Consider the following 144179-nt stretch of genomic DNA (forward strand, 5'->3'; position numbering starts at 1 on the left):
AGACAAAGGATCTCACACTCAAGAAAAGTCATGCCCCCTCTCTTCTCTTTTCTTCTCTTGCATGAAAGAAAGAGGCATTCCTCTTTCTTGTCGCCCAAAAAGAAAAAAAAAAGGTGAGGGGCATCCCACTCTTCTCCTCCTTTCTTGAAAAAATTTTTGAGAGATTTTGCTACTAATTTTTGAGTGTCAAAGAGAGGCTTCTCTACTGATTTTACAGCAAAAAATTGAAGAAGAAAAGTTCTTCCCAACGAGAGAAGAAGAAGGAAGAAGATAGGTCTTCTTTCTTGTGCGCAGCCTTGAAGAAGAGAAGTTCTTCTTTCAGATTTTTTTAAAAAAAATTTAGAATAAAAATTAAATTAAATCTAATTTTTAATATAAAAATTTTGAAAAAAATATCAAAAAAAAAATTAGAGAAAAAAATTCTTCCCAAAGAGAGAAAGAGAAGGAAGAAGAAAAGTCATCTTTCTTGTGTGCAGCCTTAGAGAAGAAGAAATTCTTCTCACAGATTTTTTTTCTATTTTTTTCTAGGATAAAAATTAGATTAGATCTAATTTTTAATATAAAAATTTAGAGAATAAATATTAAAAAAATCTAGTTGGGTGTTTGGAGCTTCCTAGAGTTCTAGATCAAGGAGAAAAAGGGAGAAGAAGAGAGAAGAACGGTTCTTCTCCTGGGTCTTTTTTTTGGATTTTTCTAGGGCTTAAAAATTTATATAATTTTTAGTATGAAAAATCAGATTAGATCTGATTTTCATCATGAGAAATCAGAGAAGAAAAGTTCTTCTCAAAAGTGTGAAAGGAAGAGAGAAAGGTTCTCTCTTATGCATGGAAAAATTAAGAAGAAAGGATTCTTCTCTTGATCTCTATTGTAGAGATCAGATGCATGGATCCAAGAAGAAAAGGAGAGAGTCTCCTTATTCTTCATCTTCTTCATGATTCTTCTTAGATCAGTCGAAGCATGGTGTCCTCATGAGCTTGCATTCCCGAGGAGATCGATCAGCGCAAGGGCTTCTTGTGGATATCCGTAGAGGCCGGATGCATGTACGGCTATCAAGTATCATGAAGAACCAAGTACTATAAATTTTGGATGTAGTGAATTACTACCGATGCTCAGATATGAAATTTTAAATTCAATTAATATTTAGATATGATCTAAATATAAAATAAATATGATCTATATTTGCTGAATTTTAGATTTTAAATGTGCATACATGCATATTAGTTCATATCATAGATCCTGTATGGTGATTTTAAATTTGATCTATGCATGCATTATAGATTAAATTATTTAATCTATGTATGTTCTACTATAAATTTTGGAAAATGCATGCACATCACCCACCACGCTTCCCTTCAACGTATGGGAGGAAGAGTCCAATTCTATATGGACTCTAGGTTTCCTTATTTGAATCCAAACTAAATCATATCTGGTTTAGTCTAAATAAAATATATGAAATCTAATCTAATTAGATTTATAAATTTTTAATCAAATCTTAATCAAATTAAAAATTGATTAAACTAAAGTCTTGATCAAATTAGAAATAATTCTCTCTTAGTGATTAGGTCATCTTAAAACCTAATCGGGTCAAACCTAATTGAATCTAATTCAATTAGATTTTATCAAATCTTCTTTACTCAATCAAATTAAGCTAATCAAAAATTTAATTATTAATTAATATTTCATTAATTTACTAACACTTAGTGAATAAATTTATTACAACTTTTGCATTAGGTTAACCATCAATCGAATTGATAATTAAGCCCTTAAACGATTCTCAATCATTGATCTGCCACATGATCAGTCAGAAATTTTTTTTGAGTGTGACTCCATAGGTTCGAACCTAAGCCGGTAGCACAAAACTAAATTTTTAAATCAATTAATGTAACCATCTAGCAATAGTGACCCGACATCCAGATAGGTCGAATGATGGCGAAGCAACATTCAAGAACCTATTAGCGTATGGTTACTGTATAATTCATCCCTTCGACCCTAATGCTCAAAGATGACTAAGAATTTAACTGTCAATCTTAGATAAGTCATCCATATTATATTTCAATCTTTCAAATCCATCACATAGATTATTCAGACTCAGATTTTGCTAAATTAAAATACATTGATACATTAACTCCTACTAATTTGGAGAGATCAATCCTATCTTGACTCATGCACCGACTTGACAAGTACTTGACTGCATCTAAAAACCTTCCATAACTGAATTAGAAAGTCAAATAATCTAACACCAAAGTACAGTGAGTTGCTTGCAAGTCACCATGGTGATCTAAGGTTGGAGGGACACTTATATCTATACCCTTCGCGAGCTATCCTTGACAGCAGAGTGCTCTGCAGTTGGTCACGTTTAGTGATGATGTACTCTTACATCTCACCTGCATGCTATATCAGTATCTCACACCATTTGATTATGAAGATTATCAACGTATATGGCACACATGACCTACACTTGATGTTGCTATCATCCTAGTAATAGCATATCGCTTGGTCGTGAACCAATTTAAGACTATGCAATAAATCCTTCTTTATCGATCAAAGTAGTCCTGAGGACTTCATCACAATATAGGAGTTCGTTTGAAGATATAACCTTATGATAAAAAGATAAAAAATTTTTATTATTTATCAATTCATATATATTTATAATTAGCACAATCGTCGAATGATTGGTTTTAGGACATATTTTCCAACAACTCTCATTTGAACTAAAGTCAATCAGTACAGTATTATATACCCATCTTCGATTTATCATCTCAGAACTCTTAGATACCGAGGCTTTAGCAAATGGGTTGGTCAAGTTCTCCTTTCCATCAATCTTCTAAAGATTGATGTCACTTTAATAGATTTTTCAAATAAGGTGGTAAAGATGCAACATGCCTAGTAAGCCAATCAGACTTCGCTCTTTGGCATAAGCTATGGCTCGGTGCTGTATAATATAGAAAGACCATCATTGAAGGGTGCCACTTCTAGCTTATCAATGAACCTGTACAATCACATAGCTTTCCTGCAAGCATCAAATGCTGTAATGTATTTTGCCTCATAATTTGAATTGGCTATGTTGCTCTACTTGGAATCTTTCTAGCAGATTGCTCCATTATTTAGGATAAGGATATATTCCAACACATTCTTGCTATTATTATATCTAACTAAAAATTGAAGTCATACTCTATAAGTTTTAAGTCAGATTCTCCATAATCGAATCATCGGTCCTTAATATTTCTCAAATACTTAAGGATGACCTTTCAGTGATTCTTACCTGGATCTTGCAGGTATCCACTCACTATCCTAGTGAGTATACCATATCTGGTCTCATACATGGTGTACATGATAGAATAAATTCTACTCATAGACACTCTTTGTATATTGATAGAGATAACCTAAGCAGCCTCTTAGATCTATCTCTATAGATCTTCATCCCTAAGATGTGGAATACTTTTCTCAAGTCTTTTATGAAGAACAATAATAACAGCAAAATCTTTATTCTTTGTAATATAAAGAATATCATTTTTGATTAAAAAAATTTTATTCACATACAAAATGAGAAATATACTCACAGAACTATTAATCCATTTGTATTTGCAGGGTTTACCTTCGTTCTCAATGAAGCCATGCATTTTGATCACTTATCAAAATGCATGTTCCAACTCCGAAATATTTAGCATTGCCATAGGAGAAAATATCTTGTTATGGTCAATACTATAATGTTGATAATATCCTTAGGCAACCAGATAAGATTTATAGGTCTTCATTTTCTCATCTATGCTACTCTGATCCTATTGGAGATTCACTTACACTTTATGAGTTTTACCCCTTTGAGTGGATTAATGAGTGTCCATATATCGTTGACCTTCATGGACTCTATTTTGAATTTTATGGCTCCAAGCTACTAATTGGAGTCGGACCTCTGTATGGCATCTATGTAGGCAATCAGATCCTTGTTATTCTCATCGAGTTCAATAGGATCACATCCCAGATCTAGATACTAAAGTATCTATCCAGTGGATGCAATACTCTACCGAATCTCCTCAATGGTGCCTCTATAACAGATTCTGAATTTGATCTAATCAAATCCGATTCTATGAATTCACTAGATTGTGTCGATTTTTTCTACCTATTGATCTTCATAAGTTTCACATTAGAGGCATTAGTTCCTTCACCAAGGTACTTCTTTTCTAAAAAGAGTCCCGAACAACTCTTATTTTTTAACAAGGTAGAATAAATATCCCCTAGATTTTTTGAGATTATCCTATAAAATAATATATATAGAATCAAAATCTAAGCTAATCGATCTGTAAATGCTTGACATAAAATAAATACTCCTAAATCCAAGATAAGAAAGTATCGGCTTATGTCTAGTCCATATCTCATATGGAGTTTTTACAATTGATTAATTCAAAATTCAGTTCAGAATATGACAAGTAGTCTTAAGAGCATAAACCTAAAAGGAGACTAGCAAACTTGTAAACCCTATCATGGATCGAACTATGTCTAATAAAGTTGATTCCAATAAGAGAGAATCCTATCCTCTTTTAGATATGTCAAAAACTCATCGGAAGAGCATTCTCCTCTTTGATCTGATTGAAGAGTTTCAATGCTCTTTCCAATTTATTTATCTATCTTATTATAAAATTATTTAAATATTTTAAATAATCTAAATTTATGATAAATATATTCGTAGATCCAATACATCAGTATGTATCAGATTCAAAACATCAATGGCTCATTCACCTCTTCCAGCAAAAGGTGATTTAGTCATCTTACTAAGAAGATATGATTGATAGATTGACAATGATTCATAATTATTGACTTCGAAAATTATCTCCTGTTGATCCTATTCTTATTTATATGACAAGCTTAAATTGCCAAAGGTAGGCTTTTGTGACATTATCTACTCTAAGGAGTTTGATTGTTGTGTATAGTACACCAACAGGCTGTGACATTTGTAAATATCATTTCTTCAGTTGTCCACCATGATTTTTATATCATTCATAGTGATATCACAAAAATTATTAAACAATAGTGATAATCACTAAAATAATATTATTAGAATTAAAAATAGGCTCGACGATTCTTAAAACTAAGATTGGAACGTAACTTCCATCTCTAACATTCAGGAACCTCTTGTTGTTTTCAAACTTTCTACTAACCTAAAGTCGTTGCAACAATTTGCATAGACTTTCGATATCCAATACCAAGACAGTAGTGTCATAGATAGAGTAATCACAAGGTATTATCATATAAGTACCTTGTTCAGCAACTCTTTGTTGATTTCTCTTTTTCAGCCTATTCGGATCAAGGGACTCTGCCAGACTAGGTTAATCTTAGACTCTTTTGCTAGTTCGGACTCCTCAGCCCAAGCATAACTTTTTTACACTTTTTTTTTCTTTTCTTCCTCAAAGATTATTGCCCACCAAAGATACATTTTTAGAAGTGCAAAAATACTCCTTCAATATTTGAAGAATTTTTTCTTACTGAGCATCATCGAATTTACAACTAAATTCATGTTCTTTGCTGCTCTCAAAAATATCACATAGTGATATGATCATTTGGTCACTTCTGATAAGTGTCTTTGATCGCATCATGCATGTTGGATGTAAAAACATCAGGTGCCAGATCCATAATCCTATTTAGGATCTATTATGCTCTAGAACTATTTGTAACTTTCAATACCATCTATCGAAGTTGGGTCCTATAAATTAGTCATTATTAAATAGTGAATGGAGCAACAGATATCTAGCCATAATTGAAAGAAAAACACAAGACCTCTATGTTTATGAATTGATTAAGCCTCAAGACTTGGACTTCAATTTAAAGATTCTTCCACTATTTTAGTCAAATTGGTAGCCTCTGCATCTAATTTGAGGAATTATCTTAATTTCTTAATGGGTACTAGAATCTACAAAGACTGCACATAAGTCCGACTTTGGTCGGCTCACCCATGTACATCTATGGGTAGATTCTTAATCAATTATTTCAGTAAATAATTTTTAGTAATTGATTTAGCTTCAGATAATTTTTCAATTGACTTTAGTCTTCTCTGCAAGTCCTGATTAGATCCAACTATTAATATGATTATACTTACGAATCTAACTACCAAATAATCAGGCTCGACTTTGGCCGACTAATCTAACTACTTGATAGAGAGACTCGACTAAGTCATCATATTATGAATGATAATTCTAATAGTAGATGAACATCAGGCCTTTGGGCCTCCAATGATCATTATGGTAATGGATCCATTATCATCCAACTTAATGGGAGGCTATGATCTAGTTGTCTCTATAACTAGCTCATTTTATGGACCTAATAATTTAGAGAATTTGATTATTAGTTTAAAGAAGAGATGAGAAGAGATCAACTAGTAAACCTTAATCCTCCCACTGACTTCACTAAGTCATTGAATTGGATTAGGATCATGCTGGTTGAAATAGCACCTAGATCAGTCACACTGATCAACTTTAATGGCACGGGTCAACTCGAATCACTTAGCGATCTAATCAAAATCTAATTCACTAAATTGGCCAGGTAAGTGAGATCGATGGAAGGGTCTGTTAAGCTTGTCTTAGACACCATCGAAATGATCAAGTAAGCCACTCCCAATTAAAAACCACCGATCGAAATGCCAAACTTGCCTTAGATACTAATTGATTAACTAATTTTGATTTGACTAGCCTAATGATTCAAATTCAACCACTGAGCCACAATCAAGATCTATTTGATCTAATTAAAGACATGAACTTGACCATCTACAACTATTGCATTGGTTCTAGAGAAATCCTAATTTAATCTAATTCAATATTTGGTTAGATTTAATTAATTTCTCTACATAGTCCATTAACTCTTTGATTCTAACCTTAGGTCTAACCCAATTAAAAGGATCTGATTTGAGCTAACCCATGTCTCCATATTTTATGCGAATGACATTAGATCTTTAATTCATAATTCTAAATCTAATCAATTCTATACTTAATTTTTAATTAAGTTTGAGCAGCAACATAGGTTTAGGTTTAGATTTGAAAAAATTTTAAACTTTTTATTTTATCAATAATTTACAATAAATATTATACAAAGACTTTCTATTCTAAAATTGGGTCGACTCAATCAACATTGAGCCAGCTACACAAGGGGACTGGGTCAGCTTAGTTCAAAACTAGATCGGCTCAGTAATTATACGAGTATGATTCAAAGAGTTTCAAATCTAAAAAATTTTGTATTATACTAAAATAAAATCAATCATAAAAATCTTTTAGATCACATCTAAATATTTTATAATTCAAGATTTTATTTTTTTATAATTAAAATAATTTTAATCATATAGATTGTTAGATGTATGTCTTAGAAGTTAATATGGCTGACACATTATAATAACTTTAGGACATAATTTTATACCTAATACATTGATATGATCAATAAAAGTGTAAGTTTATTTTTTATTTAAGTGTGATGTATCCTTGAATCATCCATGAAATTAGTTTTCGATATAAATTTTTAAAGAGTTGAGAATTAGAGACATATATTTAATTCCTAAATACTCTCAGTCATAGAATTATCATGAGGATGGTGATCGATCCAGATAGATCGATACATAGATCATTTTTTTGGGATAGATGGGTCTCTAGTCTACAATGTAGAGACACCATACGATGAGTGCGGGTAGTTGTTAGAAAATAACTAGTACTGAGCATGACCATACAAGAGATCACTTGGATTTCTACTCGATCGTCAGTGATCATCTCGATGTTGTAGTTGTATGACTGGTCCTTTGATCTGAGATGATACTATTGCTCATAGTGAGACTGCTGGAGTTTGACTGACACATAAACATGAGTCTCAATGAGCCCTTATAATGGATGTTAGCGATAGTTGGTCCATTGTAGGAGTAGGACATGCTTCAAGATGCGATCTATCAATTTTGGTAAAAAAGAGTAGTCCTGTGAGATTTGAGAGGCTAAGTCTGAGAATCTGTGGCCATAGTATTGTGATTGATAGAAAAAATTTTCATAGAAATCATATTTGAACTTGAGTTGATCGTATCTATCATATGACTGATATTGAGATTTGATGATTTATTCATGACTTGCCATCTAGTCAGGACTCACGATAGAGGGATTAAATTACATGTTAACTACACCTAGAGATTCATTTTTTACTGAATTGCCACTACATACTACTAGGTATCACTGGTGGATTGTAAGAGCTCGCTAGTGTTGTTCAAGATTGACAATCCTTGATGAGTTAGAGTGGAATTAGTCTGATCTATTGAAAAGAATTTCAATGATACTTTAATAGAGATCATTGTATATCTCACTACTAGATAGAATTAAATCTATGGAGTGACACAACAAAGGAATTAGGTCTGAAATTAGCAATTGAGCTTATAAAGTGTCAATTGACTTTAGAAAAATCTGATTGGGTTCAAGGTAACCTTGCTAGTACATGATAGGACTTAATTTTCTTTATGTTTGAATTTCTTATTTGATAAGATAATTCAAACTTAATTACCTGCTAATAACCTACATGAATTAGATTCATGGGACTCCAATTGTTGGATATCTAAGATTTTGGATCATATGAATTAAGGGTGCAAGTCCCTAATTAATTTTCTTGATAGTGATTCTTGGGTGCCACTTTAATTTGATCAAGTTGGGCATGTCCTATGATTAGAGGGCTTATAGATCTCACATAAGGTGTCCCTTGGGTGCAAAAGAGGATGTGAAATAATAGGTGCAATGGCTCTAAGAGTTGGCACCTAATAGGATTCCTAATGTAAGTTAAATAACTTAAATTATTAGGAAATCTAATGCAAGTAGGACTTGTATTATGAGATTCAATAGGATTCGATTCTCATATCGATTTAAAGAGATCTCTCCTAAAATCTCTAGAGCATCTAACTAGTAGCCCACACCCACCTTTGGAGACTCCCCACGCCCTCTCTTCCTTTCTCCCTCTCTTCTCCCTTGGCATCCCTCACGTCTCATCTTTTGGGACATCCCACTTCTTCTCCACACCCAAGCTATTTGGTGTCTCCTATTTGCTGGTTTCTAGAGTTTGATAGCAGCACAAAGTATGGGAGAAAAATAAGAGAAGAAGAGAAGAAGAAGATCAAAGAAAGAGATCAAGTGTTGATCGCGATCCAGGCTTCGTTCAGATTCAACAGGCTGAATTTTCTTAGAAAAGAAAATTCAACTTGAAGAGGACTATTCCAAGTTGATCCTGAGTGGATACCCATAGAGGTTGGATAGTTATATGACTAGAAGAAAATCTCTTCTCTTTCAGATCTAGATTTGAAGAAAGAGATTGCAAAACAGGTATGTGATTTGATCACAACCTGAATTTCAGCATATATCAATTTCAGCATATGAACTAAATCTTTGTGATTTTATATTTTTATGCATGCATAATTTAGATTAAAAATATTTTAATCTTATATTCCACTATGATGTTTAGAAAATAAAATTTTGAAACACATGCATGCCCCAAACCTCAAATTTCAGCAATGGTATCAAAGCCACGGGTTTCATATGCTGAAAATTGTCATACATGTTTTGAAAATGGTTTTAAAATCTAATTTTTTCTTGATACATGAGATGTATAGATGAATCTTTGAATTTAAAATTTAATTTTGATTTTGATTTTAGAATAAATAGTTGATATGTCAAAGCATGCATAGATCTGAATTTTGATCTAAAATTATTTTTAGTTCATGTTCACATGATATGTAGATGCATACATAAATCTAAAATTTTTATAACTTGATTTATGATTCATGTATGAGATATGTGATTGCATATTTAGATCATAAAATTACTTTTGATATGATCTATGATTAATATATAAGATATATGATATCATATTTTAGATCTGAATTTTACATGCATATATGTGATACATGTTTGTATGTTAAATTTCAAAATTATTTTCATGATTTAAACTTACTTTCATGCAAAGAATTTTGATCTAAAATTTGATTTTAGAATATGAAATTAGTGTTTGTGCATGAGAATTTTGGTTATAGAAAAATCAAAAATTAGGTCATATAATAGGATTGTATCTAGGATTTTTTATTTGAATCATATACGTCTAATTCGATTAAGTAATTGGTTAAACCAAGTCAAGTGTTGATTAAGATTAGATCAATTAAGTTAAATGATCATGCAATTGTTGTTGATCAAATTATTTGAGTCTCATATATAGAATCGATTAACCTAAGGACCTAATTTGGCTCGATGGTTTGAGCCTGATTCACTTGAGTTAACCTATTTGGATCAATTGACCTATTGGTATCTAAGATAGGTAATTGAGATATGATTATTTAATTAGTTTTATTTATTTATCTGGCCAATTTATTGGTGTCTAAAGAAAGCAATGGGGAGACCCCACCGATCTCCACTTATCTGGCCAATTTGAAAGATTGGATCTTGAATTGGATTGCTTGGTGGTCTGGTTTATCCCATGCTAATTAGATTGGTTATATGATGGCTGATTAGATGAGATCTAAACCTAAATCTTTTCATAAATATTAAGTCCATAGGTCTTCCACCATTGTAGATATGCAGGCATGCTACCGACGTTGATTGTTCTCGACTGGTCATAGTGATTTAGTTGCATCAAAAATACATAACCACTCTATTAGCAAAGAGTTACTCCAGGATAAAGATGGGGTTGGGCCCATAACTGTTAGGTGAGAGACCCAATGATGACCTTGCACCTGCTTGTGAATGGTGGGTCGGGTTTAACTAAGGAGTGAGGCAATAACTGTTAGGGGAGCTCACATGAATTAGAGATCAAGTCGCTGCAACATACTTAGAGAAGCATCTGGGCAAAGAGTTACCTATGTATTAGTGTGCATGTTACCAATAACTGTTAGGTGAGGTGCATGGCATCGGTGGGACTGTAGCACCCACTAAGAATTTTTTATCGTGTTAGGTTTTTCACTTTCCACCCGAGGAGTGGAGGGATCCAAAAAATTAGTGAAAATCATTGTTTGTATCTTAAAATTTCTAAAAGTAAATTTAACATTAAGTACAAAAGTCTAACTTGAATCTCTACTCTTACAGTTAAACCATGTCAGCCTCAAACCCTCTAGCCCGCATCCTTGAAACCAATTATTTGACCGGTATACATTACAAAGACTGGTTCAGAAACCTCAAAATTATTCTGACCTCAAAAAAACTAAATTATGTACTCGATCAGGAACCCATAGTGTTGCCAAACCATCCTACTACTTAGCAAAGGGCTACTTTTGAGAAGTGGATGGATGAAGACAGTCGAGTCAAGTGCTATATACTGGCTTCTATGTCAAACAAAATATAAAGCTAGCATGAGCATATGCCCACTGTCAGAGCTATGATCACTCACCTGCAAGAGTTGTATGGTGAGTAGAGCCATACAGCATGTTTCGAGGTGTCCAAAAGACTCTTCAATCTGAAGATACGTGATAGATAGTCTGTCTATGTGCATTGTATGACAGTGATCAAGGATATTGAGGAGCTTAAGAAGCTCGAACTTGAAATATAAAAGAAATTACACTATATCCGAACTGATCAACATGTTGGTCACTATGGAAGAAACCTTGAAGAGTTCAAAGGGCACTGTTCTCGCTATAGAGCGGACTTCTTCCAAGAAAAAATCTACTGAGAAAAAGAAGACAAAATCTGTTAAGAAGTAGAAAAAGGAGAGCAAGCCAAAGAAGAAAGTTTCTAAGAAGGTCGAAGCAAGAAAAATATTTCACTGTGATGCTGAAGGCCACTGGAGGAGGAACTGTCCACTCTACCTGGAGAGCTTAAAGATCAAAAAGGGTGATAAATCTTTAGAAGATATGCTTGTAATTTAATCTAACTTTATGATTTCTTCTACTTCTAGTTGGGTATTAGACTCTGGCTCAAGTGCTCATATATGTACCTCAATGTAGGGTTAATAGAAAGTAGGAGGTTGAGGGAAGGTGACATGATCCTTTAGGTCGGCAATGGAGCAAAGGTTACTACAGAGGCCATTGGCACTTATCTTCTTCGATTACTATCTGATTTTAGATTAGATTTGAAAGACTATTATTATATTTTTATAGCTAGTTGGAATTTGATTTCTGTATCTATACTAGCACAGAAAGATTTTGAAATTAGTTTTAATAAAAATTTTTGTTCTATTTATTTATGAAATAAATTGGTTGCACAAGGTCTTTTAATTGATAGTCTATATTATTTACATGTTGATGCGAATGTGAACTTAAACAAGTAAATAGTAAGTATTGTAGGTCAAAAGAGATCCAGAGATGATATTAACCAGAAGTACTTATGGCATCATAGACTAAGCTATATTGGAGAGGATAGGATAAACAAACTGAAAAAGATGGGATCTTTGGCTCTCTTAACCCAGAGTTGTATCTAGTTTGCGAATATTGTCTTCGAAAAAAAATGGCCAAGTTATCCTTTGTAGGATATGGGGAAATAGCCAATGAGTTAGTTGTCCTGATACACATCGATGTGTGTGGGCCATTTGATGTGTAGGTCAAGGATGATTATAGCTACTTCATTACCTTTATTGATGATTTATCTAGTATGGGTATGTGTATCTAATAAAACTCAAGTCTGAAGCCTTTGAAAGATTCAAGAAATTCAGACATGAAGTAGAAAAGCAAATAGAAAAATCTATTAAGGTTCTTCAATCTAATCAAGAAGGTGAATACCTTAGTAAAAATTTTTTAAATATCTTAAGGACAACAATATAGTCTCTCAATAGACTCCTAAAATACCTTAGCTCAACAAGATATCCGAAAGGAGGAACAAAATCCTATTGGATATGGTCAAATCCATGATGAGCTTCACTGATCTACCCTTATATCTTTGGAGACATGCCTTGTTAACTGCCATTCATTTGTTGAATAGGGTTCCATCAAAGTCCGTTCCTACCATGCCATATGAGATATGATTCAGTAAGAAGTCGAATTTAGGTTATCTTAAGACTTGAGGATATCCAGCCTATGTCAAGAGACAGGTGGTGGATAAGCTAGATGATAGATCTATAATAGCTCATTTTATATGGTATCCTAAAGAATCCATGGGATACTACTTTTATTTTCTACAAGATCACAATGTGATTGTGAGTCGAAATGCCATATTCCTAAAAAAATAGGTTATCCAGGATGGTGGCAGTGGGAGGTTAGTTGAGCTCGAATAGAAGGTCTCTGAAGACCAAAGAGCTATAGATCCTCAGAAACCCGTTATCCATGAGCCAGTAGTAGATGTTCCTCAACCACCTCAAAGATCTAGCAAGGTCTCCCGACCTTCTGAAAGGTACATGGGTATGCTTACGAAGAAAATAAAAAAAATATTTTTATTGGAGATAGGGGTCATAGTGATGATCCTAATACCTTTGGCAAGGCGATGTCTGATATCGATTTCGAAAAATGATTAGATACTATGAAATCAGAAATTGACTCGATGCACTCGAATCAAGTCTTAGTGGATCCACTGAAAGTATTGTACCTATTAGGTACAAATAGATCTACAAAAAGAAGATAGGTGCTGATGGTAAGATAGAGACCTATAAAGCTAGGCTTGTGGCTAAAGGTTATAGTCAGCGTGAGGGCATTGACTATTAAAAAATCTTCTCGCTTGTAGCCATGCTGAAATTATCCGCACTTTACTTACTATTGCAGCTTACTATGATTATGAAATCTAATAGATGGATGTGAAAACTACTTTTCTGAATGGATATCTTGAGGAAGATATCTATATAGAGCAGCCTATAGATTTTACGTCTGGTGATGGTGATCACAGAGTCTGCACGCTGTAAAGATCTATATACGGATTAAAGCAATCTTTTCGAAGTTGGAATCATCATTTTGATGAAGCAATCAAACCATTTGATTTCATCAAAAGCGAAAAAAAACCATGTGTATATAAAAAGATCAGTGAGAGTGCAATAACTTTTCTTGTATTGTATGTGGATGATATTCTCCTTATTGGGAATGATATTCCCATGCTAACCACAGTCAGAAGATGGTTGTCCAAAGAATTCTCCATGAAAGATCTAGGAGAAACATCCTATATTCTTGAAATAAAGATCTATAAGGATGACCTAAACGGATGCTAGATCTGTCACAAAAGCTGTACATAGAGCAAGTGCTGAAGAGGTTCAGCATGAAAAATCCAAAAGAGGTCTTTTATCTCTTAGGCATGATGTTAATCTTTTCAAGACGATATGTCCAACCACATCTGAGGAAGTTCAATGCATGAGTAGGATTCCTTATGTCTGTGCCACAGAGAGCTTCATGTATGCCATGCTATGTACTCAATCTGATATTGCCCTTATTGTGAGTGTCGCAAGCAGGTATCAATCAAATCTAAGTGAGAAGCATTGAATAGCTGTGAAAAATATCTTTAAGTATTTAAGAAGGACTAAGAATTTGTTCTTGATCTTTGGAGGAGATTCTGAGTTGCGAGTCAAGAGTACTGACTCAGACTTATGTCTGATCCTGATGATAGAAAGTCTACATCAAGATATGTATTTGTTTGCAATGGTGGCGCAGTCAGCTGGAAGAGTTCTAAGCAACCCATCATAGCGGATTCGACCACAAAGGTTGAGTATGTCGCTGCTTTAGATGCTACAAAGGAAGGTTTCTAGTTTAAGAAGTTTATCGTAGAACTTGAGGTTATGACATCGGATACCATACCACTCTACTGAGACAACAATGGAGTCATAGTACTTGCTAAGGAGCCAAGATCTCATCAAAAATCAAAGCACATCGAGCGACAGTATCATATCATTTGTGACTATTTTAAAAAGAAACATATCAAGATGCAAAGAGTAGACTCCACGAACAACATGGCAGACCCACTGACTAAGCAGTTGAGCTAGCCAAAAATAAAAGTCCACCTTAAGAAGATGGATCTTAGATTTATGGCCAATTGGCTTTAGTTCAAATGGGAGATTGTTAGATGTATATCCTAGAAGTCAATATGGCTGACACATTGTAATAACTTTAGATACAATTTTATACTTAATACATTGATATGATCAATAAAATGGTAAGTTTATTTTTTATTCAAGTATGATGTGTCTATGAATCGTCCATGAAATTAGTTTTCGATACATATTCTCAAAGAGTTGAGAATTAGAGATATATATTTAATTCCTAAATACTCCTAATCATAGGATTATCACGAGGATGGTGATTGATTGGATAGACCAATGCACAGATCACTTTCTTCGAAATAGGTGGGTCTTTAGTCTATGATATAAAGACACTGGACATGAGTACAGGTAGTTGTTAGAGAACAACTAGTACTGAGCGTGACCATATGAGAGATCACTTGAATTTCTACTCGATCGTCAATGATCATCTCGATGCTGTAGTTGTATGACTGATCCTTTAATCTGAGATGGCACTACTGCTCATAGTGAGGCTGCTTTAGTTTGATGACACATAAACATGGGTCTCAATGAACCCTTGTAGTGGATGTTGGTGACAGTTGGTCCACTGTAGGAGTAGGGTGTGCATCAAGATGGGATCTATCAACTTTGGTAGAAAGGAATAGTCTTATAAATTTGAGAGGCTAAGTCCGAGAATCTATGATCACAGTAGTGTGATTGATGGAAAAGAGTTTCCATAAAATTATATTTAGACTTGAGCTGATCGTATCTATCATATGACTAATGTTAAGGTTTGACGATTTATCTATGACCTGCTATCTAGTCGGGACTCACAATAGAGAGACTGAATCATATGTTAACTACACCTAAAAGTTTATTTCAGTTCTACTAGATTGTCACTATATACTGCTAGGTGTCACTGGTAGATTGTAAGAGCTCACTAGAGTTATTCAGGATCGACAATCCATGATGAGTTAGAGTGGAATTATTCTGGTTGATTGAAAAGAGTTTCAATGATACTTTGATAGAGATCATTGTATATCTACTACCAGATAGAACTAAATCTATGGGGTCACACAACAAAGGGAGTAGGCCTGAAATTAGCAACTGAGCCTATGAAGTATCAATTGGGTTTAAAGAAATCCGATTGGGTTCAAAGTAATCTTGCTAGCATATGGTTGGATCCAATTCCTCTTTGTGTTTAGATTTTTATTTGATAAGATAATTCAAACTTAATTACCTACTAATAACCTATATGAATTAGATTTATTGAACTCAATTGTTGGATGTCTAAGGTTTTGGATCATATGAATTAAAGGTACAAGTCCCTAATTAATTTTCTTGATAGTTATTCTTAGGTGCCACCTTGATTTTATCAAGTTGGGTGTGTCCTATGATTAGAAGGCTTATAGATCTCATATGGGGCATCCTTTGGGTGCAAAAGAGGGTTGAAATAATAAGTGTAAGGGCTCCAAGAGTTGGCATCTAATAAGATTCCTAATGTAAGTTGAATAACTTAAGTTATTAGGAAACCTAATGCAAGTAGGACTTGTATTATGTGATTGAATAGGAATCAATCCTCATACCTATTTAAAAGGACCTCTCCTAAGGTTTCTAGAGCATCTAACCAGCAGCCCATGCCCACCTTTGGAGACTCCCCATGCCCTCTCTTCCTCTCTCTCTCTTCTCCCTTGGCATCCCTCACGTCCCACCTTTTGGGATGTCCCACTTCTTCTCCATGCCCAAGCTGTTGGGTGTCTCCTATTTGTTGGTTTTCAGAGTTTGGTAGCAGCACAAAGCAAGAGAGAAAGGCAAGAGAAGAAGAAAAAGAAGATCAAGGAAAGAGATTAAGTGTTGATCCGATCCAGGCTTCGTTCAGATTCAGCAGGCTAAATTTTCTTAGAGAAAAAAATTTAACTTGAAGAGACTTTTCCAGGCTGATCCCAAGTCGATACCCATAGAGATCGGATACTTGTGTGATTAGAAAATTTTTTTTTCTCTTTCAGATCTAAATTTGAAAAAAGATATTGCGAAACAGGTATGCAATTTGATCACAATCTGAATTTCAGCATATGTCAATTTCAGCACATGAACTAGATGTTGTAGTTTTATATTTTTATGCATGCATGATTCAGATTAAAAGTATTTTAATATTATATTCCATTATGTATTTAAAAAATAAAATTTTGAAACGTACATGCATGCCCCAAATCTCAAATTCCAACATAGATTAGATGTCTTATTTATCATATAACTTTGTATCACATACAACAAATCTAGGCTCTCAAGATCTAGGATTTTGTAGCAAAATAGGTTCTTCTTTTTGTATTCTTCTTCATGGGATCTAATCACATGACATTTCTATACACCATAAGAGTACCCTATCGAATAAGAAGAGAGGATCTTTAAACCCTTCTTGCTCCTATGATCGGACGGCCTGGTGCTCAACCCAATCGAAGTACTTGCTAATCGAATCATCTAATCTAATCACATATCATATATGCATGAATTTAGATCTAATCTAAATTATATCAGATCTAATCATAATCTTGATCACATTTAAATCAGATCATAAATATCACATGTAGCACATAAAATCAGATTTTATCAATGATCAGCACAAACTAGGATAATCTTTTCACTATAAAGGGTAAACCTTACAGTAGGACAATCTTTTTTCAATTTATGTGATCTACCATTAATTAAATTCAGATCAAAGATATCACATATCAGATCTAAATAAAATTAAAATTTAGATTTAATATGCACATATAACATGTTATAATGGACCTAGTTTCTAATACTACTGTTAGAAAATGTAGGCAATTTCATGTATGTATTTAAAATTTTTTTGAATAAATTACAGCGAAAAGTAAATAGATTAATCATATTAATCTAACATATATATGATCAAATCATTAAATCAACCTACTTAAGATTTATGACATGATATGTTGCATATAAAATCTGAAATAATCACATGATAAAATCTGCATGCATGGATGTAAGCGGTACATCAAATCTACACCTATCTGAGTTTAGAACTCGATACCTTTGCATGGGTCAATGATCACCACTGCTGAGAGACATAGTAGAGAGGGTTCTTGCTAGTTGCTCATAGCCACATATGCATCCGGTCTCTATGAAAAGTTCACTCGAAGTCTCAATCTGATCGATCTTCTCGAGAGTGCTACCTCGCACGAAGACCTTCTTCTTGATTAATCTTGATCCTTTTTTCAAATCTTTGAAATCTTTTTGGAGATTGAAGATGAACTTCTGGAGGAGATAAAGAGGTGAAAGAAAAATAGAGAAGAAACTATTTTCTCTCTTATTTTTTCTCTTCCCAAATTCTAAGAAAAAATCCTAGAATTCAGCTTTTGCACTCACATCAAAAGAGAGGACTCTCCTCCTCTTTTTCATGCCAAGAACCATACCTCAATGCCCCTCAACATAGAGAACTCCTTCTCTGATCTCTTACATGCACAAAAGTGAGAAATAGACCCTTTTTATTGGTGGTAATGGTTTAGGAGAGAAGAATCTTAGAAATCTTGGACTCTTCAAGATATGTCACCCTTTCACAAATTCCACATCCTAAAAGAAGCATGGGATGCCTCTTCTTTTATTTTTCCACGTAAAATTAGATCCTAATCTAATTTTTCTGAAGCAAAGCATGGTGGTTTTGTGCATGCATTTTTAAAATTTTATAGTGAAACATACATAGATTAAATAATTTAATCTATAATACATGCATAGATCAAATCTAAAACTACCATACAGGATCCATGACATGAACTAATATATATATGTAAATCTGAAATTTAAAATTCAGCAAGTATAGATTATACCTATATATAATTAGATCATATCTAAATTATATTTAGATCATATCTAAATATAAATTGAGTTCAAAACTTCATACCAGAGCATGGATAGTAGATCACTGTATTCAAAATCTATGGTAGTTTATTCTTCATGATACTCGACAGTCGCACACGTATCCATTCTCTACGGATATCTACACGAAGCCCTTGTGCTGATCGATCTCCTCAGGAGTGTTAGCTCACGAAAATACTATGCTTTAGCTGATTTTAGAGGAACATGAAGAAAATGAAGAACAAAGAGACCCTCTCCTTTTCTTTCTGGATCCATGCATCAGATCTCTATAATAGAGATCAAGAGAAGAACCCTTTCTTTCAATTCTCTAATGCACAAGAGAGAACCTTTCTCTCTTCCTTTCACACCTTTAAAAAAAACTTTTTTTCTCTAATTTTTTTATGATAAAAATTAGATTAATCTAATTTTTATACTAAAAATAATATAAATTCTCATGTTCTAGAAAATCTAAAGGAGAGACCCAAGAGAAGAACCATTCTTCTCTCTTCTTCTCCCTTTTTCTCCTTGATCTAGAACTCTAAGAAGCCCTAAACACCCAATCAAATTTTTTTGATATTTTTTTATAATTTTTTATGTTAAAAATTAAATTCAATTAATTTTTATTTAAAAAAAAATAGAAAAAAAATTTGTAAGAAAACTCCTTCTCCAAGCTGCGTACAAGAAAGAGGACCCTTCTTTTCTTCCCTTTCTCTCGTTGGGAAGAACTTTTCTTCTTCAATTTTTTTGCTATAAAATCAATAGAGGAGCTCTCTTTGATGCCTAAGAACCACAAGTAAGTCTCTAAAAAATCTCTTCCAAAGAGATATGGAGAAGAGGCTTGGCGTGTGGGTGTTGGTATTTTGCGACAAGAAGGGGAGAGGAGCACTCCTTTCTCATGGATGAAACCAAGGGGGCGCGGCATCTTGGATGGGCATGGGATCTCACAGTAAGAGGGAGTGGAGGTATGGAGAACTTCTTAAATAATTAGTTAAGTTAGTTTATCCTATTCCAAATAGGATTCAAGAATCTTGTTCCAACTCTAACTAACCCTTGGATCCAAACCTAACCAATTTAGGAATTACTTATAACAAACTAACTAATTAGGTCTTAACCCAATTATAAAATCAATTAGGCCCCATCCAATTAGAAATTAGTTAGATTAAAATTTTATTGATCCAAAGATTGATTCTTGATGGATATCAGAGAAGCTATTTGATAATAGGGCTTGATCAAATCAAGCCTATTATCCAATAGGATTTGATCTAATCAAAACTTATATAAAATTAATTAAATCCTATTCAACCTAGAATTTGATTTATATTTTTGAGATCAATTGGAATAAGTCTTGTTATCCAATAGGGATGCATCCAATCAATCCAAAGCCAATCTAATTGAATCCGATTCAATTAGATCTGATCCAATCCCCATTGCTCAATCAAATTAAGCTAATTAACAATCATATTATTAATAATTATTCTTCAATTTATCAACCATTAGTAAATAGTTTATTGTAACCTTTACAAAAGATTAATCATCAATCACATTGATAATTCAATCTTTCAATGATTTATAATCATCGATCAGCCATTTGATCTGACAGATATTTCTATGTAGTGATCCCATATGTTTGAATCTAAGTTGGTAGCACAAGAACAATTTCTGTACTAATCGATGTTATCATCTAGAAATAATTTTTGATATTCAGATAGACTAAATGTATGTCTAGCAATACTCTAAAACCCATGTGAATATAGTTACTGTATAATTCATCCCTTTGACACTTGATGCTCAAGGATGACTAAGGGTTAAACTATCAACCCAGGAAGAGTGGTCCACATTGTGTCTCAATCATAAAAATTTTGTGACTCCTCACTAGGCCTACTTTGGCTAAAATTTTGTTAAATTGAAATACAGTGATGCATCATCTTCAATTTTACTTGGAACGGTTAATCCCATCTTGACTCTCACTCAGACTTTACAAGTACTTGACTGTACCTAAACAACCTTTCGTCAATCCTTTACAAAGGAGAAAAAAACTTCCATCAATCCTTTACAAGATCCTAATATGATTTTTCATGATAAAAATCTTCCTCAAAGTATCACACATATAAGGAGCAAAAATAAGTTGATGTGTGGTGTGATTTGGATAAGAACAAACTCTCTTGATAATGAATGTTTTGAAATCCAATTTCAAAACCTTTATTTTATCAAAATCAAATTAGATTTGGCATGAAGAAAGGGAGCGTAGAGGGCTTCTTTGGTGTAAAAAAATCTCACATAAAATAATTTTGTGCATGAGGAATGTGGCATCCAAAACTTGGTGGCGCATGGGAGGAAGAGTCCAATTCTATATGCACTCTGGGTTTCCTTATTTGAATCCAAACCAAATCATATTTGATTTAGCCCAAATAAAATATATAAAATTCAATCTAATTAGGTTCATAAATTTTTAATCAAATTTAATCAAATTAAAAATTGATTGAACTAAAATCCTAACCAAATCAAAGATAATTCTCCTTAGCGATTAGGTCATCTCATACCTAATCGGGTCAAACCTAATTGAATCTAATTCAATTAGATTTTATCAAGTTCTCTTTGCTTAATCAAATTAAGCTAATGAATAATTTAATTACTAATTAATTTTCTATTAATTTATTAAATATTTGATGAATAAATTTATTATAACTTTTGCATAAGGTTAACCATCAATCGAATTGACGATTAAGCCTTTGAACAATTGTCAATCATTGATTAGCCACATGATTAGTCAGAAACTTCTTTTGAGTGTGACCTGATAAGTTTGAACCTAATCCAGTAGTATAAAAATAAATTTCTGAACCAATCGATGTAACCATCTAGCAATGATGACCCAATGTCTGGATAGATCGAATGATGGTGAAGCAACATTCAAGAACTTATTGGCATATGGTTACTGTGTAATTCATCCCTTTGACCCTAATGCTCAAGGATGACCAAGAATTTAACTACCAATCCTAGATAAGTCATCTACATTGTATTCAATCTTTCAAATCCATCACATAGATTATCTGGATCTAGGTTTTGCTAAATTGAAATACATTGATATATTGACTCCTACTAATTCGGAGGGGTCAATCTCATCTTGACTCACGTACCGACTTGACAAATACTTGACTACACCTGAAAATCTTTCATCACTGAATTAGAAACTTAGATAGTCTGATATCAAAATACAGTGAGTTGCTTGTAAGTCACCATGGTGATCTCAGGTCAGAGGGATACTTATACCCATACCCTTCGCGAGCTATCCTTGACAACAGAGTACTCCGTAGTTGGTCATGTTCAGTGATGATGTACTCCTACATCTTACCTGTATGCCATACCAATATTTTTATACCATTTGGTTATGAGGACAACCAACGCATATAGCACACAATGACCTACACTTGATATCACTATCGTCCTAGTAATAGTGTATCGTTTGATCGCGAATCAATTTAAGGACTACGTGATAAATCTTTTTTTATCGATCAAAGTAGTCTTAAAGACTTCATCACAATATAGGAGTTTGTTAGAAGATATAACTTTGTGATGAAAAAGATCAAATAACTTTTATTATTTATTAATTTATATATATTTATAATTAGCACAATCATCGAAGGATTGACTTTAGGATAAATTTTCTAATAGGTCTCTCTTTCTTCAAACTGAATCCACCTTCTTCTTTATTTTCTTCTCAAGAAACTAGGAAGAAGACTACTATAGAGAGGGTGGAAGAGGAGAGGAAGAAAAGGATTCTTCCTCTTGGGTGACAAGAAGAGGAGAAGAGGGGGTGATTGAAAAATCTATTCATCCCTTCCTCCCTCTCTTATTTACAAACCCTACGCCCTTATCAATCTTTCTATCTTTTTGATTTTTGAAGAAAATTCAAATTTTAAAAGTTTGAATCAAATTCAAACATTATAAGAGATAGAAAATTAAGGCTAGGGACTCATTTCTCATGCCAAAATCACATAGGGCATGACCCAAAAAGGACATAGGTGGCGTTTGGGATGAGATAGAATTTCAGCCCAACTAAGATCTCAATTTCTAACCCTAATTGAATTTGGTTTGAATCTAATCTAGTTCTAAATTTAATTAGGTTTAGTTAGATCCAAATTTAACTAGAGCTAGACCCAAAATGAATTAAATTAAATCTTACTTAATTTGTATTAAGCCAATCTTTAATTAAATGATCAAATCAAAAATTAATGATTAATTCAGCAATAATTGCTAATTGTTCTTCCTCTAACTTACTAATCTTTAGTAAGTCCTCTCTTGTAACTTTTATAACTCAGTCCAATCATCAATCAAATTGATAATTAGGTTCATCCATGAATCAAATTCATAATTCAATTATTTGATCAAGTCAAAATTTCTTTTATGTGTGACCCCGTAGGTTCTATGTTGTCTGGTAGTGAGATATATCATAATCTCCATCATAAATATCATTGAAACTCTTTTTAATAGATTGAAATAATTTTAACTCATCCAATGAGAATTATTGATCATCAATTAATTTTTACGGATCTCACAATCTACTAGTGATACCTAATAGTATGTAGTGGCAATCTAGTAAAATTTTAGAGTCTGAATCTCTAGGTATAGTTAACATGTGATTTAGTCTTCTATTGTGAGTTGTGACAAGATAGAGGTAATGAAAAACTCATCAAACTCCATCATCTATCATACGTAAGTTTCAATATGCTCGAGTTCATATTATGAAATCTCATGAAAAATTCTTTTCCATTAATCATATTGCCATGGCTAGGTCTTAAGAACTCAGCTTCATAAATCACATAGAACTACTTCTTTAAATTATTAAGATTGATAAATTCTATTTAGATGCGCATCCTACTCCTACAATAACCTACTATATGAAGAAAAAAATCTGATAAAGATTGGATTGTCAGGGTGCATCTGAAAAATTTTTTATTTTAAAACTTATAACCTTTATAAATTACTTAGTATGCAGTGGAATAAGGATTAAAATCCTCATGGGGTTACTTAAATCTAATACTTCACAAGATCTGAAGATGCAGACCCTCTACTTCGGCACATGCCAAGTCCCACGGGAAAGAGGGATGAAGCCTCGGGAGTCACACCTTCTGAAGGGTAGCAAGGGAGAGAAAGGAGATTTGAACACCCACCTTAGGAAGGTCTGGAAGGGAGTCTTCATGCCAAAATAATTAGTGTCAAGAAGACCCACACCTATAAGAAGAGGCCTCCTCTTTATCGCACAATACCTCTCTTCTCATCGTGCTCTCTCTTTTCTTATCACATAAAGATCAAATTGTGATGCACCGGTGGTTAGAGGTCTCCCTTATTTATAGATGATGCCCACATGAAGACCCATAGGGTTAGGACTCCTAATTCAAATCTAATTTGAATGAGTCCAACCTTATCAAAGAAGAAAATCTAGATGAGATAGGATTGATGTCGATCTTGGCATCCTCACATCCTCATGCATGCGCACAAGAGGAGGGATGGAAAACTAGCACCCCCTCCTTCTCTTGGTCAACCATGATGAAAGAGAATCTCAGGTATTTGGGGCTTTAATGATCTAATCCAAATTGGGCTCAATTCGGATCCAATTCGAACATGATTTGAACCAAATTCGAATAGGCTATCAATCCCAATCTGATTAGGATTCAAATCTAAGTCAACTTAGATTTTCAACCCAATTAAATTAAATTAAAATAGATCGAATCTAAAATAATCTACACCTTAATTCAATCTCTTATGAATCTCTTGGATCATAGATCAAATCATGTTCATCTCCAGAATTAAACCTACAACTCATATTCAGTACTAGCTAGACATAGTCAATGATTTAATCTCGTATGATCCTTAACTTAATTCTCGATTAAGCTAATCTATTTGTTCAATCACATCACACAATTCTAAATTGAACATATAGTCATTAAATCAATTATTTCCTATGTTGCTTGACTTGTGCGTGACTGTATAGGTTCGAATACTAAGCCGATAGTATAGAAACTATTTTCTGTACTAATCAAAATTACCATCTAGCAATAATTTTGATGTCCAGATAGGTCAAATATTTATAAGATAATATAAAAATTTATGCATATAGTTACTACATAATTCATCCTTTTAATCCTGAATACTCAGGATGACCTAGGGTTTAACTGTCAACCCTGAATGAGTCATCCACATTATATTTCAACCTTTCAAATCTATCATATAATTATCCTGCCAAGACTTTACTAAATCAAAATACAGTGATGCATTATTTTCTATAATCCAGAGAGGTCAATCCATCTTGATCCATACACAGACTTCCAAGTACTTAATGTACCCAGTAGCCTTTTGTCACTACATTAAAAATATAGATAGTTCGGCATCAAAGCACAATGAGTTACTTGTAAGTCACTATGGTGATTTCAAGTCAAAGGATACTTATATCCATACACTTCGTGAGCTGTTCTTATAGTAAAGCGCTCAGCAGGTAAGTCACTTATTTCGTGATGATGTACTCCTACATCTCATCTATATATCATACTAGTATCTCCACACTTCTTGATTATGGGACAACCAATCTATATAGCATACAAGACCTAAACTCGATAAATATTATCATCCTTTTAATGATGTATCATTTGATTGTAAACATATTTAAGAACTATTTGATAAATCCTTCTTTATCAATTATATTATAATTCTAAGGACTTCATCATAAAATTAGAATTTTATAGGGAAGATGTACATATGATGAACTTGTCAAAGTAACTTTTATTCATTGATAAATAATTCATATACAAGAGTCCAATTATTTATAATAAGCCAATTGACTTTAGATATATTTTCTAACAACTTTCACTTGGATTAAAGCCAATTGGGGTAGTATCTTATACCCATCTTTCACTTGTGATCATTGAACTCTTTGATCCAAGAGCTTTAGTGAAGGGGTTGGTCAGATTTTTCTTTCTATCAATCTTCTACAGCTCGATGTTATCTTGATCCACGATCTCATAGACAAGATGATAGCATCGTAAAATATGCTTGGTTCTATGATGGGACTTGGGCTCTTTTGCTTGTGCTATGGCTCCAGTACTATCACAATATAGTAAAACTGGACCATCAATGCTTGGAACCACTCCAAGTTTAGTAATAAACTTTCTTAACCAAACAGTCTCTTTTGCAGCATCAGATGTTGCAATGTATTCCACTTTGTACACTGAGTCAGCTATCATGTGTTGTTTGAAATTCTTCCAGCATATCGCTCCTCCATTCAAGGTGAACACAGAGTCCGACATACTTTTGCTATCATCATGATCTGACTAAAACTGAAGTCAGTATATCTCATAAATTTCAAATCAGTTCTCCACAGATAAGCCATTGATTATTAGTATTTCTTAAATACTTAAGAATTATCTTCACAACCTTCCAATGTTTTCATCTAGATCAGACTAATATCTACCCACTATCCCTAGTGAATAGGCCACATCCGACTCGTACATATCATGGCATATATGATAGATCTACTACTGAAGCATATGAGATTCTACTCATGTGATCTCTCACTTGAGGGGTTGTCAGATAATTTTCTTTAGAGAGTAATTTCATAGCCTATCAACAAATAGCTTCTTTTAAAATTCTCCATATGGAACTGTTTCAACATGGTATCATGTACATGGATTGCGATAATCTAAGCAATTTTTAGATCTATCTCTATAGATCTTCATTCTTAGGATATAGGATGCTTCTCCAAAATCCTTTATGGAGAACTATGATAATAGACACAGCTTTGCATTTTACAAAGCTGGGATATTATTTTCTCTTGAAATATATCATCTACATGCAATATAAGAAAGATGACTATAGAATTGTTAGTTTATTTATAGACATAAGCTCTTCTCCATTCCTAATAAAGTCAAACATTTTGATCGTCTTATCAAAATATATGTTCTAACTCTTAGATGCTTGCTTTACTCTATAGATGAATCTATTTAGCTTCCACACTTTTGATTTGTTTGTGAATGTAAACTCTTCAGGTTGTATCATATACACCTCTTCTTCCAACTCTCTAATAAGGAAAGCGATTTTGACATCCATTTATCAAATCTCATAATTTAAGTGTGCTGCTATTGTAAACATAATCCAGATAGACTTGAGCATTGCTATAGGAGAGAATGTCTTATCATAGTCAATACCATAACATTGATGATATCCTTTGATAACTATACAGGCTTTATAGGTCTCTATCTTTCTATCTGCTCCTCTTTTTCTCTTAAAATCTACTTATACCCTATGGTTTTAATCCCTTTAGGTAGATCAATAAGTATTCATACACTATTGATCTCTATGGATTCCATCTCATATTATATGGTATCCATATAGGTGATCGGATCCTTGTCATTCTTATCTAGTTCGACAGGATCACCATCTCAGATCAAAAAAATCATAGTATCTATCTGGTTGACTCAGTATTCTATCGGATCTCCTCAAGGTGCCTCTATAGGCTCCAGATTTAGTTTTTTAATTAAATCAAATTCTATATGTGCTAGTTTTTCTATCTCATGAACTTTATCAAGTTCATTTTAGTAGCATTAGTTCCTTCACTAAGGAACTCTTTTTTTAAAAAGACTACTCTATTGCTGATGAACACCTTTTGCTCTTCAGTGAGGTAGAAATAACATCCTTTCATTTCTTTAGGATATCCTACAAATAAGCATTTATCGGACCTAAATCCAAGCTAGTCTGTCTTTAAACATTTGATATAAGTTGGACATCCCCAAATCTTAAGATATGAGAGTACCGACTTACGTCCTATCCATATCTCATATGGTTTTTATTGAGAGACTTGCTAAGGATCTTATTCAACATATAGTAGACAATATTAAGAGCATATCCCCAAAAGAAGATAGGCAGAGTCGTAAAGCCCATCATGGATCGAACCATGTCTAACAGTGTTCGATTCTTCCTTTTAGATACTTCATTATGTTGTGATGTTCCACGTGGGGTCCATTATGAGAGAATTTCATTCTCCTCTAGATATGTCAGAAAATCACTGGTGAGGTATTCACCTCTTCGATCTGACCAAAGAGTCTTAATACTCTTCATAATTTATTTTTCTATTTCACTACAAAATCATTTGAATATTTCAAATGATTCAGACTTATTTCATAAGGTAGATGTACCCATACCTCGATAGATCGTCAGTAAATATAATGAAGCAATAGTATCCTCCTCTGGTGCTTATGTTTGTAGATCTATATATATCACTATGTACTAAATCAAGAATATCACTGGTTCACTCATCTTTTTCCTTAAAAGGTGAATTGGTCATCTTATCAAGAAAATAGATTTATAGGTTGGTAATGATTCACAATCATTAATTTCGAGGATACCCTCTTTGATCAACCTGTCATCTTGTTCTTGTTTACATGACCTAGCCTACAATGTCAAAGATATGTATCATTGATATTATCTATTCTAGGATATTTGTTCGATGTGTATATTTTGCTAACAGATCATGATATGAGGTATATGCCATGTTTCAATTGTTCTCGCATGATTTTAATATCATTCATAATGATATCACGAAAATCATTCTTTATTAAAAATTTAAAATTAAGTTTAGCCAAAAGACCTATAGAGATAATATTCATCATAAAGGAAGGATAATAATGACACTCATCTAACATGATGCTATTAGACTCGAAAATAAGCTGCATAGTTTCTAAAGCTAGAACTGGAACAAGACTTCCATCTCCAACATTTAAAAACTGCTTGCCTTCTCTAAACTTCCTACTGACCTGTAGTCCCTGCAATGAATTATATATATTAGTTGGACTTTCGATATCCAATATTCAGATAGTAGTATCATAGATAGAAAAATTACAAAGAGTTATCATATAAGTACCTTGTGTAGCAACTAATTGCTTGTTTCTCTTCTTTGGTCTGTTTGGGTCAATAGAAGCTATATATAAAGGATAGTTTCTCTTCTAATGATCTAGCTTGTTGCAAAAGAAGAATTCTGTCTGGCTCTTGTCGACTTTTGATTTCTTGCTCTGCTTTGGCTTTGGATCGATGGTATGACTCTTTTGTACCTTGTTCTTCTTTCTTTTTTTAGAGAATCAACGACCTACTGATTAATCTGCCACTACATGTACCGACTCCTTCTGGAGCTGATGATCCTTTTTGAATGTCTGCAACAATCCTAGCAAATCATGATAGTTCACTACAAGCTTGGTCATTCTATAATGACTCAAAAATGGTAGATAAGATTTTGGTAGCGAGTTCTGGATAGCATCCTTGCCTAGCTGTTAATGTAATAGAAAACAAAGTTTGCCGTTCAATCTGCTCGATCATGTATAATACATGATCAGTGATTGACACCCCTTCTCACATAAGGACATTAAATACAGCATAGGAGGTTTTATGTCTCTTCGCATCCTTTGGGATGCTGAAGGACTGATTCAATATTTGAATCATTAACTCTGATTGTGCATCTTCAAACTTATGGTTAAATTCGTTGTTCATAGCTATCCTCATGATACAACATACACTTGTGCGACCACTAAGCCACTTCAAATAAGTATCTCTCATCGCACGGGATGCATTGGTAGCAAGTTCTTCAAGTGCTGGATCCATAAGCATGTACAGGATCTTCTTATGCTCCAGAACGATCTTTAACTTTCGATACTAACTATCAAAGTTTGGTCCGATATGCTTGTCACTATCTAACAGCGATCGAAGTGATAGTGTATTAACCATTATTGAAAAGCAAAATCAAAAGCCTTTTAGTATATGAATTATTTTAATCCTAAAGATATGGACTTTAATCTAAAGGTTCTCTCACTATTTTCTACGAATTGGTAGCCTCTTCCTCCAATTTGAGGATTTACATTTATTGCCCAAACAAACAACCTAAGACGGGAGGGGGGGGGTGAATTGGGTTTTTAAAACTTAAAAGAAGTATATGCTAAATTAACTATTATGCCTCTAATGTAATTGTGCAGTAGATGTAATGTATGAATGGAAGAATGAAGAAAGCAAACATACACACAAGGACAAGAGGATTTTATAGTGGTTCGTGCATACCCAGCACCTACATCCACTCCTCAAGTAAGATTCTTAAAAATTTTACTATAATCATTCAAGATTATAGCTGGATAGTTTTAACCAGGCTCACTATCCACAAACTCAATTGATTTTTTTCTTGGTTCACCAACCACAACCTTTACACATCTTAACCAAGGCCACATAATCCAATTTTAGGAGTGGATTGAACCTTTTCCTTAGTTTCAGACCCTGCTGAAACTAATTATAGTAAACAATAAGAAACAGAAAAGTTACAACAAATACAGCTCCTTGGTTGAGTAGGTTTTATTGTCGATGTAGCTCAGTTATTATCTTCTTGAATGCTTAGAATTAATGCTCTTCATTGGCTCTTCAATGCCCTCAAAGAATCAAAAAAAAATTGGATGGAAGTGGGTGAGCTTTCTTGAATGCTTAAAATTCAAAAATCCCTTCTTTTTCAATGGAATAGTTTTTTTTTAATGCTCCTCTTTTTTTTATATCTTGAGTATTCTCATCAAGTTTGAAGTGAATAGAGCTCAAAACTAGCTATTTTTTACCATTGGGGGAAGAAAAATAGTCGTTAGAGGTTTTGACAGATCGAAAAAATCACATCTGAGAACTAGCCATTGAGGCTATTAGACACTTTCGAGTCAACTTGGATTGACTTCGAGTCAGCTCGACTGATAATTTTCAAGAATCAAACCTTCTGTTCGACTAAGCGAACTGGTTTAGATTGATTTTCATGCTAGCTCGACAGTATGCATCAAAGATCGATTTTCTATTTTTTTTGATAGAGCTGGCTTAAATAGTCTTCGAACTGGCTCGACTCTTAAAATCAAAGAAATAACCTTTCTGTCATCTTGAGAGAGCTGGCTCGGATCCATCTCGAGTCAGCTCGGCTATGTGTTAGGTCAAATTGTTGAACCCATACCATGCCAGAGTCAGCTCAATTGCTGATAAAGTCAGCTCGACTTGCCGAAACTAATTTTTCTTGAGCCAAACCCCTCCAAACTTGATTTCTTCCTTATTTTGATCAAAGAGCTCACTTTCTTCCAATCTTTTCAATACTTAAAAAGAAAATACTAGTAATTGTGTCCTTCAATATTTGGTCATCATCAAAATCACTTAGGAGGACAACAATCTTCTCCTTTTTGATGATGACAAAATATTGAGCACTCATTAAAGAATAATTACTATGATCAATAAGTACAATATGTATATTTAATTACAGAACAGCCAAATGCATTGAGTTTTCATATTTTTCAGATTTTCAAAAATATTTCAAATTTTTAATAATGCTTCCCCTTAGATTATGCCAAAAAAAAAATTTATTTTCACATTGGCTTAGGTTTCAATGCATTTAAGTTTCAATGTATTGTCTGTTGCTTTGCTAACTCTCCTCCTTTTTGTCATCATCAAAATCACATGAGGAGAAATAGAATGAAGTTACTGGTAGATTTACTTCTTTAATTTAATTTCTAGATTAGACTTGCCTATTTAATTTGATGTAATTTTGATTAAAAAAAATTTTATATGAAAGATTTACATGGAACATTTAGAATAAAACATAAGTAGACCAAGAAGATAAAGAAAGAGACATATGCTTAATCATTAGCTACAGTAAGATTTATATTACTTACAAAATGAGGATAGTCAAACAATACAACATCCAAAAAATAAAAGATGAAGCTAGATATAGGAAAAGGCTATGATAAAAGCTCTAGTCTTCATCTGTCAGTTCTTCTATAATAGGATCAGGGCGATAGGATGATGAAGAGGAAGGGGCTGAGGTTTTGCTCTGGGTATGAGCAAAAGGACCGAGGTGAAGTGGAGGAAGCCAGTGTCAGGTCTGACAGTAGCACTGAATGGAGGTCTAGGAGTGGAAGGGTGGGGCTGGCTAGTAGAGGATCTGGGCTGGGTAGAGGGTGGTGAAATCTGAGATCAAATCTGATCCAATTGATCCTGAACTTGATAAAATATAGTGATAAAAACCTCTGTGCAGGTCTACTGAGAAATCATGATCTCCTCAGCTCATCGAAGAATCCTAGCAGCCTCTCCCTTTAATTGATCAACTGTCTCAACAGTCCCAAGCTGCCTCTTCTCAAAAATATCCAAATTTTTGGATAAATTGCTGATATGCTGGCTCAATGAATTAAAATGTCCCTCAGTAGATGTCCTTTGCTCATCAAAATTTTGTGAGATGAATTGTTGAAGAGTTAAGGAGTCAGTCCGTTGGTCTGTAATGGGTCTGTAGTCTATAACTCACTCCAAACTCTCTATCCTCAGTGTGATTCTGAGTAAATCTCCATAGAGTTGCTGGATCTAGGACTGAGTGTGCTCCTGAGATGCTTCTGGCTTTGTAAGATTTAAGTCTTGAAATCCTCAAACATCCTCCCTATTCTATCAAAAATTTGAACAAGAAATCCCTCTGAAGATACTATGTGGGGCATGCGAGGTGTGCAAGGGGAAGCTAGATGATGCTCATCAACCAAAGACATAGGGTTGGAACAGGAGGAGGAGATAGTGGAGCAGTAACTAGAGTAGGTGAGGAAGGGCCAGTAGCAGGTGCAGGGGGCAGTGCTTGACTAGAATCAGAAGAGGAAGACCACTTAGAAGACTTTGAATCCTCGGACTGTTCTCCTTCTATTTCAGGTTGAACACCCTCAACTTGTCTGACCCATTCATTTCTCACTTTTTCAAATTTTATGCGATGGAGAGTTTGTACAAAATAATAGTCAGCATGCTTGAGTGATTGACAGTCTTCCCCATCCAGATCTATCCCAGCCTATCTGAAAATCAAGGCAAACACCATACCATATGGCAGATAGGCCTTGATTTTTGATTTTCTTGCTGCTGTCTTAATCTATTCAATCTGAAGAATGGCAGGTCAATTGCAGTACCTTCAACCATGTGAGATATAAAGCCCAAGTCCCTAGAGGAAACCCAATCGAATCTCCCAATCTTTGGAAAAAAGATTCTGCCGACCATGCTGTGGAGGAGCTTTAGTTCAGTAGGTACAAAGTTGGCATTGTTGATGTCAAATTTTTTTGGGAGTTTTCTACCTAGGAGCTTCTCCATTGCCTCAAATTTATTTGGCATTTCAATATTCTATAGGCCAAAATGGGGCATTTTCAGAAGGTGCCCCAAACTATGTTGATCCATGACAATCTCTGTGCCTTTTACTTCTGATTCAATCGACTGGAGCCCAACTTCAAATTCTCAAAAAATTTACAAACACAGTGGAGATAAGTAGGTACCTCAAGTGAATATATCATTTTTCATCCTTGCTGTCGGATCCATGATCTGATCCTAAACCCTTGCTGGTCCAAAAATCCAAAATCAACTTTCCTTCTAGTTGTAACACTAGAGATGCATAGAAATTTGAGCTAGAGTAGAGGTTGATGAAGATGGGGCAGATCGAGCAGAACCTCTACATGGCCTCTTCGACGAATGTGTTTTACTTGTTTTAGCTGCCTGTCATTTCTTTACCTCATCGCACGAGAATTTGGAGCCATGTCTCAAAAATGCAAGTGGATGAGAGTTGGATGAAGGGGGAAGATGGGATTTTTGAAGGGAATGGATTTAGAGCCAGGAAATAGAGGAATAGGGCAAGCTCAAGTGAACAATGAACAAGATTTTTGGAAAAGTTGAAAGTTTTAAAAGCTGGATCTCGATACATCAAGCTAGCTCAGCATCCATTCGAGATGGCTCACAGTCGAGTCAGCTCGACTGTAGAGTCAAGCCAGCTCGACCCACAAATTCAAAAATTTAAAATTTTTTAAATTAATTCAATAAAATTATGAAAGATAAGGATCAAGTTAAGCATTACAATAACAACAAATATACTAAAGTAAATTTATTAAAAAGGATCACAAATTCTCAATTCACCTTGAATTTCATTAAATCAATCTTCATTTAAAGGTTTAGTGAAAATATCAGCTAATTATTTTTCAATTGAGACAAATTCAAGTATAATGTTATTATTTTGAACATGATCTCTGATAAAATGATGTCTAATTTCAATATATTTACTTCTAGAGTGTTGAATAAGATTTTTAGTTAGATTAATGGCATATATTATCACATTTTATAGGTATTTTTTTTGCTTAATTTTAAAGTCTTCGAGTTACTATTTAATCTATAGTATTTGAGTACAACAACTCCCTACAGCAACATATTCGGCCTCAATCATTGATAAAGCTTCTTACTATACCATGAAATTAAGTTCGACCCAAGAAATTGGCATATGCCACTAGTGTTCTTTCTATCTATTTTACATCCTCCATAATTTGTATCTGAGTATCTATTAAATCAATTGAGGATTACTTTGAATACCATAATTTCAAGTTTGGTGTGTTAACAAGATAGCTAAAAAATCTTTTAACAGCTAACATGTGTGATTCTTTATGATTAGATTGGAATCTTGCACACATGCAAATACTAAAAAGAATGTCGATCTACTTGCAGTTAAATAGAGTAGAGAATCAATCATATTTCTATAGAGCTTTTCATTTATACTTTTATCATTTTTATTTTTATCAAGTTTGCATGTGGAACTCATTGGAGTGCTGATCTCCTTTGCATTCTCTATACCAAACTTCTTGATCATCTCTTTTGTGTACTTGATTTGGCTGATGAAGATGCTTCCTTTGATTGCTTGATTTGAAACCAAAGAAGAAGGTTAGCTTCCCGATCATGCTCATCTCAAATTTTTTCAGTATTAACTAGCAAATTTTTGATAAAGATCCTCATTAGTAGCTCTAAATATGATGTCATCTACATATACTTGAACTATAAGAAGATCATCAATTTTTTTTTTCAAAAATAATATTGTGTCTATACTACCTTTGATGAATTTATTTTCTAATAAAAATTTGTTTAGTCTCTCATACCATACTTTAGGTGCTTGTTTTAATCCATATAAAGCTTTGTTTAGTTTAAAGACGTGGTTAGGAAAGGCATAATTTTCAAATCCAAGAGGTTGTTCAAATAAAACTTCTTCTAAGATATAACTATTTAAGAAGGTACTCTTTACATTCATTTGAAATAATTTAAAGTTCATGAAGTAAAATCAAGTAATAGTCTAATGGCTTCTAATCTTTTTATAGGAGCATATATTTCATCAAAGTCAATCCCTTCTTCTTGATTATATCCTTTTGCTACCAGTCTAGCATTGTTTCTAATTACATTACCATATTCATTTAATTTATTTCTAAAAATTTATTTTGTTTCAATTATGGGATGGTCAATGGGTCTACTATCTAGAATCCAAATATTATTTTTTTTTAATTAATTAAATTCTTCTTGCATAGCAATCATTCAATTTGAATCATTTTTAGTCTTTTTTATATTTTTAGGTTTAATTTGTGAGACAAAAGCAAGATAATCAAAAGTATCTCTAAATGAAGCTCTAGTTCTTACCCCTTGTGAAGGATCACCTATGATAAGGTCTCTTGGATGGTTATATGCATACCTTAACTCTTTTGGTAGATTACTATGCTCTCTAGTTATCTCTTGTTCAGCACTTTTTTCTTGTTCATCATCTTTGTTGCTTCATCATTTCATTGGTTTGATTTTTCTTTCAAATTGAGTTCTTTTAATCCATTCTCTAGGGTACCTATATCATCATCAAGCAAGTCTTTCTTTCTCGAGGAAGAATTGTTAGCTTCATCAAAAATGATATGAATGAATTCTTCAATAACCATGGTACTTTTATTGAAGATCCTATATGCTTTGCTGGATGTGGAGTATCAAAGAAAGATATTGTCATCTGACTTAGCATTAAATTTAGCTAGATTATCTTTTTCATGATTATGAATAAAGCATTTACAACTAAAAATATGAAAATAGTTAATATTAGATCTTTTTTTTTTCCAAAGCTCATAGGGGATTTTCTTTAAAATCGATCAGATTGAAACTCTATTTAGGATGTAATATGCTGTGTTTACAACTTTAGCCCAAAAATATTTAGATAAATTTTCTTTATGTAACATGGTATGGGCTATATCTACTAGGGTTCTATTTTTTCTTTCAACTATATCATTTTGTTATGGGATCCTTGGTGTAGAAAAATTATGGTCAATTCCATTTTCATTGCAAAAATTTTTAAAATTTTAATTTTTAAATTTTGTTTCATGATCACTACAAATGCAAATTATTATAGTATTTTTTTCATTTAAAGCTTTTTTATAAAATTTTAAGAAATTTGAAAAGGTTTCTTCTTTACGTGCCAAAAATAAAATCCATGTGAATCTTGACAAGTCATCTACAATCACAAGTCCATATTTCTTACCATCTAGGCTTATCTCCTAGTTGGTCCAAATAAATCTATGTGAATTAATTCAAGTGGCCTAGAGGTTAAATAATATTTTTAGATTTAAAACTCTCTCTAATTTATTTTTCTAGTTGACAAGTATCACAAATATGATCATATTCAAATCTTAATTTAGGTGATCCTTTAACTAAGTCATTTAAAGTTAATTTAGATAAAGTATGCATGCTAGCATATCTTAATCAATGATGCCATAGCCAACTAGTTTCTTTGACCTTGGCATCATTAGCAACAAGGCATTGGCCACTCTTCATGGTTATCTTATCGAGATCAACTATGTAGATATTGTCATGCCTATGTCTAATAAATTTGATGCTATCATCAAAAGACTAATAATTATACAAGAAGATAACTTAAATATTACATCAAATCTTTTATCACACAATTGACTTATGCTAAGTAAGTTATGCTTTAAATTATCAACTAATAGAACATTATCAATGAAGGTAGTGGGGATAATTTGAATTTTATCAATGTCGATTATTTTATCTTTGCCATTGTCGCCAAAAGTGACTACTCCCCCTTCATTTCAAGGGTGAAGAACTGCTCTTTATCACCCATCATATGTCTTGAATAGCCACTATCTAAATATCATTTTTTTTTAATCTAGTGGCTGTAAGGCATTCCTGCAGGAGAATCAAGCAACATTCTTAGGTACCCAAGTTTTCTTGGGTCTTTTAGGGTTAGCAGACATGTTTCCTTTTGGAATCCAAATTTTCTTAACTATTTTTTCATTAAACTTTCTTGTATTGCAAATCTAAGCCTTATGTCCTATTCTACCATAGCTAAAGCAAGTGATATGTGAGGTGCTACCAATAGAAGGTGATGCAGTGAAGAAATTTTAAAAAATTTTGCTTGTTGTTTGGTTTATAACCTAGACCACTCTATCATATACTCTTCTTTAATTATTTAGTATCATTTGTAATTTTTCAGAGCTGTATGTGAATTTTTCTATCAATAATTTTAGTTTATCTATTTTTTCTTTAAGATCTCATTTTTTTCTTCAATTTATTATAGTTTTTAGGGTTTCTTCTTTCTCTTTGTCATTCTTAGTTTTTAGATCTTTGTTTTGCATGCTAATCTTCTTAAAGTCTTTCATTAAATCATAGAAGGTATCCATAGCTCTTCAAATGTAAACTCTAGAGAAGGTTATGAATTTACTGTGAGATTTGTATCCTAGAAGCCAATTGTTGGCTGATACATTATATAATTCTAGGCCTAAACTTGTACTTGTAATCTTTTTAATATCAATAAAGGGCTTTTTCATTTCAATCATGTATATGTGTCCATGATTTATCCTAAAAATTAATAAAGATGATTTTTGTATATTCTTAAAGAGTTAAGAATTTAAGATATACATTAATTATTGGTTAATTTCTAAATGCTCCCGATCAACGGATCATCGCAGAGGATAGTGATCAATTCATTTGATATCGATGCATGGTTCATCTCCCTTGTGGGCAGATGAGTCTCGAATCTATAGTGTAGAGACACTGGGGTGAAAGTGTGGATGGTTGTTAGAGAACAACTTGCACTGAGTGTGACCAATATGAGAACCACATGGATGTCTACTCACTCATCAGTGGTTTTCTCGATGCTACAGTGGTGTGAGTGGTCCTTTGACCTACGGTGTCATTGGCTATTCGCAGCGAGTTTACAGAGTTTGACTGCATATTCCTTGGTCCCTAGCTATTTGAGTCCTTACTGTGTATGTCAGCTTTAGTAGTTCAGATTCACTGTTTGGAGTAGGATGCACCTAGATGAGATCTATCGATCTTAATAGAAAAGAAGAAGTCCTATACGATTTATGAGACTGAGTTCAAAAAGTCTTTGATTAAAGCAAGTGTGAATACTAGAAAAGAATTTTCATAGGATTCATAAATGAACTCAAGCTGAGCCAATTTAGCATATGACTCACAATGGGGTCTGACGAGCTCTCCATGACCTCCGTCAAGTCGGAACTCACGATAGAAGGACTGAATTATACGATAACTACACCTAAAAGTTTATACTTTCATTCTATTGGTTGCCATTACATACTGCTAGATGTTATTGATTGATTGTGAGATTCATCGGATGTCATCTTGATGATCGATGGCCCTCAAAGGATAGAATTAAAAATATTCTAATCCATCGAAAAGAGTTTTGATGATATTGTGATAGAGATCATAATATATCTCACTACCAGATAGAATAGAACCTATGGGGTCACACATTAAGAGATTTAATCTCGAATTTGCCAATTGGACTTATGAAGTTTCATTGGGTTAGGATTTATTGAAATTTTATTAGATTTATGAGAACCATACTAGCACATGATTAAACCTAATTCTTCTCGAGATTTGATTCGATCAAGTCTATAGCCTTGAACCTAATCTAAATCTATTTGGATTTAGTTGGGCTCTTAATTGTGAGTCTAAAAAAATTTGATTAAGTCAATTAGTTGACATAATTATCCTAACATTATCTCTTCTTTATCTCCTGATTATCTCTAAGTGTGCATGTGGAATAGATGGAAGATTGGGTGACACATCTTTCTCTTTTTGAAAAATTTTAGATGCCAAATCCTTGAGGGGCCTACCCCCTCTTATGTGTCATGATGTGGAAGAGAGAGAGTGGGGTCCACATCCCATCTCTTATGGCTAGAGATCCTTTTATGGGGCACTAACTCGCGCCAAGAGTTGGCACACCAATTACCTGACAATTATTTCTTGATGCCTCTTGTACATGTTGCCTACCCGAATTTCTAATATTTACCTCACCCTCTTGCACCATGAAGCACAAGTTGGCTTCATTTTAGGTCTCTTCATCTAAATCCGACTCATCACTATTGCTCTATCTCACAACCATTATCTTTTTCTTGTTCCTTTTGAAGGTCTTCTTCAATGTTGGACAGTCGGCTTTGAAGTGACCAGATCTTTTGCATTCATAGCACAAAGGTGACTCTTTTTTTTTCTTTTCTTTTTTCCTGCTTGGCTCACCCTTGGATAGATTTCTTTTTCTAAAGTCTTGTCTTCTCCTTCCTATGAATTTCTTAAATTTTTTGATCACTAGGGCCATATCCTCCTCATCATCATCTTTGGTGGACTGCCCTTCATTTTCTTCAGCTGCAGTGGACTTTAAATATATTATTTTCTTCTTTCGACTTTTCTCTTCTATATGCTACCCCATCGCCAACTCGTGTGTCATTAGCAATCCAATAAGCTCCTTAAGTGGTAGCTTATTCAAGTCCTTTGCCTCTTGGATAGCTATGATTTTTGCCTCCCACGTTCTGGATAAAGACTTGAGAATTTTTCTTACTAATTCACTATTAGTATAGACTTCACTTAAGCTCTTAAGTCTATTAATAATATTAGTAAATCTAGTAAACATGCTAGTAATAGATTAGTAGGATCCATCTTAAATAATTCATATTGGTGAATAAGCATATTAATCTTAGATTCCTTCACTTAATTTGTCCCTTCATACGTTACTTCGAGCCTATCCCAAATTTTTTTTACAGAATTGCATGTGAAAATTCGATTGAACTCATTTGCATCAAGGGCATAGTAGAAGACATTCATTGCCTTGGCATTCAATTGAGCATTTTTCTTATCCGTTTCATCGCAATCCTTTTCAGGCTTGGGCGAAGGAATGCCATCTACAATGATTATCGGTATGTGCGGGCTATTGATGATTATATTCCACATGTCACAGTCTAGTACTTGTATGAAAATGCGCATGTGAGCTTTTTCATAGATATAATTCAATCCATTAAGAGCAGGGCCTATTAATAGATTGCCCCTCGATAAGTGATCCTTCTAGTTGGATTACCATGAACTTTAGCTCAAGACGATTAGGTCAACAAGTAGTATTAGAGTACCTAGATTTGATATCAATTGTTATCCAGACAAACAACCCAAGAGGAGGGATGAATTGAGTTTTTAAAACTTAAAACAACTATATGCTGAATTAATTATTATGCCTTTAATGTAATTGTGCAGTAGATGCAATGTATGAATGGAACAATGAAGAAAGCAAACACACACATAAGGACAAGAGGATTTTATAGTGGTTCAGTGCACACCTAGCACTTACATCTTCTCTCCAAGTAAGATTCTTAAAAATTTTACTATAATCCTTTAAGATTACAGCTGGATAGTTTTAACCGAGCTCACTATCCATAACTCAGTTGGTTTTCCCTTTGGTTTGCCAACCACAATCTTTAGATGCCTTAACCAAGGCCACACAATCCTATTTCAGGGGTGGATTGAACCTTTCCCCTAGTTTCAGTAGGGAGTTTCAGCCCCTACTAAAACTAATTACAGTAAACAGTGAGAAACAAAAAAAGTTACAATAAATATAGCTCCTTGGTTGAGCAGGTTTTATTGTCGATGTAGCTTAGTTATTATCTTCTTGAATACTTAGAATTAATGCTTTTCAATGGCTCTTTAATGCTTTCAAAGAATCAAAAAAAATTGGATGAGAGTGGAGGAGCTTTCTTGAATGCTTGAAATTCAAAAAATTCTTTCTTTTTCAATGAAATAGTTTAATTTTTAAATACTCCTCTTTCCTTTTTTTTAATATTTTGAGCATTCCCACCAAGTTTAAAGTAAGTAGAGCTCATAACTAGTCATTTCTGACTGTTAGGGGTGGAAAACTAACCGTTGGAGGCTTTGACAGGTCGAAAAAATTGCATCTAAAAACTAGCCGTTGAGGCTGTTAGACATCTTTAAGTTGGCTCGAATTGATTTTGAGTTGGCTTGATTAGTAATTTTCAAGAATCAAGCTTTGTGTTTGACTGAGAGAGCTAGCTCGGATTGATCTTCAAGCTGGCTCAATAACATCTATCAGAGATCAACTTTCTATTTTTCTAATAGAGCTGACTCAGATAGTTTTCGGGCTGGCTTGGCTCTTAGAATCAAAGAAATAGCCTTTCTATCACCCTGAGAGAGCTGGCTCAGATCCACTTCGAGTCGGCTCGACTATATATCAGGCCAAATTGTTGAACCCATACCATGTCAGAGTCAGCTTGGTTGTTGACAGAGTCGGCTCGACTTGTCCAAACTAATTTTTCTTGAGCCAAACCCTCCAAACTTGATTTCTTCTTTATTTTGATCAAAGAGCTTACTTTCTTTCAATCTTTTCAATACTTAAAAAGAAAATATTAGTAATTGTGTTTTTCAATGTTTGGTCATCATCAAAATCACTTAGAGGGATAACAATATTAATCCCTTAGCAGATACTATAATCCACATAGACTACATTCAGACCCGAGTGTAGCTCGGCCAATCCTAATACATCTATGGGTAGGTTCTTAATCAATTATTTTTTTAAATAATTTTTAGCAATTAGATTTTGCCCCAAACTTTTTTTCAGTAGGCATGTGATGTCTTCACTAAAAATCTTAGTTAGATCCAACCATTAATATGACTACACTAAGTATATCCAACAAATGAATATTCAGATCCGAGTGTAGCTCAGCCAACTTAACTATTGATCTGAAAGACACAACAAGGTGATCATATTGTTGGGTATAAAATACCCGCAGCCGAATTCAACAATAGAACGGCTCCGTCCGGACTCCTACGGGAGTCGGGCTCCTCCATCAACAGCAGAACGGCTCCGCCCGGACTCCTACGGGAGCCGGGCTCCTCCATCAACAGCAGAATGGCTCCGCCTGGACTCCTACGGGAGCCGGGCTCCTCCATCAACAGCAGAACGGCTCCGCCCGGACTCCTACAGGAGCCGGGCTCCTCCATCAACAGCAGAACGGCTCCGCCCAGACTCCTACGGGAGCCGGGCTCCTCCATCAACAGCAGAATGGCTCCGCCCGGACTCCTACGGGAGCCGGGCTCCTCCATCAACAGCAGAACGGCTCCGCCCAGACTCCTACGGGAGCCGGGCTCCTCCATCAACAGCAGAACGGCTCCGCCCGGACTCCTACGGGAGCCGGGCTCCTCCATCAACAGCAGAACGGCTCCGCCCGGACTCCTACGGGAGCCGGGCTCCTCCATCGACATCAGTACGGCTCTGCCCGGACTCCTACGGGAGCCGGGCTCCACCATCGACAGCAGTTGTAGCTCCATCCGGGCTCCGCTCTCGATACCAATTGCTGGAAGAGCTGAGCCTTAAGGGAGCCGAACCTCATCCCTGACGCCAACGACTACAGCCGCAGGCAGACTCCTCCCGGACTCCTACAAAGGCCGAGCTCCGACCACTGCTGAGCCTTGATCAACAGATCTGTGTCCCTTGGCAGATAACAATAACTGCCATGATCCTGTTCCACTTCCTGTAGCGGATCCCACGCGGCTCCACCTCCCCCTGCGACAGGTGCTGCACGATCCCACTGCTCTCTGACAGGCTGTGTCAACAGCTATGATGCTGCTCCGCTCCCTGCGGCAGGTGCTGCACGATCCCACTACTCGCTGACAACTAGCAGTAACGGACGCCGCCCCACTACCTGCAACAGGCCCTATGTGGCGGGATATGATGATGGCCACGTGTCTGCTCCATTATCTTTCGCAATCAATTCCCCTGACCATGGGCGGCCCACTACCAGGCGGTTACAAACGTCGCCATCAGTCCGTTGCCTCCCCCGCCTATAAAAGGGGAGACTCAGATACGTTATTTCTTAAGCTCTTTTGCCTTATCTCAAAACTTTGCTAAATTCTCCGTTCGAGCACTCCATTCTTGTTGAGGTAGAGAACTGACTTGAGCGTCGGAGGGTCTTGCCGGAGCAACCCCACCTCCGGTTTAGACTTCCCTTGCAGGTCCCGGTGGCGACCGCGGCTTCCTCAACTCCAGCTTCTCCGGCGCAGGCGGATTTTTGCACCAACAGGATTGGCGCTAGAGGAAGGGCGTGTCTTCGCAGCACCCTTGTTCTTGAAGGAGCGCTCAACGGACCCGCTTCCGGCCATCTTTTCCGGCACCCAATCCTCTTTTCCCCATCCGATGCCCTCCCGTGATGTTTCCGCACAACTACCTCCGGCTATGATTGATGATAAAGAGTGGCCGGATGACCAGCCTTCGCCGGATTCCGTCAACGTCATCTCGGGAGAATCCCGGTCGGAGGCAACCAGCACATCAGCTGCACCCCTCAAGCGGCAAAAAGTTGAAGAGCCCATAGCCTTCACTGAAGAAGATGCCCAGGGAGTCCAATTCCCTCATAACGATGCGGTCGTAGTTTCCTTGAATATAGCAGATTATGACGTCCGTCGCATTCTCATCGACAACGAAAGTTCGGCCGACATCTTATTCTACAGTGCCTTTTCGAGAATGGCCGCTCTTGGCAGTCATCTAAGGCCGATGTGCTCCCCCTTGATAGGGTTTACTAGTGATGCCGTTCCAACGGAAGGAACGATAGCTCTAACTGTGACCGCGGGTCAGCATCCAAAGCAGTCCAGAGCCCTGATGAATTTCCTGGTGGTAAAGGTGCCTTCTGCCTACAATGCTATTCTTGGCCGACCCGGCCTCAATGCCCTCAGAGCCGTTGTTTCAACCTATCATTTGAAGTTGAAGTTCCCCACTGACAAAGGGGTTGGAGAAGTTCGGGGAGACCAGGCGCTGGCCAGGCACTGCTACAATATTGCCCTGCAAAGAAGCGATCAAGCGGACCTCTGTCCAGTCGACGGGTTGGATGCGCGTGACGACCTCACTGAAGAGAGGGGCGGCCCGATTGAGGACCTAATACCAATTCCTTTGAATGATGGGAATGCGGAGCATGTGGTGTTGATTGGCTCCAACCTGGAGGAGGAGGTGCGGGCGCGTCTCGTGGACTTTCTCCGAAGGAATGCGGACATTTTTGCATGGGTCCCGACGGATATGCCGGGGATTGAGACAGAAGTCATGGAACATCATCTGGCGGTCGACCCTAAACATCGGCCAACAAAAGAAAAAATCCGGAGTCATGCCCCGGAGAGGCAGAAGGCGATAGCCGAGGAAGTGGATAAACTTCTCAAGGCCGGATTCATCAAGGAGGTCAATTATCCAGAGTGGATCTCCAATGTTGTCTTGGTCAAGAAAGCAAACGGCAAGTGGAGGATGTGTATCGACTTCAAAAAGCTGAATAAAGCTTGCCCAAAGGACAGCTACCCCCTTCCCAGGATCGACCAACTGGTGGACGCTACCTCGGGCCATGAGCTCCTCACTTTCATGGACGCATTCTTCGGCTATAACCAGATTAGGATGGCATCGGAAGATGAAGAAAAGACTGCTTTTATCACTAATCGCGGCCTTTACTGCTACAGGGTCATGCCGTTCGGCCTCAAAAATGCGGGCGCGACCTATCAACGACTGGTGAACAAAATCTTCAAGGAGCAGATCGGCCGAAATATGGAAGTCTATGTGGACGATATGCTCGTGAAAAGCAGGTCTTCCGGGAATCATGTCACCGACCTCGAAGAAACCTTTGGCGCTCTTCGAAAGTATAGAATGAAGCTGAACCCAACCAAATGCGCCTTTGGGGTGACCTCGGGGAAGTTCCTGGGCTTCATGGTATCAGGGCGCGGGATCGAGGCCAATCCGGAGAAAATCCGCGCCATCCAAGACATGATTGCCCCGAGATCGATCAAAGAGGTTCAGTGCCTCACAGGAAGAGTTGCGGCTCTCAATCGCTTTGTCGCAAGGTCGGCCGAGCGATGTCTGCCATTCTTTCAAACTCTCAAACAGCCGAAAAACTTCTGTTGGACCCCTGAATGCCAACAGGCATTCGAAGAATTGAAAAGCTATCTTGGCTCACCCCTACTGCTGGCAAAGCCCGAGCCCAAAGAGGAATTATTTTTGTACCTGGCAGTCTCTCCTACAGCCCTTGCAGCCATCCTTGTTAAGGAGGAAATGAAAGTCCAGCGATCGGTCTACTACATTAGTCGCGTGTTGAGGGACGCCGAGACCAGGTATGCTAAATTAGAAAAACTGACCTACGCCTTGTTGATTGCAGCTCGGAGACTCCGACCTTACTTCCAAGGGCACACGGTGATGTTACTCACCGACCAGCCGATCAAGGCGGTTTTACACCAAGCTGATATCTCCGGAAGAATGGCGAAATGGGCCATCGAGCTTACAGAATTCGACATCAACTACAAGCCTAGACCGGCAATAAAAGCCCAAGTGTTGGCGGATTTCATAGTAGAATGCACCATCCCCGAGGAGGCTGAACCTGAGCAAAACAAAATTGATGACCTGAGTGCTCAGCCGAACTCCCCCGATGAAGAAGCCAGTTCCTCCGATAACTGTTGGACCCTCCATGTGGACGGATCGTCCAACATAGCAGGCGCGGGTGCAGGCCTGATCTTGACCAGCCCGGAGGGAGTCATTGCGGAGTACGCTCTGCGTTTCGAATTCCCCGCAACGAACAATGGAGCGGAGTATGAAGCTCTGATCACAGGATTGAGGATCGCTAAGGAGCTTGGAATAGGTCAACTCCGGGTGCACAGCGACTCCCAACTTGTGGTGGGGTAGGTCAGCGGGAGCTTTGAGGCACGGGAGGACAGTATGACCAAATATCTCGAAAAGGTGAAGGAGTTCATCCCTGCCTTTAACAATTTCGACATCAGGCAAATTTCGAGGTCGGAGAACATTAGAGCCGATCTTCTCTCCAAACTGGCGACATCGGTTCCGGCCGAATTGCCAAAGGGCGTCCTCTTTGAAGTTTTAAAACAACCGAGTACGGAAGAACCGCGACTCGTAATGGAGATCGACCACGAGCCCAGCTGGGTCGACCCGCTAATAACTTATCTTAGAGATGGGGTTCTCCCCCAGGATGCGAAAGAAGCTCGGAAACTCTGAAATCAAGCCTCCAGGTACATCCTTTATGAGGGCAAATTATACAAAAGATCGTACTCCCTGCCTCTCTTGAGATGCCTCCGAACCTCAGAAGCTGACTACGCTCTATAGGAAGTGCACGAGGGAGCTTGCGGAAGCCATTTAGGTGCCAGGTCTCTATCCCACAAGCTACTCCGCCAAGGGTATTACTGGCCAACCATGCACCAAGATTCAATTGAATATGTCAAAAAGTGTGATCGATGCCAGAGGTACGCCAACGTCCAGAGACAACCTGCTACCGAGCTTACACTTTTGAGCGCCCCATGGCCTTTTGCGCAATGGGGAATGGATATTCTTGGCCCCTTTCCCATGGCGTCTGGTCAAAGAAAATTCCTCCTTGTAGCGATCGACTACTTCACCAAATGGGTCGAGGCCGAGCCACTAGCCAAAATCACAGAAGCGAAGGTGCAGGATTTCGTCTGGAAATCGATCGTGTGCAGGTTCGGTCTGCCTAGAACCCTCATCACTGATAATGGACGGCAATTCGCGGGAGCCAGGTTTGCTGAATTCTGTGAAGATCTAAACATCTCCCATAAATTCACATCAGTAGCCCATCCCCAGGCGAACGGCGAAGCCGAGGTAACAAACAGAACCCTTTTGCAGGGGATTAAGATCAGGCTCGAAAGAGCAAAATGGACTTGGGCGGACGAACTTTATCATGTGCTATGGGCTTATCGGACCACCCAGAGGATGCCTACAGGAGAGACTCCCTTTGCTCTAGCCTTTGGTACGGAAGCCGTCATCCCGATCGAGCTTAAACTCCCGTCGGCACGAGTCGTGGCATTCGACGAACCCCAAAATGCGCAAAGTCTCAGAGCCAACCTCGACCTACTGGAAGAAAGGCGGGAGATTGCTCAGGTTCGAATGGCAGCCTACAGACAGAAAGTTGCCCGATATTACAATGCCCGAGTGAAGAACAAAGCATTCAAAGCAGGGGATCTAGTGCTCCGACGAGCTGCTGTCTCACAACCTCAGGGCCAGGGGAAGCTCGCCCCAAACTGGGAGAGACCTTATGAGGTCAAGGAAGTAGTCCGACCTGGAACTTATTATCTCAGGGAACTCGGGGGAGCTGACCTCCCGCAACCGTGGAGCTCAGAAAACTTACGGATGTACTACCAGTGATTTCGTCCTGACCAAACAAAAAAAAAAAAAAAAAAATGCGTGCCCATTTGTCTTAGGACAATTCAAGCAGACGGTATCAAAAATGAGAGGGCAACCTTATAAAAGTCGAAGGCCCGGTTCCTTTAGACCGGATGGGGGGAGAGGCCTTGCAACGCCCATATGTGCCCCCACAGCCCTGTTAGGGACAGGAGGAGAACCTCGCCCTAACTTGAGCAAAGTCGAAGGCCCGGTTTCTTTAGACCGGATGGGGGGAGAGGCCTTGCAACGCCCATATGTGCCCCCACAGCCCTGTTAGGGACAGGAGGAGAACCTCGCCCTAACTTGAGCAAAGTCGAAGGCCCGGTTCTTTTAGACCGGATGGGGGGAGAGGCCTTGCAACGCCCATATGTGCCCCCACAGCCCTGTTAGGGACAGGAGGAGAACCTCGCCCTAACTTGAGCAAAGTCGAAGGCCCGGTTCCTTTAGACCGGATGGGGGGAGAGGCCTTGCAACGCCCATATGTGCCCCCACACTTTTGTTAGGGACAGGAGGAGAACCTCGCCCTAACTTGAGCAAAGTTGAAGGCCTGGTTCTTTTAGACCGGATGGGGGAGAGGCCATGCAGCGCCCATATGCGCCCCCACAGCCCTGTCAGGAGCAGGAGGAGAACCTCATCCTGACATGAGCAAAGTGGAAGACCCGGACTCCTACGGGAGCCGGGTCCCTACGTCAAAAAAGACTTCGCCCGGACTCCTACGGGAGTCGGGTTCCGCCGCAAAAAAAAAGACTTCACCCGGACTCCCACGGGAGCCGGGAAACCTTCGCCCGGACTCCTATGGGAGCCGGGTTTCGCCCCTAAGAAGGCTTCGTCGGGACTCCAACGGGAGCCGGGCCCCGCCATCGGCAGCAACAAAGGCTTCGCCCGGACTCCTACGGGAGCCGGGCTCCACCGACAACGACAGCTACAGGACAACTCCACCCGGACTTCTACGGAAGCCGAGCTTTATTTCGGCTTTATTTGTGACTTTGATTACAGAAAAACTTTGCCCCAACTTTTACAAGATCCGAGCTACTCCAACCTCCGGAGAACTTCTCCGTTCGGACTATCAAGGGAGCCGAACTTAGCCTCGACTTCAGCCAAGCAAACCTGACAAGTGGATATCTCCGAACGACATAAAAGCTGAAAAGAAGCTCGACGAATGACGACCCCGCATGAGCTGAAAGGGTCGCCGACGATTCTGGAACGACGTAACACAGACAAAGAGAAGGAAAGGAAAATGAAGGAGTTCGGCGGACAACTATTCAACATAAGATGCAAACGAGGTACTGAAATCACTTTTTTATTTAACAGAAGAACACATTACAGGACCCGGTGGGTCAGGAAAAAAGAAGATACATGTCATCGCAAGTGTCACGGGCACGGTTCGGGCAGGACGAACCGGAGACCGCTCCGAGGTACGAACTCCGTCTCTATCCTTCTCAGTCGCATTCTCCAGCGCGTGTAACAGCTCTCGCCCATCTCGCCTCATTCTGTTCCCAAGGTCCCAACTTTAGCGGGAAAGGGGTGGAGTTGATCCCCGGAGGCGGAGGAGGCAACGACGACTGCCGCCCGAGACGCTCCGGCAAGGTCGGCATGCGTTACTTCCACCGTCCCCGCAACAAGTTCTACTGCCCCACTGTCAACGCCGACCGCCTCTGGTCTCTCGGCCCCGACGGCGTCAAGGATCCCGTCATGGCTTGTGACGTCTATCCTGCCCTTTTGACCGGTATCACCCCGCCTTGCTGCCCCGAGATTCGCGGGCAGAATAGCTTCCCCGACGGCCCCCGTTATTAAACCCCTGTTGTTGAAGGAATTCTTCCTTGGGCTCCCTCTGGAGCGACGGAGATTCTCACCGGCCGCCATTCTCCTTCTCTCCTTCCTCCAAACCCTAAGAATTCCCTCGAGGACAGCCTCCCGAGTGGATAACATGGTATAAGGGAAGGAAACAGGGACTGGGGCGAGAGGAGCAGGACTCTCAGATGAAAGAACAATGCCAGAATGAAGCTACGAAGGGGCCGAGGGGTTTAAATAGCCGATGGATCCTGGCACAGTTATGGCGGCGGGTATTCTTGGGCCAACTGATGTGTGCCGCGTGGCGCGCTTATCCCCTTCACCGTCATCGAGGGTTGACCGCTCGCGAATTCCCGCAAAGCGACGCTTAGGATTGCGTTTCGACGGGAGCTCCGAAAAAGACTTTTCAAATCACCTTCACCGAAAAATGGATTCTGACGTGCGCGCATTAAATGGGGGCGGCAGTGCGCAGAGTTTGAAGGGGCGATTCCGGCTACATGCATCTCTCTCCGTATACTTCCTTCGCTTGAAATTCAAACTCGGAAGTAGGGGGACTGGTGTTGGGTATAAAATACCCGCAGCCGAATTCAACAACAGAACGGCTCCGCCCGGACTCCTACAGGAGCCGGGCTCCTCCATCAACAGCAGAACGGCTCCGCCCGGACTCCTACGGGAGCCGGGCTCTTCCATCAACAGCAGAACGGCTCCGCCCGGACTCCTACGGGAGCCGGGCTCCTCCGTCGACATCAGTACGGCTCCGCCCGGACTCCTACGGGAGTCGGGCTCCACCATCGACAGCAGTTGTAGCTCCGTCCGGGCTCCGCTCTCGATACCAATTGCTGGAAGAGCTGAGCCTTAAGGGAGCCGAACCTCATCCCTGACGCCAACGACTACAGCCACAGGCAGACTCCTCTCGGACTCCTACAAAGGCCGAGCTCCGACCACTGCCGAGCCTTGATCAACAGATCTGTGTCCCTTGGCAGATAACAATAACTGCCATGATCCTGTTCCACTTCCTGTAGCGGATCCCACGCGGCTCCACCTCCCCCTGCGACAGGTGCTGCACGATCCCACTACTCTCTGACAGGCTGTGTCAACAGCTATGATGCTGCTCCACTCCCTGCGGCAGGTGCTGCACGATCCCACTACTCGCTGACAACTAGCAGTAACGGACGCCGCCCCACTACCTGCAACAGGCCCTATGTGGCGGGATATGATGATGGCCACGTGTCTGCTCCATTATCTTTCGCAATCAATTCCCCTGACCATGGGCGGCCCACTACCAGGCGGTTACAAACGTCGCCATCAGTCCGTTGCCTCCCCCGCCTATAAAAGGAGAGACTCAGATACGTTATTTCTTAAGCTCTTTTGCCTTATCTCAAAACTCTGCTAAATTCTCCATTCGAGCACTCCATTCTTGTTGAGGCAGAGAACTGACTTGAGCATTGGAGGGTCTTGCCGGAGCAACCCCACCTCCGGTTTAGACTTCCCTTGCAGGTCCCGGCGGCGACCGCGGCTTCCTCAACTCCAGCTTCTCCGGCGCAGGCGGATTTTTGCACCAACACATATGATGAATGATAATTTTATCCTATAAACATCAGGCTTGTGGCACCTCCAATGCTTATTTAGATTATTGAGCAAATTATCATACACCTTAATGGGAGGCTATGAACTAGTTATCCCCATAACTGTATTATTTTAAGGATCTAATAATTTAAAAAAATTGATTTAATAATTTGAGAATAAACAAAAAAATTGATTTGTAAGTCATAAATCCTCTCACTGACTTCACCAAGTCATGAAGAGGACTAGAGATAAGCTGATCCAGAGACACTTAAATCAATCAAACTGATTTACCTTAATGGCATTGGTCAACTTGAATCAATCAGTGATCTAATCAAAATATAATCTATCGAATTGGCTAGGTAAGTGAGATCAGTAGAAGAGTCTACCTCGGCTTATCTTAGATACCATCAAAATAGCTAGGTAAACGGACTGCCTATTAAAAATCACTGATTGAGTTGCCATACTTATCTTAGATATCAATTGATCGATTAGTTTTGATTCAATTAGCTAAAAGACTCAGACTAAACCACTGAGCCACAATCAAGTCTATTTGGTATAGTCAAAAAAATAAACTTGATCAAGCTACAATTATTGAGGTTGATTTAGAAAAATTCTGACCTAATCTAATTTAATTTTTTATTAGATTTAGTCAATTTTTTTAATTAATCTATATTTATTTCTAATCCTAAGTCTGACACAGTTAGAAGATCTGAATCATGTAACTCATTGTCCATCGATTTATAAGATGTCTTAACATCTTCAATTCTCAAATCTAGATCTTTTGAACTTAATTTCAAATTAAGTGTATGAAATGTGTGTTTTAGTCTGTAAAACTATTTTATCAGAATTTCATGTGAAGCATACATCATATGTCATGATTTTTTAAATCTTAAAATTTAATTTTTAGATCTACATTTAACAATTAAACATGTATAAATTTGATTTAAATTTGATCTATACATCATATGTATCATAGAAATATTTAGATCTCTACATATTACATCATATGCAACATGCAATTCAGATCTTAAAATTTAATTTTTATATCTAAATTTATTTTATTAAAATTATAATTAATCATAAATTACTTTAGATATAATTTAAATATATTTATGATTAAAATAATTTTAAATTTTTTTTACTATTCTTCTTCATGAGACTTGATCACAGTGGCACCCCTACTCATCATAAGAGAACCCATCGAATGGTTAAAAAAAAAACTTTAATCCCTGCTTTTTCTTATAATCGGACAGCCTGGTGATTATTTCAATTTGAGTATTGAGCTAGTAAGATTAGAAATCTAATTTATAAAATTAATTACATCCACATATGCAATGAAGAAAAGTTCAAGCATGCACTCATATGAATATGATCATATCATACATATTATGCATCTAATCTAATTACATCACATCATCATATAATGTTTCAAATCTGAACTTATATTTATATAGCATATAAAATAATTAATTCAAATCTGAAATCACATCAAAAACTATTTAAATACACATATGAATGTGTAGAAATAAAAATTTTGGGTAAACTTATTTTTATATTGTACAGAATTTTATCTAAAATCAGATTTGAAAATCTATCAAAATATATTCAATTTAGATCTTAATTAAGTCTAACTTCCAACCTAAAATACTCCATAAAAATTTTTTTAAAAATTAATTTAAAAATAGATCATAAACAGATTGTTATTCCAACAAAAATCTATAATATAAAAATTTTATTATAACAAATTTATAACAAACCATAACCAATAATTGATTAGGATCTTGAATCTGATCAAAACCAGATCAAAAAAAATTTAGATAATAGGTCTAAATCAGATTCAATATCTAACATAAGAATCTAATTACATACCATATGTAATCTCAATAGAATAGATTATCTATGCGTCCATATTATCAACCTAGCTCTGATATCAGTTGAAGAAAAAAATCCGATCAATATCGAATCACTATGGTGCATCCAAAAAATTTTCTATTCTAAAACTTTATAACCTTTATACATTACCTAGTATACAGTGGAATAAGGATCAAAATTCTTAGGGAGTTACTTAAATCTGAAGCCTTGCGAGGTTTGAAGATACAGACCCTCTACTTTGCACGCACGTCAAGCACCGCAGGAAAGAGGGATGAAGCCTCAAGATATCGCACCTTCTGAAGGGCAGCAAGGGAGAGGAAGAAGATCTATCACTTATCTTAGAAAGGCCTAGAAGGAAGTTTTCATGCCAAAAAATTCAGCACCAAGAAGACCCACTCCTATAGGAAGATGCCCTCCTTCTCTTTGTCGCACAACACCTCTCTTCTCACTGTGCTCTCTCTTTTCTTGTCGCACAAATGAGCACATTAATTCAATCTCTCATGAATCCTTTGGATCATAGATCAGATCATGTTCATCTCTAAAATTAAACCTGCACCTTATGTCCAGTGCTAGCTAAACATAGTCAATTGTTTAATCTCATATGATTTTTAACTTAATTCTCAATTAAGCTAATCTATTTGTTCAATCAAGTCACATACTTCTCAATTCAACATATAGGCGTTAGATCAATTCTTTTCTATATTGCTTGACTTTGCATGTGACTTTTTAAGTTCAAACACAAGCCGATAGTATAGGAACTATTTTCTCTACTAATCGAAGTTACCATCTAGAAATAATTTTTGACATCTGGATAGGTCAAATATTTGCAAGGTAATATTCAAGAACTTATGCATATGGTTACCATATAATTCATCCCTTTGATCCTGAATATTCTGGATGACCTAGGGTTTAACTATTAATGCTGGATGAGTCATCCCATTATATTTGAACCTTTCAAATCCATTACATAGATTATCTTAGTCAAGACTTTACTAAATTAAAATATAGTGATGCATTGTCTCCTGTAATCTAGAAGGGTCAATCCTATTTTGATTCACACACAGACTTCTCAAGTACTTGACTGTACCCAATAGTCTTTCGTCACTGTATTAGAAATGTAGATAGTCTGGTATCAAAGCATAGTAAATTGCTTGTAAGTCACTATAGTGATCTCAGATTCAAGGGATACTTATGCCTATACACTTCACAAGCTGCTCTTGACAGCAGAGCGCTCAGCAGGTGAGTCATTTATTCCATGATGATGTACTCCTATATCTCACCTGTATGCCATACCAGTGTCTCCACACTCCTTGATTACGAAGATAATCAATTTATATGGCACACAACAACCTACACTTGATAAACGTCATTATTCTTAATGACGTATCATTTAGTTGCGAATATGTTTAAGAACTATTCGATAAATCTTTCTTTATCGATTATATTATAGTTCTAAGGATTTCATCATAAAATTGAGAGTTCTATAGGAAAGATGTACATATGATAAATTTGTCAAAATAACTTTTATTTATTGATAATTAATTCATATATATCAATTGTTTAAAATAAGCCAATTGGCTTTAAGACATATTTTCTAACTACTATAGCCAACGTTCATTGCAAGGATCCATATGACTAGGAGATCAAGTGAATGTGCAATCAAGCTATAGCAATCTCACTGTGAATAATCGGGATGCCATAGGTTAAAGAACTACTCATACTACTATATCATTGAAAATATTACTGACGAGTGAGTAGACATTCAAGTGACTTCTCGTACGAGTCACATTCGGTACCTATGTTCTCTAACAACTATCTGTACTCTTGCTTTAGTATTTTCATACTATAGACTCAAGACTCATCTATCTAGATCTATGCATCAATCTCATCGAATCAATCACTATTCTCATGATGATCCATCGATCGGGAGCAATTTAGATTTTAACCATCGATGATACATGCCTCAACTTTTCAACTCTTAAAAATTTATGTCATCATCTTATTAATTTTTTAGATGATTCAAAGACACATAACATAAGAATGGAATAGAAATTATCCAATTTTATTAATGAATAAATGAGTTAAGTATAAAATTATATCCTAGAGAAATACAATGTGTCGGTCTGATTGGCTTCTAAGATATACATTTAACATTGAGAACTTTGTCTCTCTATCTAAAGATAGTCTCAACAAATCCTCTAAAAATACATTAAAAAACTCTCTCACTATTGGAATATATTCTAACTTTAACTCCTATTGATTATCTAAGACACTAGCCAAGTACCTTACATATCCCTTCCTTAACATTCTGCAAGCTTGCATGAATGATATAACTCTAATAAGGATATTCACTCCACTACCAGAGAAGCTAAATGGTTCCTATCTTTAAATTTAGATAGTCATCCTCTTCCTGAAGCAGTTCATCATGGCATGATATGAGGCAAGCCAATCCATCTATATGACATCAAAGTCACTCATCTCCAAAACCATCAAATCAGACATAAGATCATGATTATCAATGCTTAAAGTATAATATGGGCAAATCATGTCAACTACGATGGTACTCTCATTTGAAGTAGAGACAGACAATTCATCATCCAAGGGCATAGGTACAATGCCAGCCTTTCTAACAAAATTTAGATGAAATAAAAGATTGGGTAGCCTCAGATCAAACAAAACACAAGCATGTGCAGATGCTACTCTGATAATACCTATCATAACTGATGTTCTACTATTACTATCAATCATAACTTTCAACATATAAGATTGTATAATTTTTAAATTAAACTAAGTTTGAAAGAGTCTTGGGGTACTTGTCACTATAACATTTGATGCCTTTGTTTCTTGCTGAGTCATGGCATAAATCTAGGTCTGGGTCTTTTGCTTTGGACATCCTCCATGCCCTTTGTCTTGAGTGTTGACATTGATAAGAGGTCAGAAGTAGTCTAAGCAGGTGGTGGTCTGGGTGCATTCTGGGAAGGCTATTGATATCTGGAGTTCTGGAGATGAAGGTAATCCACAGTCTTGTGACCTTACTAACCACAACCAAAATAGACTTCGGAGAACTAGTGATAGTTTTGCTCCAAATGAAAACCTCCATATCTGCTACATCGAGGTTCATTCTTTGGCTTTTCCTGTCACCCTTTTGATGTGTTCCTTGGCGCTTTGCTTGATTACTAGAGTAACCACTAGATCTGTACCTCTTTTTCTATTATTGCTCACTTTCTTATTGCATGTTCTCAACCTCCTACTCCACTATTTTGGCTACATTGACAATCTCTAGATAAGATATCAACTACATCGATCTCACTCTAGCACTGATCCTAGGCTTTAGCCTTGTCTCAAATTTTAAGCCTTGATGCTATCAGTTGCCACAAGATCTGGAGTAAAGCAGGACAGTTATATAAATTTGACCTCATATTGGGCTACCATCATATCTTCTTGATTAATCAGCCTTGTAAATTAAATTTTCTTTTCAAATTTGAGGCCCTCAAAAAAATATGTATCCATAAATTCTTGACAGAAGGTGTCCCAAGTGATTGGCCCATCAACCCCCCACTGTCACTTGACACCTTACCACCATTTGAATGCTTCTCCCTATAATTGATAAACAACAAAGTGGACCTTTCTCTGGTCAGTGCACTCCATGTTGGCAAATACCTTCTCCATCTTTTTGAGCCACTTTAATGACTTGGTGGGATCAATGGAACTTTCAAAAATAGGAGGTGCCAATCCTTTAAATTCTCCTATTGCTCATTCTAATCTTGAAGATTGACTATCTTTATTTCCTTGCTACTCCATATGCCATACAAGTCTAGTAAGGGCTTGTATAGGGTTTGCCATTTGATCATTAGAACTGGCAATCCCTTGATTGTTGTTTGGGGCATCATCCTACTAGCAAGGAGGGTTAGCTGCTCGACTCTCACCCTGCTCTAGTGACTGCAAAATGATCAAGATGCATTAGTAGCTTGCGAGGCTGCAGCAGATTGAGAAGCACTACCAGCATCTCAAGAGGTACTGTCAGCTTGGAAAATGCCAGCTATTCGAGAGGCACCATGAGCTCGAGAAGCACTAAGGGGTCGGGAGGCATAACCATTCTGATAAGTATGGTGCATAGTCACCATTCGAGAATCCTCTACTATATCACATAGCCTTCTAGATCAATTTTGAGTGATCACAACCTATTTTACAAGGTGAAATCAATTTTAGAACCATTATTGATTATTTTATTATTATTAGCAATTAGAATCATCCAATCTTAACCTAAATTCTATCCCATTCTCACTAACTAACTTAAATTATAGGGTCTTTTAATCTACACTCTAATACCATTTAATCTATCATGCCTTGACTCGATGGCCCAAGCCGGGCATGTGACAAACGATCGCACATCCCTAGAGTTGAATCCCTTAAGACATGGAAGGCCTACCTTCACATTCAAATATATCATATCAAACAATACTTAGATAATGGTAATAAAAGCAAACTTGTAAATTTATTGATTCAAATATAATAGTTCACTAATGACTTATAAGGTTGATTAATAAAAAACAAGATCCATATTTATTAAAAAATAAACTATGTAAATATCTTCTAACATCCTATGCTCCTCACTACTTGGTCCCAATTTTCATATGCACTTCTGCATATGAAAAAAAATAAAAGAAAAAATGAGCTTTATGGACTCAGTAAGTTTCCAATATCTCTGAGAGATCAATCATAAATTAATTTTTTAAATATAATAATTTAATAAAAATAAGATGCATATGATAATATAAATTATTTTTTCAAAACATGCTATGCTGATAGCTCGCGATGTTGTCGTTAGAATATTATGCTTATCAAATTTAATTCTGACTTCAATAAAAATTAAAAATACATAGAAAATAGTAAGTCAGATTGAATCTATAGAGAAGACAGGATTTTAATTTAAAATTTTTAATTTTATAAAAATAAAATAAAATTTTATAAAAAATAATTTAAGTCAGAAAATAGAAATTAAAAGTATAAAAAGTAAATCGGATACTAAGATTTACTATTTAGATCTTAGCTTTTATTTATAACAAAAATAAATAATAAAAATTTAAAGTGTATAAAAATAAATTGGTACTAAGATCTACTAACTAGATCTTAGCATCTACTTATAAAAATAAAAGACAAAAATTTAAAGTATAAAAAAATATTTTTTTATTTATTAAAATTAAATTTTAATTATAAAAAATTTAAAAAAATAATAAAATAAAATAAAACTATAACAAAAATCTGAAGTTGATCGACACAATCTCATTGAAAAGATAATTGATGACCTCTTCTTCTTCCTTCATACTCTATAGAGCGAATCAGCTTCTCTTCTTTTTCTCCTTGGATCCTTAAACCTCTTTAATTTATTTTTATAATTTTTAAAAAAAATTTATTAGTTTTTTTTTTACTCTTATTCTCGGACCTCTTATTTATAGATAAATTTTTTATCTTTTTCTGATCACAAAAAAAGTCTCAAAATCCTTAAAATACGTAGTATACCCGTATGAATTAATTTTGGCCGTCGGATTTCACTTGGACTGCCCAGATCAGCCCCAAAAATAGTGTTTAAATCTTTCTCTCAATCGAGAATGATACTGGCCATCAAATCACACATCAAATTGATTTCTGACCATTGATCAGTGCAAATCTCTTCCTATTCTCAGTCGGGATGAATACTAGCCATTGGATCAAACTCTAGATGAATTTTTAGCCATGGATCGCACTCCTGATCTCTTCTTCTGGTCAGTTTTCAGTCGGTAATGAATGTGGACTGTCTGATCTCGATTCAAATCAATTTGGACTATTGGATCTCGATTCAAATCAATTTGAGCCATTGAATCGTGCTTTGGGAGTGGGCGACCACCGCTAGATATGGTAAGGCGTGATATCAGTCATTCGATCGCATATCTGGATTAATCTCCATCATTCGATCAGACAAAAATATTTTTGCCTGCCATAGACCATGCCAAACACCATGAACCATTCCTGTGGACCATGCCCTTGAATCCGTGGATCAAGCGGCCGATCCACCGTGCATCGAAGGCTATTTTAAAAGTTTTTTAAGGATATTTTGGCTTGATTTTTGCTCCGATTTATGCCTGAAAAATTAAAAAAAATATGTATTAAATTACTCAATAATTCTTTATCATTTTTATGCTTAAAATTATTCAATTAAATTGATATTTATTTTTCATAAATATGCTCTAATATTATATTTTTTCAAAACTATCTATTTTTGTAAGAAAATTCAATTTATTTATGAAATTAGGTTTTTTAGAAGATGTTAGCATCATAAATTATCAAAAATATCTAAAATAAATATAAAAATATATCACTTATCATACTCCTCAACTTAAATTTTTTTTATCCTCGAGTAAAGAAAGAATTTAGAATTAAGTACCGTTTAACTTAAAGTTTCAAATGTCACCAAATAATTTTTAAAAAGGACCATCGATGTTCAATAAAGCATGAGTGAGGTATGTCACTGGAGTATTAATACTAATCAATATAAAAATTAAGCTAAGAATACTAAATTTTTTTAAATATTTTTTAAATTATCCCTACCTTAAGCTCCAAATCATTAACTTTCATATGAACAAGTATATTGTTACTTTCATCCTTTATTTGTTGATTTTTTTTAATATTGTACTGCTATTAACTGTCTTAACCCCTTAAGCTTTCTGTTTGACCCATGTAGCGAGTTTTCAGCTAATGACTTTCGAAGCAGATGGCTTTAGGGCACTAGATATAGAATACCCCTCGAATTTACTTACTCGAATCAAACAGGCTACAAGTTAAAACTTGCTTTACAATAAAATTTCTTTGCCCTTCATACCTTTTGATGTGAAACTCAATGCTTGCTTAGGCAAAGAGGCCTAATTATTCAGCATGAAGTACTTAAATTTTTTTTTATTTTAATATGAAGAAATATATAGTTATCCTATACAAGCTCATAGGAAGTAAACTCTTCTTTGATGCTGGTAGAAAAATTTAGAAATACTCAAAGAAAAATATTTATATTCTAAACTTAGCTCTTTATTAGATTTTTTTAGTACATGATCCCTCAATATCTCACAAATTCTCAGGTATGTACATCAATATTCTTTTAAAAATACTTGGTTTAACTCGATTCTTAAGTATAATCAAGTATTTAAATGCTAAATACTAACTTACTTGAGGACTTTAAAAATTTAAAAAATTTTATTATTCTCTCTCCAACTTAATCGACATTATCCTCAACGGAGTAAAAAAAATGAAGGGTGCATACAAAAAGAAAGAAAAAGGAGAGATATCATCTGATCTAGAAGTCTTTTTAAAATTATTTCTTGCCCCAACTTAGCCAATATTATGCTCAAATTTCTACAAAAGACACGAAGCAAGACTCGATTAACCTAAACAAAATGCAAAAGAAAGCAAAAGTAAAAGCTGGGTTGCCTCTTAAAAAGTTCTAAGTTTATCATCTTCAGCCAGACATAATGCAGCTCAGTTCAATATACGTCTGTTAATGCTACTTGATCAATGGTTTGATTTAATGACATCCCTCCAATATATGGTTTTAATCTTTGGCCATTTACTTTAAAAAAAATTTCAGATTTAGGATCATAAAGTTTGATTGCACCATGTGGGAATACTTGATTTACAATGTAAGATCCATCCCATCTAGATCTTAATTTTTCTGAAAATAATTTTAACCTTGAATTAAATAACCAGACTTGTTGAGTTGGCTTGAAGGTTTTTCTTGAAATGTGTTTGTCATGAAAGGCTTTCATTTTCTCTTTATAAATTCATGAATTTTCATAAGCCTCTTATCTCAATTCATCTAATTCACTTAATTGCAACATCCGATTGGAACTAGTTCGCCGACTAGTAGTAGCCCGGCCACGTGTCAAGATGGAATGTCCCAAGTGATCTATAATAGTATGGAGCCATCATCACGTCGTTAGCATGCTTGTGATCTAGTCCCATGCCGGAAGTCGAGTTGGCTAAAGGCTGCTTTGATACCATGCCTTCTTTCAAATCAAAATTTAGTTGTTTGATTGCCCAATATGCTTTATGTTCAAATTCTACTAGAAGATGACATGCTTTTTATAGATTAATCTATAGGGAGACATTCCAATAAAATTTTTATAAGCTGTCCTATCGGCCCATAATGCATCATCTAGTCGATCTAACCAATCTCTACGATCAGGCCTAATAGTCTTTTGCAGGATGTTCTTGATCTCTCTGTTGGATACTTCAACTTGGCCACTTGTTTGCGGGTGATATGGTGTAGCTATCTTATGTGTGACCCCATATTTTTGTAATAGAATTCAGAAATGGTAGTTTGTGAAGTGGGTACCTCCATTGCTAATGATAGCTCGTGGAAATCCAAACCTAGAAAAGATATTCTTTTGAATAATTTTTATGACTTCTTTATGATCATTGGTTCGTGTTGCCATTGCCTCAATCTATTTACAAACATAATTGATGGCTACCAAAATATATTGAAAACCATTGGTGGGTGGAAAGGGTCCCATAAAATCAATTCTTCAAACATCAAAAACTTCAACTACCAAGATGAGGTTCAAAAGCATCATGTCTTTCTTTGAAATGTTTTCTAAAGCTTGACACCTAAGACATTCTTGGCTAAAATTATAAGCATCCTTAAACAATGTGGGTCAGTAAAATCCACTTTGTAATATTTTGGCCATAATTTTTCATTCAAAAAAATATCCTCCGCAAGCAAGAGTATGACAGAATTTCAAGATACTCAATTGTTCAGCTTTAGGAACACATCTACGAATGATCTGATCAGCATAAATTTGAAAAAATTTAGGATCTTCTAAAAAATAATACTTGATTTGAGCAAAGAATGATCTTTTTATTCTTAAACCAGCCATCAAGAATTTATCCAACTGCTAAGTAATTCATAATATCTGCAAATCAAGGGGCCTTTGTGTGTAAAACTACTAGAAGTTGCTCATCTGAAAAAGATTCTCCAATTGATGCAGGTTCACAATCTTCAACTATGATCCTTGATAGGTGGTCTGCTACAATATTTTCAGATCCCTTCTTGTCTCAAATTTCAATATCAAATTCTTGTAGCAGTAAGATTCATCTAATCAATTGTGGTTTAGCATCTTTCTTTGAGAGCAGATATCTCAAAGCTGTATAATCTGAATAAATCATAATTTTTGATCCTAACAGGTATAATCAAAACTTCTCTAGAACAAATACTACAGCTAGTAACTCTTTCTTAGTTGTGGTATAATTTATTTGAGCTTCATTCAGAGTTGTACTGACATAATAAATTACTATAGGACATTTGTTTATCCTTTGGCCCAAGACAGCTCCTATGGCAAAATCAGAAGCATTGCACATGATCTTAAAAGGTAGTGACCAGTCTGGAGGTTGGATGATTGGAGTTTTGATCACAGCTTCTTTTAAAAATTCATAAGCCTTAAGACATTCTTCATCAAAGTTAAAAGGAACATCCTTAGCAAGCAAAATACATAAAGGGAGAGATGTTTTAAAAAAGTCTTTGATGAAGCAATGGTAAAATCCTACATGGCTAAGGGAAGATCGGATTTGTTTGATGAAAGTGGGTGGAGGAAGTTTAGAGATCAATTCAACCTTTGCTTTATCAACCTTAATCCCTCTTTTTGACACAATATGCCCTAATACAATCTCCTCTATATCCATGAAATGGCTCTTTTCCCAACTTAAAACTAGATTGGCTTCAATGCATTGTTTTAACATTTTCTTCACATTATTGAGGTAACTCTCAAAAGATTCTTCAAAGATTAAAAAATCATCCATGAATATTTCTAGAAAATCTCCTATCATATCTAAAAATATTGATATCATGCACCTTTGAAAGGTTGCAGGTGCATTACATAGTCCGAAAGGTATTCTACGAAAAGCAAGGGTTCATAGGGGCATGTAAAGGTGGTCTTTTCTTGATCTCCTGGGTAGATTGCTACCTGATTGTTTCCTGAGTATCTATCTAAAAAGTAGAAATATTATTGTCCAGCAAGTCTCTCTAGGATTTGGTCAATAAAGTGTAAGAGAAAATGATCTTTACGGGTGGCTGCATTAAGTTTTCTATAATCTATACAGACACGCCACCTAATGGAAAGTCATATTGGCACTAGATCTCCATGGTCAGTGCAGACAACCGTGAGTCCAGATTTTTTTGAAACTACTTGAGTGGGCTCACCCAGTGGTTGTCAAAAATAGGATAAATAATATCAGTATCTAACCATTTAATTACCTCCTTCTTGACTACATCCTGCATATTCGGATTGAGCTGTCTTTGCATTTCTCGAATGGATTTGGCATTATCCTCTATGTAAATATGATGCATGCATATTGACGGACTAATGCCTTTCAAATCAGTAGCGGTCCAACCATGGCCTCTCTATGTGTTTTCAATACATTCAGCAATTGAATTTCTTGCTCAAGGATTAGGTCAGAAGCAATGATTACTGGTAGGGTTTTCTCAGATCCTAAAAGTACATACTTAAGTGATTCAGGTAAAGGTTCCAGTTCAAGTTGTGGTGGGGTCTGAATTGAAGGATGTAGTGGTTCAGTTTGTAGCTTAGGTAAGGGCTCAATTTTCGTTGACCAAGGTAGTGAATGTACTGGGTGAGGTGAATCAAGTAAGGTATTCACCTCCTGGTTTTGGGTTTCTTCAATGGGTTCATCTAGAAAATCATCTTCCATCAAGTCTAAGGAGGAATTGGTTTCAACTATCTTATCTATCAGATCAATTACTGAACAGCTTTCTTACTTTTGTGCATACTTTGAGGCATTAAAATGTTACTTCTCACCTTTTGATCCCTAAAAGAAATATCCATGGCTCCTGTTTTATAATTGACATTTGCATTGGTAGTAGCTAGGAATGGACGTCCTAAAATTATGGAATTTTGATTCAGCTCTTGGGATGGTTCCATATCAAGTATGAGGAAGTCTACTAGAAAATAACATGTGTTTATTTTGACTACAACATCCTCAATCAGACCACGTGGTGTCTTCACAGATCTATCGGTTAGTTGCAAAATAACTGATGTGGGTTTCAGTTCTCCTCTCTCAATTTTTTATAGATCGAGGTTGGAAGTAGGTTGACACTAGCCCCTAAGTCTAATAAGGCTCGATCAAAGGTGATACCTCCTATAACACATGAAATCAAAGGAGCACCAAGATCTTTCATTTTCTGAGGCAATAGATTCAATAGGACTGCACTGACATCCTCAGATAGCACAATTCTCTGTGGTTCATGGCTCACACTTTTGGGTGCACAGTTTCTTAAGAAATTTAGCATAAGCCGGGACATATTGAATTGCATCAAGGAGGGGTAACTTAATATGAACTTGCTTAAATAACTCCATTAGTTCCTCATTGTGTGCTCCTTGCTTTTTATGGAAAGAATCGGCTTCTAAGGTTGAAGAGAACGAGACTCTTGGTTTATATGTCTTGGGTAACTCATCCGTTCTCTTTTTTTCTTTATCTTTTTCACTCAGATCATTAACAAGTTCAGGCTCAGGTTCTTCTATTGGGTTAGTCTCAGTGCTAACCTCTTCTTCTAAATTTTCATTTTGGCTAGCATCAGTACTAGCCTCTCTCACCTGATCTTGATAGGGGTTCTTAAGAATCCTACCACTTCTAAATTCAAAAATTATTTTGGCATTCTCAAATTGGGGATTTTTAGTTGGAACATTAGATTGATGACTAGGTCCAGGTGGTTGGTGGGTGGATGGGTTATTCCTAGGATTTGGTACTGGTTGGCTTGGTAATTGATCTGATTCTCTCCTCATGGTAGACTCAGCTAATTATCCTATTTGTGCTTCTAACCTAGCGATAGATTACTGTTGGAACATAATCAATTGTTAGAGTTGGTTGAATCTATCGTCAGCTAGATTGGTCTGTTGAGGTGGTGGGTATGATGGCTGATTATAATATGGTGGCTGAGTAGGCTGACCTTTGTTATAGGCAAAATTTTGCTATTGAAATTTATTCTGAAAGTTTTGCACAGGAGGAATTTGGGTTTGAGTCTGAGTTTGTTGGGGTCTCCAAAAAAAATTGGGGTGGTTCCTCCAACCTAAATTATATGTGTTAGAGAATGGATCATTGACAAGCTTGGAGTAATCTTGGGCAGCTTGAACTTGTTCTTAGATGAAAGATAGAAACTGTAAAGCCATGGGAGATTCACTTACATAATGGGCTGGGCTAGCACAGATAGAATAAATCTCCTGATAATTGAAAGATGGTGTATATTGCACAGGAGATTTTGACCTAGGGCTAGGAACTGATCTAACTTTTGGGCAAGAAGGTTGACTTTATCTAATTTTTGAGTTATTAAGTTCAAATCGATCTTAGGACTAGAGTCTGTTTGCTTGATCTCAAAAATTTCTATCTACTTTTGGTGAGGGATTGATCTTTCGTAAGAGGATAATGAAGAATGGTTGATCAAATTTTTACTCAAAGTTTCAAACAAAGTATAAGCTTCATCCTCACTCTTACTCATGAATGCAGCTCCACAAGATACATCTACCATCTGTCTATATTGGTCACCTAAATCTTCATAGAAAGCTTGAACAATTTGCCACTTAGATAGACCATGGTGTGGGTATTTTCTAAGAAGTTCCTTAAGTCTCTCCATGATTCATGAATTTGTTCTCCTAGAAGCTGAGCAAATCCAGTGATGGCTTGCCTCATGGTGTTGGTTCGACCTATGGGATAAAAAAACTCATGCTGCATTTCAGCCCATATTCGAATCGATCTCCCTATTGTGCCAAGCCAGTACTTGGCTTTGTCCTTAAGCGAGAAGAGGAATAGGGTCAGTCTAAGTGCATCATCAATAAAATTTTGAATTTTTACCATGGAATAGATTTCTAAGAACTCATCTAGATGCTTGTAAGGATCTTCATTGGTGTTTCCATAGAAAGATGGGAGCATTTGAATTATGATCGACTTGATCTCATAATGGCTTGCAAGGATATCAGGTAAGTGGATACAAGTCGATGGATTATAGGTGGAAGGAATAAAATATTCTTCATCTGCCTAAGTGGTTCTCTAGGGTCTCCAGCCATTTAATTTTCAGGTTTAGTGTGAATCAGTCATTCAATTTTAGGATTAGGTTCAACTAGATCAGGGTAAAAGATCTCCTACTGAGCATGTACCAGTACAAACCCTAATGTGTATGGTTCAAATTTTTTTTTTTAAAGAAGGAGAACAAAAAGAAGAGGAAGAAAGAGAGAGGTTCTAAAGGTGAGAACCTTAAGAAAGCCCTAGACATAAGGATGAAAGATGAAAGAATTAGCTGTGGTTAAGTGTTAATTGCAATCAAGTTAGCAGATAATTAAACCTAGATATCTATGGATTTCTTAGACCTAACAGTTCGATGTAGAGTGCCTTGGTCTAGATGTAAATTGGGTCTGTTCTTACTTCCTTTAACTAGCCAGGTAAGAAGAGGGGTCATGGGGGTCCCTCTGTTGCTTACCTTAGACACTAATTAGATTGGCTAGGTAAGCTAACAGAACTAATTAAATAACCACGAGTCCACCTAGGCTTAGCCTTTGTAATCTCTTACCTTAGATATCAATTTCAGGGATGAGTCCAAATTTACTTTATACTTGACTTCACCACAATACTCAAACTAAACTTAATTAATCTTAGGGGCCAACGTCTACTTAATTTTAATTAGATTTGGATTAATGTGGGATACTGGTTGGTTGTTTTTGGGCTAAAGAAGGGTGATGAAATCCACACATTATCTTGTTATAGGTATTGCCCTTAAATTAATTTAAGATGAATATGCATAATCAATTTCAAATAAGAGATTCTATGCAACTAATTAGATGCATGAAATTAATCAAACTTGAAAGCTTACTCTGTCTCCAGCGATCTCCAAAAGTAAATCTAATATGATGAATGTTCTAAACAATTAAGTTTCTACTCTTGTAATATGATTTTTATTAGATTTATGTGAATGAATTTTAGGTTAATTTAAAAAAAATAGTAATTAATACTAAAAAAAATAGTTAGGTTAGGGTTAGCATTGATCTCACCAGATTGAAGCATTTCACCCTTCTTTTCTTCTCTTTTATTTTTCTACAAAAAGATAAAAAAATTTAAAAAGTTAGCAAGTTGTATTCATAAAAAAATTAAAGAAATCAAATATTAAAATTGATACCATTTCTGATAACGACGTCAAAAATTGATAGCTCGTGATGTTGTCGTTAGAACACCGTGCTTATCAAATTTAATTCTAATTTTAATAAAAATTAAAAATATGTAGAAAGTAGTGAGTCGGGTTGAATCCATAGAAAAGATAGGATTTTGATTTAAAATTTTTGATTTTATAAAAAAATAAAATTTTAAAAAAAATAATTTAAAATAAAAATTAAAAATATAAAAAATAAATCAGATACTAAGATCTACTATTTAGATCCTAGCTTCTACTTACAATAAAAATAACTAAAAAAATTTAAAGTGTATAAAAATAAATTGTACTAAGATCTACTAACTAGATCCTAACATCTACTTACAAAAAATAAAAGACAAGAATTTAAAGTGCAAGAAAATAAATTTTTTATTAATTAAAATTAAAATTTAATTATAAAAAATTTAAAAAAATAATAATTTAAAATAAAATTGTAACAAAATCTAAAGTTGATCAGTATAGCCTCGTCGGGAAGATGGTTGATGACCTCTCCTTCTTCCTTCGTATTCTGTAGAGCGAATCGGCTTCTCTTCTTCTTCTCCTTGGATCTCTAAACTTTTTAATTTTTTAATTTTTTTTTTTTACTCTTATTCTCAAACCTCCTATTTATAGATAAATTTTTTTACCTTTTTTTGATCATAAAAGAATCCCAAAACCCTTAAAATATGTAGTATATCTATATGAATTAATTCTGACCGTCGATTTCAGTTGGACTGCCCAGATCAACCCCAAAAATAGTGTTTAAATCCTTCTCTCAATCAGGAATGATGCTGGCATCCGATTGCCATCGGATTGATTTCTGACCATCGATCAATGCAAATCTCTTCCTATTCTCAATCGGGATGAATAGCAGCAGTCAGATCGGACTCCAGATGGATTTTGGCTGTTGGATCATGCTCTTGATCTCTTCTTCTGGTTAGTTTTCAACCAGTAATGAATGTGGACCATCCGATCTTGATTCAAATTAATTTGGATCATTGGATTAAATTCAAATCAATTTGGGCCGTCAGATCGCACTCGGGAGTAGGCCACCATAGCTAGATATGGTAAGCATGATATCAGCCATTTGATTGTGTATTTGGATAAATCTCCATCATTCAATCATGCAAAACTGCTTTCACTCACCATAGACCATGCCAAACACCGCAAATCATTCCTGTGATTGCATCCTTAAATTTATAGATCGAGCGGCCAGTCCACCGTTTGCACTGAAGGCTATTTTAAAGATTTTTTAAGGATATTTTTGCTTGATTTTTGCTCTGATTTATGTCTGAAGAATTGAAAAAATATGTATTAAATTACTCAATAATTTTTCATCATTTTAGTGCTTAAAATTACTCAATTAAATTGACATCTATTTTTCATAAATATGCTCTAATTTTATATTTTTTAAAATTATCTATTTTTGTAAAAAAATCTAATTTATTTATGAAATTAAGTTTTTTAGAAGATGTTAGCACCATAAATTATCAAAAATATCTAAAATAAATATAAAAATATATCACTTATCAATGCATAATAATAAAATACTAAATCCTCTCTCAGTCATCAGTGACTATGGCATGATCAGTCTTGTGATAAAGCTCAGGAGAGACTAGCCTCAGAATATGAAATATGCAATCCATCAGTATGTACCAATGATCAACCCCACTAGCTAGGTCTAGAAGGAAACTAGCTCTAATTCACATGGCCATAATTAATCTTATAATAAAGTAAAAAGATTAGTTCTGAAAATAAATATACAATGCATCAGTATGTGCCAGTTATTAGCCTAACTGGCTAGGCCCAGAAAGATTAATTCCGCTAGTATTTAGCCTAAATTGGTTAAGCACAAAAGAAACTAGTTTTAAATTGTGTGGCCAATAACCAGTCCTATTGGCTAGACTTAGATCATAGTCTAATTAATAATTTTTCTCATAACCAACATACTCATTTTCATAACATTTTTCAATAATTTTTCACTTTTTATTTCTAGAAATAAGAGAATATTTTTTTCATTCAAAAATTCATGCAAGCTTAAAACCATGCAACATAGAGGAACCATCACATTTCAAATTTACAAACATATTAGGGTAACACTATGCTTGATCCATAATTTTGAATTTTATTTTATATATACCTTTTTAAACTTTTAATTTTTTGAATATTTCAATAATTTTTATATAATTTTAATTTAGAAATACATGAAATACACTAAATAAAATTCTAGAGATAAATGGAACTTATCATCGATCGAATACAAAATTTATGATCTTTGATTCATAATTGAATCTCTGGATCCAATGCTCCTCCGGCATTGAATACTCTAGTACAAGTAATTGACAATTTGAGTAGCCTTCAATTTAAGAAAAAAATAGGGCAAAGAGAAAGAGACACTTGGTCTAGCTTCAAACTAGGTTATGGTTAGGGTCATTTCACGAGTCAGATCAACATGATTCAGGTCGATCTAAACTTAATTAGATTGGGATTCGATTCATGAGGTTACTTGACTGAAAGATTGAATCTCTTTTTCTCTTTCTCTCTCTTCCTTTTTCTCTCTCTCTTTTATCTCTTCCTCTCTCTTTCTTTTTTTCATTCTTTCTTTCATTTCTTTCTTCTCTCTTCCCAAGCAGAACCAAGGATTTTAGTAGGGGATGGCAGAGGGGAGGAGGGGCGGGGTCGGTGTTGGCCAACGGTGGTGGCATGGCTAGAGTACCAATGACTAGAGGTGATGGTCCGATCATGCAAAAGGGACTCGAGAGAAGGAAAAAGCAGTGCTGCCCCTTGCCACCATGGCAGTAGTGCCCAAGCCAAAAGTAAAGAAGGGATGGGAGGGAGGAGAGCTTATTGGAGGTTCCGACTGGTGGTGGAGAATTTTGATGGTAAAAACACCCAAAAGCTCTCAGATCGGATGAGACAGAGAGGATTAGCGAGAAAGGGGAGGGGTTTATGAGCAATGGTAGCTTGATTGCAGTAGCACGACATATGTCAGAGATGAGGAAGAAGGAAGAGGGAGGGGCTTCAGTGGTAGATCAACCAAAAGGTGGGTGGGGTTTAAATAGAGAAGGGTTTGGATGGAATAAGGTTGGCCTAATGTCGGTCATTCATCGATTGTAGTATCCCCAACAACCATTGACCATTCCACCTTATCTTCTTCAATGAACGATCAGAGCAGGGGATCATGATTGACCCTATTCTGACCTAATTTTTTTTTTAAATCTTAAACTAAACCCGACAATACTTGCTGACTTCAGTCCAAAACGGGCACATTGAGCCAGGCTTCACAATAAAGAATGCTATGTGCTTGAAACTAATTGATCTTTATTGTGCTTTATTGGCCATGCAATAAATGTTCATAAATGGCACATCAAATTCAGTCCGAAAGCTCCATCAACCATTACAAGGTAGATGCAAAGACTGCTTCAGATGCCACTCAAGGAGGGGGTTTGGCGATATGTGGGTCTTGAGAAAATTCAGTGTAGGGGTAAAATGGTAATTTTAATTTTTTTCAAAATTACTATTTTACAGGGAAATTATTAATTAATCTAATTAATTAATAAAATTTATCCGATACTAGAATCTAAATATGATATATAGCATGCATGCATTTAAATTTGAAATTCGAATTTGAAAAATAAACACTTTATTGTAATGTGTTTAGAACACAATACCTTTGTGCGGGTAGTAGATCACCGTCGGGAGAATCTGATCATCGTGATGCAGCACACAGCATGTCTGGCCTCGCGGATCATCCACACGAAGCTCCCGATCTGATCGACTCCTCACGAGTGCTAGCTCGTTGTAGAGCCCTTTTGACGGTCGATGCTGATCGAACTCCTTTGATCGATGTCTGTCGATTCTTTGGATGCTCTGGATCATCAACAGACATGCTTGAGAGGATGTTAAAGATTTCTCTGAGATTTTGTGGGCTCACGACACTCATAGCTCACTTTCTCACTTCCCGAACCCCAGGCTAAAACTCTAGGGAACTCACCGGAAACCTTGCACCCACTTTTCTTTCTTTTCTTTCTTTTCTCTTAGAAGGATATGACTTCCTTCTCACGCACAAGACTTCTCACGCCCTAGAATTTTTCTCCAAAAATCTTCTTCTTGCACGCCCCACTCTTCTCCTCCTTTTATAACAAGTCAAACGTCTTATCCAAAAGAAAGGATAAAGATGAGTAATTGCACATTTGAATTCAAATCAAATTTTAATTGAAATGGAAACCAACTCATCCCTATCCACTAAAGGTATGAGGTGTGGCTTAAATTATGCATGGAGTGATTTCATGAGAAATCTTTTCTCATGTAATAAATGGGGCGTAAAAAAGGGATAAGGGCAAAGATTGATTGCCCATTCAAATTCAAACTTTATTTTGAATTTGAATGGCTAACAATCATCTTATCCATTCATATGGCACATTAAAGTGGGGCATGGAGAGGGCTTGGCATGAGAAAAAAATTCATGAGAAGTTCCTTCTCATGAATTCAAATGGGTGCAATGGAAGTGAGGTGGCGCATAAAGATTGGGTCAAGGTGGTTTAATTATTTAAACCAACCTAATTGAACCAAATAAGTTAGGTCCAATTAGACTAATTTAAACCCAACTTAATTAGGATTAATTAGGCTCATAAAATTCTAATCAAATCAGAATTGACTCAGCCCAACCCTGATCAAATCAGGGACCAAACCATCTTGACGATTAGGTCAACTCTTAACCTAATCGGGTCAAACCCAACTGAATCTAATTCAATTGGACTTGATCCAAAAATAATTACTCAATCAAATTGAGTTAATTAGTGATCAAATCACTAATTAAACCTCTCATAAATACTGAGTCTAAATTCGATGGGCAATCGGGCATCAGAATTATCGATATGTAACCCTGATCGAAAAGTCCCAACCAGTGGGTCTCTTGACCCCGGTACCCATAATGTGTGGACTCATGATCAAAAATTTGATTCTCGATCATCGAGTCCCAAACATGTAGAATTCTACATCAGCCATCAAATCAATAGGAATCTCTAATGTGTGTGACCCCGCAGGTTCGAACCTAAGCCGGTAGCACAGGAACCAATTCCTGTACTAATCGAAGTGACCATCTAGCAATGGTACCCGATGATCGGATAGGTCGAATGGTCGCAATCCAACACTCAGAACCTACATGAATATGGTTACTGTATAATTCATCCTTTTGACCTCTGTGTTTAGGAGACTCGGGTTAAACTGTCAACCCTGATCAGATCATCCGAATCGTGCTCAACTCAAACAGTCCTGTGACTGCTCACAAAAACTATCCTGGCCAAGGTTTTGCTAAATTGAAATACGACTGTACACAGCTCTTGAACTGGAGTGGTCAATCCCATCTTGACACATGCACCGACAAGTCAAGTACTTGACTACACCCAGCAGCCTTCCGTCACTGAATTAGAAATTCAGGTAGTCCAGTGCCTAAGTGTAGTGAGTTGCTTGCAAGTCACCGTAGCGGTCTCAGGTCGGAGGATATTTATACCCATATTCCATCAGAGCAAATTTTGACAACAGAAATAGCTCCAGAGTCGGTCACGTTCAGTGCAGATGTACCCTTACATCTCACCTGTATGCCATACCAGTGTCTCCACACTCATTGGTTAAGAGGACAACCAACCTATATGGCACACAACGACCTATGCTTGATAAATGTTATCATCCTTGATAATAACGTATCATTTGGTCACGAACAGATTTAAGGACTAAACGATAAATCCTCCTTTATCGAGTCTAAATAGTTTAAGGACTTCACCACAACATAGGAGTTCATTAGAAGATGAAACATTTTGTGATGAAAAATATCAAAATAATTTTTATTAATTCATAATTCATGTACAAATATAAAAATGAGCACAACCGTCAACAGGCTAACGATTGGTTTTGGGATACTATTCCAACAATCTCCACTTGGCCTAAAGCCAATCGGTGCAGATCTAATATCCATCTTCGACTTGTAGTTGTCGAACTCCTTCACCCAATGGCTTTAGTGAATGGGTCAGCTAGGTTCTCCTTCCCATCGATCTTTTGAAGATCGACGTCACCTCGATCCATAATTTTCGGATGAGATGGTAGTGGTGCAGAATATGCTTCGTCCGCTGGTATGCCTTTGGTTCCTTCGCCTGAGCAATGGCTCCAGAGCTGTCACAGTAGAGCAGAACTGGACCAACAAGGGAGGGTGCTACTCTGAGCTCGGTGATGAATTTTTTCAGCCACACTGCTTCTTTGGCAGCATTTGATGCAGTGACATACTCCGCCTCGCAAACTGAATCAGCCACTATGTGTTGCTTAAAACTCTTCCAGCAGATAGCCCCACATTAAGGGTAAAAATAAATTCCGACACACTTGCTGTCATTGTGATCAGACTGAAAACTAGAATCTGTAAATCCTATAAGTCTCAAGTTCGATTCACCATAAACAAGCCACTGGTCCTTAGTATTTCTTAAATACTTCAGGATGGTTTTAACAACCTTCCAGTGATTCTCCCCTGGATCAGATTGGTATCTACTCACTACCCCTAGTGAGTATGCCACATCTGGTGTGTACATGTCATGGCATACATAATAGATCCCACTGCGAAGCATATGAATTCTACCCATATGCTCTCTCTCTTGAGGTGTTATCGGACAATCTCTCTTCGAGAGAAAAATTCATGGCCTATCGATAGATAGCTTTCTTGGAATTCTCCATGCTGAACCTCTTCAGCATAGTATCTATGTACGTAGACTGAGATAAACCAAGCAACCTTTTAGATCTATCCCTATAGATCCTCATCCCTAGGATGTAGGAAGCTTCTCCCAGATCCTTCATGGAGAACTGTGACGACAGCCAAATCTTTATTCCCTGTAATGCAGGGACATCATTCCCGATTAAGAGAATATCATCACATACAATACAAGAAATACTACTACGGATCATTAGCCCACTTATAAATGCATGGCTCTTTTCCATTCTTAACGAAGTCATATGTCTTGATCGTCTTATCAAAACGTATGTTCCAACTCCGTGATGCCTGCTTAAGTCCATAAATGACCTCTGTAGCCTGCACACCTTAGACTCATCTGTGGATGTGAATCCTTCAGGTTGTATCATATACACCTCTTCATCAGCTCTCCATTTAAGAAAGCTATCTTCACATCCATCTGCCAGATTTATAGTCCAGATGGGCAGCTATCGCAAGCATAATCCGAATGGATTTGAGCATTGCCATAGGAGAAAACGTCTCGTCATAGTCTATCCATAAGTTGATGATATCCCTTGGCAACCAGACGAGCTTTATAGGTTTTCACCTTTTCATCTGTGCCTCTTTCCTTTTGAAGACCCACTTACACCCTATGGGTTTTACTCCTTCAGGTGGGTCAACCAATGTCCACATTCATTGACCTTCATGGACTCCATTTCAGATTTCATGGCCTCTAGCCATTTCTCAGAGTCGGTCTTGCATTGCATCCATGTAGGTGATCGATCCTCATCATTTTCATCAAGTTTGATAGGATCGCCGTCCCGGACCAAGAAACCATAGTATCTGTCCGGTTGATGTGGTACTCTACTAGATCGCCTTAAGGGTGCTTGAACAATGGGCTCGGATCTGATCTAACCAAATCTGGTTCAGGTTCAGCAACTTGTGTCAGTTTTTCCACCTACCGAACTTGTCAAGTTCAACCTTAGAGGCAACAGTCCCTTCACCAAGGAACTCTTTTCCAAAAAGATTGCCTTAAGGCTGACAAATACTTTTTGCTCATCAGCTAGGTAGAAGTAATACCCTTTGATCTCTTTTGGGTACCCTATAAAATTATACTTGTCAGACCTAGGTCCAAGCTTGTCCGTAATTAAACGTTTAACATAAGCGGACACCCCCAAATCCTAAGGTGCGAGAGTACTGGCTTACTCCTATCATATCTCATATGGTGTTTTGGTTACAGACTTACTCGAAACTCTATTTAGAAGGTAACAAGCGATTCGAGCGATATCCCCAGAGGGAGATCGACAGACCAGCAAACCCCATCATGGATCGAACCATGTCCAACAAGGTCTGATTCTTCCTTTCAGATACACCATTATGTTGTGGTGTTCCAGGAGGAGTCCACTAAGAGAGAATCCCATTCTCCCCTAAATATGTTAGAAACTCATTGAAAGGTATTCACCTCTTCGATCAGATCGAAGAGTTTTAATACACTTCCCAGTTTATTTTTCTACCTCATTTCGGAATAGTTTGAACATTTCAAACGACTCCGACTTATGCTTCATTAAATAGATTACCCATACCTCGATAGGTCATCTGTGAAGGTTATGAAGTAAAAAATTCACCTCTTGCACTTGAGCTCATAGATCCATATACATCAGAATGTACCAAACCCAAGAGTTCACTGGCTCGCTCACCTTTTTAGTAAAAGGTGACTTGGTCATTTTACCAAGAAGACAAGACTCACAGGTTGGAAGTGATTCACAATCACCTACTTAAGAATTTCTTCTTGAGCCAACCTGTTTTCCTGTTCTTATTGATATGACCTAGCCTACAGTGCCAAAGATAGACTTCTGACACATTATCTATTCTAGGGCATTTACCGAAGGTTTGAACCACATTAACAGGTTGTGATAGAAAGTAAATTCCATTATCAAGTTATCCAATAAACATTGTAACACCATTCAAAATGATATTGCAAACATTTTTTTTTATTAAAAATTGATAACCGTACATGGCCAAAAGGCCTACAGAAATAATATTTAATAAGAAGCTTGGACAATAGTGACATTCACTCAGAATTACATTTCGAGAATTGATTACAAGGTTCATGATTCCTAATGCTAGAACTAGAACTTTGCTTCCATCTTCAACGTTCAGGAACCTCTCACCTCCATCAAATCTCCTACTGACCTACAGACCCTGCATCGAATTGCAAATATGATAAGGGCTTCCGGTATCCAATACCCAGGCAGTAGTATCACAAATGAAAAATTGCAAGGTGTTATCATATATGTATCTTGCTTCTTCTTTGCCTGTTCGGGTCCAGTGAGACAATGTATAGAGGACAGTTCCTCTTCCAGTGCCTCTGCTTCTTGCAAAAGAAGCACTTCGTCTGGCTCTGGTCGGGCTTGCGCTTCTTGGTCTGACCTGTGCAGACGTCCCAGCATGCAGCTGCACCTTCTTATTCTTCTTCTTCTTGTTCTTCTTCTCTTTCTTAAAGGGTCGACGACCAGAAGAAGACCCTCCACAATATTCACCGACTCCTTATGGAGCTGGTGATCCTTCTCAAAGTTCTGCAGCAACCCCAACAACCATGGTAGTTCACTGTAAGCTTTGTCATTCAAAATGAGTAAGAAAGGGAAAGAAGGACTTGGGCAGAGAATTAAGGATCGCATCCTTACCGAGCTGCTCATGTAGGGAAAACCCAGTTTACTTAGGCGCTCAATCATTTCGATCATGTACAGTACATGATCAGTGATTGAGGCTCCATCCCTCATCCGAGCATTGAAAATGGCACAACTAGTTTTGTGCCTTTCAACATCGTCAGACGTGCCAAAGAGTTATTCAACATTTGAAGCATCTCCTATGGCTGGGCTTCTCGAACCTGGGCTGAACTCATCATTCATTGCCGCCAGCATTATCCACGGACGGTGGTGCGGTCATTGAGCCACTTCTGGTAAGTGACTCGGACCGTCCCTCTAGTATTCAGGGCTAGCTCCTCAGGTGCGGATCCGTTATTACATAAAGGATCCGCTCATGCTCAAAGATGATTTTTAATTTTCGATATCAGCTATCGAAATTAGGTCCCATGAGCTTGTCATTATCTAATAATGATCGGAGCGACAGGATAGTGGCCATAGTTGTTTAAAGAAAAATCAACCTATATTAGTACATAAATTATTAATGATAAAGATTGAACTTTAGTCTAAAGTTTCTTCCAATATTTTTACGAATTGGTAGCCTCAACCTCCAATTGAGGAATTACTTTAATTCCTTAGTGGGTATTAGAATCCACACAAACTACACACGAGCCCAACTTTGGTTGGTCAACCCTTGTGCATCTATGGGTAGGTTCATAACCAGTTGTTTCTCTAAACAACTTCTAGTAATTAATTTTGCCCCAGAACCTAATCAGTAGGCTTTGGCCTCCATGAAAAAATCTGGTTAGGTCCAACCATTAACATGATTTGATTTGGTGATCGGACTAATAAATGATCAAGCCCGACTTTGGTCGGCCAACCTAACCACCATCAGAAAGACTCAAACCAAATTATCATACTATGAATGATAATTCCATTAGTCAATAAGCACCAAGCTTTGGGCCTCCAATGATTATTAAACTAATGGACTCATTATCACTCACTTAATGGGAGGCTATGACTTAGTTATCAATATAACTTAATCATTTTTAGGACCTAATAATTTTTGAGGATTTTATTAAAGAATAGATGAGAAGAAAATATCCAACCAATTTCAATCCTCCCACTGACTTCACCAAGTCAGATTAAAAAAGATTTACTTAAAGCTGGCATTAGGAGCACCTAAATCAGTCAAACTGATTTACCTAATGACATGGGTGAGCCCTAATCACCAAGTGATCTAATCAAAACCTAATTCATCAGGTTGGCCAGTAAGTGAGATCAGTGGTGGGGATAAGCCATTAACTCGTCAGAGATCGAATCACTGCGAGTAGCTCCTCTTAAAAACCACTGGTCAAACTGCCAAACTTATCTTAGACACCAACCGGTTCATTAGTTTTAATTTGATCAACTTAGTAAATAGGGTTCCACGCGTAGCCATGAATTAAGTCCATCTTAGTCTAGTTAAGGACATGACCCATTCAACTACAACTATTGGAGTTGAGTCTAGAGTATCCTTGACCTAATCTAATTCAACTTTTGATTAGATTTAACCAATTACTCTAATTTAGTCCATTTCTTTAAGCTAACCTTAGGTCTAACCCAATTATGACCTAATCCATCTAACCCATTGACCCATAAGTTTATGCAATTGTCTTAGATCTTAATTCATAATTCTAGACCTACTAGACAACACTTAATTTTTTTAATTAAGTATTTGGGCTGATGGGTCAGGGTTTGGTATTTCAAAAATAATTTTCAAATTTGAAAGGTTTTATTTTTTGTTCACCAAATATGTTGACTCATTTCACAAATAGATCAGCAATTTCATAAATAGCAATCCTATTGCTAATTACATAATAGAAAATAACTCAATCAAAATAAATCATGAATAATCTTTAGATCTAATCTAACACATTCATGATAAATTTCACAATTGAATCTTTACAATTAATTCTTTTTGCTGCTTCATCTGCATGGGATATAATTGCAACGGCACCCCTACCGCCATAGGAGACCCCATCAAATGAGAGGAGAGAGCCTTTAAACCCTACTTTTCTCCTATGACCGGACGGCCATGGCAACCAACCCAATTCGATTACTTGCTACTTGGATCAAGTATATCTAAATATATCAATTTCAAAATTTAAATTTTAAATTTTAAATTTTAAATTTCAAATTTTAAATTTTGAATTTCAAATTTCAAATAAATTTTAAATTTCAAATTTCAAAATTTTGAATTTCAAATTTTGAATTTTAAATTTCTAATTTAAAATTTTAACCAAATTTTAAATTTCAAATTTTAAATTTTAAATTTTTGAATTTTGAATTTCGAACAACTTTTAAAATTCAAATTTTAAATTTTTGAATTTAAATTTTAAATTTAAACTTTTAGATTACAACTTAATCTATGCATGCAAATATATATATCATATCTAAGAACCCACTCTGATACCATTTGTGGGAAATTCAGTACAGGGGTAAAATGGTAATTTTAAAACTTTTTCAAAATTACTATTTTACAGTAGAAATTATTAATTAATCTAATTAATTAATAAAAATTTATTCGAAACTAAGATTTAAATATGATATATAGCATGCATGCATTTAAATTTAAAATTCGAATTTGAACAATAAACACTTTATTTAATGTGTTCAGAACACAATACTTTGTGCGGGTAGTAGATCACCGAATCTGATCACCGTCGGAAGAGTTGATCATCATATGTAGCCACACAGTGTATCTGGCCTCTGCAGATCATCCACACGAAGCTTCCGATCTGATCGACTCCTTACGAGTGCTAGCTCGTTGTAGAGCCCTTTTGACGGTCGATGCTGATCAACTCCTTCGATCGATGTCTGTCGATTCTTTAGATACTCTGGATCATCAACAGATGTGCTTGAGAGGATGTTGAAGATCTCTCTAGATTTTGTGGGCTCACGACACTCATAGCTCACTTTTCACTTCCTGAACCCCAGGCTAAAACTTAGGGAACTCACCGAAAACCTTGCACCCACTTTTCTTTCTTTTTTCTCTTGGAAGGATATGGACTTCCTTCTCATGCACAAGACTTTTCACTCCCAGAATTTTTCTCCAAAAATCTTCTTCTTGCACGCCCCACTCTTCTCCTCCTTTTATAACAACGTCAAACGTCTTATCCAAAAGAAAAGATAAAGATGAGTAATTACACATTTGAATTCAAATCAAATTTTGAATTCAAATGGACACCAACTCATCCCTTATCCACTAAAGGCATGAGGCATGGCTTAAATTATACATGGAGTAATTTTATGAAAATCTTTTCTCATGTAATAAATGGAGCGTAAAAAAAGGGATAAGGCCAAAGATTGATTGCCCATTCAAATTCAAACTTTTTTTGAATTTGAATGGCCAACCAATCATCCTTATCCATTCATATGACACATTAAAGTGGGGCATGGAGAGGGCTTGGGTGAGGAAAAAATTCATGAGAAGTTCCTTCTCATGAATTCAAATGGGTGCAATGGAAGTGAGGTGGCACATGGAGATTGGGTCAAGGTGGTTTAATTATTTAAACCAACCTAATTGAACCAAATAAGTTAGGTCCAATTAGACTAATTTAAATCCAACTTAATTAGGTTAATTAGGCTCAATAAAATCCTAATCAAATCAGGAATTGACTAAGTCCAACCCCTTATCAAATCAGGGACCAAACCATCTTAACGATTAGGTCAACTCTTAACCTAATCGGGTCAAACCCAACTGAATCCAATTCAATTGGACTTGATCCAAAAATAATTACTCAATCAAATTGAGTTAATTAGTGATCAAATCACTAATTAAATCTCTTATAAATACTGAGTCCAAATTTGATTGGCAATCGGCATCAGAATTCATCGATATGTAATCCTGATCGAAAAGTCCCAACTAGTGGGACTCTTGACCCCGATACCCATAATGTGTGGAACTCATGATCAGAGAATCCTGATTCTCAATCATCGAGTCTCAAATATGTAGATTCTATATCAGCCATCAGATCAGATAGGAACCTCTAATGTGTGTGACCCCATAGGTTCAAACCTAAGCCGGTAGCACAGGAACAATTCCTGTACTAATCGAAGTGACCATCTAGCAATGGTACCCGACGACTGGATAGGTCGAATGGTCGCAATCGCAACACTCAAAACTACGTGAATATGGTTACTGTTTAATTCATCCTTTTGACCTCTGTTTTAGGATGACTCAGGGTTAAACTGTCAACCCTGATCAGATCATCCGAATCGTGCTCAACTCAAACAGTCCTGTGACTCCTCACAAAAACTACCCTGGCCAAGTTTTACTAAATTGAAATACGACTGTATACAGCTCCTGAACTGGAGTGGTCAATCTCATCTTGACACACGCACCGATAAGTCAAGTACTTGACTACACCCAGCAGCCTTCCATCACTGAATTAGAAATTCAGGCAGTCCAGTGCCTAAGTGCAGTGAGTTGCTTGCAAATCACTGTGGCATCTCAGGTCGGAGGACATTTATACCCATATTCCATCGGAGCAAATCTTGACAGCAGAAATAGCTCCAGAGTCGTCACATTCAGTGCAGATGTACTCTTACATCTCACCTGTATGCCATACCAGTGTCTCCACACTCATTGGTTAAGAGGACAACCAACCTATATGGCACACAATGACCTATGCTTGATAAATTTGTCATCCTTGATAATAACGTATCATTTGGTCACGAACAGATTTAAGGACTAAATGACAAATCTCCTTTCTCGAGTCTAAATAGTCCTAAGGACTTCACCACAACATAAGAGTTCATTAGAAGATGAAATATTTTGTGATGAAAAATACTAAAATATTTTTATTAATTCATAATTCATGTATAAATATAAAAATGAGCACAACCGTCAACAGACTGACGATTGACTTTGGGACACTATTCCCAACAGTGGGTGCTCACTCTTTAGAACAACATACAAGCCAATAGATTTTAATTATCTGCTTGACAAATTGAGCGCCCAAATTAGTGACCGGCAATGAAAGGTTGTCTTATTCATTGGGAGAGCAACTTTGCTCTAGTTTGTTCTTTTTTACTAACTCTTTACACTATGCCTTTTATGTTTCCTCATTCTATATGTAGGCAATTAGAAAAGTGTTTGAAGCATCCTTATCCATCAAATCATTGACCACACCATATCCATTAGAGTGCGATTCCTCCTTTCTGTTATACTATTTAACTATGGTATATAAGAAGAGATCCATTCAGAGAGAATATCTTTATCATTTAGATAATTAAAAAATTTACTAGATAAGTATTTTCTTCCTCGATCGGATCGAAGAATCTTAATATTTTTTTAGTTTATTTTTCAACCATACTTTGATATTCCTTAAATTTATCAAAAGCTTCAGATTTATGTTTCATCAAATACATATATCTAAATCTTGATAGATCATTCTAAAGATGATGAAGTACGAGTATCCTCCTCTGGCTTGAGTTATCATCAGTCCACATACATCTAAATGTATTAGGGCTAACAGCTCCCTTGCCCTTTCTCCATGTCCTATGTATGGAGTCTTGATCATCTTTCTCATAAGACAAGATTCACAAGTTTCATATGATTTATAATCATAAGGATCAAAGAACTCTTCTTTAGATAATTTGGTTATCATTGACTCACTAATGTGACTAAGACGGTAATGCCAAAGATATGTAATATTCTCATCTTCTCTCTTTTTTTTCATATTTTGATCAATATAAAATATATTTTTATTGAATGTAAGAGTAAGAAAGCTATTATCAATATAGCCATCGCTATAGAACACATTAGAATGAAAAATGGAGCAACCATTGCCTATTATTTTTATTTCAAAATCTTGTTGCATTAACAAAGGCACATAAATAATATTTTTAATACCCTTAGGCATATAATAATATTCTTTCCATTCTAAAGCCTTGCCCGAAAGTAACTTCAGCATATAGGTTTCCATAGCTTCTGTGCTAATGGACTCTCCACTTGCACTGAAAAGCTCGAGGTCACCTCTCTTCAGTCCTCTGATTCTCTATAATTTCTATAATGAATTATAGATATATGAACCACAAGTGGTATCTAATATCTTAGTATCAAAAACTGAGGTACTCAATAAAAATAGATTTGTATCATTTCTGTGCAACACTTGCACCCTGCTTCAAAATTGCAAGATAACTTTTGCAATTTCTTCAATATCCCACCTTAGCGTAACAGGTGATATCAATAGAGACATTCTTTGCCTTCTTCTTTTTGAAGATGCCACCTTTAAGGTTTAATTTTTTACTCTTTTTTGAACCCTTCCTGCCAGGTTTTTCTTGTCCACTAGAAGAAGTGAACCCTTCTCTCTCTTGAAATGATTTTCTGCTACTTTCAACATATTAAGTAGATCTGACAGGATTGCATCCAGTTTGTCATATCATATTTATGTTAGATGTATGTCCTAAAATCTAATATGGCTGACACATTGTAATAACTCTAAGATATAATTTTATACTTAATACATTGATATGATCAATAAAAGGGTAAGTTTATTTTTCATTCAAGTGTGATGTGTCCTTGAATTATCTATGAAATTAACTTTCGATACATATTCTCAAGGAGTTGAAAATTAGAGACATATATTTAATTCTTAAATGCTCTCGATCATAGATTATCTTGAGGATAGTATCGATCCAGATAGACGAATGTATAGATCACTTCTTTTAAGATGGATGGATCTCTAGTCTATAGTGTAGAGATAATGGATGATGAGTACAGATAGTTGTTAGAGAACAACTAGTACTGAGCATGACCATATAAGAGATCACTTGAATTTCTACTCGATTGTCAGTGATCGTCTCGATGCTATAGTTGTGTGGCTGGTCTTTTGATCAGAGACGGCATTTTTGCTTATAGTGAGACTGCTGGAGTTTAACTGACATATAAATATGGGTTTCAATGAGCCTTTGTAGTGGATGTTGGTGATAGTTGGTCCACTGTAGAGTAGGATATGCATCAAGATGGGATCTATCAATCTTAGTAGAAAAAAGTAGTTCTATGAGATTTGAGAGGCTAAGTCTGAGAATCTGTGGCTATAGTAGTGTGATTGATAGAAAAGAGTTTCTATAGAAATCATATTTGGATCTGAGCTGATCGAATCTATCATATGATGATGTTGAGGTTTGACGATTTATCCATCATCTGCCATCTAGTCGAGAATCACAATAGAGGGATTGAATCATACGTTAACTACACCTAGAGGTTCATTTTAGTTCTACTGGTTACCACTACATACCGTTAGGTGTCACTGTTAGATTGTGAGTGCTCACTAGGATTGTTCTGGATCGACAATCCTTGATGAGTTAGAGTAGAATTGTTCTGATCCATTGAAAAGAGTTTTAATGATACTTTGATAGAGATCTTTGTATATTTTACTACAGATAGAATTGAACCTATGGGGTCACACAGCAAAGAGATTAGGCCTAAAATTAGCAATTGAGCTTATAAAGTATCAATTGGATTTAAAAAAATTTGATTGGGTTCAGGATAACCTTGCTAGCACATGGTTGCACCTAATTTTTTTTTATGTTTGAATTTTTTATTTAATAAAATAATTTAAATTTAATTATCTACTAATAATTATATGAATTAGATTTATTGAACTCTAATTATTAGGTATCTAAGGTTTTAGATCATATGAATTAAGGGTGCAAGTCCCTAATTAATTCTCTTGATAGTTTTTATAGGGCGCCACCTTGATTTGATCAAGTTGGGCATATCCCATGATTAGAGGGCTTATAGATCTCATATGGGGCATCCCTTGGGTGTATTTTGGGGTGTGAAATAATAGGTGCAAGGGCTCCAAGAATTGGCACCTAAAAGGATTCCTAATGTAAGTTGAATAACTTAAGTTATTAAGAAACCTAATGCAAGTAAGACTTATATTATGAGATTGAATAGGATTCAATCCTCATGCCTATTTAAAGAGACCTCTCCTAAGATCCCTAGAGCATCCAACTAGCAGCCCATGATCACTTTTGGAGACTCTCCACGCTCTCTCTTCCTCTCCCTTTCTCTTCTCCCTTGGCGTCCCACACATCCCACTTTTTGGGGCATCCCAAGTTCTTCCATGCCCAAGCTATTGGGCGTCCCCCCTCTGCTGATTTTTGGTGTTTGGAAGTAACACAAAGTAAGAGAAAAAGATAAAACAAGAAGAGAAGAAGAAGATCAAGAAAAGAGATCAAGTGTTGATCGTGATCCAGGCTTCGTTCAGATTCAGTAGGCTAAATTTTCTTAAAGAAGAAAATTTAACTTGAAGAAGACTGTTCCAAACTGATTTCAAGTAGATACCCATAGAGGATAGATACTTATGCGGCTAGAAGAAAATCTTTTCTCTTTTAGATCTAGATTTGAAGAAAAAAATTATGAAACAGGTATGTGATTTGATCACAATCTGAATTTCAGTATATATAAATTTTAGCACATGAACTAGATCCTTGTGGTTTTATATTTTTATGCATGCATGATTCAGATTAAAAATATTTTGATCTATTATTCTATTATCATATTTAGAAAATAAAATTTTGAAACATACATGCATGCCCAAACCTCAAATTCTAATAGTGGTATTAGAGCCACGAGTTTCATATGCTGAAAATTATTATACATATTTTGAAAATAGTTTTAAAATCTAATTTTTTCTTAATACATGAGATATATAGATGAATCTTTAAATTTAAAATTTAATTTTAATTTTAATTTTAGAACATATAGTTGATATGTCAAAGCATGCATAGATCTGAATTTTGATCTAGAACAATTTCTAATTTATGTTCACATAATATGTAGATACATGCATAAATCTAAAATTTTTATGATCTGATTTATAATTTATATATGACATATATGATTATATATTTAGATCATAAAATTATTTTTTGATATGATCCATGATTAGTATATGAGATATATGATATCATATTTTAGATCTGAATTTTATTTAGATCTAAATTTTACATGCATATATGTGATATATGTTTGTATGTTAAATCTAAAAATTATTTTTATGATTTAAAACTTACTTTTATTAAAAGAATTTTGATCTAAAATTTGATTTTAAAATCTAAAATTAGTGTTTGTGCATGAGAATTTTAGTTATGAAAAAATCAAAATTAGATCATGTAATAAGATTGCATCTAAGATTTTTGATTTGAATTATATGGGTCTAATTTAATTAAGTAATTTATCAAACTGAGTTAAGTATTGATTAAGATTAGATCAATTAAGTTAAATGATCATGCAATTATTGTTGATCGAATCATTTGAGTTCTATATGTAGAATCGATTAACCTAAGAGTCTAATTTGACTTAATGGTTTGAGTCTGATTTGCTTGAGCTAACATTTTGGACCAATTGACCTATTAGTGTCTAAGATAAGTAATCGAGACATGATTATTTAATTAATTTTGTTCACTTATCTGGTCAATTTATTGGTGTCTAAGGAAAGCAACAGGGGACCCCCACCAATCTCAACTTACCTTATCAATTTGGAAGATTGAGTCTTGAATTGGGTTGCTTAGCAATTTAGTTTAGCCCATACTAATTAGATCGATCATATGATGACTGATTAGATGAGACCTAAACCTAAATCTTCCCACAAATATTAAGTCCATAGGTTTTCACTATTGTAGATGTGCAGGCGTGCTATCGGTGTTGATTATTCTCAGTTGGTCATAGTGATTCAATTACATTGGGAACACGCACCACAAAGAGTTGCTCCAGGATAAGGATGGGGTTGGGCCCAATAACTATTAGGTGAGGGATCCAATAATGGCCTTGCACCTGCTTGTGAATGGTAGGTCGGGCTTAACTAAGGAGTGTGGACAGTAACTGTTAGGTGAGCCCACATAACTTAGAGACCATGTCACTGCAACATGCTTAGAGAAGGATATGGGTAAAGAGTTGCCTATGCATCGATGTGCATATAACCAATAACTGTTAGGTGAGGTGCATGGCATTGGTGGGACCACAGCACCCACTAGGATCCTTTATCGCATTAGGATTTTCATTTTCTTTCGGGGGAGTGGAGGGATCCAAAAAATTAATGGAAGTCATTGTTTGCATCTTAAAGTTTCTAGAAGTAAATTTCACATTAAGTATAAAAGTCTAACTTGAATCTCTACTCTCGCAGTTAAACTATGTCAGCCTTAAATCCTCTAGCCCACATCCTTGAAACCAATCATTTGATCGGTACAAATTATAAAGACTGGCTTAAAAATCTCATGATTGTCCTGACCTCAAAAAAATTAGATCATGTACTCGATCAGGAATCCATAGTGTTACCAAACTGTCTTACTACTGAGCAAATGGCTGCTTTTGAGAAGTAGATGGATGAAGACAGTCAGGTCAAGTGCTATGTGCTGGTATCTATGTCAAATGAGTTACAAAGCCAGCATGAGTATATGCCCACTGCCAGAGCTATGATCACTCACTTGCAAGAGTTGTATGGTTAGCAGAACTGTACAACATACTTCGAGGCATCCAAAAGACTCTTCAATCTGAAGATGTGTGAAGGACAGTCTGTCCATGAGCACTGTATGATAGTGATCAAGGATATTGAGGAGCTTGAAAAGCTCAGGCTAGAAATATAAAAGGAATTGCAGATGGATTTGATCCTTTCATCCCTTATAAGTTCATATAGTCATTTTATTGTAAATTTTCATATGAACAAGCTTGATTGTACTATACCCGAACTGGTCAACATGTTGGTCACTACGGAGGAAATCTTGAAGAGTTCAAAGAGCACTGTTCTCACTATGAAGTGAATTTCTTTCAAGAGAAAGTCTACTAGAAAGAAGAAGACCAAATCTGCTAAGAAGCAGAAAAAGGAGAGCAAGCCAAAGAAGGAAGTTCCTAAGAAGGTCGAAGTAAGAGAAAATATTTTCACTGTGATGTTGAAGGCCACTAGAGGATGAACTATCCACTTTACCTAAAGAGCCTAAAGATCAAAAAGGGAGATAAACCTTCCGAAGGTATGCTTGTAATTGAATCTAACCTTATGATTTCTTCTACTTCTAGTTGGGTATTAGACTCTGGCTCGAGTGCTCATATATGTACCTCAATACAAGGTCTAATAAAAAATAGGAGGTGAATAGAAGATGACATGATCCTTCGGGTCGGCAATGAAGCAAAGATTTTTACAGAGGCTGTTAGCACTTATCCTCTTCAATTACCATCTGATTTTAGATTAGATTTGAAAGATAGTTATTATGTTCCTGTAGTTAGTCAGAATTTGATTTCCATATCTGTTCTAGCATAGGAAGATTTTGAAATTAGTTTCAATAAAGATTTTTATTCCATTTATTTATGAAATAAATTGGTTGCATGAGGTCTTTTGATTGACAGTCTATATCACTTACATGTTGATGTGAATGTGAACTTAAATGAGTAGATAGTGAGTGTCGTAGGTCAAAAGAGATCCAGAGATGATATTAACTAGAAGTACTTGTGGCACCATAGACTAGGCTATATTGGAAAGGACAAGATAAATAGACTGGAGAAGGATGAAATCTTTGGCTTTCTTAACCCTGAGTCATATCTAGCTTGCAAATCTTGTCTTCGAGAAAAAATGGCCATATTACCCTTTGTAGGACATGGAAAAAGGGCCACTGAGTTACTTGCCCTGTTACACACCGATATGTGTGGGCCATTTGATATGCAGATCAGGGATGGTTATAGCTACTTCATTATCTTTATCGATGATCTATCTAGATATAAGTATATGTATCTCATGAAATACAAGTCTGAAGCCTTTGAAATATTCAAAAAATTCAAACATAAAGTAGAAAAGCAAACAGGAAAATCCATTAAGGTTCTTTGATTTAATCAAGGAGGTGAATACCTTAGTCAAAAAATTTTGAGTATCTTAAAGACAGTGCAATAGTCTCTCAATAGACTCATCTCAAAATACCTCAGCTTAATGGGATATCCGAAAGGAGGAATAGATCCTATTAGATATGATTAGGTTCATGATGAGCTTCACTGATCTACCCTTATATCTTTGGGGACATGCCTTGTTAACCACCATTCATCTGTTGAATAGGATTCCATCAAAGTCGGTTGCTACCATGCCGTATAAGATATGGTTTGGTAAGAAGTCGAGTCTAGGTTATCTTAAGACTTAGAGATGTCCAGCCTATGTCAAGAGACAGATGGTGGATAAACTAGAGGATAGATCTGTAATAGCTCATTTTATATGATATCCTAAATAATCTATGAGATACTACTTCTATTTTCTACAAGATCATAATATGATTGTAAGTCAAAATATCATATTGTTAGAAAAATATTTTATCTAGGATGATGGCAGTGGGAGGTTAGTTGAGCTCGAAAAGAAGGTCTCTGAAGAGCAAAGAGCTATAGATCCTCAAAAATTTGTTATCCATGAGCCAGTAGTTGACATTCCTCCACCACCTCATAGATCTAACAGGATCTCCTGACTTTTTGAAAGGTACATTTGTATGCTTATGGAGAAAGTAAAGAAAATACTTTTTTTGGGAGATAGGAGTCATAGTGATGATCCTAATACCTTTGACAAGATGATGTTTGACATCGATTCTGAGAAATAGTTAGATGCTATGAAGTCAGAAATTGACTCGATGCACTCGAACCAAGTCTGGACCTTAGTGGATCTATCTGAGGGTATTGTACCCATTGAATGTAAATAGATCTACAAAAGGAAGATAGGTGCCGATGGTAAGGTAGAGACCTATAAAGCTAGGCTTATGGCTAAAGGTTATAGTCAGTATGAGGGCATTGACTGTTAGGAAACCTTCTCGTCCATAGCGATGCTGAAATTTCTCTATACTCTGTTTGTTATTGCAGTTTACTATGATTATAAAATTTGACAGATGGATGTGAAAACTGTCTTTCTGAATGGATATCTTGAGGAAGATATCTATATGGAGTAGCCTATGAGTTTCACATCTGGTGATGGTGATCATAGAGTCTGCAAGCTGTAAAGATCCATATACGAATTAAAGTAAGCTTCTCAGAGTTGGAATCATCATTTCGATGAAGCAATCAAATCGTTTGATTTTATCAAAAATGAAGAGGAACCATGTGTATATAAAAGGATCAGTAAAAGTGCCATAACATTTTTCATATTGTACGTAAATGATATTCTTCTTATTGAGAATGATATTCCCATGCTGACCATGGTCAAAAGATGATTTTCCAAAGAATTCTCCATGAAAGATCTAGGGAAAGCATCCTATATTCTTGAAATAAAGGTCTATAGGGATAAATCTAAATGGATGCTAGGCCTGTCATAAAAGTCGTACATAGAGAAAGTATTGAAGAGGTTCAGCATAAAAAATTTTAAAAGAGGACTTTTACTTCTTAGGCATGGTATTAATCTTTCCAAGATGATGTGTCCGACCACATCTGAGAAAATACAGTGCATAAGTAGCATTCCTTATGCCGCAGCTATAAGGAGCCTCATGTATGCCATGCTGTGTACTCAACCTAATATTGCCCTTACTGTGAGTGTCGCGAGCAAGTATCAGTCGAATCCAAATGAGGAGCATTGGATAGCTATAAAGAATATCTTTAAGTACTTAAGAAGGACTATGAATTTATTCTTGATCTTTGGAGGAGATTCTGAGTTGTGAGTCGAGGGCTATACTGACTCAGACTTCATATCTGATCTTGATGATAGAAAGTCTACATCAGGATATGTGTTCATTTGCAATGGTGGCGCAGTTAGCTAGAAGAGTTTCAAGCAAGCCATTATAGCAGACTCAATCATCGAGGCTGAGTATGTCACTGCTTCGAATGCTATAAATGAAGGCTTCTAGTTTAAGAAGTTCATCGTAGAACTTAGGGTTATGACATCAGATGCCATACCATTCTACTGCATCAACAATGGAGCCATAGCACTTGCTAAGGAGCCAAAGTCTCATAAAAAATCAAAGCACATCAAATGGTGGTATCATATCATATGCGACTACCTCGAAAAAAAATATATCAAGGTGCGAAGAGTAGACTCTGCAGACAATGTGGTAGACCTACTGACTAAGTAGTTGAGCTAACCAAAAATAAAAATCCACCTTGAGAAGATGGATCTTAGATTTGTGGCCAATTGGCTTTAGTCCGAGTAGGAGATTGTTAGATGTATGTCTTAGAAGCCAATATGGCGACACATTGTAATAACTCTAAGACACAATTTTGTGTTAGGTTCCAGCAACACAACGAAATATAAATTTTAAAATTTTTATATGCAATCAATAATTGAAAATAAAGTTTAACAATTAAATTAGACTACCAGAACACAAAAGCCCTAGGAATACCTTGATAACTATAATCAAATAATATTAGCATGTCAAACAAGAAGAGATCAGAAGCCATATACCATTATGAAGATCACGAACTGATAATCTTGAGATCTCCACAAGACTCCAAAGTAGAAGCCCACCAAAGTAGAATCCATATACCATAACTCTAGAAAAATAGTTTATCTAGGATGGTAGCAGTGGGAGGTTAGTTGAGCTCAAAGAGAAGATCTTTAAAGATCCAAGAGCTATAGATCCTCAAGAATCCATAGTCCATGAGCCAGTAGTAGATATTCTTCAACTACCTTGTAGATCTAGTAGGGTCTCTTGACCTCCTGAGAGATACATGAGTATGCTTATGGAGGAAGTAAAGAAAATGTTCCTTATAAGAGATAGGGATCATAGTGATGAGCCTACCACCTTTGACGAGGTGATATCTGACATCAATTTTGAAAAATAGTTAGATGCTATGAAGTAAGAAATTGACTCGATGCACTTGAACCAACTCTGGACCTTAGTGGATCCATCTGAGGGTATTGTACCCATTGGGTGTAATAGATCTACAAAAAGAAGATAGGTACCGATGGTAAGGTAGAGACCTATAAAGCTAGGTTTGTAGCTAAAGGTTATAGTCAACGTGAGAGCATTGACTATCAAGAAACCTTCTCGTCTGTAGCCATGCTGAAATCCATCTGCACTTTGCTTGCTGTTATAGCTTACTATGATTATGAAATCTGATAGATGAATATGAAAATTATCTTTCTGAATGGATATCTTGAGGAAGATATCTATATAGAGTAGTCTATGGGTTTCACATCTGGTGATGGTGATCACAGAGTCTGCAAGCTGCAAAGACTTATATACGGATTAAAGCAAGCTTTTCAGAGTTGGAGTCATCATTGTGATGAGACAATTAAATTGTTTGATTTCATCAAAAATGAAAAAGAATTATGTCTATATAAAAGGGTCAGCAGGAGTGCCATAACCTTTCTCAAATTGTACGTGGATGATATTCTCCTTATTGGAAATGATATTCCCATGCTGACCATGATCAAAAGATGGTTGTCCAAGAAATTTTTTATGAAAGACCTAAGGAAAGCATCCTATATTCTTAGAATAAAGGTCTATGGGGATAGACCTAAATGGATACCAGGCCTGTCACAAAAGCTGTACATAGAGAAGGTGCTGAAAAAATTCAGTATAGAAAACTCCAAAAGAGGATTTTTACCTCTTAGGCATAGTATTATCTTTTCAAGATGATGTATCTGACTACATCTGAGGAAATACAGCACGTGAGTAGGATTCCTTATGCCTCGGTAGTAGGTAGCCTTATGTACGTCATGCTATATATTGGACCTAATATTGTCCTTGCTGTAAGTGTCACAAGTAGGTATTAGTCGAATCCAGACGAGGAGCACTAGATTGCTGTGAAGAATATCTTTAAGTACTTAAGAAGGACTAAGGATTTATTTTTAGTCTTTGGAGAAGATTCTGAGTTGCAAGTCCAAGGCTATACTGACTCAGACTTCATGTCTGATCCTGATGATAGAAAGTCTATATCAAGATATGTGTTCATTTGCAATGGTGGTGCAGTCAGCTGGAAGAGTTTCAAGCAATCCATCATAGCGGATTCGACCATGGAGGTTGAGTATATTGCTGCTTCAGATGCTGCAAAGAAGGGCTTCTGATTCAAGAAGTTCATTATGGAACTTGGGGTTGTGACATCGGATGCCATTACCACTCTACTGCGACAACAATGGAGCCATAACACTTGCTAAGGAGTCGAGGTCTCATCAGAAATCGAAGCACACCAAGTGGCTGTTGGGAAATGTGTCCCAAAAAGCCAATCGTCAAGCTGTTGACGGTTGAGCAACCAAGTATTGTAATTGATTTGTTAATAAATAAAATATATTTGGCATTTTCATCATAAGCTTTCATCTTCTAATGAACTCCGTTGTTATGATGAAGTCCTTAGGACTATTTAGATTCGATAAAGAGAAGATTTATCGATTAGTCATTAAAACAGTTCACGACCAAATGATAGGCTGTTAATAAGGACGACAGCTTCTATCGAGCATAGGTCACTGTAGGCCATATGGGTTGGTTGTCCTCTTAACCAAGGAGTGTGGAGACACTGGTATGACATACAGGTGAGATGTAAGGGTACATCATCATTGAACATGACCAACTCCAGAGCATTCTGCTGTCGAGAATGTCTCTGATGGGATATAGGTATAAGTGTCCCTTAAACCTGAGATCATCTCAGTGACTTGCAAGCAACTCATTGTGCTTTGGTACTGGACTAACTGAATTTTTAATTCAGGGATGGAAGGCTTTTGGGCACAGTCAAGTACTTGCGAAGTCAGAGTCTGATCGAGATGGGATTGACCACTTCAAGAGTTGGAGAAGAATGAGTCGCTGTATTTCAATTTAGCAAAACCTTGGCCAGGATAATCCATCAGATGGATTTGATATTTTGAAAATACAATGTGGACAACCTGATCAGAGTTGACAGTTGAACTCCGGGGTGTCCTATGATCATTTTGGTCAAGGGGATGAATTATATGAAAACTATATCAGCATGGGTTCTAAGGATGTTGTTCTACACATTGGACCTATCCGGTCGTCGGGTACCATTGCTAGATGGTCACTTTGATTGGTACAAAAATTTATTCCTGTACTATCAGCTTAGGTTCAGACCTATGAGGTCACACACATTAGAGTTCATGATCCGATCGGATGGTTGATCAACGACTAAGAATCGTTCTAGGGTTAAATGATCAATACGATCGGACCTATGAGATAGAGTTTTAGAAATCTAAAACTCTTTTAATTTTGCACCGAATCTATCCAAATTTTTTTTGGAATTTTTGTGGCTTTTAGGGTACACATTATGCACCCTTTGCTATTGATCCATGCACAAAAATAAGGAGGAGGTGCTCAAGAGTTGGGCGCCCCTTATCTTGCCATGTTTGGATAAGCCTTGACTAGGTATTTGACCTAGACAAGGATTCTATCATATTTCTCTATATAAAATAAGTTTCTTCATAAAATTTTTGAAGAAGATAGATATTTGAGAGCTCTTTGAGCCATACAAAAATTAGAGAGAAAGACCTTTGGGTCGTGGAGATATAAAAGATACAAGTTAGGGTATCTAGAGAGAGAAACGAGAAGAAGAAGAGGGTCTTCTTCTAGGGTTGTTTGTTTTCATATCTTTCCTCCCTCCATCTTGAGTTTTCTGAGAGCGTATCAGATATAAAACTCCTCCTTCTACTTTTCATCTTTGAAAGAGTCCAAATCAAGAAGAAGGAGGAACCTGATCAACCATCAAAGAAGGATCAGCGCAGTACTAGCATACTGTGCTAATTTCCTGAAGCAGGACTTCTGATCGAGATTCGTGGGCTCGTGTGGATGACTCCTAGAGGCCGGATGCATGTGCGGATTGCAACATCATCCTTAAGCCCGGATCAGCGAGGTTAGAACGTCTAACTTGCAAGGTAATAGATCTGATCTATTGTTTAATACATACATTAGATGTAGTATAGAAACATGTTGATATGATCAACATGTAGTTCATGCTATATTTATATATTTTAATTTTTGATTTAATGCTATGTAATAATCATGTAATAGGATCTTAGATCTAGAGATTCTATAATTTTAGAAAATAATTTTGATTTATTTTAGTCTTCCGCTGTATGATCTTGAAAAAGTTTCAAGATCTAACCCTGAAACCCTAGATCTGGTTTCTATAATTGGTATCAGAGCCCAGGTTCTTTATTACATGATTATTTATACATGCTAAGATTATCTTTTAGATTAGATCTAATTTATAATTTGATTATTAAATCTAAAATTAAAATTTTAGATCATTCACGAACGGCAAGGTTGTCCTGCTGTAAGGTTTACCCCTTACAGTGCAAAGGTTGTCCTAGTTTGTGTAGATCTATCTTTAATCATAAATTTATTAGGTATGATCTAGATTTATTAGATTTAAAAGGTGTTTAAATCTGAAATAAAATCTCTTTGTTAATAATTTTTGTGCAAAGAAATTGTTTAAAGTTGAAATTATTTCAATTATATGAACCTGTTTAGATTAGATCTAAAGTAGTTTCATGTTTATTTTACTTGTATCTTGATTATGAATCAAACATGCAATATGGTTGGTAGAATCATATTGTAAAATTATTTTACAAATATAAAAATTATTTTTTGAAAAGTCAAACCCAACCCTTAGTCCAAAATTTAATTAAGAATTAAGAAGTTGTTTGATTAGGTTCTAGGATTGTGAATTGAAGAACCTAAGACACAAACCATAACACATTGGGTTAATAGGTTAGTGGGAATTAGGTCCATTAATTGGGTTAGACCTATGGTTAGATTAAAGATGGACTTAATTAGAGAATTGACTAAATCTAATCAATTGTTGTCTTAGATTAGGTCAAAGATTCTCTAGATCAATTATAATAGTTGTAGTTGGTCAAGTCCATGTCTTTAACGAGAATCAAATGGACTTGATTCTTGGCTAAGTGGTCTAGCACGAACTGTTAGGTTGATCTAATCGAAACTAATTAAATCAGTTGGTGTCTAAGGTAAACCAGACCGGTGGTTTTTAATTGGGAGCCCGCTTACCTGGCCATTTCTGATGGTGTCTAAGACAAGCTTTGGCAGACCCTCCCATTGATCGAACTTACCTGGCCTCTTGGTGAAATTATGTTTTGATCGGATCACTTGACTATTCGAGTTGACCCATGTCAGCTAGGTAAATCAGTGTGACTGATTTAGGTGCTCCTAGACCAGCCCTTTTAATGGTCTCCCTTAAGCTGACTTGGTGAAGCCAGTGGGAGGATCATGATAAGCTAGTTCATCTGACCTCATCTTCTATATTATTTTAATCCTCTAAAATTATTAGGTCCTTAAAATGACAAAGTTATAACTGAGTCATAGCCTCCCATTAAGGTGTTTGATAATGAGTCCATTAACTCAATAATCATTGCAGACCCAAAGGCCTGGTGCTTGTTGACTAATGGAATTATCACTCATCATATGACAACTTGGAAGTGTCTCTCTAATGGTGGTTAGGTGAGCCAATCAAAGTTGGGCTTAATCATTCGTTGGTTAGATACACCAAGTATGATCATGTTAATGGTTGGACCTAACCGGATCCTTACAGTGGAGGCCAAAGCCTACTGATTAGGTTTCTGGGGCAAAATTAAAATTACTAGAAATTATTTAGAGAAACAATTGGTTATGAACCTACCCTTAGATGTACATGGGTTGGCCAACTAAAGTTGGGCTTGTGTGTAGTCTAAGTGGATTCTAGTACCCACTAAGGAATTAGGGTAATTCCTCGAATTGGAGGTAGATGCTACCAATTCGAATAAAATAGTGGGAGAAACCTTTTGATTAAAGTCTAAATCTTTAGGTTTAATGAATCAATTACTAATTAGGTTATGGTTCTCCTTTGTGTAAATATGGCCACTTTCCTATCGCTCCGATCATTGTTGGACAATGATAAGTTGGTGGGATCCAACTTCGATAGTTGGTATCAAAAGTTGAAGATAGTCCTGGAGCATGAACGGATCCTATATGTGATAATGGATCCTGCACCTGAGGAGCCAGCTGTCAATGCACGTGGAACAGTCAGAGACACTTACCAGAAGTAGCTCAGTGACCGGACCATGGTGCGCTGTATCATGCTGGCTGCCATGAGCGACGAGTTCAGTCGCAGATTCGAGACGGTTCAGCCAAAGGACATGCTTCAAGTATTGGAGGATGCCTTTGGCACACCCAATGATGTAGAGAGGCACAAGACTAGTTGTACCATTTTCAACGCCAAAATACAGGATGGTGCCTCTGTCACTGATCATGTATTGTACATGATCGAGCGGATGGAATGATTGAGCAAGCTCGGCTTTCCCTTGCATGAGCAGCTTGGGAAAGATGCAATACTGAACTCGCTGCCCAAGTCTTATCTCCCATTCCTTACTCATTATAGAATGACAAAGCCTGAAGTAAACTACCATGGGTTACTGGGGTTGCTTCAAAACTTTGAGAAGGATCACCAACTCCTCAAGGAGTCGGTGAACTCAGTGGGAGGTTCGTCTTTTGGTTCTCGATCCTTTGAGAAAGGGAAGAAGAACAAGAAGATGAAAGTGAAGAAGGTGCAAGTTCAGATTGGGACATCAGTACAGAGCCAGACCAGAAAGATCAAGCCTGATAAGAGTCTATTCTACTGGCAAGCACCCTAGATTAGATAGTGTGTCAGATATCTACTTATGGCACTGTAAGCTAGGTCATATAAACAAGAATAGAATAAACAGGTTGACTCAAGAGGGAATCCTCGAAGTCAGTGATTGTGAATCACTTCCAACCTGTGAATTTTGTCTTCTTGGTAAAATGACCAAGTCACCTTTTATTGAAAACGGTGAGAGAGCTTCTGAGCTCTTGGGCCTAGTACATACTGATGTATGCGGGCCCATGAGCACCAGTGCTAGAGGTGGATATTTCTACTTCATAACTTTCATGGATAACCTATCTCGATATGGATATGTCTATCTGATAAAATATAAGTCAGATTCATTTGAAATGTTCAAACGATTCCGAAGTGAAGTAGAAAAACAAACTGGGAAGAGTATTAAAACTCTTCGATCTAATCGAGGAGGAGAATACCTTTCTAGTGAATTTCTCACATATCTAGGAGAGAATGGGATTCTCTCCCAATGGACTCCTCCAGGAACACCACAGCATAATGGTGTGTCTGAAAGGAGAAATCAGACTCTGTTAGACATGGTCCGATCCATGATGGGTTTTGCTAGCTTGCCGATATCCTTCTGGGGATATGCACTCGAATCGGCCTGTTATCTGTTAAATAGGGTTCCAAGTAAGTCTATAATTAAGACTCCATAAGAGATATGGACAGGACGTAAGCCAGCACTTTCACACCTTAGGGTCTGGGGGTGCCCGGCCTATGTCAAACGATTAGTCACAGACAAACTTGGACCTAGGTCTGACAAATGCTCATTCATAAGGTACCCCAAAGAGATAAAAGGATATTTTTTCTACCATGCTGATGAACAAAAGGTGTTCGTTAGCCTTAAGGCAATCTTTTTTGAAAAGGAGTTCCTTGGTGAAGGAACCGTTGCCTCTAAGGTTGAACTTGATGAAGTTCAACAGGTAGAAGGACCGACACCAATAGCTGAACCTGAGTCAGATATGATTAGATCAGATCCGGAGCCCAATGTACCTGTACCATTAAGGCGATCCGGTAGAGTACCACGTCAGCCAGACAGATACTACGATTTCTTAATCTGGGATGTGATCCCATCGAACTTGATGAGAATAATGAGGATCCGATCACCTATATGGATGCAATGCAGAGACCTAATTCCGAGAAATGGCTTGAAGCCATGAAATTCAAAATGGAGTCCATGAAGGTCAATGATGTATGGACATTGGTTGACCCACCTAAAGGGGTTAAACCCATTGGGTGTAAATGGGTCTTCAAAAGGAAGAGGGGCGCAGACGGAAAGGTGGAGACCTATAAAGCCCATCTGGTCGCCAAGGGGTATCGTCAACGTTATGGTATTGACTATGACGAGACATTTTCCCCTGTGGCAATGCTCAAATTCATTCGGATAATGCTTGCAATAGCTACCCATCTGGATTATGAGATCTGGCAGATGGATGTAAAGACAACTTTCCTGAATGGAGAGCTGACCGAAGAGGTGTATATGATACAACCTGAGGGGTTTACATCTATAGATGAGTCCAAGGTGTGCAAGCTTCAAAGATCCATTTATGGATTGAAGCAAGCTTCTCGGAGTTGGAACATGCGTTTTGATAAGGTTATCAAAACATATGGCTTCATTAAGAATGGAGAAGAGCCCTGCATCTATAAATGGGAAAATGGTCCAGTTGTGGTATTTCTTGTCTTGTATGTGGATGACATTCTCTTAATCGGGAATGACATCCCCACACTACAGGGAATAAAAGTTTGGTTGTCATCACAGTTCTCCATGAAGGACTTGGGTGAAGCATCCTACATCCTAGGGATGAAGATCTATAGGGATAGATCTAAAAGGATGCTTGGATTATCTCAGTCCATGTACATAGACACTGTGCTGAAGAGGTTCAGCATGGAGAATTCCAAGAAGGGCTATCTACCGATAGGCCAAGGAATTTCTCTCTCTAAGAAGGATTGTCTTACAACTCCTGAAGAGAGAGAGCGTATGAGTAGAGTCCCATATGCTTCAGCCGTGGGATCTATCATGTATGCCATGACATGTAAAAGATCAGATATGGCATACTCACTAGGAGTAGTGAGTAGATACCAATCTGATCCTGAAGAAAATCACTGGAAAGTGGTTAAAGCCATCCTTAAGTATTTGAGAAATACTAAAGACCAATGGTTGGTTTATGGCGAGTCAAATCTGAAACTTGTGGGGTTCACAGACTTCAGCTTTCAATCTGACCATGATGACAGCAGAAGCGTGTCGGGTTATATCTTTACTCTGAATGGTGGAGCTATCTGCTGGAAGAGTTTCAAGTAGCATACTGTGGCAGACTCTGTTTGTGAAGCAGAGTACATTGCAGCATCGGATGCCGCGAAAGAAGCTGTGTGGCTGAAAAAATCCATCACTGAGCTCAGAGTAGCACCCTCCCTCGATGGTCCAGTCCTACTCTACTGCGACAGCACTGGTGCTATAGTTGCGCCGCTTTCATCTGGTCCGGGAGATCATGGATCGAGGTGACATCGACCTTCAGAAGATCAACGGAAAGGAGAACCTGGCCGACCCCTTCACTAAAGTCCTGGTGATAAAGGAGTTCGACAACCACAAGTCGAAGATGGGTATTAGATACTGTGCTGAGTAGCTTTAGGACAAGTGGGAGTTGTTGGAAAATATGTCCCAAAAAGCCAATCGTCAAGCTGTTGACAGTTGAGCAACCAAGTATTGTAATTGATTTGTTAATAAATAAAATATATTTAGCATTTTCATCATAAGCTTTCATCTTCTAATGAACTCCATTGTTATGATGAAGTCCTTAGGACTATTTAGATTCGATAAAGAGAGGATTTATCGATTAGTCCTTAAAATAGTTCACGATCAAATGATAGGCTGTTAATAAGGACGACAGCTTCTATCGAGCATAGGTCACTGTAGGCCATATGGGTTGGTTGTCCTCTTAACCAAGGAGTGTGGAGACACTGGTATGGCATACAGGTGAGATATAAGGGTACATCATCATTGAACGTGACCAACTCCAGAGCATTCTGCTGTCGAGAATGTCTCTGATGGGATATAGGTATAAGTGTCCCTTAGACCTGAGATCGTCTCAGTGACTTGCAAGCAACTCACTGTACTTTGGTACTGGACTAACTGAATTTCTAATTCAGGGATGAAAGGCTTCTGGGCACAGTCAAGTACTTGCAAAGTCAGAGTGTGATTGAGATGGGATTGACCACTTCAAGAGTTGGAGAAGAATGAGTCGCTTTATTTCAATTTAGCAAAACTTTGGCCAGGGTAATCCATCAGATGGATTTGATATTTTGAAATACAATGTGGACAACCTGATCAAAGTTGACAGTTGAACTCTGGGGTGTCCTATGATCATTTTGGTCAAGGGGATGAATTATATGAAAACTATATCCGTATGGGTTCTAAGGATGTTGTTCTACACATTTGACCTATCCGGTCGTCGGGTACCATTGCTAGATGGTCACTTCAATTGGTACAGGAATTTATTTCTGTACTATCAACTTAGGTTCAGACCTATGAGGTCACACACATTAGAGTTCATGATCCGATCGGATTGTTGATCAATGATTAAGAATCGTTCTAGGGTTAAATGATCAATACGATTGACATTTAACCCAGTGCAAGTGTTGCAAGAGGATCGATTAGCAATTCGATTGCTAATTGGCTTAATTTGATTAAGCCAATGGGCTGAGATTAAGTCTAATTAAATATAATTTAATTAGATTTAGTTTGGGCTTGATTGGATCAAGTCCAATTGGTTTATTGGATAAGCCAAGTGCAAGAAAAAAACCAGTCCTAGTTCAACTAGGACTTGGGTCATTCTAATTTCTAATTTGATTAAAAAATTAAATCAGATTTAAATCTAATTTAATCTGATTAAATTAGGTTCTTAATTAGGTTAAGACCTATTTTAATTGGGTTGATCTAATTTTGGTTTGATTTGGTTTGAGAAACCAAATTAAAACAAGTCATAAGATAGAATCCTAGTAAGACTAGGATTCCACCTTGCACCACATAAGCCTTCCCCACGCCCTCTCTCTCATTCAACGCCAATCTCCTCTTATTTTGTGCAACAAAAGCCCTCTCCCAGTTCTCTCCCACATTCACAAAAGGTCTCCTCTCTTCTTTCTTACTTGGAAGGTGGTTTGGATCAAATCAAAAAGGAATAAGTTTGGATTTCAAATTCTATGAGATAGAGTTTTAGAAATCCAAAACTCTTTCAATTTTGCATCGAATCTATCCAAATTTTTTTTGGAATTTTTATAGATTTTAGGGTACATATTATGCATCCTTTTCTAGTAATCCATGCATAAAAATAAGGAGGAGGTGCCAAGAGTTGGGCACCCCTTATCTTGCCATGTTTGAATAAGCCTTGACTAGGTATTTGACCTAGACAAGGACTCTATCATATATCTCTATATAAAATGAGTTTCTTCATAAAATTTTTGAAAAAGATAGAGATTTGAGAGACCTTTGAGCATTCCAGAAATCAGAGAGAAAGACCTTTGGGTCGTGGAGATATAAAAGACACAAGTTAGGGTGTCTAGAGAGAGAAACGAGAAGAAGAAGAGGGTCTTCTTCTAGGGTTGTTTGTTTTCATATCTTTCCTCCCTCCATCTTGAGTTTCCTAAGAGTGTCTCAGATTTGAAACTTCTCCTTCTACTTTTCATCTTTGGAAGAGTCCAAATCAAGAAGGAGGCACCTGATCAACCATCAAAGAAGGATCAGTGCAGTACTAGCATACTGTGCTGATTTCCTGAAGCAGGACTTCTGATCGAGATTCGTGGGCTCGTGTGGACGACTCCTAGAGGCCGGATGTATGTACGGCTTGCAACATCATCCTCAAGCCCAGATCAGCGAGGTTAGAACATCTAACTTGCAAGGTAATAGATCTGATCTATTGTTTAATACATACATTAGATGTAGTATAGAAACATGTTGATATGATCAACATGTAGTTCATGCTATATTTATATATTTTAATTTTTAATTTAATGCTATGTAATAATCATGCAATAGGATCTTAGATCTAGAGATTTTCTAATTTTAAAAAATAATTTTAATTTATTTTAGTCTTTCGCTGTATGATCTTGAAAAAGTTTCAAGATCTAACCCTGAAACTCTAGATCTAGTTCCTACAGTGGCAATATCACATCATATGTGACTACCTCAAAAAAAAATATATCGAGGTGCGAAGAGTAAACTTCACGGATAATGTGGCAGGCCCACTGACTAAGCAGTTGAGCCAACTAAAAATAGAAGTCTATCTTGAGAAAATGGGACTTAGATTTGGGGCCAATTCGCTTTAGTCCAAGTGAAAGATTGTTAGATGTATGTCCTAGAAGCCAACATGGCTAGCACATTATAATAGATTTAAGACATAATTTTATACTTAATATATTGATTTGATCAATAAAAAGATAAATTTATTCTTCATTCAAGTATGATGTGTTCTTGAATCATCCATGAAATTAGTTTCGATATATATTCTCAAGGTGTTGAGAGTTAGAGACATGCATTTAATTCCTAAATGCTCTCGATCATAGGATCATCATGAGAATGGTGATCGATTTGGATAGACTGATACATAGATCATTTTTTTAAGATAGATGAGTCTTTAGTCTATTGTGTAGAGATACAGGACGATGAGTACGGATAGTTGTTAGAGAACAACTAGTATTGAGCGTGACCATATGAGAGATCACTTAGATTTCTACTCGATCGTCAGTGATCATCTCGATGCTGTAATTGTGTGAATGGTCATTTGACTTGAGATTATACTACTGCCCATAATAAAGTTGCTGAAATTTGACTGACACATAAACATAAATTTCTATGAGTCCTTGTAGTGAATGTTAGTGATAGTTGGTCCACTATAGGATTAGGGTGCATATCAAGATGGGATCTATCAATCTTGGTAGAAAAGAGTATTCCTATGAGATTAAAGAAGCTAAGTTCGAGAATCTATGGCCACAGTAGTGTGATTGATAGAAAAAAATTTTCATAGAAGTCATAACTGGATTTGAGCTAATCGAATATATCATATGACTGATGTTGAGGTTTGATGATTTATCCATGACCTGCCATCTAGTCGGGACTCACGATAGAAGAATTGAATCATACATTAACTACACCTAGAGGTTTATTTCAGTTCTACTGGGTTGCCACTACATAATGCTAGGTATCATTGGTGGATTGTTAAAGCTCACTAGGATTATTCTGGATCGACAAATCTTGATGAGCTAGAGTGGAATTGTTCCAACCCATTGAAAAGAGTTTCAATGATACTTTAATACAGATCATTGTATGTCTCACTACTAGATAGAATTAAACTTATGGGGTCACAAAACTAAAGGATTAGACATGAAATTAGCAATTGAGCTTATAAAGTATCAATTGGATTTAGAGAAACCCGATTAGGTTCATAGTAACCTTGCTAGCACATGGTTGGACTCAATATCTCTTTCCGTTGGAATTACTTATTTGATAAGCTAATTCTAACTTAATTACCTGCTAATAACCTATATGAATAAGATTCATAAGACTCCAATTATTGGGTGTCTAAGGTTATGGATCATATAAAATAAGGGTGCAAGTCCCTAATTAATTTTCTTGATAGTTATTATGGGGCGCCATATTGATTTGATCAAGTTGGGCATGTCCATTGATTGAAGGGTATTTAGATCTCCTATGGGGCATTTCTTGGGTATATTTTGGGGTGTCTAATTATGAGTGCAAGGGCTCCAATTGTTGGCACCTAAAAGGTCTCCTAAAGTAAGTTAGATAACTTAAGTTAATAGAAAACCCAATACAAGTAGGACTTGTATTATGTGATTGAATATGATTCAATCCTTGTGCCTATTTAAAGGGACCTCCTCTAAGGTTCCTAGAGCATCCAAACCAACAGCCCCTCACGTCTAGAAGAAGTCCCCACGCCCTCTCTTCCTCTCCTTTTCTCTTCTCCCTCCCTTGGATGTCCAAACGTCCTCCAATTTGGGATACCCCAAGTCCTCCACACCAAGGATTGTTGGGCATCTAGATATTGCTGCTTGCTGGTGTTTAGGAGCATCACAAAGTAAAGAGAAAGGCTAAAGAAGAGGAGAAGAAGAAGATCAAAGAAAGAGATCAAATGTTGATCACGATCCAAGCTTTGTTCACATTCAGCAGGCTGAATTTTTTTGAAAAAAAAAATTTAATTTTTAGAGGATTGTTTCAAGCTGATCTCGAGTGGATGCCCGTAGAGGCCAGATACTTGTGCGGTTAGAAATTTTTTTTTTCTCTTCTAGATCCAGATTCGAAGAAAATAATTGCAAAACAGGTATGTGAACACAATCTGAATTTCAGCATATGTCAATTTCAGCACATGAACTAGATCCTTGTGGTTTTATATTTTTATACATACATAATTTAGATTAAAAATATTTTAATCTTGTATTCCATTGTAGTGTTTAGAAAATAAAGTTTTAAAATACATATGCATACACCAAACCTCAAATTCCAACAGATGGTATATGGCAATAGTAAAAATCTGAATTGACATCCCTGATAGCAACCTGTTGGGTCATACCCATAGGTGCTTCAACTATAGTCCATACTTAGTTGATGTATAGGGAGGTCATTTCGGATGTCATGGTTTCAAGCAAACTATCAAAGTATCTACTCATGACTATTTCTGAATAGGTCAAGAAAACTATTGGGTTCTGACCATGCAACGAAAAGTAACTTTTAAAATTTTAGAAACAAACAAATCAATAGCTTTATCAAATAAAGCTATCGAGCTGAAATCCAAACCCTAGAATCACCTTGCTGATAAATAAAATGAAAATAAGCTTGCAAAAGAGATAGAATTTTTACTTTCATCAAAAAGGATGAAGTGGCATATTGGTGTTCTCCATAAGACTCCAAGGTAGAAGTCCTCCGATGGTAATCCACATGGAAGTTGGCCAAGGTCCTTCCTAACCGATGCACCATCGTAGCCTTATCTTCTCAAAAACACTACCGGCTTCGAACTCATGGTATGATCGCACCAAAGCCCATTCGCCTCCAAGCTTACCACCAGAATCACACCAAGAAGACACTCTTCAGATATTTTACAACTTAGGAGTTGATTTCTTGCTCCAACACATAGAAAAACCAAACCTTAGGGTACACAAGCAACACTTGCTAAAAATCTCACCACCCTTCTTGCAACTTTTGCCACTTAATTTTTCCTTATCTTTTTCTCAAATTTCTTTCAAAAATTTTTTTATGATTTTTACATTCCTAATCTCTAGTTTCAATCTAAAATCATAGTATCAAGCCATGTGAAATGTCTCATATAAATAAGGGACCAAGGGACGTGTCATGGGATGAAGGGGCGCCAACCTTTGGCACTCCAATTTCTCATGTGGTGAATAAATTCATCATGTAGAATTTTTGGTGCATGAGAGACTTATTATAGAAGGACTCTCCTTCTTCTACATGCCATAAAAATTTCAATAAATTTTTGTGACAAGTCAAAGGACTTATGGTTGAGTAATTAAGGCAACATGTATAGTTAAGAGCCTTCATGAAGAAGGACTCTCCAACTTCACATGCAAAAAAGAGGTGGGGCGGCACTTATTTTTGGTATGGCTTCTAATAGGTGTAGAGGAGTCCTTCTCCACTTCAAATTATTTCAAGTTGGATAAGGATCCAATCTAAATTGATCTAATCCCATTAGGTCAAAGGCAACTGATCTAGATTAGCTCAAACACTTTGATCTATACCAATTTAGGAACTGGGTTAATACAATGTGCTAACATATCTAATTAACCCATAAAATTTTTATTAAACTCTAATTATATCAGATCAAGACCAAATTTCAAAGTGTGTGATCCATTGGATTCCAAATCTAGCCAGTAGTAGATCAAGACTTTCGACATAACCCTAATCCGATTAGATTAGGTCACCTGAAAAGTCCCAATCAACTTGGACTCTTCCAAATTGATTCCAGAATTAAACTCTTTTAATTTTAACAAATTTATAAGTTAAGATTGAAATCTAACAATGTATCATGACTATCCAAAAGATTTAAAATTTTGATAAAAAATTATCAAAATATTCTTCAGTGGTAAGTTACCGTGTAATTCAATCCTTCAGTCAAACAACATTCCAGATGAGCTATGGGTATGAAAATATATCAAACCTGTTGGCGCAAAAATCCACTTGCGCCGGAGAAGCTGGAGTCGAGGGAGTCGCGGTCGCCGTCGAGACCTGCAAAGGAAGTCTAAACCGGAGGTGGGGTTGCTCCGACAAGACCCTCCGATGCTCAAGTCAGTTCTCTGCCTCAACAAGAATGGAGTGCTCGAACGAAGAATTTAGCATAGTTTTTAAGTAAAAATGAGAGCTTATAGAATAACCTATCTGGGGTTTTCCTTTTATAGACGGAGGGGGCAACAGATTGATAGCGACGCCTGTAACTGTCTGGTAGTGGGCCGCCCAGAGTCAGGAGGAATTTATTGTGGAGGGTAGTGGAGTGGGATCGTGGCTATCGCTGTGGCTCGCCACGTGAAATCAGTTACGGAGACTGGAGCGGCATCCGTTGTCGTGACTCATCAGCGAGTGGGGGACTCGCACAGAATCTGCCGCAGGGAGTGGAGCAGAGTCATGGCCGTTAATACGGCCTGTCAGGGAGTAATGGGGCTACGCAAGGTCCGCCGCAGAGAGTGGAGCAGTGGTGTCCGTTACTGTGGCTTGTCAGGGGATCCAGACTTGTTGGCCGAAGTTCGGTTGGAGTCGGTAGTGAGGCCCGGCACCCGTAGGAGTTTGGACGAGGTCTTCTTGCAGTTGGGGGTCGTAGGCGGAGTTTGGCTCCCGTAGGAGTCAGAGCAGAGACTTCCTGCAATTGAAATAAAAAATGAAGTCCGACTCCCGTAGGAATCTGGACAAGGCTTACCAGCGGCAGAAGTCGTGGACGGAGCCCGGCTCCCGTAGGAGTCCGGGCGAAGTCTTCCTTGCTGTAGAAATTATGGACGGAGCCCGGCTCCCATAGGAGTCCGGGCGAAGTCTTCCTTGCTGCAGAAATCACGGATGGAGCCCAGCTCCCGTAGGAGTCCGGGCAGAGTGTTCCTTGCAGTAAAAGTTGTGGACGGAGCCCGGCTCCCGTAGGAGTCCGGGCGGAGTCTTCCTTGCTACAGAAATCGTGGATGGAGCCCGGCTCCCGTAGGAGTCCGGGTGGAGTGTTCCTTGCAGTAGAAGTTGTGGATGGAGCCCGACTCCCGTAGGAGTCCGGGCGGAGTCTTCCTTGCTGCAGAAATCGCGGACGGAGCCCGGCTCCCGTAGGAGTCTGGGAGAAGTCTTCCTTGCCATAGAAATCACGGACGGAGCCCGGCTCCCATAGGAGTCCGAGCGAAGTCTTCCTTGCTGCAGAAATCGCAGACGGAGCCCGGCTCCCGTAGGAGTTCGGGCAAAGTCTTCCTTGCTATAGAACTCGCGGACGGAGCCCGGCTCCCGTAGGAGTCCGGGCGAAGTCTTCCTTGCTGCAGAAATCGCGGACGGAGCCCGGCTCCGTAGGAGTCCGGGCAAGTCTTCCTTGCTGCAGAATATTATGGACGGAGCCCGGCTCCCGTAGGAGTCTGGGCGAAGTCTTCCTTGCTGTAAAAATCGCGGACGGAGCCCGACTCTTCCTTGCTGCAGAAATCGCGGACGGAGCCCGGCTCCTGTAGGAGTCCGGGCGAAGTCTTCTTTGCCGTAGAAATCACGGACGGAGCCCGGCTCCCATAGGAGTCCAGGCGAAGTCTTCCTTGCTGTAGAACTCGCGGGCAGAGCCCGACTCCCGTAGGAGTCCGGGCGAAGTCTTCCTTGCTACAGAAATCGCGGACGGAGCCCGACTCCCATAGGAGTCCGGGCGAAGTGACAGGGGTTCACCAACAGTTGTCAAAAAATGGAAGAGACTCGCGAGGGTCGACCCCGCCAAGAACTTTGGCCGAGGGTATTTTATGCCCAACACCAGTCTCCCCACTTTCGAGTTTGAATTTCGAATGAAGGAAGTACGAAGAAGTTGTCGCAGCCGAAGTTCTCCCCCTGACGTCCGGGCGCAACCATCCTCGGATATGTCGGCATTTAATGCGCGCATGCCAGAGCCCTTTTTCCGATTATGGCGACCCGAAGAGTCTTTTCGGAACTCCCACCGAGATGTGATCCCAAGCGTCGCGCCATGGAAATTTGCGAACAGTCAATCCTCGATAGCGGCGAGTGGGACACGCGGGACACGTGGCAAGCACCAGTTGGACTAAAGATGCCCGCCATCATAATTGCGCTAAGATCCGCTGCCTATTTAAACCCCCTACCCTTCCCTCGGGGCTTTACTCCGCCAAAAGGATGGCACCTTTCTTCCGTCTGAGAGCCTAGCTACTCAGCCACTCCCTCGGTGTCCCTGCCAACTCCGGGCATCCTCTGCACCGGTCTTTGCCATCTTCAGCCCCCCGATTCCTCTCTAAGGGGTTTCCCCACCATGTCCTCCACCCCGGAGGCCATCCTCAAGGGGATGTCGAGGGCTTGGAGGAAGGCAAGGAAGAGAACAGCGGTCCGTGAGTTCTCCGGTCATCGAGCGGCCGCTGAAGGTCCCCATCGTCTCAAAGGGGGCTCGAGGAAGAATTCCTTCAACAACAAGGGTTTAATAACGGGGACCGTCGGTAAAGGTGTTCTGTCCGAGAATTTCAGAGTAGCAAGGTGGGGTGAAACCGGTCAGGGGGCAGAGCTGTCGTCACGAGTTGTGGCGGGATCCTTGATGCCGTCAGGGCCGAGGGACCAGAAGTGGTCGGCATCGACGGTGGGGCAGTAAAGCTCGTTGCGGGGGCGGTGGAAGTAGCGCATGCCGACCTTGCCGAAGTATTTTGGACGGTGGCTGTCGCAGAGCATTCGGTGATGGCGCATATCTCTGGCGCCACTGCTGCCTCCAGGGTGACTCCAGTTCTTCTTGAAACAGGTCTTCGTCGCCGCTGCCGTTGCCCTTACTGCCCCCTGGAATCTATCCCATCCTTTTCCCCCTGGGGTTGGGACTTCAGAGATGGAGCGAAACGAGGCGGGGCGAGAGCCGATAGGCCTGCTACATGCACTGAAAAACACGGCTGGGAAGGACAGAAACGGGAAGAGAAGTTTACAGCTTGAAGCGGCCTCCGGTGTGTCCTTTCCAAGCCGTGTTCTCAAGCCTTGTAATAATATATTCTTTTCTGGCCCTCCGGGTCTTGTAACGTGCATCTTGTTAGTTAAAAAATGAGAAGGAGATTTTGTTACCTCGTTCGCACCTTGCATCGAATTGTTGTCTGTCGAACTTCCTTCTTCTTCTTTCTTCTCTCTTCCCCCCCGCTTTTTTTTTTTTTTGATGTCATCCTAAGTCACCGGTGACCCTTTTATCCGTGTTGAATTGTCATTTGCCGAGCTCCTTTTTGACTTTTATGTCATTCGAAGGTACCCGATTGCCATCATATCGACCCATATTTTCCGTCGGTGGCCGCAGGCTCACCTGGGGCCATTCGGGTTTGGTGTCCCCCTCAGGGCTTGAGCTCGGAGGGTCGAGCTTCTGTCACCCCGAGGAAGTTGTTCTATTTTGCGTCGAAAGCTTCCTTGAAAGCTGGGGCTCCTGATGGGAGCCCCAATCCTTGCTGTGATAGGGTTCTCTGCACCTTGGACGCTGTTTGTTTTCCAATTGTCGCTGATGTGGTCCATCACCTTCTTTTTCTTTTCGCTTGGAATTTTTCTCCGCTCTCAGTGAGGCTACGGGAGTTCGGCTCCCGTAGGCAAAGTCAGGGCGAAGTTCGGCTCCCGTGGGAGTCTGGATGAAGATCACCAGCAGTTGAAGTTGGCGACGAAGCCCGGCTCCCGTAGGAGTCCGGACGGAATCCTCTCTATGATTGGAGTCGCGGATGGAGCCTGGCTCCCACAGGAGTCCGGGCGGAGTCTTCCTGTAATTAAAGTAAGGTGCGAAGTCCGGCTCCCGTAGGAGTCCGGATGAAGTCCTCCTTGCGGTAGAAGTTGCAGACGGAGCTCGGCTCCCGTAGGAGTCCGGGCCTTCGACTTCGCACAATCTAGGGTGAGGTTCTCCTCCTGTCCTTAGCAGGGTTGTGGGGGTATGTATGGGCATTGCAGGGCCTCTCCCCCCATCCAGTCTAAATGGAATCGGACCTTCGACTTTGCTCAAGTTAGGGCGAGGTTCTCCTCCTGTCCTTAACAGGGCTGTGGGGGCATGTATGAGCATTGCAGAGCCTCTCCCCCCATCCGATCTAAATGGAACCGGGCCTTCGACTTTGCTCAAGTTAGGGCGAGGTTTTCCTCCTATCCCTAACAGGGCTGTGGGGGCGCATATGGGCGTTGCAGGACCTCTCCCCCCATCCGGTCTAAATGGAACAGGGCCTTCGACTTTGCTCAAGTTAGGGCGAGGTTCTCCTCCTATCCCTAACAGGGCTGTGGGGGCGTATATGGGCGTTGCAGGGCCTCTCCCCCCATCCGGTCTAAATGGAACCGGGCCTTCGACTTTGCTCAAGTTAGGGCGAGGTTCTCCTCCTGTCCCTAACAGGGCTGTGGGGGTGCATATGGGCGTTGCAGGGCCTCTCCCCCCATCCGGTCTAAATGGAACCGGGCCTTCGACTTTGTCGGGACGAGGTTTCCCTTTCGTTTTTGATACAGTTTGTTTGAATTGTCCAAAGATATATAGGTATGTAATTTTCAATTAAAATGAAGTTACTGGTAGTACATCCGTAAGTTTTCCGAGCTCCACGATCGTGGGAGGTCGGCTCCTCCGAGTTCCTTAAGATAATAAATTTTGGGCCAGACTACTTCTTTGACTTCATACGGTCCTTCCCAGTTTGGGGCGAGTTTCCCTCGGTCCTGAGGTTGCGAGACAGCGGCTCATCGAAGCACTAGATCTCCCGCTCTAAAGGCTTTGTTCTTGACCCGGGCGTTGTAATATCGAGCGACTTTCTGTCTGTAGGCTGCCATTCGAACCTGAGCTATCTCCCGTCTTTCTTCCAGTAGGTCGAGGTTGGCTCTAAGACTTTTCAAATTTTGATGTTCGTCGAACGCCACGACTCGTGCCGATGGGAGTTTAAGCTCGATTGGGATGACGGCTTCCGCTTCGAAAGCTAAAGCAAAAGGGGTCTCCCCCGTAGGTAGCCTCTGGATAGTTCGATACGCCCACAACACATGATAAAGTTCGTCCGCCCAAGTTTCCTTCGCTTTTTCAAGCCTTGTTTTAATCCCCTGCAAAAGGGTTCTGTTGGTCACCTCAGCTTCGCCGTTCGCCTGGGGATGGGCTACTGATGTGAAGTTGTGGGAGATGTTTAGATCTTCACAGAATTCGACGAATTTTGCTCCCACAAATTGCCGTCCATTATCAGTGATTAGGGTTCTAGGCAGATCGAACCTACACACGATCGACTTCCAGATGAAATCTTGTACTTTTGCTTCTGTGATTTTCGCTAGTGGTTCGGCTTCAACCCATTTGGTGAAGTAGTCGATCGCTACAAGGAGGAACTTCCTTTGCCCAGACACCATGGGGAAGGGGCCAAGTATGTCCATCCCCCATTGTGCAAAAGGCCATGGGGCACTCAAGGGTGTGAGCTCGGTGGCGGGCTGTCTCTGGATGTTGGCGTATCTCTGGCATCGGTCACACTTTTTGACATATTCAATCGAATCATGATGCATCGTTGGCCAGTAATATCCTTGGCAGAGCAACTTGTGGGATAAAGATCTAGCCCCCAAATGGTTTTCATAAATTCCTTCATGTACTTCCCACAAGGCGTAGTCAGCTTCCGAGGGCCGGAGACATTTCAAGAGGGGCAAGGAGTATGATCTCTTGTACAATTTGTCCTCATAAAGGATGTACCGGGAGGCTTGATTTTGGAGCTTCCGAGCTTCCTTCGCATCCTGGGGCAGAACTCCATCTCTGAGATAGATTATCAGTGGGTCAACCCAGCTGGGCTCGTGGTCAATCTCCATCACGGGCCGCGATTTTTCTGTACTCGGGTATTTTAGAACTTCAAAGAGGATGCCTTTGGGCAATTCGGCCGGAGCCGACGTCGCCAGCTTGGAGAGAAGGTCAGCCCTGGTATTTTCCAACCTTGGGATCTGTCTAATGTTGAAGCTGCTAAAGGCGGGGGTGAGCTCCTTTACCTTCTCAAGGTATTTGGCCATACTGTCCTCCCGCACTTCGTAACTCCCGCTAACCTGCCCCACCACCAGCTGAGAGTCACTGTGCACCCAGAGCTGACTTATCCCAGCTCTCTGGCGATCCTTAGTCCTGCGATCAGAGCTTCATATTCCGCTCCATTGTTTGTTGCGGGGAACTCGAAACGCAGAGCATATTCCCCGATGACTCCCTCCGGACTGACCAAGATCAGGCCCGCACCTACGCCCGACATGTTGGAAGATCCGTCCACATAGAGGGCCCAAAAGCGATTAGCGGGATCGGCCTCTTCTTCGGGGAGTTCGGTTGGGACTTCAGGTCGTCAACTTCACTTTGTTCAGGTTCAGCCTCCTCTGGGATGGTACACTCTACTATGAAATCTGCCAGTATTTGGGCCTTTACTGCTGGCCTGGGTCGATAGTAGATGTCAATTCTGTGAGCTCGATCGCCCATTTCGCCATCCTCCCGGAGGTGTCCGCCCGGTGCAAAACTACCTTGATTGGTTGGTTGGTGAGCGTCACGGTGTGCCCTTGAAAGTAGGGTCAGAGTCTCTGGGCTGCAATCAACAAGGCGTAAGTCAATTTTTCTATTTGGTGTACCTGGTCTCGGCATCCCTCAACGCACGGCTAACATAGTAGATCGACCGCTGGACTTTCGTCTCTTTTTTGACAAGGATGGCCGCGAGGGCCATGGGAGAGACCGCCAGGTATAAAAATAGCTCCTCCCCAGGCTCAGACTTTGCCAACAGCGGGGGTGATCCAAGGTAGCTCCTTAATTCTTCGAACGCCCGTTGGCACTCAGAGGTCCAACAGAAGTTCTTCGGCTGCTTGAGGGTTTGAAAGAAGGGCAAGCACCGTTCGGCCGACCTTGCGACGAAGCAATTAAGGGCCGCTATCCTCCCCGTGAGGTGCTGAACCTCTTTTATCGATTTTGGGGCGGCCATCTCCTGGATGGCATGAATTTTCTCTGGATTGGCCTCGATCCCGCACCCTGATACCATGAAGCCCAGGAACTTTCCTGAGGTTACGCCGAAAGCGCATTTAGTTGGGTTCAGCTTCATTCTATATTTTCGGAGAGTGTCGAAGGTCTCCTCGAGGTCGGCAACATGATCTCTGGAAGATTTGCTTTTTATGAGCATGTCGTCCACGTAGACCTCCATGTTACGATCGATCTGTTCCTTGAAGATTTTGTTCACCAACCGCTGGTAGGTTGCGCCCGAATTCTTGAGGCCGAAAGGCATGACCTTGTAACAGTAAAGGCCACGATTAGTGATGAAAGCTGTCTTTTCTTCATCTTCTGACGCCATTCTAATTTGATTATAGCCGGAGAACGCATCCATGAAGGTGAGGAGCTCATGACCCGAGGTCGCGTCCACCAGTTGATCGATTCTGGGAAGGGGGTAGCTATCCTTTGGACAGGCCTTATTCAGCTTTTTGAAGTCTATGCACATCCTCCACTTGCCGTTTGCCTTTTTGACCAGGACAACATTGAAAATCCAATCAGGATAATTGACTTTTTTAATAAATCCGGCCTTAAGGAGCTTATCCACTTCCTCGGCTATCACCTTCTGCCTCTCTGGAGCATGACTTCAGATTTTCTCTTTCGTCGGTCGATGCTTTGGATCGACGGCCAGATGATGCTCCATGACTTTCGTGTCGATCCCCGGCATGTCTGCTGGAACCCAAGCAAAATGTCTGCATTCTTTCGTAGAAAATCGATGAGATGCATCCGCACCTCCTCCCCTAGGTTGGAGCCGATCATTGCTACATGCTCCGCGTTCCCGTCGTTCAAAGGGATTGGTACCAGATCTTCGATTGGGGCACCCCTCTCTTTGGTGAGGTCATCGTGAGCGTCCAGTCCATCGACGGGGTAGGAGTCAGATTGATCGCCTCTTTGCAAGGCTATATTGTAGCAGTGTCTGGCCAGGGCTTGATCTCCCCGGACCTCTCCAGTCCCCTGGTTGGTGGGGAACTTCAACTTCAAATGGTAGGTCGATACGATGGCTCAGAGAGCATTGAGGTCAGGTCGGCCGAGGATTGCATTATAGGCGGATGGCGCCTTCACCACCAAGAAATTCACCAAAGCCCTGGATTGCCTTGGATATTGACCTACGGCCACAGTCAAAGTTATTATTCCTTCCGTCGGAATGGCGTCGTCGGTAAACCCTACCAAGGGGGAGCTAATCAGCCTCAGAAGATCGTCAAGAGCGGACATTTTTGAAAAGGAGTCATAGAACATGATGTCGGCCGAACTTCCATTGTCGACAAGAATGCGACGGACGTCATAATTTGCTATATTCAAGGAAACTACGACCGCATCATTATGAGAGAATTGGACTCCCTGAGTGTCTTCTTCGGTAAAGGTTACGGGCTCTTCAGTCTTTTGTCGCTTGGGGGATACAGCCGGTATGTTGGTCGTTTCCTGTCGGGATCCTCCCGAGATGGTATTGGCAGAATCCGTCGGAGGCCGATCATCCGACCACCCCATGCTGGCGACCATAACCGGAGAATGCGGGGCCTGGGAAACCAAAGGTGAGACCGGGGTCTGGGATATGGCTACGGAGGCCGTGGGTAGCTGTGCGGATGCTTCGCGAGAAGGCATCAGGCGAAGATCCCATGGGGGAAAGAAGGAGTGGGTGCCGGAGGAGATGATCGGAGGCGGCTCCGTTGAGCGCTCCTTTAAGAACAAGGGTACTACGAAGACACACCCCTTCCTCTAGCGCCAATCCTGTTGGTGCAAAAATCTGCTTGCGCCGGAGAAGCTGGAGTCGAGGGAGTCGCGGTCGCCGTCGGGACCTGCAAAAGAAGTCTAAACCGGAGGTGAGGTTGCTCCGACAAGACCCACCGATGCTCAAGTCAGTTCTCTGCCTCAACAAGAATGGAGTGCTCGAACGGAGAATTTAACAGAGTTTTTAGGTAAAAATGAGAGCTTATAGAATAACGTATCTGGGGTTTCCCTTTTATAGATGGAGGGGGCAACAGATTGATAGTGACGCCTGTAACCGTCTGGTAGTGGGCCGCCTAGAGTCAGGAGAAATTTATTACGGAGGGTAGTGGAGTGGGATCGTGGCTATCGCCGTGGCTCGCCACGTGGAATCAGTTATGGGGACTGGAGCGGCGTCCGCTGTCGTGACTCGTCAGAGAGTGGGGGACTCGCACAGAATCCGCCGCAGGGAGTGGAGCAGAGTCATGGCCGTTAATACGGCCTGTCAGGGAGTAATGGGGCTACATAGGGTCCGTCGCAGAGAGTGGAGCAGTGGTGTCCATTACTGTGGCTTGTCAGGGGATCCATACTTGTTGGCCGAAGTTCGGTTGGAGTCGGTAGCGAGGCCCGGCACCCGTAGGAGTTTGGACGAGGTCTTCTTGCAGTTGGGGGTCATAGGCGGAGTTCGGCTCCCGTAGGAGTCTGAGTGGAGACTTCCTACAATTGAAATCAAAAATGAAGTCCGGCTCCCGTAGGAGTCTGGACAAGGCTTACCAGCGGCAGAAGTCGTGGACGGAGCCCGGCTCCTGTAGGAGTCTGGGCGAAGTATTCCTTGCTGCAGAAATTATGGATGGAGCCCGGCTCCCGTAGGAGTCCGAGCGAAGTCTTCCTTACTGCAGAAATTGTGGATGGAGCCCGGCTCCCGTAGGAGTCCGGGCGAAGTCTTCCTTGCTGCAGAAATCGCGGATGGAGCCCGGCTCCCATAGGAGTCCGAGCGGAGTGTTCCTTGCAGTAGAAGTTGTGGACGGAGCCCAGCTCCCGTAGGAGTCCGGGCGGAGTCTTCCTTGCTGCAGAAATCATGGACGGAGCCCGGCTCCCGTAGGAGTCCGGGCGGAGTGTTCCTTGCAGTAGAAGTTGTGGACAGAGCCCGGCTCCCATAGGAGTTCTGGCGGAGTCTTCTTTGCTGCAGAAATCGCGGACGGAGCCCGGCTCCCGTAGGAGTCCGGGCGAAGTCTTCCTTGCCGTAGAAATCACGGACGGAGCCCGGCTCCCGTAGGAGTCCGGGCGAAGTCTTTCTTGCTGCAGAAATTGCAGACGAAGCCCGGCTCCCGTAGGAGTCCGGGCGAAGTCTTCCTTGCCGTAGAAATCGCGGACGGAGCCTGGCTCCCGTAGGAGTCCGGGCGAAGTCTTCCTTGCTGTAGAACTCGCAGGCGGAGCCCGGCTCCCGTAGGAGTCCGGGCGAAGTCTTCCTTGCTGCAGAAATCGCGGACAGAGCCCGACTCCCGTAGGAGTCCGGGCGAAGTGACGGGGGTTCACCAACAATTGCCAAAAAATGGAAGAGACTCGCGAGGGTCGACCCTGCCAAGAACTTCGGTCGAGGATATTTTATGCCCAACACCAGTCCCCCCACTTCTGAGTTTGAATTTCGAATGAAGGAAGTACGGAGAAGTTGTCACAGCCGAAGTTCTCCCCCTGACGTTCGGGCGGCTCCGTCCGCGATTTCTGCAGCAAGGAAGACTTCGCCCGGACTCCTACGGGAGCCAAGCTCCGTCCACAATATTCTGCAGCAAGGAAGACTTCGCCCGGACTCCTACGGGAGCCGGGCTCCGTCCGCGATTTCTGCAGCAAGGAAGACTTCGCCCGGACTCCTACGGGAGCCGGGCTTCATCCGCGAGTTCTACTGCAAGGAAGACTTCGCCCGGACTCCTACGGGAGCCGGGCTCCGTCCGCGATTTCTGCAGCAAGGAAGACTTCGCCCGGACTCCTACGGGAGCCGGGATCCGTCCGCGATTTCTGCAGCAAGGAAGACTCTGCCCGGACTCCTACGGGAGCCGGGCTCCGTCCACAACTTCTACTGCAAGGAACACTCCGCCCGGACTCTTACAGGAGCCAGGCTCCGTCCGCGATTTCTGCAGCAAGGAAGACTCCGCCTGGACTTCTACGGGAGCCGGGCTCCGTCCACAACTTCTACTGCAAGGAACACTCCGCCCGGACTCCTACAGGAGCCGGGCTCCGTCCGCGATTTCTGCAGCAAGGAAGACTCCGCCTGGACTCCTACGGGAGCCGGGCTCCGTCCACAACTTCTACTGCAAGGAACACTCCGCCCGGACTCCTACGGGAGCCGGGCTCCGTCTGCGATTTCTGCAGCAAGGAAGACTTCGCCCGGACTCCTACGGGAGCCGGGCTCTGTCCATAATTTCTGCAGCAAGGAAGACTTCGTCGGACTCCTACGGGAGCCAGGCTCCGTCCATAATTTCTGCAGCAAGGAAGACTTCGCCCGAACTCCTACAGGAGCCGGGCTCCGTCCACGACTTCTGTCGCTGGTAAGCCTTGTCCAGACTCCTACGGGAGCTGGACTTCATTTTTGATTTCAATTGCAGGAAGTCTCCGCTCGGACTCCTACGGGAGCCGAACTCCGCCTACGACCCCCAACTGCAAGAAGACCTCGTCCAAACTCTTACGGGTGCCGAGCCTCGCTACCGACTCCAACCGAACTTCGATCAACAAGTCTGGATCCCCTGACAAGCCACAGTAACGGACACCACTGCTCCACTCTCTGTGGCGGACCCTGCGTAGCCCCATTACTCCCTGACAGGCCATATTAACGGCCATGACTCTGCTCCATTCCCTGCGGTGGATTCTGTGCGAGTCCCCCACTCCCTGACGAGTCACAACAGCGGACGCCGCTCCAGTCCCCGTAACTGATTCCACGTGGTGAGCCACGATGATAGCCACGATCCCACTCCACTATCCTCCGCAATAAATTCCTCCTGACTCTGGGCGGCCCACTACCAGACGATTACAGGCATCGCTATCAATCTGTTGCCCCCTCCGTCTATAAAAGGAAAACCCCAGATACGTTATCCTATAAGCTCTCGTTTTTACCTAAAAACTCTGCTAAATTCTCCGTTCGAGCACTCCATTCTTGTTGAGGCAGAGAACTGACTTGAGCGTCGGAGGGTCTTGTCGGAGCAACCCCACCTCTGGTTTAGACTTTCTTTGCAGGTCCCGACGGCAACCGCGACTCCCTCGACTCTAGCTTCTCCGATGCAAGCGGATTTTTGCACCAACAAAACCCAATTATTTATCATTATGTATTTTGATCAGAAGCTGATGATTCAGTTGATGATATATTAGAATTTTTTTCTAATTATCATCCTGCTTTGGCCAAAGACTTTCGAATCAATGACCTATGAGATCACTTAAGATATTCGCTTCCCTTATTAGGAGTGACTAATCTCTTATTAATCACTCACAATCTCTATGCATATTTCACCATATCTAGAATACCTCACACAAGGATCAGAGAATCAAGTTAGGTAGTGAACGAAAATATGGATCCATGTATATAAGGTACCATGATGATCTCAGGTCAAAAGATCACTTACACAACTCTCACTAAAGAATCATCAGTTGACATGTAAATAAAACTCCATCTGATATTCTCTCATAGGTCAATTCAGTGAGCTCGTTCTCTAATGAGCACCCATATCTTTATATTAGTGTCACCACATAAGTGATTGTGAGATTAACCACTCTCATTTCTGAGCATACATAGGACATGCCAGTCTTATCAGTATCATTGATCTCCGATTCAATATACCAACAACTAAAAATATTTTAGGTCTTGGCTATCAAGATTTTAGGTCTCACTAGCGTGATCTCATCACAGTCCTAAAATCATTGCCTGGATCTATGGGATTCATTATAATCTTAAAAATAATAAGATACAGCATATAATGAATCAAAAATATTTTTTTTTTATTAATAATATAAATATCAATTACATGAGTCTGAAAGATAAAGTATAATAAACATCCTATCGCATCCCATATGCGATTGGCTTGGAGGACATAATTCTTTCAATCTTTCACTTGCACTAAAGCCAATCGCCCATATACTTAATACCCATGCTATCAAGGTGGCGGTCAAACTACTACATTGATAAGGCCTTAGTGAGTGGATCCGCTATATTGTTCTTGGTATCAACTCGCTCCACGGTCACATCGCGTCTTTCGACTATCTCTCAAATGAGGTGGAACCGTCTTAGGATGTATTTGGATTTATGATGAGATCTTGATTCTTTGGCTTAAGCAACTGCCTCAGTATTATCACAATAAAGGAGCACTAGTTGTTCAATCTTTAGAATCATACCCAACTCTATGATGAATTTTTTCATCTAGACGGCCTCCTTAGCAGCCTCACTAGTAGCAATATACTCAGTCTCAGTGATCGAGTCAGTAATAGTTTGCTGTTTGAAACTTTTTCAACTTATTGCACCACCATACAAGGTGAACACATATTCAGATATAGATTTGCTATCATCCGGATTAGATTAAAAATTAGAATCAGTATAATCTTTTAGTTTTAAATCAGATCTACCATATATTAAAAAAATATCTCTAGTCCTTCTCAAGTACTTGAGTATATTTTTCACAGCTTTTCAATGATCTTTTCTAGAATCAGCCTGAAATCTGCTTACAATTTTTAAGGCATAAGCCACATCAGGCCTGGTACATAACATAGCATACATGATTGATCCTACAGTCGAAGCATAAGGAATAGAACTCATTCTATTTCTCTCTTCATGTGCCTTAGGAGACATCTTCTTAGAGAGTTGTATGCCATGACCTATGGGCAAGTAACCTATTTTACATCCCTCTATGTTGAACCTCTTCAACATAAGGTCAATGTATCTAGACTGAGACAAGCTTAGCATCCTTTTTGATCTATCCCTATAGATCTTTATGCCAAGTATATAAGATACTTCACCCAAGTCTTTCATGAAAAATTTTTGTGATAGTCAATTCTTGACCGATTACAACATCGAGATATCATTTTCAATAAGCAGTATGTCGCCCACATACAAGATCAAAAAAATAATAGCACTCCCACTATTCTTTTTGTGCATACAAGGTTCATCTATATTTTTGATGAAGCCAAACGATTTGACTGTCTTATCAAAATGGATGTTCCAGCTCCTCGATGCTTGCTTTAATCCATAAATAGATCTATTCAACTTGCATACTTGATTTGCTCTCCCACTAAAGATAAATCCTTCTGGCTGAGTCATATAGACTTCTTCCTCAAAATTTTTATTGAGAAAAGCAATCTTAACAATCATCTATCAGATCTCATAATCATGGTATGCTGTAGTAGTAAAGTATTATCCAAATAGACTTGAGCATGGCCACTAGTGAAAAGATTTTTTCATAATCAATATCTTATTTTTATCTAAAACCTTTTGCCATCAGCCTAGCCTTATAGGTCTTTATCTGGCTATCTGCTCCAATCTTCTTTTTGAAGACCTATTTGCACCCTATTGGGGTCACACCCTCAGGCACATCAATCAAAATCCAAAGTTGGTTGGTATTTATGGAGTCCATTTCAGATTTCATGGCATTGAGTCATTTATCAGAGTCACTACTCATGACAGCTTCCGAATAGGTCGTGAGATCATCATTCTCAATGATGTGGGATGTATTGTCATTCTCAATGACAAACCTATACCTAAGCAGTATATTACGCACTCTACTTGACCTTCGAAGAGGTGTGTGTAGTGGCTGTGCCTTAATAATGGACACATCTGGTTGAGAACCATTTTATGAATCCTGGATGGATTGTAGGTTTTGAACTTCCTTAAGTTCGACAGACCTCCCACTGCCTCCTTCTTGGATAAACTCTTTCTCTAAGAATATGATATGCCTACCAACAAACACCTTTTGTTGAGTAAAGTTATAGAAGTAGTATCCTATACTATCCTTGGGATAACCTACAAACCTACATTTTTCTGATCTAGCATCCAGCATATGTCCATCAATATTTTTCACATAAGCCAGGCAACCCCAAATCTTAAGATGCTTAAGATTGGGTCTTTTGCATTTTCATATTTTATATGGAGTGCTAGAAACAGACTTAGAAGGCATTTTGTTTAAGATATACATGGCAGTCTCGAAGGCGTATCCCTAAAAGGATATCGAAAGATCCAATGAAACACATCATGGACCTCACCATATCTAATAAGGTGCGATTCCTCTCTTTCACAATTTCATTTAATTGTAGAGTATAAGGAGGTGTCCATTGAGAGAGTATTCTATTTTATTTTAAATAATCGAGAAACTCACTGGATAAATATTCTCCTCGATCAGATCGAAAAGCTTTAATACTTTTATCAATTTATTTCTCAACCATTCTTTGGTATTCTTTAAATTTGTCAAAGGCTTTGGATTTGTATTTTATTAAATACACATATCCAAATCTAGACCTATCATCAATAAATATGATGAAGTAAGAGTATCCACCTCTGGCTTGAGTTGACATTGGACCACACACATCAGTATGTACAAGGTTCAATATATCACTTGCCCTATCTCTTTGTCCAGTAAATAGAGTCTTGATCATTTTTTCTATAAGATAAGATTTATAAGTTCTATATGATTTATAATCATAAGGATCAAAAAATTTATCTTTGTATAACTTGTTAATTCTTGACTCATTTATATAGTCAAGTCGGCAATGCCAGAGGTATGTGACATTTATATCCTCTCTCTTTCTTTTCTTCATATTATCAATATGAAGTATATTATCATTAAGTGAAAGAAATAAAAGACCATTATCAATAAAAGTACTTCCATAATATTTATTAGAAAAATATATAAAACAACCATTGTTCTTTGCATTTATTTCAAAACCTTATTCCAATAACAATGGTACTGAAATAATATTTCTAAAAATATTAGAAATATAATAATAGGTTTTTAGTTCCAAAACTTTATCCGAAGGCAACTTCAAAATCTTGGTTCCTATGACTTCGGTCTGAATGGACTCTCCACTAGCGCCGAATAGCTCGAAGTCACCTTTATTCAGACTCTTTATTTTTTGTAGATCCTACAATGATTTGCAAAGGTGTGAGCCACAGACGATATCCAATATCTAAGAGTCTGACATTGAAGTACTTAATGATAAATTAGTTTATATTATATATAAATCTTTAGCAATGCTTGCCGATTTCACAGTTGCAAGGTACTCCTTGCAATTCCTCTTCTAGTGGCCCTCCTTGCCACAATGATAGCAAGTATCTTTGATAGAGATCTACTTTGCCTTCTTCTTGAAGATGCTAGCCTTAGGATTTATCTTTTTTTTAGAATCCTTCTTTGCCTTCTTCTTGCTGATCTTATCAACAAGAAGGACCGAAGCCTCTTTACCCTTGAAATGGCTTTTTGCTATTTTCAACATGTTCAGCAGTTCTGGCAGGCTGAGGTTCAGTTTGTTCATATGACAATTTATGACAAATTGAGAGAAGAAGTTAGGAAGAGACTGCAATATCAAATTCTGACTCAGTTCACCATCCATGGCAAAGTCCAGTTGTCCCAAATGAGTGATCAAATCAATCATCTTCAGGACATGCATTTGCACGGAGATACCTTCAGTCGTGCAAGCATGGAACAACTGCTTTGATATCTCATATCGAGCAGTTCAACTTTGTTCCCCATATAACTCCTTAAGATTAAGGAGTATAGAGGGAATATCCATGTCCTCATACCGCCTCTGAAGCTCGTTGCTCATGAAGGCAAGTATGATGCATTTGACAGTCACACTATCATCTTTCCACATCTTATATGTGACTCTTTTCTCCTCAGAAGTATCTTTCCCAAGAGAATCAGGTGCAAGTGTATCCAGATTGTAGGAAACTTTCTCCTGAGTGAGAACAATTCTCAGGTTCCTTAATCAGTCCACGTAGTTAGGTCCAGTCAACTTGTTTGCATTTAGGATGTTTCTAAGTAAAAGTGAGGATGCAATGTGAGTAGTTAATCTACAATAACAAGGACACAATATAAGCGGATGACTCATGATAACATTCACAACTAGACTAGGACTTTTATCTAATTGTATCTCTCACTAGTTTATCGAACTTCATAGCCCTCAAATATGAAAATCAAGAAACATACTAATATTTTTTAGTGGGGTTAAGATCTCTATTCCTCACAAATACCTTGTGGATAGCACAACAAGTATTCATGAGTTCAAGAGTAGGTAACTCTTTACCAATTGTACCACTACAATTCTCAATATTTTCTCTCTAACCTCTAAAACACATATAGTCTTGTGGATAGCACAACAAACTATAGTATTCTAGTTAAGTTGACCCTTCAATCTCATATGGTCATACTTAAACAATGCTGCCCTTATAGATAGCACAACAAAATAATACTATTCAAAATATACTATAAGCATCAAAATGTACTCAATCAACATCATATCAATTTCTATAATAAACCTTGTGGATAGCACAACAAGCTCACTAAGACCTTGACATACTTTATTGATCAAGTTTGAAGGAAGGCCCTTGTAATGTCTACATCACTAATCAATCTAAGTCAAAATTCAACAAAGCCAAATTGGCCAGGTAAGTAGGTGGGAGGCTCTCCGTAGTTTTTTAAGACACCAACAAAGTTGGCCAGACCAGCATACAGACCTAATTAGAAAATCACCTTTCACACATTTTTCGACACCAATTGATATTAAAGAATTTGACTTTTGATTTAAAACTGAATCCCGATATTACAACTTAATATAATTTTTAAGAGGAACTTTGAACTGGTCTCGGCACATCCTAACTACAACTACGTAAAATGTACATTACAAATTATGTAATTTGGCATGTAATCACAAAACATAATAGTAAACATATAATCATACCAAAATCAAACGATGATGCAATTGAAGTCATAACACATGACAAGTAAATTCAAATAATATAGCAAACCCTAATCTTATTAGGCATGCATAACACCCTTAACCATACATCAATTTAAGCATCATGCTACCATGATAATAAAATTTCAAATTATCATAAATTCATAATTTTAATAATAAAAATTTAAAATCATGGTATATAAAAAGTTAAAAATATTTTTTGAGTTTAAAGATCGATGCTAAAAATCAATGCAATATTTTTGGCAGGATATATGATCAACAATAATTCTATGCAACAATTTTACACTTCTTTGATCGAATCAGACAAAGATGGCTCTGATACCACTATTGGATTTTGACCATACAGTGAAAAGTAATTTTTAAAATTTTAAAAATAAACAAATCAATAGCTTTATCAAATAAAACTAACGAGCTGGAATCTAAATCCTAGAATCACCTTGCCGATATCGATAAAACAAAAATAAGCATGCAAAAGAGATAGAATTTTTACTTTCACCCAAAAGGATGAAGTGGCATGTTAGTGTTCTCTATGAGATTCCAAGATAGAAGTCCTCCAATGGTGATCCACATGAAAGATGGCTAAGGTCCTTCCTAACCGATGCACTACCGTAGCCTTGTCTTCTCAAGAATACTGTCAGCTTCGAACTCATGGTACAATCATGCCAAAGTCCAGTCACCTCTAAGCTTGCCACTAGGATCACACCAAGAAGACACCCTTCAAATATCACACAACCTAAGATTTGATTTTTGGCTCCAACACATGAAAAAATTAAACCCTAGCGTACACAAGCAGCACTTGCTAAAAATCTCACAACTCTTCTTGCAACTTTTGCCACTCAATTTTCCCTTTTCTTTTTGTCAAATTTTTTCAAAATTTTTTTTATGATTTCCACATCCCTAATCTCTAGTTTCAACCCAAAATCATAGTAACAAGCTATGTGGGACATCCCATATAAACAAGGGACTAAGGGATGTGTCATGGGATGAAGGGGCACCAACCTTTGGCACTCCAACTTCTCACATAGTGAATAAATTCATCGTGTGAAATTTTTGGTGCATGAGAAACTTTTCACAAAATAACTCTCCTTCTTCTACATGCCATAAAAATTCCAACTTCACATGCAAAAAAGAGGGGGGGCGGCATTTATTTTTGGTGTGACTTTTGGTGAGCACAGAGGAGTCCTTCTCCACTTAAAATTATTTTAAGTAGGATAAGGATCCAATCTAAATTGACCCAATCCTATTACGTTTAAGGCAACTGGTCTAGGTTAGCTCAAACACTTTGATCTATACCAATTTAGCTACTTGAGTTAATACAATATGCTAGCATATCTAATTAACCCATAGAATTTATATTAAACTCTAATTAAATCAGATCAAAATTAAATCTTAAAGTGTGTGACCTATTGGGTTTCAAATCTAGCCAGCAGTGGATTAAGACTTTTGATGTAACTCTAATCCAATTAGATTAGGTCACCCGAAGAGTCCCAATTAACTTGGACTCTTTCAAATTGATTTCAGAATTAAACTCTTTTAATTCTGATGAATCTATAAGTCAAGATTAATATCTAGCAATATATCATGATTATTTAAAAAATTTAAAATTTTGATAAAAAATTATCAAAATATCTTTCTGTGGTAAATTACTGTGTAATTCAATCTTTAAGTTAAACAACATCCCAGATGAGCTATGGGTATGAAAATATGTCAAACTCAATTACTTATCATTATGTATGTTGGTCAGAAGATGATGATTTAGTTGATGATACATTAGAAATTTTTTTCTAATTATCATCCTGCTTTGGTTAAAGACTTTTAAATCAACGACTATGAGATCATGTAGGATGTTCGCTCCTCTTATTAGGAGTGACTGATCTCTTATTAATCACTCACAACCTTCATGCACATTTCACCATATCCAGAACACCCCACACAAGAATCAGAGAATCAAGTTAGGTAGTGAACCAAAATATGGATCCATGTACACAAGGTACCATAGTGACCTCAGATCAAAGGATCACTTACACAACTCCCACTAAAGAATCATCAATTGACATATAAATAAGACTCCATCTGATATTCTCTCGTAGGTCAATTCAGTAAACTTATTCTCAAATGAGCACCCATATCCTTGTATTAGTGTCACCACACAAATGGTTGTGAGATCAACTATCCTCATTTTTGAGTATACATTGGACATGCCAGTCTTACCGGTATCATTGATCCCTGACTCAATGTACCAATGACTAAAAATATTTTGGATCATAGATATCAAGAGTTTAGGTCTCACTGGCATGATCTCATCATGGTCCTAAAACTATTGTTCAAACCTATGGGGTACATTATAATCTTAAAAATAATAAGATGCAGCATATAATAAATCAAAAATATCTATTTTATTAATAATATAAATATCAATTATATGAGTCTAGAAGATAAATTACAATAAACATCCTATTGCATCCCATATGTGATTGGCTTGTAGAGCATAATTCTTTCAGAAACATCATTCTCAATGATGTATAGTGTATAGTCATTCTCAATGACAAACCCATATTTGAGTGGTATATTACACACTTAGATTGATCTTTGGTGAGGAGGTGTGTTTCATGGTTGTATCTCATCAATTGGTATATCTGGTTAAGGATCAACTTGTAGATACTCCACAGGTTATGATGGTATAGTTTATAGGTCTTAAACTTCTCAAGTTCAATTATCCTCACACTGTCTCCTTCTTAGAATTTTTTTTTTCAAAAGATGGCATACCTACTGACAAAATACTTTTTGTCCCTAGGGTGGAAGAGATAGTATCATATACTATTCTTTAGGATAACTTATAAACTTATATAAATCCATTTCAGCACAAACTTATGTATATCAACTTTTTAAATATAAGCCGGGCAACATGCCTCTTTTCATATCTTATATTAAGTGCTAATAACAGATTTTGACAGTATCTAATTCAAAAACATATACAATAATTTCTAGGCCATATCCTCAGAATGAGAATCAAAATTTGTGAAGCATATTAGAGAACACACCATATCTCATATGGGGTGTCCATCTCTGTATCAAAATATTATTAGTCTTCGAACATCCATTTGTTTAAGACCTAATACTTACTCGTCTTTTCTCATGTCAAGTAAATGAGATCTTGATCATTTTATTCATAAGATAAACTTTACAAGTTCTATATGATTCATAATCATATAGATAAAGAACTCTTCTTTATATTATTTGTTTATCTTTGACTCACATAAATAGTCAAGTTGGAAATGCCAAAGATATGTGAGTATCACATATTTATTTTTTGTTCTCATCAATATAAAGAACAATGTCATTGAGTGATAGAAATATAAGACTATAACCATAAAATTTATCAAAAGGAGAGTAACTTTTACTCTTTACATTAATTTTAAAATCATACTACAATAGCAAAAGATTTGAAATAATATTTTTGATAAATTCTGGTATATAACAATGGTCTACTAGTTTCTAAATAAGTAGGTTCCTACAACCTTAGTATGAATGGACTATCCATCAATGTCAAAAGACAAGTAGTCACCTTACTTCAGCTTTATAGGTCCAGCAACACTTTACATAAGTGGAACCTATATAAGGTATCACATACCTAGAATTCTAAAGCTAAAATACTCAATGATTAAATAGTTTATATCACATACAAACCATTAGCAGATGCAACTTTTACATCCTGCTATTGCTCCACACTTGCAAGACAACTCTTGTAATTAATTTTTAATGCTCATTATTGCTGTAATGATAATAGATACCCATGGTGAAGATATTCTTCACCTTCTTCTCCTAGGGATACTTAAGAAAGAATCTAGAAGAGTTAGTAGGATCTAATCCTAGATTAACTCACAACTAAAGAAAGAATCCAGAAGAGTTAGTAGGATCTAATCCTAGATTAACTCACCATCCACGATATAGGTTTAATCACATGATTAAGTTAATCAAGATATATTTGACAGTCATACTGTCACCCCACCATATCACATATATGGTTTTTCTTTCTTTATAGTATCAACTTCAATCAAATTGAAATTAGGAGAATAGGAGACTATCTCCTATATGAGAACTATTCTCAGATTCCTCAACCATTCCATGATGTTCGATCAATTTTTTAAAAAACAATCTCATGTAGTGATAGTGAAGATGTAGATGTGTATATAAAAATATAAAAGAACTACTCATGATGACATATACAATTTAGATGAGATTTTTATCTAATTGTGTCTCTCACTATTTTAGCGAGTTTCATAGCCCTCAAGTATGAAAATGAAGAAATCTATCATTAAGTTTTTTAGTAGGGTTGAAATCTCAATTCCTCATAAAAAGTCTTGTGGATAGCATAACAAGCTCCTATGAGTTCAAGAGTAGGTAACTCTTTACCAATTACATCTCATACAACTCTCAATATAATTTTTATCTCTAAAATATCTATAGTTTTGTGGATAACATAATAAATTATAATATTTTAGTTAAGTCGTATCTTTCAATCCTATATGGTCATATTTGAATAATACTACCCTTATGGATAGCACAACAAGGCAGCACTACCAAAATATACCATAAGCATCACTAAGTCAACATCATACCAATCACTATAGCAAGCTTTATGGATAGCACAACAAACTCACTACAGTTTTTGACATACTCTATTGACTTAGTATGAGCTAAATACTATTAGCTTCATTATATACCAAGACAGTATCAAATCAGTCCCTACAACAAGTCTTGTGGATAGCACAATAAATTTACTATGGTTCTTGACATAAAACTGGCTTGACATGATAGAAGGCATGGGTAGTGTTCTTAACACTTCACCATTAAGACTTAATATAATTCAAATGAGGGACATAGGTCTCATATATATCCTAAACATATATTCATGCATCATATGCAATCTAAACTTTAATTCAAACTACCAGCATATAAGAGGAAATGAAAAAAAACTAATGGTTATGGACTTCTAAAAAATTATCCAAGCCATGGGATGATTTATGGATCAAACCCTAGATGCATTCTAGATTGAACCATCTCATGGTCAGTCTTAATGTGCCTCTGCTCTCCAAATACTTGATAGTCTAGTCTTCATCTCCATGAAATCTTCCATGAATGCTTAATCTTTATTTGAAAATAGAAAGAAATAATTTTTATCTATTCTCAAATATTTTTTTTTCTATAATTTTACATCAATATGTAAAAAATTTCAATCAACAGTTGGAAACATCCAAAAGAAAGATTCAGCTGATAATACAATGCATAAGGGACACCCAGTCCCTAATGCAACTCTTGCATATGCATTAATATAATCAGCTAACATGGAAGTATTCATACATACATCCATCACATAGATGTACCATAGTCTCTAACCAATCAACATGTATTTTTATAATAATTATAATAACAAACTACTCATGCTATTTTAATTATGATATCATTCAGACACATGTCAATGGAGATGTTATAAATATATGGGCATAGGATCCATCTAGGATTTTTGATTTAGGTTCAACTTTTGATTTAATTTTAATTTTAAATCAATCATTTATCATCGTTTTGAGCTATGTTGACCAATTTTTAGGTTAATCCTAATCTAATTAGGTTAGCATAGATTCGGTCAACCATGACTCAAATCCTAATCAAATTAAGTAAATGATAATTTGATTAACCTAAATAAAATATGAATTCTAATCAAATTAGAACTATGAATTTGATTTAATTTATAATCATTAATTCTAATCATATTAGATCAATATCTTATAGTTAAAACAAATCCATCGACAAAAATCTTAATCCATGTCGAGCATCCAATCCATGATCAAAATTTTTCGACCCCACACATACTTCGGACAACAACCAAGATGGTTGACCCATAACAGTGACTGCCTAATAACATGGTGGTTGGCCCTTGGATCTTAGGTGGATGCATCAAATATAAAAATCCTAAGTTTTGGCAATGTACATCTGATGTATCATTCCAAGGCTTCGTGCATTATAAGCACTAGATTACAATTCCATCAAAAATTAGATCATGAGATCTAATCTTAAACTTGTCTCACAAATCTATAAACCATAAAATTTTATATCCAAGGTTCGATCATGGATTGATAATATTTAAAAAATACATCAAGAACAATATTTCAAAATTTTTATATGCAATCAACAATTGAAAATAAAGTTTAACAATTAAACTAGACTACCGAAACACAAAAGTCCTAGGAACACCTTGATGATTACAATCAAACAACATTAGCATATAAAATAAGAAGAGATCAGATGCCATATACTATCATGAAGATCATGAATTGATAATCTTGAGATCCCCACAAGACTCTAAAGTAGAAGCCGTCTAATGGTGATCCACATGGGACTGATCAGGGCCCTTCCCAATTCATCGTAGTACTGCAGCCTTCTTCACAAGTTCACTGTAGATCATCTTTCACAAGAATAGATTGCACAACCACTTGTATGCTTTCAAAACTTTCACTAGGACCACTCTAGGAACCATTTCTTAAATGATCTCACCACACAAATATCAGATTATATGTTCAACACATGAACAGTCTGATTTTAGGACAAGCATCATATGCTTTCCTTTTTTCTCATCCCTTCCTTTCTATTTTTCTTTCTCTCTTTTTCTTATTTTTATCCCAAATTTTTTTCTCTCTTTTCCTTCTCATTCTCATGTCTATCCTCAGTCCAAAATGGCACATCCAATCCTGATGTAGCACCCCCCTTTTATAGGGAAGAAGGGACGATACCATGGGATGCCAACTCTTGGCATTCCTTATCCATTAGACGGTGCCAATTATTTTTTTCATAGAAACCAAAGGCTAAGGCATGAAATAAGAGGTGATTTACATGAAAAAAAATATAACGCCAACTCTTGGTGCGTGGGAATAAAGGAAATGCATGAAAAGACAAGATGGACTCTTCCATTATCCATACACATAAAGGATGGGCATTCCAATTAATTTTGGCATTCAAACTCCTTGCCAGAGAAGGAATCTTCCTTCTCTTCTACATCGCACATCCTAAGGCTCCATCCCATATCACCAAAAATAAAGAAACGTGTGGAAACATGTAAGAAAATTAAGAGGAGCAAGAAAGAAGGACTCCTTTCCTTTAACGCCTAAATTAAATGGGCGTGGCATTTAATTGTGTGCATGTGGTGTTGGCATGGAGGAGCTTGATTTCACATAAAACTCTTCCATAAAAATTAGATAAGTCACCTATTTAATTATAGGTTTAAACCCAATCATATTAGGTCAAGGCAACAAGTCAAGGGTTAGCACAAACACCTTTGCACTGAACCCAATTGAGAACTTGGGCTAATTCATATGCTAGTAATTCAATTAACCCATTGAATTTATAATATATCCAAATAGATTGGATCAAGATCAAATTTTTATTGTGTGTGACTCATTGGGTTTCAAATCTAGTCAGTAGTGGATCCAGACTCTCGATGTAACCCTAATCCGATTATATTAGGTCAACTCAAGAGTCTCAATCAACTGAGACTCTTCCTAATTAATTCTTGAATTAAACTCTTTTAATTCTGATGAGTCCACAAGTCAAGATTGATGTCTAGCAACATATCATGACTATCCAAAAGATTTAAAATTTGATAAAAATATTAAAATTATTCTTTCATGGTGAGTTACCGTACAATTCAATCTTTCAATCACACAATATCCCGGAAAGACCATGGGCATCGAAACATATCAAACTTAAATATCTATCAATATGTATCTCGATCTGATGATGATAACTCAATTGATAAAATAGTATAAATCTTTCTATTATTCATTCCTGCTTTGGCCAGAGACTCTCAAAGTCATCATCCTATGAGATCACATAAGATGTTCTCTCCTCCTACAAGGAGTGATCGATTTCTTGTTGACCACTCACAACCTCCGTGCATACTTCACCATATCCAAAATATCCCACACACATCTCAAAATAGTATGCTAAAAAATAAATCAAAGTAAGGATCCATATATATAAGGTACCATGGTGATCTCAAGTCAAAAGATCACATGCACCACTTCCATTGGAGAACCATCTGTCGACATATTGTAAGACTTCATCAGATATTCTTTCTACAGGTCATTCAGTGAACTCATTCTCCAATGAGCACCTACATCTTTATATTAGTGTCACTATAGAAGTGATTGTGAGATCAACCATCCTCTCCATCGAGCATACATAGGATGTACCAGTCTTATCGGTATCATCGATCTCCGACTCGATGATCCAACAACTGAAAATATTTTAGATTGAAGCTATCAAAATTTTAGATCTCACTGGCATGACCTCATCATGGTCCTAAAATTATTGTCCTAATCTATGAAGTTTATCATAATTATAAAAATATGATGCAGCAAATGATAAAACATAATACCTTATGAATAAAATAACTAATGTCATGCAAATAAGTAGGAAGATGTTGCCCAGCTATGCAACCCAAGAGGGGGGGTGAATTGGGTTTCTAAAAATTTTAAGCCCAACAAATAACTTATGAAGAACAAAACAATGGCTTTAAATCAATATTAATTACCTAAAGTAGTATTGCAAGGATATAATAAAGAAATAAGATAAAGCGATAAAGCACACCACAAACACAAGGATTTATAGTGGTTCGGTGCTAACCTTGCACCTACATCCACTCCCCAAGATCCCACTTGGGAATTTCAATCCACTATCCTTTGTATTCAACCCGAATACAAAACGTCGGAAACTCCGACACTAGCTATCCCAAGCTAGAATACAAGACGTCGGAAACTCCGACCCTAGCTATCCCAAGCTAGAACACTTATTTCCCGGATACAAGCAAACCCAAAACACTCCGATTTCAGGTTCGGATCAACCTTTCCTTGTTTTGGAAATCCTCCAAAAACAAGAGCAAAAACTCACAAAGAGTAAGAATATTTAGAGCACAGATTAATACAATAACAGCTCCTTAAATGAGCAAATATAACAATAAAAGCTTTACTCAAATGAAGAACTCCTTTTTCAGATTTTCTCAAGATGAATGAACGGTTGAATGCTTGAGAAGAGGTTGATTGTTGATTGAAGATCTCTTGAAAGCTTTGAACGATCTCTAGATCAAGGTTGAAACGATAGGCGTGAAGAATTCTCTCCTTGAAAGATCTTCCTTTTCTCTTTCACAATCTCTCTGGTATATTGTGGATCCTCTCTCTTTTTCTCTATGGATATTTCGTTGATCTCAGGCTTTTTCTTGCAAATTTCGGATCCTCTCTTCTGTTCTTCTCTTTTTCCTCTTTTTCTCTTCACATTTGATTTCACGTTTGATCCGCTATTTAATCTGCAATTTCTTTCATCATTTAAAGCATTTTGTAGCATTAGAAGCAAGAGAAAACAATTTAGGCAGATAAAGAGCCGTTAGAGGATTTTTAGGAAGCATAAATGGCAATTAAAACGGGCAAAAAAATAGCCGTTGCTGACATTTCCCATCGCAGGGGTCGACTCATGAGTCGACTCATGCTTCAGGGGTCAACTCATGAGTCGACCTCTGTTGCAAAAACCAGAGAATGCTTTTCTGGAATTTCTTGGCTCAAATTAGCAGGGGTCGACTCATGAGTCGACTCATGCCTTGTGGGTCAACTCATGAGTCGACTCACAGGTCATGCTAAGCCAGAAAACTAGCGTGCCAAGGAGAATTTTTGCGTGCCAATCAGCTCACAGTGCCATGAGTTGACTCATGAGTCGACTCATGCACTTCAAACCTTTATAACTTCAAAAATATAAGTCCAAACACAATAAAATTTTCACCAATAGATTTCAAATCATTTGTTCTACCAAATGGTACTATCAAATCAGAATTTTAGTGAAATTACGATTTTGCCCTTGAAGAGCATAAGGACTTTTTCATTTTAAAATATTGTATCCCTTCAATCTGCTTTGTAATCATCAAAATCAATCTAGGAGCAACAATCTCCCCCTTTTTGATGATGACAAAACATATGAACAAAAATATTTATGTTAATGCATTAATTTTAAAAGAATCCATTATAGGTGTATATGCTTGAAAAGAGTATGATTCTTTTGGCATGTAATATAAATGCAAAAATAGTTTGTCCATTTTCTTAAAGATTTGAAAAGGGTATTAGATCATTTTGAGTTCAAGATATATCAGAGCAAGAGAAGATAAATAACTTTTTCTATGTATCAGAGCAAAAATAATTTTTACAATGATATCAGAAAAGATTTTATAATGTATCAGAGCAAGAAAATTTTTAATGTATCAGAGAAAATTTCATACAGTATCAGAGCAAATGTTATAATATATTAGAGAAACCTTCACACTGTATCGGATCAAATGTTATCATGTATCAGATCAAGTTGAAAGAAATTGTAGGATGTATCAGAGTAAAACAAATTTCTTATTGATGTATCAAGGTGAGTAAAATTTCAAAAGCAAGTTTGAATATCAAAGCTTATATATATATAAAAAATACTTATTTGCATTGTACTCATGATTTTGCTTTTGATGGATAATTTTTCGTTAAAGTTCTGTCTGATACCAAATTTTGATACCAAAATTTCTCAAAGTTTTGTTTAATCTTTCAATCCTTGTTTTTGTCTAATTTCTCCAATATTTGTTTAATTTCTTCAATATTTGTTTTAATTTAATTTCTCCCCCTTTTTCTCATAATTTAGGGTTTTGCTTTTTGTGTAATTTCAATTTTTTGTTTAATTTTAATTTCTCCCCCTTTTTGACATCATCAAACATAGTTAACTCTTTTCTTTCTTTTTTTGAAATATTCTTTAATTTCTTCCTCTTTAGAGTTTTTCACAGATGTTTGCTCCCCCTTAATATAGCAATTATCAATAGCAAACAACAACAAGGAGAAGATAATATTTCAATAGATGTATCAGAGATTGAAATATAATCAAAATATAATCATTACAAAGAGGTAGAAATATAGGTAAAAGATGATTCCATTAATATTATAATTATTTCAATACATAAAATTCAACCAGCTAAATGTCAATACATGGCCCCAAGGTATAGATCCTAGAACAAGATACTAACTCCTAAGATCTAGATAAGTCAATGATCAGAGTCATCAGATATAGTATGAGAAGATGATGGATCAGAAGTGCGTCCTCTACCCCGTCTGCCTCTGCCACGAGATGAACTGGGAGGCTGAGAACGCTGAGATACTAGGGCTGATACCATGAGTCTGATAGAATCAAGTATGTTCAGTGCTCTGGAAACAGATTGAAGTAGAGCAGTGAACTGGGTGGTAGCATGCTCACTCGATCCTCTGATCTCTTTTCTCAGTAGCTCATATCCACCTTCTAATGCTCCTCTGAGCCTTCCAGCCTCTGCAGTGAGGTTTGTGACCTCAATAGTAGACTCCTGTGGCTGGGGATGGGCCAATGCAAGAACTTGCCCCTGTAAGTGAAGAACTCTGCCAGTAAGTCTCCAGACTGTATCCTCAAGCTGCTGTATCCTGACGGACTGATCTGAAATCATCTGAAATACAGTGGAGATGTGGGGAGTAATGGTCTGATCAGAAGAAGTAGCTCCAGGTGCAAAAGAAGTACTACTCCACTGGCTAGACAACAAAGAAGCCACACGCTGAGATATATGCTCGATCTGATCATCAGCCAGTCTGAACTCTGATGGAGGTGCTCTGCTCTCTGGCTGATGCACTGGTGTGGGCATCCTAGTAAACTCAGGAATGAACTGGGTATCTGGTGAAGCTGCCCTGAAATCATGTACAGGAGAAGATGGACCTTCTTCTTCTATTCTGCCTTCAGTTCTGTCTTCAGCTCTTTCCTCAGCTCTCTCCTCAGCTCTTTCTTCAGAGCCCTTGATCCAACCACCAACAGTCTTTGTAATTCCCATTCGGTGTAGGCTGTGTTGGTTGAAAGTGTCCACATGTGAGAGCTTGGTAGGTGTCTCCCCCTCACTACTAACTCCAAACCTCCTAAAAACTCTAGTAAGGGCCATACCATAAGGCAAGTGTGCCTTGGATCTGTTCAAAGTTTCTCTCATGGCCTCTATCATAAGTGCAGGGAGGTTTAGGGGGGTCTGAGTGATGATATGAAACATGACACATACATCTCTGCCAGATAGTAAGTCATGTCTACCACTCCTAGGAAAGAATAGTTTTGTCACAATCTGATGCAGGACCCTCATCTCAATGGACAGTAGCTTTGCTTCCAATCTGTTTAAACTTCCTGAAAAATCTTCTCCTAAGATAATTCTGATCCCTTCTTCTTTAATTGGGAGTTCCATATATGAGTATCCTTCACTAGGCAACTGAAGTATCTCTCCCAATATCCTAGAATCCAAACAGATGTCAATCCCCTTTACAGTTGAAGTCACAGACCCGTTTCCATAATTTAGGTTCTGGTAGAACTCTCTGACTAGATCAACAAAGGTGACTTCCTTAAGAGAGCAATAAAGTTCCCATCCTGATTTTTGATCTTGGTAGCAAAAGTAAAGCCTTCTTTCTCAAAGAACCGAAAATCTATATTTTTCCCGATTTCTACTTTTCTATCAGAAAGAAGATTTACACTGGGGCTTATGGAGGATTGAGAGGGACCTTGAGCAGGTACTGAAACTGGATTGGGAACAGTGGAAGACTGAGCATGCCTTTTCTTTCGGACAATTTTCTCAGGCTCTCGGATTGATTTCCTCCTTTGGGGAAGTTTCATCTTTGGAGTCATATCCAAGTAAGAAGATTTGAATTGAGAGTAGGAGAGATCACATGAGAGTAAAGAAGAATTTTGGTGGAGAAAAGAAGTGGATTTGGAGCAAAACGAGTTGGAGAGGATGGCTTTCGGAAGGAAGACAACGAGAAGATGAGTCGTCTTATAAACAGGGTTTCCCGTTTTAAAAACAATGAACCCGATGGAAGTTGGTGGAATTTACAAGTTTGCCATTGAGTCGACTCATGGGGGTCGACTCATGAGGTTCAGAAAATCAGGAAAAATACAAATAAATTCCAAAAAAATTCAAAATTTTGGGAGAAAGAATTTTGCTCAATGATAAGTTTTTAGAGTGATAAAAGTGAGCTTTTGGAACCAGGATAGATGTTGAAAATTGAGCTCTAAGAGTTTTTGACATCTATTCTTTGGAAATTGAGAAATTTCAGACAAATGGATCTAGAATTCCTAGATTTCTCCTAATTTCACAGAATCTATCCTCACTAAGGGCCTTTGTAAAGATATCAGCTAATTAATTTTCAGTGCTAATATATTCAAGAATTATATTTTTGTTTTAAACATGCTCTCTTATGAAATGATGTCTTATTTCAATATGTTTAGATCTTGAGTGTTGTATTGGATTTTTAGATAGATTTATGGCACTTGTATTGTCACATTTTATTGGAGTTTCATTAAGTTTGATTCCAAAATCTTCGAGTTGTTGCTTAATCCACAAGATTTGAGCACAACAACTTTCGGCTGCAATGTATTCGGCCTCAGCCGTAGACAGTGCCACCGAATTTTGTTTCTTGCTAAACCATGAGATTAGGTTAACTCCAAGAAATTGGCAAGTTCCACTTGTGCTTTTTCTATCTAATTTACATCCAGCAAAATCAGCATCAGAATATCCTAACAAATTAATTTGTGAGTCCTTAGAGTACCATAACCCTATAGTTTGTGTACCATTTAAGTATCTAAGGATTCTTTTAACAGCATTCAAATGAGATTCCTTAGGATTAGATTGATATCTTGCACATAAGCAAACACTAAACATGATATCAGGCCTACTTGCAGTTAAATATAATAATGAGCCAATCATACCTCTATAGTATTTTAAGTCTACGCTTTTACCTTCATCATCCTTGTCAAGCTTACTTGAGGGACTCATTGGTGTGCCAATAGGTTTGCAGTTCTCCATTCCAAATCTTTTGAGTAGTTCCTTGGTGTACTTGCTTTGGGTGATGGAGATTCTCTCTTTTGATTGTTTGATTTGGAGTCCAAGAAAGAAAGTGAGTTCTCCCATCATGCTCATCTCGAACTCTCCCTGCATAAGCTTAGCAAAGTCTTGACAAAGGGATTCATTAGTAGACCCAAAAATTATGTCATCAACATAAATTTGTATAATTAGCATATCATTTTGGTTTCTTCTAATAAATAGGGTTGTGTCTACATTGCCTCTTGAGAAACCATTATTTAGTAGAAATTTGCTTAGCCTTTCATACCATGCTCTAGGTGCTTGTTTTAGACCATATAAAGCTTTATTTAATCTAAAGACATGATTGGGAAAAGCATGATTTTCAAATCCAGGGGGTTGTTCTACATATACTTTTTCAGAAATATATCCATTTAAAAATGCACTTTTAACATCCATTTGAAATAGTTTGAATTTCATAAAGCAAGCATAAGCAAGTAGAAGTCTAATGGCTTCTAATCTAGCAACAGGTGCAAAGGTTTCATCAAAATCAATTCCTTCTTCTTGATTATATCCCTTAGCAACCAGTCTTGCTTTATTTCTAATTACATTTCCATGCTCATCTAACTTGTTTCTAAAGACCCATTTTGTGCCAATTATTGAATAATCTTTAGGTCTTTTCACTAAGATCCAAACATTATTTCTTTCAAATTGACTGAGTTCTTCTTGCATAGCATTAATCCAGTTATGATCATTTTCAGCTTCTTCAAAAGTTTTAGATTCAAGTTGAGATACAAAAGCACAATGATTAAGTACATCTCTAAGTGAAGAACGTGTTTTTACCCCATGCATAGGATCACCGATAATTAATTCTTTAGGGTGGTTGTGAACATACCTCCATTCCTTGGGTAAGTCATTTGTACCTTGAGGTTGTTCTTGAATTTCTTCACCTTTCTCATTTTGTTCATCTTCTTGATCCTTGTCTTCTGGAGTTGCTGAATCTTTTAGAGTGATCTCCTTCATACCTTCTATTAGTGGATCTGCATCATCAACACCCTCATTCTTCCTTGAAGGAGGATCGTTAGATTCATCAAAGACAACATGTATGGACTCCTCAACTACTAAGGTTCTTTTGTTGAACACTCTAAATGCTTTACTAGTGGAGTAACCTAGAAGGATTGCTTCATCTGATTTTGCATCAAATTTACCAAGTTTTTCTTTGCCATTATTTAATACAAAACATCGACAACCAAAAACATGAAAATAGGCAATATTTGGTTTTCTTCCTTTCCAAAGTTCATAGGGGGTTTTCTTTAAAAATTGTCTTATTAAAGCACGATTTAAAATATAACAAGCTGTGTTAATAGCTTCCGCCCAAAAATATTTTGGAAGGTTGCTTTCACAGAGCATGGTACGGGCCATTTCTTCTAAGGTTCTATTTTTTCTTTCAACTACCCCATTCTGTTGGGGTGTCCTAGGAGCAGAGAAGTTGTGGCCAATTCTATTTTCATCACAAAAATTTTCAAAGTCATGATTTTCAAATTCTGTTCCATGATCACTTCTAATATTTTGAATTGAAAACCCTTTTTCATTAGTGACTTTTCGATGAAATTTTGTGAAAATTTGAAAAGTTTCATTTTTGTGAGCTAAAAAGAAAACCCAAGTAAAACGAGAGTAATCATCAATTATTACAAATCCATATCATTTTTCTCCTAGACTAGTGGTTTTAGTTGGTCCAAATAAATCCATATGTAAGAGCTCTAAAGGTCTAGAAGTTGAAATAGTATTTTTGGATTTAAATGATATTCTAGTTTGTTTACCTAATTGGCATGCATCACAAATTCTATCCTTTTCAAAATTTAATTTTGGCAAACCGAGAACTAAATCCTTTTTGATTAATTTTGAAAGAGAATGCATGCTAATATGTGCAAGTCTACGATGCCACAGCCAACTAGTCTCATTTATTTTAGCATTTAAGGAAACTAGGCATTGCATGTCTAATTTAGTTAAATCATTCAAGTCTACCATATAAACATTGCCATGCCTATGTCCTATAAATTTAATGCCATCGTTAATAGGACTCGTCACAATGCATACAGTTGATTCAAAACTTACTTTATACCCTTTATCACAGAATTGACTAATGCTGAGTAAGTTATGCTTTAAACCTTTAACAAGTAAAACATTCTCAATGTATTTGGAGGGAGTGATACCAATGTTACCTATCCCGATGATCTTTCCTTTGCCATTATCTCCAAAGGTGACCATCCCTCCATCCTTAGCATCAAGCGTGATGAATTGTGATTCATCACCAGTCATGTGTCTCGAGCATCCGCTGTCAAGATACCATTTCCTGTTTCCTTCTTGGGATGCTAGACACACCTGCAAGCACAGATCAAGTTTCTGTCTTAGGTACCCAAGCTTTCTTGGGTCCTTTCAGGTTAGTCAGAATGGTTCCTTTTGGAACCCATATTTTCTTTGTGTTTGCATATTTGTTAATAAGACATGTGTATGATTTATGTCATATTCTTCCACATTTAAAACAAGTAATATTTGTAGGCTTTTTGCTTGAATAATTTGCATAAATATCCTTCAAAAATTTTTGTTTCTTCAGGGGTTTATAACCAAGTCCAGCCTTATCATATATAGCTTTCTGATTATCAAGGATCATATTTAGCTTGTTTGAACTTAAGGTGAACTTATCTACTATAGATTTCAGCCTGTTAATTTCATCTTTAAAGTTTTGATTTTCTTGAATCAATGTGAATTTTTCAATTGAAAGAATTTCAGCTTGTTTCACTAAGGACTGATTTTCTAATTTCAGCTCTTTGTTTTTCTTTCCTAGTTTCTTTAATTCATCAATTGAATCATAGAATGCTTCATGCAATTCTTCAAAAGTAAATTCACTAGTGGATTCAGAAGTTACCTCATTTTCATGTGCCATCAGGCACAGATTGGCTTGTTCGATTGAGGTTTCCTCGTCGGAGCTTGAGTCATCACTCGCACTCCAGGTCGCCATCATTGCCTTCTTTTTGAATTTCTTTGGACCTTTCTTCAATTGAGGACATTCGAATCTGAAATGTCCTGGCTTCTTGCACTCGTAGCATATAGGGGTTTGATCTTTCTCCTTTTCTATGCTTTGATCCCCTTTTGTGAATTTCTTTCTCATCCCCTGTTTCCTTTTTCTTAGAAACTTCTTGAATTTTCGGGTGATGAGAGCCATCTCCTCATCCTGATCTTCATCTTCAGAGTCATCTGTTTCATAATCAGGTGAAGTTGTGGATTTGAGGGCAATGGTTCTTTTCTTTTTGATTTCATCCTCTTGATGTTGCATCATGCTAAGTTCATGAGTCATCAAGGATCCAAGAAGCTCTTCTAGAGGTAGAGTGTTCAAGTCCTTTGCTTCTTGGATGGCAGTCACCTTGGCTTCCCAAGTTCTTGGCAGTGACCTGAGAATCTTCCTTACAAGTTCACTGTTAGTATAAGATTTGCCAAGACTCTTTAAACCATTGATTATATCAGTAAAACGAGTAAACATAGCAGTCATGGACTCATCATGCTCTATTTTGAACAATTCATATTTATGTACAAGCATGTTTATTTTAGACTCTTTTACTTGATTTGTTCCCTCATGGGTGACTTCTAACCTATTCCATATTTCTTTAGCAGATGCACAAGTAGAAATGCGATTAAATTCACTAGCATCTAGTGCACAATAAAGAACATTCATAGCTTTGGCATTTAATTGTGCCAATTTCTTGTCAACCTCATCCCATTCTTTCTCGGATTTGGTTGACTCCTCACCATCTATAATCTTGGTGGGTGTATGAGGACCATTCACTATGATACTCCACATATCATAGTCGAGTGCTTGTATGAAAATCTTTATCCGAGCTTTCCAATAGGTGTAATTAGACCCATTGAAAAGTGGAGGTCGGTTTGTTGATTGCCCCTCAGCTAGAGAAGTTCCAACATGGGTTGCCATAGATCTTTGGCTCTTTGATTGTTAGATCAAAGAAGGGCTAGAGCACTGGCTCTGATACCACTTGTTGCCCAGCTATGCAACCCAAGAGGGGGGGTGAATTGGGTTTCTAAAAATTTTAAGCCCAACAAATAACTTATGAAGAACAAAACAATGGCTTTAAATCAATATTAATTACCTAAAGTAGTATTGCAAGGATATAATAAAGAAATAAGATAAAGTGATAAAGCACACCACAAACACAAGGATTTATAGTGGTTCGGTGCTAACCTTGCACCTACATCCACTCTCCAAGATCCCACTTGGGAATTTCAATCCACTATCCTTTGTATTCAACCCGAATACAAAACGTCGGAAACTCCGACACTAGCTATCCCAAGCTAGAATACAAGACGTCGGAAACTCCGACCCTAGCTATCCCAAGCTAGAACACTTGTTTCCTGGGTACAAGCAAACCCAAAACACTCCGATTTCAGGTTCGGATCAACCTTTCCTTGTTTTGGAAATCCTCCAAAAATAAGAGCAAAAACTCACAAAGAGTAAGAATATTTAGAGCACAGATTAATACAATAACAGCTCCTTAAATGAGCAAATATAACAATAAAAGCTTTACTCAAATGAAGAACCCCTTTTTCAGATTTTCTCAAGATGAATGAACGGTTGAACGCTTGAGAAGAGGTTGATTGTTGATTGAAGATCTCTTGAAAGCTTTGAACGATCTCTAGATCAAGGTTGAAACGATAGGCGTGAAGAATTCTCTCCTTGAAAGATCTTCCTTTTCTCTTTCACAATCTCTCTGGTATATTGTGGATCCTCTCTCTTTTTCTCTATGGATATTTCGTTAATCTCAGGCTTTTTCTTGCAAATTTCGGATCCTCTCTTCTGTTCTTCTCTTTTTCCTCTTTTTCTCTTCACATTTGATTTCACGTTTGATCCGCTATTTAATCTGCAATTTCTTTCATCATTTAAAGTATTTTGTAGCATTAGAAGCAAGAGAAAACAATTTAGGCAGATAAAGAGCCGTTAGAGGATTTTTAGGAAGCATAAATGGCAATTAAAATGGGCAAAAAAATAGCCGTTGCTGACATTTTCCATCGCAGGGGTCGACTCATGAGTCAACTCATGCTTCAGGGGTCGACTCATGAGTCGACCTCTGTTGCAAAAACCAGAGAATGCTTTTCTGAAATTTCTTGGCTCAAATTAGCAGGGGTCGACTCATGAGTCGACTCATGCCTTGTGGGTCGACTCATGAGTCGACTCACAGGTCATACCAAGCCAGAAAACTAGCGTGCCAAGGAGAATTTTTGCGTGCCAATCAGCTCACAGTGCCATGAGTTGACTCATGAGTCGACTCATGCACTTCAAACCTTCATAACTTCAAAAATATAAGTCCAAACACAATGAAATTTTCACCAATAGATTTCAAATCATTTGTTCTACCAAATGGTACTATCAAATTAGGATTTTAGTGAAATTATAATTTTGCCCTTGAAGAGCATAAGGACTTTTTCATTTTAAAATATTGTATCCCTTCAATCTGCTTTGTAATCATCAAAATCAATCTAGGAGCAACAGAAGATATCATAAAAAAGTTCCTTCGCATCATCCATGTGATTGACTTGTGGGCATAATTCTTTCATTTTGTACTTAATATATTGATATGATCAATAAAAGGATAAGTTTATTTTTTATTCAAGTGTGATGTGTCCTTGAATTATCCATGAAATTAACTTTCGATACGTATTCTCAAGATGCTAAGAATTAGAGACATGTATTTAATTCCTAAATACTTTTGATCATAGGATTATCATGAGAATGGTGATCGATTCGAATAGACTGATGCACAGATTACTTTCTTTAGGATAGATGGGTCTCTAGTCTATAGTGTAGAGATATTAGATGATGAGTGTGGTAGTTGTTAGAGAACAACTAGTACTGAGCGTGACCATACAAGAGATCACTTGGATTTCTACTTGATCGTTAGTGATCGTCTTGATACTGTAGTTATGTGACTGATCCTTTGATCTGAGATGGCACTTCTGCTCATAGTGAGACTATTGAAGTTTGACTGACACATAAACATGGATCTCAATGAGCTTTTGTAGTGGATGTTGGCGACTATTGGTCCACTGTAGGAGTAGGATGTGCATTAAGATAGGATCTATCAATCTTGATAGAAAGAAGTAGTCTTATGAAATTTGAGAGGCTAAGTCCGAGAATCTATGGTCATAGTAGTATGATTGATGGAAAAAAGTTTTTAGAAGAATTATATTTGGACTTGAGCTGATCGAATCTATCATATGACTGATATTGAGGTTTGATAATTTATCCATGACTTATCATCTAATCGGGACTCATGATAGAAGGATTGAATCACACGTTACCTACACCTAGAGGTTCATTTCAGTTCTACTAAATTATCACTACATACTGTTAGGTGTCACTAGTGTATTGTGAGAGCTCACTAGGGTTGTTCTGAATCAACAATCCTTGATGAGTTAGAGTAAAATTATTTTGACCCATTGAAAAAGGTTTCAATAATACTTTGATATAGATCATTGTATATCCACTACCAGATAGAATTAAATTTATGGGGTCATACAATAAAGGGATTAGGCCTAAAATTAGTAATTGAGCTTATAGAGTATCAATTGGGTTTAGAAAATCCCGATTGGATTCAAGATAACCTTGCTAGCACATGGTTAGATCCAATTTTATCTTTATATTTAAATTTTTTATTTGATAAGATAATTTAAATTTAATTATCTGTTAATAACCTACATAAATTAGATTCATTGAACTTCAATTGTTGGGTGTCTAAAATTTTGGATCATATAAATTAAGGATGCAAGTCCCTAATTAATTCCCTTGATAGTTTTTATGGGGCACCACCTTGATTTGATCAAGTTAGGCGTGTCCCATGATTAGAGAGCTTATGGATCTCATATGGGGCATCCCTTGGGTGTGTTTTGGGATGTGAAATAATGGGTGCAAGGGCTCCAAGAGTTAGCTTTTAAAAAGATTCTTAATGTAAGTTGAATAACCTAAGTTAGTA

The sequence above is a fragment of the Elaeis guineensis genome, chromosome 8 (genome assembly GCF_000442705.2).
Source record: "Elaeis guineensis isolate ETL-2024a chromosome 8, EG11, whole genome shotgun sequence".
Lineage (NCBI taxonomy): Eukaryota > Viridiplantae > Streptophyta > Magnoliopsida > Arecales > Arecaceae > Elaeis > Elaeis guineensis.